The 137,967-nt window shown below is 39.0% G+C and overlaps 5 protein-coding genes across 5 annotated transcripts in view; 3 read left to right on the top strand and 2 right to left on the bottom strand.

The window, feature by feature from the left end:
• FBXO28 (F-box protein 28) overlaps positions 1 to 10,902 on the top strand; it is a 12,698-nt gene extending 1,796 nt beyond the window's left edge. Inside the window, exons 2-5 of the mRNA XM_068407868.1 lie at positions 4,420 to 4,529; positions 5,534 to 5,672; positions 8,186 to 8,381; positions 10,135 to 10,902. Of these exons, the coding sequence (XP_068263969.1) occupies positions 4,420 to 4,529; positions 5,534 to 5,672; positions 8,186 to 8,381; positions 10,135 to 10,529 (840 nt within the window). The 3' untranslated portion in view covers positions 10,530 to 10,902. The remainder of the gene's footprint in view (positions 1 to 4,419; positions 4,530 to 5,533; positions 5,673 to 8,185; positions 8,382 to 10,134) is intronic.
• A 5,995-nt stretch (positions 10,903 to 16,897) lies between these two features.
• On the top strand, positions 16,898 to 22,867 carry DEGS1 (delta 4-desaturase, sphingolipid 1). The gene is made up of 3 exons (XM_068401866.1): positions 16,898 to 17,059; positions 18,071 to 18,813; positions 21,011 to 22,867. The coding sequence occupies exons 1-3, from the start codon at positions 16,978 to 16,980 to the stop codon at positions 21,155 to 21,157; spliced, it is 972 nt and encodes a 323-aa protein (XP_068257967.1). The 5' UTR covers positions 16,898 to 16,977; the 3' UTR covers positions 21,158 to 22,867.
• Positions 22,868 to 28,344: 5,477 nt separating this feature from the next.
• Positions 28,345 to 71,822, bottom strand: NVL (nuclear VCP like). The gene is made up of 23 exons (XM_068407735.1): positions 71,451 to 71,822; positions 69,799 to 69,872; positions 68,561 to 68,613; positions 68,376 to 68,472; positions 67,423 to 67,477; positions 66,618 to 66,884; positions 64,963 to 65,089; positions 64,594 to 64,670; positions 64,175 to 64,309; positions 62,433 to 62,534; positions 60,412 to 60,529; positions 59,796 to 59,940; positions 55,959 to 56,229; positions 53,462 to 53,680; positions 52,722 to 52,826; positions 51,868 to 51,930; positions 50,357 to 50,476; positions 48,429 to 48,528; positions 40,443 to 40,549; positions 36,167 to 36,243; positions 34,592 to 34,680; positions 30,415 to 30,485; positions 28,345 to 28,592 (listed from the first exon to the last, which is right to left on the bottom strand). Exons 1-23 carry the CDS (start codon positions 71,505 to 71,507, stop codon positions 28,548 to 28,550), a joined length of 2,574 nt encoding a protein of 857 aa, XP_068263836.1. The 5' UTR covers positions 71,508 to 71,822; the 3' UTR covers positions 28,345 to 28,547.
• Positions 71,823 to 71,932: 110 nt separating this feature from the next.
• Positions 71,933 to 80,249, top strand: CNIH4 (cornichon family member 4). The gene is made up of 5 exons (XM_068408000.1): positions 71,933 to 72,061; positions 73,521 to 73,589; positions 74,643 to 74,755; positions 79,310 to 79,450; positions 80,048 to 80,249. Exons 1-5 carry the CDS (start codon positions 71,993 to 71,995, stop codon positions 80,073 to 80,075), a joined length of 420 nt encoding a protein of 139 aa, XP_068264101.1. The 5' UTR covers positions 71,933 to 71,992; the 3' UTR covers positions 80,076 to 80,249.
• Positions 80,250 to 89,205: 8,956 nt separating this feature from the next.
• Positions 89,206 to 118,456, bottom strand: WDR26 (WD repeat domain 26). The gene is made up of 14 exons (XM_068424614.1): positions 117,615 to 118,456; positions 115,950 to 116,049; positions 115,762 to 115,818; positions 108,915 to 109,051; positions 108,221 to 108,318; positions 107,245 to 107,401; positions 102,438 to 102,576; positions 98,181 to 98,321; positions 96,685 to 96,804; positions 95,748 to 95,893; positions 95,133 to 95,211; positions 94,413 to 94,542; positions 91,452 to 91,637; positions 89,206 to 89,928 (listed from the first exon to the last, which is right to left on the bottom strand). The coding sequence occupies exons 1-14, from the start codon at positions 117,971 to 117,973 to the stop codon at positions 89,903 to 89,905; spliced, it is 1,875 nt and encodes a 624-aa protein (XP_068280715.1). The 5' UTR covers positions 117,974 to 118,456; the 3' UTR covers positions 89,206 to 89,902.
• Positions 118,457 to 137,967: the final 19,511 nt, after the last annotated feature.

The following is a 137,967-nucleotide window of genomic DNA, read 5'->3' as shown; positions in this document are numbered from 1 at the left end:
ATGTAAAATGAAGGAAACTATTCAGCTGATCTTTCCGTATTTTTAATTTTTGAGTCAGTGACAGCCAAGAAACGTAATCTCCATCAAATTCCTTACTGTTCCCTTAAGCACATCAGAAGGCATTGTGAGCGTTCTTCTGAGAAGAACGTACACTTGTCTTTGTTAACCAGCACTAATGTAAAGAATCAAAGCCCTTTCAGTTTAACCTAGTCAAAAGTGTAGCTCATAACCATGTCTATCTCTTGGATAGCCATTCCAAACTAAAGGTGTTCACTGAAGGCTATAAACAGAGACGAAGAGACTGGATGTTTTACATAACTCTGTATGCTATTGATGGAGAATTAAGGTAGCCTTTAAAAATAACAATGCCTAGGCATAAATTCGTAATGAAATTTAATCACTTTCAGATTTTTAAAGGCTACAAGTAGCCTTGGGAGACACTTGTGTATTCCTGTGCTAAGGTATGTCTTGCACAAACAGTAAATTTTTCTTCTCTATGAGAACTGACTTGAGCTGCTTATCAAAGATGAATGGGTGTATCTTATAATGAGTAGTGTTCTGCTAAAGATACATTGCAGGACCATGGTAATTGAATGACAGGGATTAAATTGCTTATGTTTTATGCATTTTAAAAATGTGCCCAAAAGCAGCCTCATTAACCCCTTGTAGTGTGGCATTCCATAGGATAAAGCATCTTGAGGAAGGTGGGAAGATGTGATCCAGGACATCAATCAACCTAAACGAAGTTTGATCATACATGTGTAGACACAAAATGTGGATTCCCTAAACTGATCACTTTGATGCATTCTCTGCATCCCAGCATTGAAGGAAATGGATGTCCTAATCTCTTTCTTTTTCTTGACCAAAAAAAAAAAAGTCTTTGAGTTGAACTGGTGTTGGAGCTAGAGGGTGTACAAGAAGACAAACTAAGGAGTTGGCTTGGTGGGAGGACATAGAACATCAGCAAATTTTCAGATTAAAATAGGGATAGGAACCTGTATTGTTTATGTAGAGCATAATGAGAAGCATAATCTAAGGCTTAAGATCCATAAGTCTTTTTCTGTCACCAAAGGACGAGGTAAAGAATGTTTCCTGCTTATGATGATTGCCATCAGGTAAGGCAAGACCATGGGCCCCTCATTGTGCAAAGATGCACTTGCTTTCCTGAGCATAATGCTTTCTGATATTCCTGGTGTCACTGCATTTAAAAGCATAAATGAAGCACCTACTGGTTAAGCAGTGAAGTAGATCTAAAGTAATGGAGACTAAACAATAGGTATTCAGAATGCAATCTTGTCTGCAATTATGCCTCAGTGGAAATCCTGAGTTCTCAAGCTTTAGTTCAGATAAAGTGAATTAGAGGAAAAGCAGCAGCATTTTGCTTTTAGCCCTTTTGAGTATTCACTTCCTCTGCTTCCTCTGGTATGTCATCATAAGAGAAACACCAAAAACCCAGAAGATCCTTACATCTGAAGCTGTAATGGACAAGCAGCAGCCTAGTATGCATGCTGATAGGGCAGCTAGCATATCTTCCAGCTTTTGAAGGCTTTTACTGTGATTTTTTTTAATGACTTACAGAAGCTCTCGAATTTTTACCTGAGTAGGATAATAATGAAATTCTTACATTCCAGTTTCTTTTCACTCACATGTCTGAGCTTGGAAATGCACTTACATTCAGGCTATTACTACAGCAAGTGTGATTAAAAACAAACAATCCATAACCTCTTTCCATGAGCCCTCTGAGGAGAAGGTTATCTTGGATTCTGACACACATCAGAAGTGTCTTAGATTCTGCAGCAAACTTGTGCTTATTTTCTGCACAGCACAAGTAAGGACTGATAGCCTTTGGACAGCACGGCTTTAATCTTCCCACAGTTTCAGTAAATCTATATTTACAGGCATTTCTATTTTAAAGGTTCTTGCTGAAGTCATCAACATTTTGTCACTGACTTATACTTTACCCTAGAAAGGCATTATGAAACATGGTGTCTGTGTAAACTCTAAGAAAAAGAACATATATTGAATCTAAATACTTCAGGATATTTTTATCCAGTATCAAAACAGAGATATCTGTTAGTGAAGCTTGGAAGAAATAAGACATGCTTGAGGAGAGGGAAGCTGGTAGTAGTTGTCTGGTAGATTGTGTCAGTTTAGTTTGTTTACAAATGAAGTGGAAAATTGGCTCTTTCGTAGAAGCTGTTACTGCATATAAGTCAGCACGCTAAGAAGCAGCCACCTTCTCATTCTGCTCTTCACGTGGACTTGGAATAACTTTCTAACACTGAAATTTGAACAGAGTGTCTGGTTGGACTTGACATGTGAGGAAACTTGAGCTTTTTCAGCTTTATGGCTAGAATAAGAAAATATTCACAAAAACTTGCAAATACAAATATGAGCAAATTTAACTCTTGACTTTCTTATGGTCCATCAAATAGCTAGTATCAAACTGTCCTGGACTAATATGAACACTTAAAAGTGTAATAATGCTGCTTTGCATGTGACTGCTGACTATGCAGTCTGAAAGACGTATATTGTTCCTGTAACTTCAGGGGCCTTGTGGTTTAAATGGTGACATCAGGAACCAGCTGAGAATTAAGAGATGACTGGTAAAATAAGTTGTAGACAAACACTTTTGGTTTCTGGTGGTACCTGTTATCTGTTCAGTGTTTGGGTTCTAGACTGATTATTGGCACAAATATGGGTAATGTCCAGAAATTGAAGCAAATAATTCTTCATGCTGCGTAGCGTAAGGAAATGAGTAAGATTAAAAAAATCCAGTGTTTAAAAAAAAAAATCTAGTGCAGTTCGTGTTACCCATTGTGACTGTCTTGGAAGTGGGAGGGCTTCAGCACACTGCAAAGTCCTTGCTGCCACCAGGTGTCAGTGTCCACAGGGTGAAAATCACTCCTGTGCTTCCTCTGGACTTGTAGCTAATAACGCGTCTGGGGTTGTTTCTCTCTGTGCTGAAGAATTGCATAGCTAACGTAGCCCTTGTGCAGGTACTAGGTCCTAGTTCAGGGCTTTGGTAGCATTAGAACTACAAGTAAGCTGTTAAGTCTTGTGCTCAGAAATGGCATCACATCCAGGTATCGCCAACGCAGCTGGTATCTTGGACGAAACGTGACAATTTCCCTTTTCCTGTAGTTGAAGGGCCAGCATTGTTTCTTATACACTGGGAATGATTTAGCTGATTCAGTCAATGTGGGGGAGAGTGTACTGAGACTGTACCTCCGTAGTTAGCCTGTCTGATCATTCTCCTTTGTTAACAAGGAAGATCTAATACAAAGGAGCACAGACAGATAGACAGCAATTACTTAATGGTCTGTTAATACAGATCTGTTTGAAAATGGTCAGTTCTTACGTACAGAACTTAAACTAGCTATGACTAGAGGAAGACTCACAGAAAGTAGAACTTAAGTAGTGCCTTCCATGTAAACAGAAAATAATTGCAGGCTTTTCTGGGAGAAGTGAGAATCTTCTTCCTGGAGGTATAAACTTACATAGACTTTAAAACTATGAAATGAGTAGTGTGTGGAGGGAAGGAGTGTTTATTTAAAAAAAAAAAAAGGCAAAGCTAATCTGTGGGAAAGCAAGATCACAGCGGGAGTTGTGCACTTTAGTACAAAAAAAAAAAAAAAAGCCCAAAACAATTTCAAAGGACAGTTGGTTCACGAAGCCCTTGCATCCTCAGAACTGAATTGCAACTGCTGTAGACTTTTGTACAAGTTGGCTTTGTCTTGTAACTGGTTACTTTGTAAAGGTTTAAATTTAGCAGTTTATTATGTTTTCTGCAGCTATTAATGTCCTTTCTCCCTAAATCTGTGCAAAAAAATGAGGCTGTTGGTATCCAACATAGCAAATGAAGAAATCTGTTAAACAGAGGAGAAAAGCCTATTTTTATATGAAAAAGAATCTTGCTTCACATGCACAATATTGCATAAGTTTTGAAATTTAATTGTGGCTGTCTTCAAAAAGATAAACCTTAAATGCTGAAAGAAAACCATCATGATTTCGTCTTTTTAAAGGCTTCTTTTTTGAGACTACAAAATATTAACTTGATCTACCAGAATCACTCTGGAGGCCAAGCTACAAGCCAGGCACAGGCATTTGCAACTTTCAGTAAAATCAAAGGAAATTGTATCTGCTTATGTATGGGTGGAATTCAGCGTACCATCTCTGTTAGGCAATATCAGGAGATTAATTTGTGAATTTTGTGGAACATAGCTGCTCCTTTTTGGAGTATCATGACCATTGTTAAAGATGGTGATGCCTTAAGCTCAACTGTAGTTTCTGCTTCTTGAAATGGAGCAAAAACTGATAAGAGAATCTTTTACTACCAAGCGAGTATGGATAAGATAATAGTAAAAGTGACTTGTGGCCTTAAGTGAGCCTGAAGTTTTTCTTTTTACTTAAATACAGGTTTGTAAGCGAATGGACTTGGTTTGCCAGCGGATGTTAAATCAGGGATTTCTGAAAGTGGAAAGATACCACAACTTGTGTCAAAAGCAAGTTAAAGCTCAACTTCCAAGGTATGTACCAGTTAAAACTGTAGTTAAACTTAAATATGCTAGATTCTTTTAAGTAGAATATTGAAAAGGCATTTCTTGCTAGCTAATTCAACTTATATATCTTGAAAATTTGAATCATTTGGTTTCATTTCTTTTTTTTTCCAAAAGCACCTTGAACCTAAGATCTAATTACAAAATAATGGTGTGGATGAATGTAAGTTGTCTTATACTAGGAACTGGAATATTGGAAAGTGTCTCTGGTATTTTAAACAGAGAAAGGAAGAGTGGGTCCTGTATTAACTCAACTCTTCTGGCAAATCAAGCAAGGACTCCTAGGAATGAATAAATTCCATTCCTTTTCAAGACCGACTGCCTTCGCTGATGATTTATCTACGACTCTGCTTAAAAAAAAAACCAAGGTTTTTCAGTGCCAAGGATTAAACAGGGGAAAGGGAGGCGGGCTTGACACGTGAGCATTACTGGGAGCTAGTTCCTCACTAAAGCAGTGTCTTTTCTCTTATTTCCAGTGAGTAACTGCAGCTGCTGCTGCTGTGTCCTATCAGATTTCCCACTCAGGGTGAAGAAACTAAATGCTACTTACTGTAGAGATCCTTTGTCAAAAGAGCTTATATCTCAACCTCAACTTTGTAGTAAGCACTAATGATATATTAAATTTATGTCAAGGAATATGGGGGGGATAAAAATAGTCACACTGACTCAGTGCCTACTGCTAGTTAGTACTGAAAGCTTGTTTTTAAATAGTCCTAAATTATATATAGAGTTTATGGATCACATAAGATGTAGTAAGTATTTAGAGAACAAATTTTGTCTAAGAAAGTGTAGTATGCTATTACTAGCTGGTTCTCAATCTGTATCAGTGTTTTTCCATAAAGACAGACTAATGTTAGTGGTTACATTTTCAAACCTCAGAGGGTTTTAAGGGTGAAATTAACTCGAGCTATTGTTACAGTTTTATTTTGTTGACTCATTGTTAAATCAGTGTCACTTAATGGTTTGTCTTCTAGACGGGAGTCGGAAAGGAGAAACCATTCATTAGCTCGTCATGCAGACATCCTTGCTGCTGTAGAAACGAGACTTTCTCTGTTAAATATGACTTTCATGAAGTATGTGGATTCTAATCTCTGTTGCTTCATACCTGGAAAGGTAAAATGTAGACTGTATTACGTGAATGTATATCTGTATTTAAAAAATATGATTGTGTAACTTAACGTGGGACAGCTGGGACAAATTTATATAATATATGTGTGTGTGTGTATATATATATATATACACACTGAAACTGTATTTCAGATACTTGCAAACAAACACGGAAGCCAATACTCTGCTATAACAGGCAGTCTGAAATGAATGAACCAGACTATATCTAAATATTATTTTAAACTCGATTTCCATTTTCCCTTAGATTCTTTCTTAATTCTGATGTTTGACTTGTGGCGTATACATCCTATACAACCTTTTACAAGAAACACATGATACGTAGGGTTTAATTCTGAATTTTAATTGTACAAAACAGCCGGAGGCCTGGTCATTAGAAGATGTAGTAATTTAGACTGTGTGTAACACTAAGCACTCAGTCAATCAGGAAGATGTTAGGCACCTTTCTTAAGGGTTTAGGTACTTCAGATTAATTGAATTAAGATATTTAGTAGTAGGTGGAATTAGTAGATAAAGCATGTTAAATATTAAAGACGACTGAATAATTCTGGTGTTTCAGAATACCACCCCAACATAAAATATAAATTACGTAAGCGAGATGTACATCGGAGATACCGCTGTTTCATAAGCTGTGAAAACAGAAGTGCCCAGGGGAACTGACCAAATCATGATCTGAGGAAGACTGGTACAGCTCAGGGTTGAAACAAGATCTGTGAACATTAGTCTAATGCGCTATTCATTGATCTTTCCATGTGAGGTTTGGATATGTTGGTATTAATTTTTCATGGGCAGATAACTGAATTGCACCGGGATGAATGGAAAATTTAGCTGTTGGATTCAGGTGAAGCATGGCAGGCATTTTACATTCAGTACAGTAGGATAGGCTGTCGGCACGCAATGTATTTTTATCTTGAAGAGGTAACTTGATTTCCGTACACTCTTGTTGACTTGATATTTAATTAATTTTAAATTAAATCATTATAGTTCAATGTATTTATGCTTATTTGACTTTATATTTTTATATATACTATGTACTTTTAAAAATGTAGTATAACATAAAGTGAAACAGAAATCCTTAATACTCACATAGAAAATGGAATACTTAAAAGAAACGTTGCCTTACTTTTTTTGAACAGTAGATGGGAAGGTAATATGCGATCTAGACCTGGGGCGTGCAGGAGCTGGGCAAGTGAGCTTGCCAGCCGTTTTCCTTGTGGGCACTGAGTCATAATGACCTTGTTTGTATTCTGATAAAACAGCTAAAAAGTTCTTTTTTTAATTATTTACTTAGTGTATGAGCTTGCTAGCGCCACTGCTCTCTCAGCACAGTTACCAATTCACCAGAAAGTCCTATTTTGGTCAAGCAGATTCAAGGGTTAGTGTTCCCTTACAGTCTGTGGTTTCCCCCCTACCTGCCCTGCTCCCCTTTGAATGAAGCTGCCATAGAAGTGTCAGGAAGTGAATTTGTGTTGGAACATGTGAATCCTCATTTGAGGTTTGGCATACTGTGTGAGGGTACCTGGTGATAGCAGAGCGCTGCTGCAAGATTTTATATTGAAGATGGCAGGAGAATGCTTTGAGGATGTTGTTCCTAACAGGATATAATGTGGGTAAAATTAGAGAAGTCTTTTGTAAGCTTGTTGGGTGATGAGACACTTGACTCTTGTCCAGCTTTTGCAACTTTTTAGCTAAGCTTCCTTTATTAAAACACAAGATGCAACCGTATTGTCTTACCTATGATTCTAAGTCTTTAAGATCTGTGTTCTTAGGAGACTGTTCAACCGTTCTTAATCCTGTGCAAACTACCTGTGTCAGTAGTTTTGGTAATGAGAGACCAGCACTCCTATTTTGACCTGCCTCCGACTATGATTTGTAGATTAGCAAGACACCTTTCATCTCTCTGTGCCTTTCCTAACCAAAGGGCTCGTTTGTGAAACCTGTTAAGAGGGTGCTTATGTTCTCTGTCAGGAGTGGATTGATATTTTATAAATTAATATATTTTGGACTTAATCTGAATTTGCAATATTTTGGGTGCATGCAAGTGGACTGAAGTAAATATTTACACCTCTTGGGACTGACATAAAGATAATTCTTGCTGTTCAATTCATGTGTTTCATATGCCTCGTAACTGGCTGGGGGAGTGACTGCTCTGCAGTGCGGCTTAGCATATCTTACTTCAGGTTCTCCAAAAAGAAATTATTATGCTCTGCTGAGTGTAGATTAGGTAACTTAGAACTCAAGTATGGATGTAGTAAAACAAAATGTCACACAATGAGCATTATTTCATGAGTTTGAAGAGAGTTGTTGTGATAGATCAAATTAATAGCTTCTCTGATATATCACGAACAGCATTTCATTTCAAAAAGCTGTTCTAGAACTAAAGAACACAGTGGTTTGCAATAGTTACGTAGTAAAAGCCCCTGAGTATGCCAGCACTTCTACAATGATCTGAAATAATCTTGCCTTTATCAGAAAATCCTAATTCTTCTTAAATGTTTTAGGTAATAGATGAAATTTATCGTGTTCTAAGGTATGTAAACTCTACAAGAGCTCCTCAGAGAGCTCATGAAGTTCTTCAAGAACTAAGGGACATTTCCTCCATGGCTATGGAATATTTTGATGAGAAGATTGTTCCAATACTGAAAAGAAAGATGCCTGGGTCAGATGTATCGGGACGTCTGATAGGAACTGCCCCAGGTATTAATTCCAATGTATAGTTAAGTTTTATTTAGTTTTTCTGTAAAAATTCACAGCACTGTATCTTTTTAAAGCTCCCTTCCTTAAATGTGAGCTTTATTACATAAATATTGATGATACTTGTTTCTTAAGAATGCTAACTGAAATTCATTTGCTTTGAAATTTAAGGAGCCTTTGTACTACCAAAAGAACAGTCACTTGAATGTATGTTAGAATTATGCATAGTGTGTATTCATTAAACAAACGCTTTTGTGCCACCAATGAATGAGACTTTATCATTGCACTTAGTTGAAATTTGGCACATGAGATGACAACTCGACGCCTTTTATTTTTAGGACGATCAGCAAATGAATTAGCCTAAGCTGTTGTAGTGCATAGGAGAGCTAGAACATCCTTGTATGTACTTTTTTACTTCCCTGGGGCACTAATGTATACAGTAACAAGCAAAATACTTATAGGTAGTAATGAAAAGGCAATTAAGTCTATAAAGAAACAATTAAACTGCTCCTTCGTATACTCTATCAGACTCTCCAGAACTTTTGTGAACCAAAGTCTAAGGTAATTGCCTCATATAATAGCCAAAAGCAAAAGGTTAGTAGAACTGTAGTGTTTTCCCTGTGCTGAACATCTTCACACTTCTTAGGAACTGTGAAATTAACTCTCTGAAAGGATAACTTAAAATATTTTTTAAAAATTACATCTTGAGCAAAAATGATAGGCCGAACTGTAGGAGCTGCTTGTTTCTGGTGTGACCTGTCCATCCTTTAGCCATAAGTCTGTACACTACCTGTACATTATATCCTGTTAATTACACCTCAATTCGACTGAGTCTCTCAGTTGAATAAGTATTGCCCAAAACCATAGTTGATGTCAACCAGCTTTTCAAGGCCAAGGCTTTATGCAGCATAAAAATGCCTATCTTGTGTTGAGGGAGGAGCATAACCTACCTAATGGCAACCCATTAGTGTCATGTAGCTATGCTGGCATCTGAAAAGAAAAAAAAAAAAAGAGGAGGAGGAGGATAACTGTCCTGGGCTGTTCCACACTGTTCTGTCTTTTTAGCGCTTAAAAGTTGCATCTTACTTGCACAGCACTGCTAGAAAAGTAAAATTATAGAAAATGTGAATGAAATTAAACAGCAGGTCTTAGTCTTCTTGATTTGCAGGAACTTTATTATCAGCATTGGCAAGTTCAGATTCCAGTATGGTTTTAGTACTTAGGAAGAATGATTCTAAAGAAGTATGGAAAATTCCTTTCTGCTAAAAAGTTAAACTGAAAAATCTTAAGCCCCAAACCACAAAATTTTAGAACTTTAGCTGTCTACAACTAAGACAGCAGAATTGTAGTGCTCTGTTGAAATATATTTATTTAATGTAACTATTCTGTAATAAGTAATTTATGGACATATTGTGGGTTTTTGACTTAACATCCATGACACTAAGTCTACATGATAACATAATACCTCTATGTAATTTTTGATACAGCAAAAGGAGGGGGGGCTTATATACAGAAAATGAATGATGAGCTGTTTTCCAGACTACTGAAAATCTAAGTATTTTAAATTAAACTAGTTGTGCTCTGAGATACCATATGCTCTTATTAGACATTTAAATGACTAAATCCATTCACACAACTTGCAATCAGTATTCAGATTCACGTTTGGGGAGTAGGGATAAGCAAAATATGAAAACTGGGACACAGTTTCTACCTTTGTCTTAAAGTTGTAGAGGATTGATCACAGTTTTCTCTGAAGTTCCAGGGCCTTCTGCAGCACTGACAACAATGCAGCTCTTCTCCAAGCAGAACCCTTCAAGACAGGAAGTCACCAAACTCCAGCAGCAGGTAAAAGCGAATGGCACGGGCTTGACAGCACTCAAGCGGGAAATCTCAGAGCTTCGCATCAAAGTGCAAGAGCAACAGAAACAACTCCAAGATCAAGATCAGAAACTGCTAGAGCAAACCCAAATCATAGGTGAACAGAATGCCCGATTGGCAGAGCTTGAACGCAAGCTGCGCGAGGTGATGGAGAGTACAGTAGGAAATTCTTCAGGTTCTGGCTCAAATGAACAGTCTCCTAGAAAACGGAGGAAGGCGGTTGAGTCCACAGACTGTCCTAGGAAATCTAAACGCCTTCGGAACAGAAAATAACTTGGGAGTAAATGACACCTTCAGGAGGATACACTGCTTTAGTAGCCCAAGCAGGTCTGCTTGTTTGGATACTGTGACTAGCTTCATGGTGTCACTTAGGCTGCTGGCTCTTCAAAACACCACTTAGACTTGAACAGTAATTTTTCTTTCATTGAGACTTTTCCCCTGCTTTCTGTATGGGTGGGCCTAATGCACAGAATCTTTAAGATTTGCAATAGATAAATACTAACCAGACCTGCTCTGTTATGTTTTGAAGGGTTAATATTTTTTCTGTGCAGATGTGTTTAAAGTAAACTTATTTGTGTTTATGCATATGTTCACATAAAATCTTAAATAAATTCAGTCTTAACTGACAAAAAAGTTAAGCGTAAAAGCAGATGTCCTGTTCACTTGAAGGAAAGATCCACTTTTAAAATCTTGTTTTAGAGAACTGGACCTTTTTTGTTACAAGTGACCTTGTCTGGAATGTCTGAAAAGTAGTTAATACTTTTGGAGGATCTCTCTGTAATGAGTAAAACTGACTTCTTAAGCTACAGTATTGGCTATATATTTTTGTAGACTTACAAGGAAGGACCTTCTATCCAGTCTTCACACGTACACACCCTGGTTCTAGGTCTTGGGAGCCATATTCTACATTTGCATGGATAGATGCATGTACAGCTTAGTCAGCCTGCTAAAAGCACTTGCCTGAAATTGTTCTTAACTCTGGGGGAGAGTACAGAGACCTATAAAGCAATTTCTTTGTTCCTCAGCCATAACTTAGCACCTCCTTTCAGCACAACTGCTTTCTTACAGTGAGGTGGTCTTTCGAAGCTAGTTGCAGGAGAGTTTGAACCCACGCTAGCTGCCACTTTCACTGCCTGTAAATTGCAGGTATTGTTAGCCAAAGCTGGAGAATTGAGAAGCTACCTACGGATCACTTGATTCATAGGCCAGCGTCTAATAAGTATCAGACAAATTGTCCCTACAATAACCACGCTCAGGGGGACACCATTTGAATGAAATGCTGTATTATGGGAAAAGTTAAACTATTTTGTGTGTATGTGTTGGGGGTGGGGTAGAAATTTCTCTGTAACACTGATGACAATATTCTAAGCTTTCCTTATCCTAAAAGGTAAATCACTTCAGATAAAGCTTTAATTTCTTTTGCACTTCTGTTTTGAGCTTGTAACTGGAAAAGCATGTCTTGCACTGTTCAGTCTATCCAATCACTTTAACAACCTCAGAGTTGTGTACAGTGACTTTTTTTTTTCCCCCTATTTGTATATTTTTGGAACCTTATACAAATACCATTGTCCTTGTTTTTGTTTTAATGTACTAAACTATGTAGCTTTATCATTTGACTTATGTTTTCTTTTTTTAATCAGCTGCTGCTTTGGGTTTAGGTGGTGCTGAATTCAACTCGGTATGGCACTGAAAATGCAAATGCTGCATTTGTAGCTGTTCAAATCTTGACATCATGACACGAGGGTTAAAGTGCAAGTTTCTCTTACATTTTGTATGGCTGTCAGCATAACGTAGTGGTTGTCTTTAAATCACCAAACAAATCAGAAATTATCTGGTCAAATGTTATATAATCGTGGGAAAACTGACATTTTTCATGAAACTTCAGCTACCATTTTTACTTCTAAAACATATTAGCTCGTATCAGAAGTAACACTGCAAATGCCTAATTTTTGGCAGATGTTGAATTTTCAAATAAACTTGTGTAGTTTGAGCCTTTTAAAAAAGGCATGTTTCTTAAGAAAAGCATCAAGGAAGTGATAAAAGGTTATCTGGGGCAAAGGTTAAAGTGTTGAAGGAGCATTTGCTATTACTGGTCTTCCATGGCTCAGAATTTTTTTACTGTTGAATATCTCTTTAAGATATCTGCTGTTCAGTTTAGAAATACTGGCATATACTTTATCTTTTAAAAAATAATAATTTTGAATCAAAGGGTCAGCATGAGCTATAATTACTGTGTATCAGTTGATACAAATTCATTTAATGGTCATTCATGATGATGAATTCATGTAATGGTCTAATTACCAGATATTTGTGGTTAAATACTTCTGAACAAGTACAAACCTGTGAATTACATTTACTGAAAAGGTTTATTCATACATCTCAATATCTTTCACTTCAGTTGCTTTATTCATTCTCGAAGATGCAAACAAATTTCCCACCTTTCACAATATACAAAGTTTCAGGTTATTCAAGAGGACCGTTTATTTATATGTTGGTGAATCTAGCTGTGTGTAAACTGAGCTGGAAAGAACAACAGCCTATTGTTACGTGAAACATTCTCTGTGGATGGTGCCAACTTGGAACCTTCAACTCCAGGAAGTATCATGTGCTGCAAGTTTGCAGGTGCATCCTGATCCTCTGCGTGCTACCAAGTATAGTAAAATTGAACGAGGCCCACGAAACTTAATGGGCAGAGGGGGTGGTTACAAGCAAGCTCTGGGAAACCACCATTTGGTTTTCACTTCCTGGGGAGGGAGCGAGGCAGACTTCAGTATCAGCTGGCTCTCAGACTGGAATATACACCAGTGGTATAGACGGAATGTAGGAAACAGAATGAACTAATAGTTTAGAGAAAATAGCTGGAACATTAAGTTCTGACACCATATTGTCCCTTATTAAATACAAAAGGATGCATTTTGCAATATACGAACAAGTTGATAAATAGCCTGAAGTAAAACTAAATCACTTTTGACTATAAATTTCTGTGCAAGTTTACATGAGTTGGTGCATCAGCCTCAAAAAGTAGTGTTAGTAGCAATTAGTGATTGTATAATCTGTTTAAGGGAGAACCTCAAACTAGTGAGACTAAGATGTAGTTTACAATGTTAGATGAAAAATCGTTTTATTTGCAGCCAGTGTTGTTTTAGTACTTGTAGCAAGGGCTGAAACTGAACAGCTCAGGGTTGAAAGAGAAAGCAATACTGTCTTTTAGAGTTAGTTTCTTAAAATAGCTGAAAACTACTGAGAGTAGCTTTCCTTCTTTTCAAGCTTGCTTTCTAAAAACAGCAGCTTGCTTTGTAAACCGCTTTTTGTTTCATAGTAGGGTTGGGGATTTTTTACAAATCTGCGTGTCTAGTGAACACAGTATCGGAAGGTACCACAATGGTACTTTCTTGAGGCAAAAGCTGTTTGCAACCAGGTCTTGCTCTCCAAATTGAACTTGTGTGTAAATGCAGTAGGAAAGCACATTCTAAACAAGGGCTAATGGATGTAATAGGTGGAAGCCCTGAAGGAAGAAAGACCACCTGCTTAAGGTAAATTTCTCAGATTAAAGAACAGATAGAAACGAATGTCAACTTCAATCCCTGACAACTCTCTCAGCATAGCACATTAATCAGAATAGTTCATTAATGTTACAAGGATGCCTTCACATAATTTCTTAACATAAGACTATATTGAACAGAAACTTGGTTGCTCTTGCTAATATCTTCCAACAATTAATTGTGGGAAGCACTAGGATTGCCTAAGGAATTTTCAACATCAAGAGCCTCTTGAAAATAGGATAAATATAATGTAGTTAAATGTGTCTTCAGACAGAGGACTACCCGATTTCTTGGTGTTCCTGATGGTTTTAAAGAGGTAACTCTCAAATTACAGCGATAGATTGTTATTTTATTCATAAGTAAATTCAGTTTGGAGTATTTTATAGCAACATGTCTGCTAGTTGTGAACTATTCTGATATTCTCCAGTTCCATTCCTGGAACCGTACCTGGACCAGCTCACTTGTCTGTATGCTCTCTGCTCTTGCAGTTGTGCTTACCAGATCTCACCTTCCTGGCTGGACGCAGATGTGCTGCCAGCTTTGGTTTACATGTCACTGAACACTCCAGGATTTTTGTTCTAGCTTTGTGCCCGCTGAAGACGTGCTAGGTACTGCATCTCTTTGTCTTCGGAAGGGAAAATGTCAGACACAAAAACTCTTAGCTTGCTGAAGACCTAATAAATCTGGATTTGTTAAATGGACAAAAAACCCCAGAAGGACTCAGTGATTAAATAGGAAAAACACTTTGCAGTCCAGGACACTTGGGCAATTAGATTTTCCAAAACTTTCCTATTTAATATTTTTCCTTAGTTGTTTAAGCCTTGTTTGGCTGCTATGGAATGTTTAGTTTATAAATCTGGGATTTTCTATTTAATTACCCTGCTGAGCCGTAAACCTGCCTCTGTTCACTGAACTCTTGATACTCTGTCTCTCCTCCAGTGCTCCTGTTGACAGCTGCAACCTTTCTTATCAGGAGACGCATTTGTTCTTTTGGCAGGATCCTTCGCATGGATGAGAAGGTCTTCAGTGCAATAATGGATAGCAGTGCTAATACTTGAAGTACAACAAGAAGGGAACATTTTCGGAAACATTACGTACAGTGTTTAGAGTGCAGTTGAGCGAAACACTTGCGATCCTCGCAATGTTGCAGTCAGCTTCTGCTCTGGTAACTCAAAAGCACTTCCTGGTTTATTGTGAAGGGGTCACTGAGCAAAAAGTAAAACTGAACATCTCTTGCAAAGACAAAATGCCTTGATGAAATCTAAACGTCTGTTTTATCTCTTACACTGCACTAGTTGTCACAAAGTCTACAGAATTCAGATCATGTGACTAAGGAGGGAAAAGCTGTGAATAAACTTTTCCATCTCTCCTCTACTTGCTCCCTTTTTCACTTGTAATTTACATCCTAATACACACATTAAAAATGCATGTAAACAAAAATATTCACGAAGCTGTTATGTTTTATAGATCCTGTGTTTTGTCCATTACTTTAGATTGTAAACATTTTCAAGTAGGGATTGTATTTACCCTACATTTGCACAGTTGCACATGGGCTTTTTAGCAGCTAGTACATATTAGCCTTTTTTATTCATCATTACTAATAAATTTAAGTGATGCATCATAAACCTTGACATATTCATATTACATTAATAGATAAGGTATAATTTACTTTGTGATAACTTCCTCTTGTTTTTATCACTATTATTGATTTAGATTATTTTGAGTGGATTTATGGACAACTAAAATTCCAAGCAAGTAGTCATTCAACTTCATAAAGTAATCTTTGTAACTGAACTGCCCACAGTCAATATTACATGAGAAATACATGCAGGGACAGATTAAATGGAGTTTAGTTCTTCCAGACGAGTTTGTCAAAGAAGTTCTTAAAATATCTTACAACAAAAAGTGAAGAAAACGGAGACCTTGGCACAGGCGTTTTGAGTTGTAGTTAAAATATCTTTAGGCAGCTTACAGAAATTTAGGTTTTGGACAAATGATAGCTAGTCCTTACAACTACCCACCTCTTACCTTTGGAAAATAAAAAAGTGGTTTTTGAAGAGCCACTGCAAGACACTGTTTATGTTTCCAGTCTTCAGAAAGCAAGACAGCTGAGACTGCCCAGCCTGCCCGGCCGTCTGTGGTGGCTTCTGGGCCGGTTGTCCCGCAAAACTGAGAGGAGCAGAAATCTCGCAGCCAGTTACAGCTGTATAAACATGACTAAAGGCAGCAGGAAGATCGGCGGGGGAGGCGGGGTGGGTGAACATGAAGCTGGTGAGGCTTCGCCTGTCCAGCGTCTTGCAGGACAGGTCGTCCTCGCTACCGCGGTGAACGATGAAGGAGCTGCTTCGGGGTCCCCCAGCGCCTCGGCGCCGAAGGGCTCCCGGAGGCAGCGCCCGCGCTCCAAGCCGATCATTTTCTCTCCTTCCTTAAGTATTAGTCATACATACGGCGTTATTTAAGGCACCCACAGCGCAGGCAGCGACGTTACCGGTTTGAGAGGCTCGTTCCCTCCCCGCGCTCTGCCGCCCTGAGGCGCCAGCGCCTCACGGCCCCGCTCACCCCAAACCCCGGCCCCTCGGACGCCCCTGCGGCCGCCAAGGACGGGCAGGGCGGCTGGTGCTGGCCGCAAGCCTGCCACGCCGCGGCGGGCGCGGGATGAGTCAGTCCCGCCGCCTCCAGCGGGAAGGCCGGGGAGCCGCAGCCCGCCCGGGCGGCGCCGGGGGAGCGCGGCGGGACCTCTCCCCTGAAGAGGGGGACACACACGACTGCCCTGCGGCGGACGCGAGGGCCGAGGGGCTGCCCGCTGCTTCCCGGCCGCTACCGCCGCTCCACTGGGCAGCAGCGCGGCTCCCCCCGGCGGAGGCGCCGGCAGACGTTAGCAGCCGCCGCCCGTCCCTCAGGCGACAGCTTCGCCGGGCGCCTCGCTCCGCCCCGCTCCGCCCCGCCCGACCAGGCCAGGCCCGCGCTGGCGGGCGGGGGGCGAGACGCTCTGGCGGGGGCGGGGTCTGTCAGCCCTGACAGTGGCAGTAGCCAATGGAGCGAGAGGACGGGGTGGTGGCCGGGCCGCCTCCGCGACGCTATAAAGTGCGGTGCCGAGGAGCAACCCGAGCCGGGCGCTGCGGTGCGGAGACAGCGGGGAGCGGGCAGGCTGAGCGGTTGAGGGGCGCCGCGCTGCCGGGATGGGAAACACCGTCGCCAGGGAGGACTTCGAGTGGGTCTACACGGACCAGCCTCATGCCGACCGCCGCAAGGAGATCCTGGGTGAGGAGAAGGAGGGGTGGTGGCGGTGCTGCCTCTCCTTGCCGCCGGCTGCGTGGCGGGGGGGGAAAGACCCCCACAAAATGGCTGCCAGCCCGCCCGTGCTGGGGGGCGCCGCGGGGAAGGAGCCGCGGCGGAGGGCCCGTCCCTCGCCGCCGGCCGTTAGAGGCTCCCGGCAGCAGGAGGGCAGCTGGAACACGCCAAGGCGTGGGGCCGGGCCCGAAGTCGGCCCGGGCCCGTGTGAGGGGAGCGGCACTGGCCGCGTACGTGGAGGCGGGAGCCGCCGCCTTGGCGGCGGTTACGGGGGGGGAGGGGAGGGGAAGGAGCGAGCGGGCGGGCGGGCGGCTCGCCGGCTGTGGGGGCAGAGCCCGAGCCCCGAAACGTGGGGCGGGCGGCCCGGGCTTCCATTTTGAGCTGCGAAGCGAGCGCTGAGCAGCTGCGGAGCGGCGGAGGCGGCAGCCGGGGCGCACCTCGCTGGCGGACAGCGATGCGGGCGGCGCGGCTACCCGTCCCTGCGGGGGCTGCGGGCCGCTGCGGCAGAGCCCTTCGTGCGGGTGGGAAACCAGCTGAATAATTGATAAGATGTCTGCTGGTCGGTATAACTACATCTTATTGTGCGTAGAGGTCATCGCGGCATGCAGTATTGGTGGTAAATAACCGCGTTTTCAAGTAAGACTAAATTGGAGCTGAGCTCACTTCAGCTCCTCTGGATTACTGGTGGGTTGTCAGTTCAAAGCCATTTTCTTCCTGTGTAGGCTGGAGGTAGTACTGGTGCTTGCCATATACGTGTCTAGTTGGTGAGCACCAGAAAAATGCTAAAATGATTTAATTGTAAAGGATTCGTTATAGCAATAAATGTCACAAGTGGCAAGGTTGTCATTACCTTTGCAGACAAATCCTAATTGGGAGGAAGGGAAGAAATGACTATATCTGCATTTGTAGTCTAATGGGGACAGTTGGCTGTGAGGAGAGCTTCTGAGTAATTCCTTTTTCATTTAATTCTTTCCATTCTAGCTAAACATCCAGAGATAAAAGCATTGATGAAGCCAGACTACAACTTGATCTGGGTGGTTGTGCTGATGGTTCTTGCGCAGTTGACTGCATTTTATCTAGTTAAAGACTTGGATTGGAAATGGGTAATCTTCTGGGCATATGTTTTTGGAAGCTGTATTAGCCACTCCATGACTCTGGCTATTCATGAGATCTCTCACAATAGTGCCTTTGGCAACAGCAAAGCAATGTGGAATCGATGGTTTGGAATATTTGCCAACCTCCCTCTTGGTCTCCCGTACTCCGTATCCTTCAAGAGATACCACATGGATCATCATCGTTACTTAGGAGGTGACGGAATTGATGTGGACATCCCTACCAACTTTGAAGGCTGGTTTTTCTGCACCCGTTTTAGGAAGTTCATATGGATTGTTCTTCAGCCTTTTTTCTATGCGATTAGACCTCTCTGCATCAATCCCAAACCCATTACTCGACTTGAAATAATCAATTTGTTGGCTCAGCTTTCCTTTGATATTGTGATATATTATTTATGGGGAGTCAAATCCACTTTTTACATGCTTGCTGGTTCAGTACTTGGACTTGGGTTGCACCCAATTTCAGGACACTTCATAGCTGAACATTACATGTTTTTAAAAGGACATGAGACTTATTCCTACTATGGGCCACTTAATTTGCTTACTTTTAATGTTGGCTATCACAATGAACATCATGACTTCCCCAATATTCCTGGCAAGAGCCTTCCACTGGTAAGTTTACTTCCAAGGTTACTACCTTTTCTTAAAATAAGCTCTACTTTAGCTTGAAAATCAGGTAGAATACTGATAGTTAGAAGAATGGAAGTTGGGAGATTTTTTTTTTTAAAAAAAAAACTACCCACAAAAATCCAGATCAATTTCTAAGTTGAGTGATGAAGGGGGTAATTACCATTTTAGTGGTATCCTGAACAAGCTTCCAATGTGCTGACTGCTCAAGCCTCTTCCATAAAAGGAGAGGGGAGGAAACACATATCTTCCACTTTGCACTAATGTTAGCTTTCTGTAATTACAAAGAGCCTTCTGTTGTCTTAGGTTTGTAAGTATGCAGAAAACTAGTTAAGTTGCAGATGCCTTCAGAGATTTGTCGGCTTTTTCTTTGAAATCTTCAGGACAATATTGTAATGCATGCTTATCCTTCAGTGTCTTTTATCACTGACATTCTTTGGTGGGGAGAAGAGATGTTTTGAGGTACTGCTAATGTTTGTTGTACTGTTGACAAATGTTTAATAGCTTTCTATTTTGGAGCAGCTCAGTTTCCTCTAGTGAGAACCTTTGAACCCTAAATAAGTATCAGCTGTACATTGACAGAATTAAGGCTTCAAATCTGGGACTTAGACCTGTCACATCTGCATGAGTAGCAGATGTGAATTTTCCAACTGGTTTCTCCTCACTTCAATCTTTGCTGGTTTCTTTTAAGCAGGAGCTTAATTTTCAGTGTATACATGTTTCCCAATTTGAGCATGGGAACACAGGCTTCCAGGGTTACACCTAAAACTCATCTTCAGTGAAAAGTGATTTTCATCAGACACTAAATTCGCAGTTTGACAGCAGCTGTGGTGTTGGTTTTGCAGCTTTGTTATTGCACTTGGCAATAGTAAGACCTTGTAAGCTTGTGCCTTTGGTGAGTCTAAACTTTATTTCTGTTGTCAGTGGAGGAGTTGTAGATGAAATAACTACTCCAGTACTACTTTAGCAGGGCAGTTAAAATTCTGTAACTGTTTTTTGAGACTTTTTTTTTGTGGTTTTTGTTGTTTTTGAAAAAAAGACATTGTCGTCTTCATACAGTTAATCTTTCAAATACAGCTTAAGTTGCTTTAACTCACCTTCGATACAGATAGATCTGTGCTGGTGAACCAGCATTTCCCTTCTTGCACCAGTACTTAAGTTGTGAAGGGAATTATTTTTTTCAAGTATTTAATTGCAGAGGTAAATACCCAGCTCTGCTACAGGACTCTTAATCTACAGCTCTGATAAGAAAACAAAGCCTTCTTTTAGAACAGTGTAGTTAATTTGTTTGGACTGGACTCTGCTATGTTGTGTGCTAAAGATCACGGAAGTACTGAACACTTGACTCCAGCTGGGGTACTGGTGAGCTGAGAATAATTACTGTTGAGTAAAAGTATACTGGCTAGATGCACTGTTCTGTAGGTGTGATGACAGATCAAAATGATCTTCAGCTCCAAACCAGGCATGCAAATATCTTGGTTGGTTTGTTGCTTATCCAGATTAATATTTTTCTTCTGTCTAAAGCTATGGAATTTAGTGAAAATATCAGTTTTGTTCTGTTCAGGTTTTTAAGGCTTTAGATCAGTATGGATATCTAACTGAAACTCCAGCTCTCATAGTTTAAAACAGCGGTCTAGTCAGCATGTACATCTGAGAATAAAGTCTTTGGAAGTGGTTTATATTAATTCTTTAATGTCTGTCTTCAGAAACAAGATGTTCCTCAGAAACAGGACCTTTCTTCTGAGTGCTGAGGTTTGAAACTACATGTAAAAATAGCTGTGTTAAACATCTCTTCCTAGAACTTACAGCATCCTGTTTAGTGATACTCATATACCTATGAGTCAGCACTGAACTGACTCACCCACTTCCACTAGCAACCAAACTGCTTGCTTTTGTGAGCTACATCATTCCGTAGGTAGCACAGTGAATGCACTTCAGGGTGTTAGCAGAGTTTGTTCTGGTTAGCTTCAATGTGAGTGTTTCACATGAAGTTTACTTAACCAGAGAGTTGCTTTTTCCTTCAAGAAACTTTCACATTGGGGCACTAGTAGCCTTTCCTGTAGAATCTAACATCTAAAATGAAACTTCTAGTGCTGTGCGTTAAGTTACAGGTTGAGGATTGTAAAGTTGTCATGATTGGTGCTAATATAAATAGTAAATAAACCTCCTATCTCCTTTTTAGGTGAAGAAAATAGCAGCTGAATACTATGACAACCTGCCACAATATAACTCTTGGATAAAAGTACTGTATGACTTCGTGATGGATGACACAATCAGCCCATATTCACGTATGAAAAGGCAATTAAAGGGTGAAGTGAAGCAAGATTAAACTTCTGGCAACCAAAAAAACTTTGAAATGTCTGCTTGCTTTAAAGTGGGTGGTATAAGGTCTCTTGCTAAAGATGTTCACCAGTGTCCTGAATTAAGATATACAGCAACATAACAATGCATCCTTCAGGATTTTGTAGCAGAAACCTACCAGTTATAACATTCCTCGCAGTCCTCCGATTCATCGGTTTAATGTGTATATGTTTGCCTAAGAATCAGTGTTATATGCATACTGCTAAATCACTTTGTTACAGAATTTACTTTGGCAGGTGTTAAATCTATATAAACTATCTGTCTGACTCAATATTTTAAAAGTTCTCAATGTAGTACACTGCTCACAACACGCTATTTAGGTGACTGTAGTGTTAAAATGCTGTACTTACCTGTTAATTCTAACATAACATGATTTGTTAACTTAAGCCTGTTGGACTTGTTTCTGGACTTGTGGGTGGAAGAACTAAATTTGCACACAAGTGTTAAGTCTGCTTTTGTTTAAATATGTAACATGTCATTTGAAGCATTGCTTTAAAGTTCTGCCTTTTCTACTGAAAGTACCTTAAAGGAGCAATGTATCAGAAAGAGACTGGTGTCTTTGAGATGGCGTATGTGACTTCCTTGTAAAAAGGTGGGGAATTCAAGGGTATTGCCAACTTTGTGGGTCCCCACCCACTGCCTAAGCTGCTTATGTTAGCATATAGCTTGAGGAGCTGTCATTTAAAATCGTACTGTGTAAGCCACTAGATAACTTAATATAACTGATGAGGTTTTTCATATTGGAAAAAAATTTCTTAGTGTTTTTTTTTTTCTGATCTGCAAAGGAAAATTATTAGGATTGTCCTAATTGGTTCTGCTGTTACCATGGTTTTAAATGCTCAATCTATGAATATTTACACTCATTTGGAAATTTGGCTTATATGGAAAACCAAATCAATTGAAGCAGGTACTGTTCTGGCAAACAAGGCTAGCTACAACCACTGACAACTCTACCTATTAAGCATATTAGTCATTTCTATACACAGAAAGGTGGTGTTAAATGATCTTGTTTTTTTTCCCCTAAACCAACTGTATCCCACATAAACACATAGAATGTGGTGAGAGTACAGGTGGTGATATCAAACTTCCTGCTTAAGTAGTTTTTAAACTGGGAACAGAGAATGGGTAGACTTGCTGAACATGGAAGAATCTCTACATACCTCAGCACAGTATATTTGCCTTCTATCATCTAATGCATTGATGATGGCTTTAAGCTGTCAAAGATGGCTACTAATCATCCTTAAATATCAAATGGTGATCCTATGGTATGTTCTTCACTTATCTGAAAGATGGAATCTGATGAAGGTCTAAGTCTTAGCTGCTGTCCACACTGTTTTGCTGTTAGTATCTTAATTTTTAAATGCCTTCAACTGCTGCATTTTGTGGGGTTTTTTTGTGTCTTTTTTTAAGAGTGCATGACAAGAATGTGTTGGTACATCTTAACTCTTGCTTGATTGCAGTCCTGTTTTTAATGTGTTGTGTTTTGTTTAAGTGTGGGCCCTTATCTATGGTTAAGCAACAGAAATGGTATGTAAGTGTACCAACCACTTACAGAGCGACTTTATTATGATGCAATAACATGCTAGCTAGCCAGCATATTACTCAGGGTAGAGTGTAATGTCAAAATACACTTTATCCAGTATTTTTACATGTAATTAAAAAGCAAAGATTAAAGTAATATTGGGTGAATTTATGACTGGTTCCCTTATGCTGAAGGACTTAAGCTTTAGAGAAATTTGGTATTTTAAAAGCAGATGCAAGCTATTGAGTGGTGGTATAGATGAACTGTAAAGAATCACTGCCTTTCCTTTCTACTCAGAAGAAAACTGACTTTGGTTGAAAGACTTGGATAGGCTTAAGTTGCAAAACTGTTTCTTTTTAAGCGGCTTCTGCATGACTGCTCAATTTAAGAAGTGAAAGGTGGAATTAAATCTCTTTGGTGTTGATGCTTTACCATACCTAGATGAAGGATGGAAAGTGTCTCCAAAAAGTTTTATGGCTAAAAGCTAAAGTTAAGAAGTTCAGTTATCCTAGATGAATACTTAAGATAACCAGAGTTCAGAATGAAAATTTTATACTTAGGCTTAGTTACCTACTTCATGGAGTCACCGATGCCCCTTACTGTCCTCTCAGTGGGTAGTGCAAGTGTGAATTCCTGCTTTTAAACTGGACTGAAGTTGCTGTCTCTTGTTTAAAATTGCAAATGTTGCTTTAAGGTGTTCTGACTATGATCTTCCTTTCCAACTCTGATCATAAATACACTACTTTCACTTTTAAGAGCTGCAGAACAGTGGGGAATTCTGCTTGCCATAATCTTTCTGAAACATCTGCTTCTGGCTACCTATTGGAGAACACTTACTGGCCTAGGTTAATCTGAGCCAGTGAGACTTAAGTTTGGATCTAAACCATGGTTTGATGTGTGCAGGCATTGGTAACTACCATTCTTAGGCATATAATTCCTGTGTAATACACAAGAGGCCTTGGCAGCTAACTTCAGTAGTAGGGATTTTGCCAGCAGCAGATAATCTGAAAGTTAACCTACATTGCAGCATAGTTTCATTCCTAAAAAACAGAGCTAGAAGCATTTCTGAACCACTGGTAAAAAGAATTAATACCAGCTGGACTACTTAACTTGTTTGATATATTCTAAATGAATAATTAGTTTTTTCCAGTCATTCTTACAATGTGGTGTTTAGTCCAAAGGCATGGCACAGAAATAAGAAACATTAAATTTTTTTAAATACATATGAACCATCTTATTACTGTTTTTAAGGAATTACATTTTAATAGCATTAATGAAAATTATTTATCTGGCAGAAACAGGTTAGTATAAGTTTTGAAATATTTTATCTGAAAGTTGGAGGGAGCTCTGACTAACCAGTGAAGAACAAATTAAACCTGAAGAACATTAAGAACCTACTGATAATTTTTTTTTTTTTTTTATAAATCTATTCAGATGGAATGAGTTAACTTTGTCCTTTCTACATTCTTCTTGTGGTTTGTTCCTTTCTGTGTAACTAAAGTATCTTAGTAGTTTGGCAAACTTCTCCTTTATCTGAAATCAGCCAGGAGTTAAACTGTCAAAACACAGCTGACCCGAAGTTAAACATGTCATCCAAGTATTTTAGCTGCAGTTAAATTGTGCAGAGCTCTGAATCCCCTTCAGGGCTTTCAGAGTAACTTACAGTTTTCAGAATGAACTGCCTTGCGTGGCTTTTAACACTGCCCTGTGCCCCGCCCCCCCCCCCCCAAATTATTTGAAGCTGCTTAAGTGGAATAGGTAACACATCCTGGAATCTCTGGAATCTGATCATACTAGGCATGAGTTTTCCCACAGGACAGGCGTGGGTATATTCCTATTTTGAAACAACTCTTGCCTCTGGCATTCTTGTTTTGCTGCTGAACCTGTCTGCTCCACAACAGTGGCCAATTACCATGTGTTAAATGGGTGCATCCTTCTGGCTACAGAGCTCCATACTTTCAGATCCGGGGCAAGACTTCCTATCTGGAACCAGAGGTCAGTTGAAAAGTAGTTAAGACTTTCAGTTCTGTGTCTCAGAATTCCTCTGTTTAAGTCTTTAAATGTAGCCAGCAAGCACATAACACATACTTAGAAGTCTACAGATGCTGAGAAATGGATCTATTCTAGGTAAGTGGACACTTAGGTAATCACAGAATCACAGAATGTTAGGGATTGGAAGGACCTCGAAAGATCATCTAGTCCAATCCCCCTGCTGGAGCAGGATTGCCTAGACCATATCACACAGGAACGCGTCCAGGCGGGTTTTGAATGTCTCCAGAGAAGGAGTGAGACATAAGAATTCTCATCCAGAGAATGAGCTGAGTGGTTCACCTGTGCCTCTTTGGCATTTGTATCAGATGAAGTGGCACGCCACAGTAGAACTTGCTAGTTCTAACCTGATCACTTTCTATGACAAGATGACTGTGTTTACTGGATGAGGGAAAGGCTGTGGATGTTGTCTAACTACACTTTAGTAAAGCCTTTGATACTACCTCCTGCAGCATTCTCCTGGATAAACTGACTGCTCATGGCTTGGACTGGTGTACACTTTGTTGGGCAAAAAACTGGATGGCTGGGCCCAAAGAGTTGTGGTGAATGGAGTTAAATCCAGCTGGTGGCCAGTCACAAGGGGTGTTCCCCAGAGCTCAGTACTGGGGCCAGTTCTGTTTAATATCTTTACCAATGATCTGGATGAGGGGATTGAGAGTGCACCCTCACTAAGTTTGCAGATGATGCCAAGTTGGGCAGGAGTGTTGATCTACTTGAGGGTAGGAAGGCTCTGCAGAGGGATCCGGACAGACTGGATTGATGGGCTGAGGCCAACTGCATGAGGTTCAACAAGGCCAAGTGCTGGGTCCCATGCACTGCTACAGGCTTGGGGAAGAATGGCTGGAAAGCTGCCTGGTGGAAAAGGACCTGGGGGTGTTGGTCAATGGCCAGCTAAATATGAGCCAGCAGTGTGCCCAGGTGGCTGAGACAGGCCAACAGCATCCTGGCTTGTATCAGAAATAGTGTCACCAGCAGGACCAGGGAATTGATTGTCCCTCTGTACTTGGCACTGGTGAGGCCACACCTCGAATACTGTGTTTGGTTTTGGGCCCCTCGCTACAAGAAAGACATTGAGGTGCTGGAGCGAGTCCAAAGAAGGGCAACGAAGGTGGTGAAGGGTCTAGAGCACAAGTCTTATGAGGAGCTGGTGAAGGAACTTGGGTTGTTCAGCCTGGAAAAAAGGAGGCTCAGGGGAGACCTTATCATTCTCTACAACAACCTGAAAGGAGCCTATAGTGAGGTGGGTATCAGTCCCTTCTCCCAAGTAACAAGCGACAGGACAAGAAGAAATGGCCTCAAGCTGTGCCAGGGGAGGTTTAGATTGGCTATCAGGAAAAATTTCTTCACTGAAAGGGTTGTCAGGCATTGGAACAGGCTGCCCAGGGAAGTGGTTGAGTCACCATCCCTGGAGTGTGTAGCTGTAGTATTAAAGGACATGGTTGAGTGGTGGACTTGGCAGTGCTGGGTTAAAGGTTGGACTTGATCTTAAAGGTCTTTTCCAACCAAAACAATTCTATGATCCTAACTTAAAGCTCTTCATTCCTTATTTAACGATGAGGTTCAACAACCAATAATGTCAATGCTACAGACTGCAGGCTGCCATACTAATCCTGTTGGACAAACAGAAGAAAAGCTGCTTTCAGGCAGGAATCTTGCACTAAGTGGTCCAAGACACAGCTTTTGTGTGTATACTCTTCTGTAATTTGAAAGAGTCTCAAAAGACTTAAGGCAAAACAAGTTCTGCTGGTTTAGCCTGCACATTGCAAAACACAGGAGTCACTTCTGTGTCTGCCAAGATTGCTTCTGCAAGGTCCTAGGAGAACAATCTGATAAATAGGTGTCTCTATGCCTTTAGTATAACAACCTGCAACTCTATGTACACAATTATCTCTTCTCTATGAAATCCTCTATTTCACAAACAAGCCTGCACTGGTATACAAGATTTCAGTGAGGACAAAAATATTGAAAAAGTTTCCTATTGAGCCAAGAATGAAGACAGCATTTTTTTTCCCCGCTGACAGCTCCCTGCACTGCCTCTGCCCTCTATCCATATTTAATTTAGCATCTAATATGCTCTTGGACAGAATCATTATTGTGATTTAGATATGTGGCTTAGCCTCAGGAAGAGGGAGAGAAGAATGGCATGATGAACAACTTCTTGATCTTGTTCCAAAAGAAACAAGATGACAAGAGGGAAAAACCTCCTCTAGGTGTGTCTGCTAGGAGGGCGGTAGCTGCGTATGCAGAACAAAGTAGTAGTCTCTGTATTGCATGAAAAGGCTTGTTCCTTAAAAGTGATTCCTGTTCTCTATGTACAAGGAAGCCTGCCTTTTAAGTTTTTTCAGTGATAAATACTATAGTGTAAGCAGAATTTTCCCCAAGAAAAAGTAGCAGTGTGGATGCAGCACTTTTGTGTGAACAGTCTAATAGAGTTCAGTTGCCAACCCTTGTCTGCTCCTTGATGCACCTGTAGCCCAGAGAAGGCAAGCAAACAGGATATGGACATTTGACTGATCTGGCTTTTTGCCTTTCAACTTAACTTTGGATTTTCTTGCAAATTCAAACCCTATTGCACCCCACTTCATGACTTTAACTTTTAAAGTTTGGTGTTACCCAACTTAGCAAATTTCATGGCAAGTCTTTTTAGCAGAAATCATCCATTTCCTGTTGTGATCGCTGACTGATTTGTTGCAGTGCTTTTAGGAAGAATAAGACTAATCAAAGATGAGAACTGAGATTAATGATTAAAGAACTTCATAGAATGATTATAGTGGTAAAAAAGATCCATGAAGGCTTGTAGGTTTCAGAAACTATTTGCTCAGGATCTGTCACATTTCAGTGTTTTGTCTTAACTCAATACTTCCCAGTTTGCTGATGCTGAAAGTTATGACCCTCTTTCCAAGGTGGAATTTCTTGTATTTAAAAAGCCCATGCTTGAGGCTCTTGGCCTGTTTCTTAAAACAGTACCATTTTCCTTTCTCCAGAGGATATCAAAACACTTGAGCTAACAAATTAAGATCTTAGAATATAATTTTTTGTTGTTGCAGATTTGTCTGTTTAAAAAAAATAATTACGAACAAGATTGTTAGATAAATCTTACTGTTTTGAATGTTTCTTAGGTGGCTGTTAAATCATAATATCATAGCACTGCTCAGATGTCCAAATTTACTCTCTCCTAGATAACTTTAAGACAGCTTGCCATCTGTGGATAACTTCTTTTGATGAGGTGAAGGGAAGCTGCTAGAAGCTCTGAGAACCTGTTGCTGGCACAATCATCATGTGTCACTGTATTTGGGAAAGGCATAATTAATGGTATGACAACATACAGTGCAGCACTTTCCCAGACTACTTTCACAACACTATTCTCCCAGTGATTCTTCCAGAGTCCTTGTTCTTGAAAACAGGCATTTTCATTTATGGTTGAAGACCGCTATTTGAGCAATGTAAGCACTTTGAAGAGCTAGTGCCTCTGCCTCTGAGGGATTTCTGATTAAGGGCACCAAATACTATTATCAGAATGGTATTAGCTCTTTAGCACTAAAAGCATTCATTTTTTAAACATAAATGGTGATAAGCAGGAAGCATATATTGTATCTTTTATTTTGGAAATAAGTTAAGGATGGTTTAGAGCAGTAGATTATGAAGACCTTTTTTCAGGTACAGTTTAAAAAGTTGAGAGAGATTAAGTACAGCTTTTTTCCCAACCTGTCTCTTGAAATCAGGCACGGGTATTACAAAACTCTCCACCAATGTAGGGTAAGCCTCTTTTGGGAATTGTCCAAATGTATCACCTGCACAGTGACTGATGCAGTTCTTCATACATTATTTGATCCTAGCAGTGCCAAGATAAGAGGAAAAAAAGACTTCAGACAATGGTAAAAAAAAAATCATGTAATGTTTAAGAGTTACTTCATATGTATTATTTAACAAGACAGTGAAACAAAGCAGCTGAACCACTAGCTGTATTTGAAGACATTTACAAACAAAAAATACATAATGAGTCCTGACTCATTTATGAGGTTCTCCAGTGATAGTCACCAATGATATGTAATTAACAGAAGCCTTTGGCAGAGTTCTTCATACTTAGTATTGCCATGCTAGGTTCAGATCACAGCTTCACTAAGGACATACTGCTCTCTTTGCCAGGGGAGCTGCTGAATTGACACTTTAATCCCCCATCTGCTTCTACCAAAATGAACAGACAAGATCTTTTGCTAGTCTAACTTACTTAACTGTAACTGTTCCTTAATGCTTTTCATTAGTCACTCAAAATGACAGTTTTGAGGAACAAAATTCTTGGAGATGTTAACTTCCACTGAAATAAATGGCTTCAGAAGGTGGCATCTCTCCACAGCTTTAAGAACAACTTGTTTTGGTTTGTCTCAAGTCAACCAATTAAAGCAAAGCAACTTAACTGAACTTGAGATGTGTATGGGAGAGAAAAGAGTTAGAAACACTAAATCAGTGAGATGCAGCTTTTTGTATTTTCCAGTATTCATAGGAAGGTGTGTAGAGGGTTTTTATCAGATTGAATTTGCCTAGCAGATAGGAAGTAGCATCTGGAAATGGGAGATGAGTATCTTGTACTCCTGAAGATCTTTCAAAATACTTAATTGAAAATTCTTCAGATGGATATAATTGAAATATAGGGCTCTGAGATGTGATATTTAAGCTGCCTTTGAAATGCAGAATGACATTTCTGCTTAACTCTTAAGAACCAGAAGCAGTATGTCCTAATACTTACCAGTGATTGGTATGTTAGAGGAGAGTTTAAGTTTTTGTGGCTGTTGCTTCTAAACTGTTTGCTTAGTGATTAGCAAAGGGGAAGAAACCAACAACCAACACCATCTTTAAAGGGTCTTGGAGTCAAAGACCACTCTTAAATTTTAGAAAAGGTCACTGACCATCAATGTACAATAATAATGAAAGGAAATAGTTAACTTCTCTCTGGCTAGTGTTCAAAGTGAATATATTAATGTATTAAGCTGCAGTACACTCTTGGCAACACAAAAGCTCTGCAGCAATAACAATTCCTATATATATTAACTTCTCAATTATATAATTAAGATGACTGAACAGCTTTCCTTTCAGTCATTAAAAAGAACAGGTCATAAGAAAACCTTTAAAACAAACTTCCTTGACAAAAACAAATAATGAAAAGACTGATAAGAAATAACTAAGATAAAGTGTGTTTTATGTCCTATCTCAAAATTATGTCTTTTGCACATTAACAGAAATGGTTGAGCATCTTTGGGTGTCACATCCACCTAAGGGGAAAAAAAGTGGTGGCAAGGTGTGGTGTGCTCTAAAGGCCTTGACTTTTAACTGAAAATTCCACAGACATAAGAGGCTAGGGCCAGGTCAATAACTAATCTGGGAATGTCAGTGAGAAGTCCAAGGTGCCATACTAAAAGATAACCTTGATAGCATGGTAATCCATCTACATGCAATGCATCATCTGCAGCTGAAAAGGGAGACTTTAATTTCTGACCTTGTAAAAAAGCATCAGGTTTGTTTAATGCAGAAAAAGGTAGTGTCAGTTTGAAATACATGCAAGTATACTGCAACCTTAACTATTCCCACCAGTCTCCAGTATAAAAAGCATATCCTTTCCAGGGGAGTAATGAGTCTTATATACTTGAAGCTTATCTTACCTTTTTTGATACTGAAGATTTCACTTTCCTAAAAGCTTCTTCAAAGTGTTTACGGGAAATCCTGATTTCTCCTTAAAGAACAAAGCATAATAAATTACTAAAATTGCAGGCAAGTGACAATCAAGCAATTGTTGCATGTATTTCAAGGCTGCATTCATGAAACCTAACTAACTTCATGTGCTAGTCAGTTGGATGAGATCTAATTCAGAAGTGTTATGAACACCTGAACTCTTATATTTTATGTAGCCTCCTGTCTGTGACCTTAGGCAAGATCTTAATCCTGCTATCCCTTGCACCTTAAGCCAAAGTTACTTTAGGTAGTATTTCCACCTGCAGATTTGAGAATTTCATTTTCAAAGATGCTGCGTTAACTGCAGCTTACACCAAATGCAGTTAGAATTCAGGTCACTTAACCCTTCTGGAATTTAATGCCTCAAATCCTGCTACTTCCAGTTCTGGGTTTTATTTTCTATACATATTTAATATTAAGCTTACCTAGACTGTTATTTAGTAAGTACCTAGAAAACATTTTGTTATCATTCCAATTCTACTACAGGATGCTCAATTCCTAAATAACTGACTTCATATCATTGCCTCATCTGGCATTACCCAGAAGTGATGAAAGCTTTCACTTCTACAACTCCCTGTGTTTAAGGCAAATTGCCTTTTTGACCTTAATGCAGCTACCCACAGTAATTATTCCTAATCATAACTTTTTGAACAGGTTTTTTTAGTATGCCAAAACATAAGCATATCTCAAATAAATAATGGATTCCTCTCCTCTCACAAGCAAGTGCCTTGTTTAATCAAGACTTAAGAATCCCAAGATACCACTACTATACCGATTCATTACAAGGCTAACATTATGCACAGGTATCAGGTATGACAGAGGTACAAAAAGTATGTCTTTAGAGTCAATTTGGTGCATTTTTGTGCATTTCATTAAGACAGTTTTTGCTTTGCCAGATAGGTACTGCCACTACCTTTGCATACATCTTTGTAAAGTGAAATGGGATGTGCTGACATGAAAAAAACTGTTAAGATTCGTCCTTAATGTATTTGATGTCTGAGTTTAACAAAAATTTTCTGCTGGTGTAGCAAAAGACTACGTAGCAGATGGAAGGGACTAAATTAAAGATGAGAACTCCTTTAAGGCATAAAAGAGAACAGCAAACAGTCTACTATTATTATTCCTTGCTCTAAAAGTAAAGATGAAGGTTAAAGTTCACTGAACTAAACATACAACCTTTGCTGCTCTTTCTCATCTCAATTCTCTAAAGCTCTTAGTCAAGATTCCCATTACCATATAAAGTTATACCAGTATAAATGAAGATTTAAATTTACAGTATCAGCATTTTAACTTATTTCCCTAAGGAAACACTACTTATAGTAAGAAAAAAAGTTCAACTTGCATCTTTCACAGAAGCCAAATTACTTCAAGACTGAATCATCAAAACTCCACAGAATAAAAAAAAGAAGCTATGAGAATTTAATTTTGCTTTCACTTTTGTTTTTGAGCCTGTAACTTTTTAATCAAATTGTGAAACAATATATAGCCTCAACTATAGGGAGGGAGGAAAGGGAAAGGAGAAAACAACATTAATCAACTAGGAAGATAAGTATTGTTAAGGACATGGTTATCAGAAAAAGTCAAGGTGAAACAGTCTATGATACTACTGTAAGTCGTAGCTATGGCTAGGTATAAACATACTTTTACCTACTGCTAGGTAAAGTAGTTTACCTCTTATTGAAAGTAAGTTAGGCTACTTCATGCTTATTGTTTGATAAAAGCAGGCACAATGCTTGATACTGTGGAGAATTTAGCTGTCTCGGTAATCTATACCTTGGCTACTTGCATTAACAGAGTTTGCCTTGATTTCTGATGACAAAATGATTTAGTCTGAATAAGTAGGTATGAATGTTTTATTATTTAAAACCATTTACGTTGATAAATTAATGATAAATTAAAATAATGAAGTGTATCAACAGGTATAATATTTTTAAAATAAGACTAAGCACTTAAAACAACAAATATGGAATTGTGTTTTTCCTATTTACATAGCTGGGTGAAGGATAGCTGGCTCCTTTTCTGTCTTAATATGAAAGTATCAAACAAGGACCAGATCTTGTTTTTCAAATCCAGTTGCAAAGATACAAAACTTTAACTAATCTCGCTTGTTAAACCACACTCACTCTTAACTGCTGTAACAAGAAGTCTCATAGACTCTTTGCTTAAGAAGATCAGCTTTACAGACTATGCAGGTGATCTGGGGTCACTAGCTATCTTTTTAAAAAAAAAAAAACATACAGAAAAGAACACTTGGGCATAAGGTCATAGTTTAGAAGGTCAATGAATTCTCTGCATTTGTCTTTGCAGCTGAAAGTGTCAAGAGATTCTCATACCCTATACATTCTTTGTAACTAGAACTATTTGAAATAAATATACAGGAAGTATTAAACTGAAATAGGTCAGTTAGTTAGGATGTTAACAGTAAGTCACCAGGATCAGATGGTGTTCACCCAAAGGTTCTGAAGGAACTTGTCTATGAAACTGTAGAACTGCTGGCTAAATCGTGTAGCTGCTTGTTACAGCCACCAGAGGACTGGTAAACTCCAAAGAATTGTAGGAAAGATCCTTTGGTGGACAGAAAGCTGATTAAAGGTTATGAAATAGAGCATAAGGCTTAATGGTCACTTTTCAGAATAGGGAACAGGCAGCAGTAGGGTCCCACTCTGGCATTGGTGCTGAAATCAGTTTTATGCAGCATCTTCATCAGTGGTTTGGAAAAGGGAGCCAGAAGTGGAAACTCCCAAGTTTGCAAATGATATTGAACTCTTCTGGGCAGTCCAAGGCTGGGCCAATGAACAGGAACTCCAGAGGGACATCATAAAACTGAAAATCTGCCCTGTCTTTGTTAGGATTCCTCCCTCTTCCCCCAGACAAACTGCAGTATCTGGCAACTCCCAGACTGCAGCGACTAATATGATCAGCCCTCCTAGGACTGTTCAAGTGGGAAGTAGAATTTATGGATTCTCATAAAAATACCACAAAAAGGATACCTTTCCATTTCACTATAAAAAAGTCCCTTCAACATGAACAGGCTAGTTCCCTCAAAACAAGAAATACAAACATTCTGCTCCGTTAACCTACTGTTGTTAAAAACCAGATGAGACTGGATATGTACTAGATCAAAAAGAATGAGTCAAAGCCATTAAAATTCCAGCGTGGTTCTTAGAGATCAGAGGCATAATGAAAGCCTAATATATTTTCCAAGGACGTCATCGGAAAAGTCACAATTGCATCTTAGCTTTGCATTTTGACTTAAGGGTAAAATAACAAACAAAATTACTGGAAGAAATCTAGATATACACACACATTGTATATAAGAGAGTTTCAATTTCCAATTACATTTTCCCATCTGCACAGAAAAAAATAATTCAAAAAACAGGAAAATACAGCAAAGGTGCAGAGAGATATGGAAAGGGCAGACATTGAACTTGAAACAATTTATAACTCCTGTTAAAGTTCTGGCAAGAGCCACTCATGAGCTAAACACCTAAGATCAAAAATGGCACTCGGATTTTCCTAGTGCCATTACTACTAGATGCAGTATTCAGTTACACAATACAATTGCGTGCCAAAGGTATGTGATCAGTATGTGTGCAGTCACAACTGTACTCAGGTCTGCAAATAATCATAGAATTGTTTTGGTTGGAAAGGGCCTTTAAGATCATCGAGTCCAACCATTAACCTAACACTACCAAGTCCCCCACTAAACCATGTCTCTACACATCACATGTAAGTCAGTATAATTAGTCTTTGATAGTGATGTGGGAATTTGGCAAAGATGTATTCAGTCTAGTGTATATATTGTCATTTTAAACTACCGTTTAGCATAAACTTTTCTTTAAGGTTACAAGGTTCAACTCGTTCAGAAAAAAAAATTATGCTGAACCTCCAGCATAACCATTTTTTCCTGTACTCTCCCCTGCATTAACTTCAAAGATGCTTGTGTGTTCTCAAAACAAATCTGACTTAATTTTTGTTTGGCTGAGAAGTCATCAATCATTTATGTACAGCATGCACACCTTCATGCTTGTCTTGAACTACATTAAATACTTTACATTCCATTTATCTTCTCACTGCCCAGTTAAGATTTTTGTAGAGCTTTCTTACCTTTCTTGCTTTGAGTATTCTGCAGGGCCATTTCCCGTCTCAAGGCGCAAACTGAAGCCTCACGCACTAGAGCGGAAAGGTCTGCCCCTCTACAGGTACAAACAGGTTATTTCAGGATAAACTTCTCTTGTCTTTTGCTGATGGTTTATAGAAATGCAAGACACTACAAATGATGGTAAGAGACTGGTTGTGCTGTCGTAAAGGTTCATCTTCAGAACACTGGAAAGATGTTCGAGGACTACCCAGTGCTGCAACCTTCATTATGGAGTGACATCCTCCAGATTTTAGGCAAAGATTAAGATAAAATAAATGAGAAGCAAGGGAAGAAGCAAAAACCCCACCCAGCATCCTTAAAAATGCCAAAGGACTGATTAATCTTGTGCTACTAGGTAGGAACATGATACAAAAAAAAAAAATGTATCAATCCTACGAAAGATTCAAATGGAATCACCCATTATTACCAAAGGGAGTTGCCTTTCTCAAAGCTGCATCACCAGTTTAACATGCTCTTAAAATAATAGTACACAGAAAACATGGTCAGATCAGTCTGTCTAAATATTTGTTTCCAGTGATTGAAATTTTCACAAGCCTTCAAACTGATGCAAGTCATTGAACCAAAGAAAATTTTCACAATTAACTCCTCATGCTTCATTTGGGGGTGCTAGGAATACTGCTGTATTTAAAAAACAAAACCAAAACCCAACCAAACAGAAAAAAATCCACAAAAATCCATCCCACAAAAAAAAAAAAAAACCCACAAAACCCAAACTACAAACCAACCCAAATGTAACAAAAACCAAACCACCAAACCAAAAAACCAAAAACCACACACACCGCTCCCAAAAAAAACCCTGTGAGCGAAAGGGGCAGAGAAAGAAAAAGTACTCATCTTTCCCTAGTATGAAGCAATGCCAAAGTAAAAATCATTACTGGTGATGGCCTCCATTTCTAACATTCAAAAGCAATACTGTGAAAAGCAGCACGTCATAAACTTTATCTTTTGTGAACTCCAGAAAATCATTAACTATTAATAAATCATTTAATGGGTTAAAGCTTTTTGAAGTTTTGTAGAACGCAATTGCAAATTATTCTGACATATATATATGGCTGTCAAGCTTTCCTAAAAAACACACCCAAAGCACAGGCTGAAATAGGCCCTCATTACTTTGTCACACACATTGCTTTCAACTGTGTGACAGAACAACTTGGTTATGGTGGTTTAACCAATTTGCTTTCATCTTCATTGTATATGGGTCCACAACTTAAAGAGGGCTCTTTTATCCTCAGGTTATGCAAGAATTATAAAATAAAACCAAGCAAAACCAAGAGGCGTCTACTGATCTGTATTTACAACATGAAGCGACTATTCCAGATGAAAAAGACTTTAGCATCCATATATTCTTACTAACTCCTTGGAAAAAAGCACAAGTAAAAGCAAGAAAAATAGCATAAGCTTATAAACCCTGAAAGTTTACAGATCCTCTTAATAAAAGCAACGTAACACACATTACCAGGCATCAGAAGACTGTTGGCACTGCACATTAAATATTAAAGCCAAAACTAGAAGGTACTCACGTATAACAATCACAATGTTGACTGTAAGCAATTTCTTCAAGGCTGACATCAATATCTAGTGGAGGCCGGGTGCCGTCCTAAAGGAGTTGAGATAATAAAAAGAGGAAGATAAGAAAACATTATTTTTTACACATGCCATCCCTGAAGCGATTAAGTTTCATCAATCAGGAATCATACAGGGGTCTGACAAATCCCCTGAAATATCCACAAATATTAACATTTTAAATCTCAAACCGACAAGAAGGACAACCAGCCTTAAGAACATTTAATTATGAAATAAGTAATGCTAAATTTTAACTTCCCACCAACAGATTAGTTTTTCTCTAACAAAATGATGGCCAGCCTGTCACAGGGCAATATAACACTGACACTGTTTCATATGGACATGCCATAAGTAGCTGGTTACATCAACAACATTGTTTAGCTAAACTTCCTCTAGCTTTACTAAGTGTTGAAATCAAATAGCTAAGCAATAAGCGTGTAGATTTAGTCTTATCACCTTTAAGACTGCATTAATTGTATGTCTTTTATGTTCTAGACATACATTTTCAAACTTAGAAGTTTTCCATTCTGGATTTCATAAAAGTTTATACATACTGTAGACATTCATGTAGACTGGACACTACTCTTCTGTATTATTACTGCTTCCTCCACAAGAATTCCAGAAGTAGTTTCTTTTGTTATTATTTTTGCATCTCCAACAGCAAAAAATATTGAACAACATTATAAATTATATTTGAAACTAGCCAACAAAATTTTCAAACACTAAGCATGGAAAACTCCATATTACCCTTAGACAATAGTAAAGGAGTATCATGGTAGTACAGAGATTCTAGATGACTATAGTATCAAACAATAGCCAAGTTTAGACATGAAAGGATGCTTTTTGATACAATTGATACATTTCTGCCAGAAACTCATTTGACAGAAATGCACAAATTCTTTTCTAATTTCTTTGGGTGAACTAATATACCACATACCTACAATACATTCAAGAGAAAAAAAAAAAATGTGTAGTAACTGGCAAGTTAAAACCCTTGAATACTTAACAGATGGTAGAATAATCAAGGACTAGACAGAGTAAGGGAGCAATCTTGAATGAATCTTTGGTAGAATACCAGTTAGAAAGGGTAGGGAGGGGGGGCAACAAAAAGACAAAGGAACAGCCTGATTTTGAAACATCTTGAAAGGACAGACTGTAACCTGGAAACAAGGAAGCCCGGTACAATTTCATACGGGATACTTTAGTAACTGTTGTACAAGACTGCAAGCCAGAGAGACACCTTCTATGCTAAAAATAAACGTTTTCTGTATTGCTTTGCATAGCAACATACATTGGTCATTTTTTGAGTGGGATGATCTGCCTAACTCTGGAGAGAAGCTCAGCAGTATGTGCACCAGAGAAGCCTGATACAGCTTGCAGGAATGTAAGTACACTAATAACTTCATCATGTGAAGACATGCTCCTCTTGCATAATTAATATGCAATTTGAAAATGACTGGTTTGTACAAGTTAACTGAAATAAGCCTCTTTCACAACAAAGCTTCAACCTACGTTTATGCTGTCTGTCTTCCTTACAACCTACTCCCTTTTCTACTCCTCATGCTGCCTTTGTGAGCATCCATGTTTTCCCTCAGCAGCAATTCTCAGTTTCCACATCCTGTGCATGTATTCCTCAGGGATTTCTGGGAATGCATACCGTCACCCAGAAGCCACTCACATCTGGACCAAATGTTTTGTTTTATCTAGCCCTGAGCACATATTTAAGCAAGTGTTTCTGTACATAGATTTTTCAAGTCTCCTTACCTAGAATGCATGGATGAAGTCTGACAAAAAATAAGGTATTTCAATTAATTTAACATATTTTCCTCTCTCCATATTCCATGTTCTTCTTGCAGATAACTCATACATTTTTAAAGAAAATAACAACCTATTTCTTGATCTTAACACTAGAAATACAAATCTTTGCCTAGCTTGACGAGAACTCTTGTGACTGCAGAAGTAGCGAAGTGGGGACAGCACCAGCCTCCTCATGGAATGAACAAGGAAACACATGTAAAAGACTCACTCAGATAGTGTTTGTATCTCATTTTTGCTGGCCTCTTAATTAAGAACTGAGAAAAAAAATCCATTAAAGACTTAACACCTCATTCACGACAAGGATTTGTAACCAAAATATTAAGACTAGTATGAATTAAGTACGTATGGAAGTATCTGGCCTTCCAAAAATAACATGCCCTGATAACCAAGGACAGGATCCACAGGAACCAAGCTGGTAAACACTATGCAATGTGTTGCTTTTATCACAAGAAGGCCCATAATCAGAAAAGGCCACAGCAAAGATTCTTTGTCAGCAGAAGACAAATACGGTGTGGTAACAGGATAATGACAAGGTTACCACATCACGTGCCACTCATCTTGTTGTTATCCCAACAGTAAGACAGACTGTAGCTACGAAGATTCCCAGAAGGAAGGAGCAAAGGCAATTTCAGCAACCTCGCCCAAGATTTATGGCAGCTGAAGTAAGCACGACTTTGAACTGTTTGATTCTTAAAGGGAATCTAGAAGACAGTTCTAACAGCCTCTACATCATCACCAGTCAAGAGGAAGCCATGAGATGAAGTAAGGACCCAGAGTTCCTTATCCTCAGTGTTGCACCCAAGTAGTCCCGGCCCTACCACTTGGATGCATGCATCTGGGTGACTATATGTGGCTGTGAGAGTGTGAGCAAGTGAAATCTATGAGAGTGAGAGAAATCAGTTTTCCTTAATACCACCTTCCCCTCCCATGAAGTCCTGCACTAAGCTCTGCTGCACTATTTTCCTACACCACTACTTACAGCAAGGGCACCCGAGACAGTTACAAATATCCAAAGATTCTCAAGCAAAAATTAGGGAGAGCAAGGCGCAACCTGTATGTTAAAAAACAGAGCAGATGTAAGCTCCGTACCAGAATCCTTCTGCTCCGTTTAGACAGTCTAGTGACTGACTCTTACTACTCACTTCTTCCAGAAGAACGAGGTTGTTTGTATTAGGTCAGAACAATCATACAAGCCCTATTTTTAAAGAACACTTTGAGTTATCTTTAAAAATAAATTGATAAAATAAAACACATAATTCCTTACAGTATGTTTGAAAAATGATTCACGGATGTTACACTCAGATTCTCTCTAGGTCTTTTAAAAGGCAACCACCTTTAAGAAGAGGGTTATAAAAAGTTTTAACTGAAATATTTTTATAAAACTTACAAACAATAAACTGATCTACTGCTAATAGCAAATGGGGGCATACTTGCTTTTTTCCTCCATGAAGTAATGTATAGAACAAATGAAGGAAAGCCTAACATCCTGAATTTGTACTGAGAGTCTGACTTTTGAACAATCATTTTGGCATGAAAGAACATGCTTGAATGAGTTCTCAATTTCTGAATTCTCTCTGGGATTAACTACTGCCTACACCACAGCTTTATGCTTATGCAAGTCTGAATTTTTTTTTTTTTTTTTTTACAGATTTGCTAAATCATTTTGCCACACTTTTCATAACATAGTGCTGTCTTTGCTCTAGAGTGAAGACTTGGTCTCCTTTGCAGCTCAAAAAAAAAAATCTGATAGGACACCTGCTCTTAACAATCAATGCTGATCTCCTGGAAAAAGTAGGAAATATTCTGAGTAATTCATAATGCTTTGTATGTTCTTTTTTTTAAAGCCTTGATTACTGCTGTACCATACTTAGAGAAATACTCAGATAGAATTCTGTAATCCAAATCTCTGAAGTGGCAGAATGTGCCATTAACCAAGGGGAGGACCCATGAAGGCAGGTATTTTACATTTTCACATTTACTTTGACCTACAATCACAAGCTTCCTTTAATCCTAAAGGCAATTAAGTGTGACAATTACTGGTGAGCAAATACAGCTGGAGATTGTGAATCATTTTAGTGAAGGTGTGGACACCCCCCAAAAAAAAAAAAAGCTTACAAAACACTTCTAGGCCCATTACTCACACAGATAGGAATCTTTTATTTAAATCTGTTCAAACTGTGACTATAAAGGCAGCAGCTTCTATGCTTAACCGGTTTGCTTTACTCAAGATTTATCAACGCCTTGCAGTCTCAGAGCAAATTTATCAGCACATGTGGCTGATGGTTTATTTTTATGACTTCAAGTAATATCTGAAAATGTTTCATGAGACAGGATCCTGCAATTCTCTGTAAAATTTAATTTGTCTTAAATCATTCCACCAAGCTTCGAGATAAGGATTTATTTCCAAATACTCACTTTGGTGATGGTCTTTAAAATAGCAAGACGATCTTCAGGTGGTGGCAAACCCACATAGAGTGTTTTATCCAGTCTACCAGGACGCAGGATAGCTGGGTCAATTATATCTTAGGGAGGAGAAAAAAAGAAAAAATTATCCAGAAATTAGATACACCCTTAGAAAAGTGTACACATGAGAAGGACTATACGCATACTTGTACCAAGATGCAAAGAAGCATTTGTGCCATGATGTGAACCTCTGAGCATTAAAATAGCCGACTGAAATAATTTCATCTCTGTCAAGTAGGAGCCTCTATTACCTGGCATAGTTAAGCTGCATCTGCTCAAAGATGGCTTATAAATACCAGTTTAATCTCTTCACAAACAATGACAACTCCATCTTTGGCAATACAGTACTAGAACATTTTTACTGTCATACCTAGCATGGTCAAGTGAGGAATTCCACATTAATTCATAACACGGGGAAAAAATGCTTCCAGTTTGTTCTATTGGAAGGAACTTTACCCGTATTAACCATTGCAAATCTGCTTGAAAGCCACAGTGATAAATTAAGAATAACAAGTACACAAGTACAGGGCCAATCATAAGCACCCGTATGTAAACTTAACTGTACTGGTCATTTGCATTTCTACTATGTATTAATTTTCTGAATGGTAAAATAGGAAACCCACAAAAACACAAAATAGAGCTGCAAAGTACAGTATTTGTTTCCCAGGAAGAACTACAGACTCCAAATTTTATTATTATGTGTGGAGAAGTAAGAAACCAAAAATCATCACAAATGTTTCTAGAAAACCATTCAAAGCTTAAATGTCATCGAAATGTCTAGCAACCTTTTGGCACCACAGGCTTCCACAAACAGTAAGTCGGGATATAAATACTAAGGACTATTGGTATAACAAGATATACAAACAGGGCATATAACCTGGGAAAGACCTCAATTCCTGTCCGTATTTCAGCACAAACTGCCTGGATTATGTTTCTAAATGCTTCTTGATGCCCCATTTCCCCACATACCAAAACTAATGATGATATTACTTGCTCTGTTTCACTAAGGAATTCTATTGAGTCACCATCCCTGGAGGTACTTAAAAGACGTATAGATGTGGCACTTAGGGACATGGTTTAGTGGTGGACTTGGCAGTGTTAGGTTAACAGTTGGACTCGATCTTAAAGGTCTTTTCCAACTTAATGATTCTCTGATATCCTACATACTACAGTAATGTGAAGAGCAAAGTCACAAAAGCACCCATAGAAGATATAAAGAAAACTGTACTTTTAGTATAACAGACTTTTTTGAAGTCTGTCAGTTACATAGATATGTTAGGTAGCTATTGCAAGAACCTTATCCAAATGTAACAGTTGAAAGTGACACCTCAGTCTTAAGCTGGAAACTATCAAGGCCTCCACATGAAGCTGTCAACGTCCTTACAATCGTTACATCCTCTTGACAAAATGTAGCTAACAGACAAACTACATGCATTTACCTATACTAAAGCTGAAGAACGGGGGAAAAGTTAAGCTGTTAATCCTTACTGTACAGATGTTTATAAGAAAAAACCAAAACAAAACAAAAGAACCACCACCCCAACCCCAAAACAGTGGCATGGAAGCCAAGCTCTCTCTTTTTTTTTGTAAATGAAAAATGTTTGCTTAACTCTGTCAAGACTCCAACTACCTGATCCTACCACAACATAGTCTTGATTCACTTTTTAAAGATGTGCATGCTTTTGTTCAAATTACTCTCTCAACTATGCTTAAAGGACAAAAAGTAGAATGAGAGGCATACATTAAAAATTGCTCCATTATCTTTTTCTTGGACAAAAGCAATTTTGTTTTCCAACATAAAGCAGTCATGGCCAGAGGCATCTATGGAGGCAAAAATCAGCTGTTGTGAATGTGATGAGAATAGTGAGGAAAAAAAGGAAGAACTTGATGTATTAATTTAATCCAGACCAGATGAAACAAGGGTTAAACAGAACCCCTGCCATGGCAGGCCCAGACAAAAACATCTTTCTTATACGTCTGTGCATAGTGCTATATACTTTATCTTGCTTTTGGCACAAGGGCACTTTCCTGTTTTTGTGTCTCTGTGGATGGAAGTCTTGCCTCATTATCAGGATGAGATGACGAAATTCACTCAACAGATCAATTACAAACATCAAAACAAATACTCTCAATAGGGATTGCATTACAACACCATGCACTTGATAACTTCCCCATTCTAAAGTTTTAAAAGCTCTTTTAAAATATTAAGCTTGATATGGAAAATACTTTTTCCATTTTGCATGCTGAGAACATGGCACTTGCTACGCTATTTGTCCAATGATACAAAGATAGCAATAGGGTCTAAAGATGCATTCATCCATTTGTACGTAAATTATTACATTGCCCGCATTCAAAGAGTTACCACAAATCATACTAACTCAATAAGCTGCAGTAATGGTGGTTTACAATGAGAAGACCATACCAAAGTTTAAAACACAGATCTACATTGCCCATCTCCTTATGAGACAATTTACTTCACTCTGCTGGTTCAGACCTGGGCCTGAAGCTCTTGAAAATTCGAGTTACATAACACAGAAAATTAGTATTTACTCATTGGTTAAACACACTCATTAGATGCACTTCATATCTGTTTAGAGAATTGAATAATGCTCCCCTTTTAGGAATTTCAAAGCATTCCATCCTGATAAATCACAATGTTCTCTTCAGATCTATAATCTCGAAACTTATCTAAACAGAAGAGAGTCAACTAATTTTAGATACATTTAATATTTTAATGAAATTAACATAGTTATCACATATACCTCTTTCAAAGCCTATTATTATCTCTCAAGTCTGAAAGTGAAACATGGAAACGTGGTAACACACAGCACTTCTTTTCCAAGCAGTTGTCCCAAAGAGAGAATATACTTCTATTAAGAAAAATGTCTAGTTAATAATTTTCTGTCGGTTTTCTGATGTAGTCAATGGTGTTGACTATCTCGTTAGAAGACACTAGTACCATTATCCAAATAATTTGGCAAAATTACACAAGAAGATATTTAGAGTACATCCATTCCTTGCTTTGTTTTTAAAGGTTAAAACAGCCACTAGCCTCCAGAGAAATATGTAATATTTCAGTTTGCTCCACTGCTCTCCAAACTACTGCAAAATTTTATCCTCTTCATTAAATTCTTTTGAAAGCATCTTTGCATGAATCCCTATAATGTGACATTTTATTGTCCTATAATAAAATCTATTAGTCTCACACTCATTTCTAGTTGATTATTCATGTCTTACCTCAACTGTACAAGAGTCAACCATGTTTACAGAAGTTCAGTGCATAACAGCAACGACGAATATTGTGCTGAGGCCATCAAACTTCTCCTGTACTCACTACGGCTTTTAAAATTATATTTGAAATATACAGGATCTAGGTTCTCACATTTGTGATGTTCTGGAACGTAGGCTCAGAAGCCCTAAAAGGTTTTCTGAGACTCCAGATGAACACTGCAGTTAACACCTTTGCTCCTACACAACAAATGAACTCCACTAAAGTTACTGTGAAAGATATAACATTCAAGGGCTGGTGAAATGCAGAAATATAATTTGTGTGAATTAGAACTATCATGAAAGAAATTGTTCCATGCCTCACATATTAGGTGCTTTTCTTAGGTCTTATCTTGCCTTTAATTCAGCAACATGTAAACACATAACAAACAAAAAACCCAAACCAAAACTGTTAACTATTGTCAGAGACTGAAGATTATTTTTTTACTGTGTTTCAAAACATGTTGTTCAGGTGAATAGCTCTAGAAAACTAACATAAACATGCTAAAGAAAAATAGAACGCACCGAAACTAGGACCATGCTCTAAGATAACAGTAGAAGGGGAATTTTGCAAAGACCATGAATAAAAGCAAAGACATCATCACAATTTACATCAAGCTTAAATCACTATCAGTTTGTAGTGTTGCACTGATTTCTAGTCTGTTTCCTCAGGTTACCTACAGTTCCTTAGATCCCATGGTAAATGCTGCTGATGCCTTGGTCAGCATTTCTCTAAAGAGTTTATAAATGTTCAAAGCCTGGAGAAGTAAGAAAAGAGCAGAAAGCAGCAGTATCCAATACTGAAACTCACACTGGTAGCTAGAAAACTGTGTGAAATTACAGACCCTAGTAAAGGGTAGTGCTTGATGGTTTTGTAAGTATTTAGTCTCGGATTTGGGGAAGGAAGTAGACGGAAAAAGACTGTAATTATTCCGACCCATAAAGTTTCTAACAGGACATGACATTTCTGCCTCTTCTTTTTCCCTCTCTCTTTTTAATGACATTGAGTGCTTTAAAAGTTTAATCCTCTTCAGACAAAGCTTGACATTGGTTCTGAATTTAGGTGGAAAGAGATTGAGTTGGGAATACTGCATCCCTGCTAATTTAGCAGAAGTCAAGAAAGATCTACAGAGGACTTTCAAAGTCACTGAGTAAGTGCAAAAAACATTCAAATATCCTGCTTTTAAGGACAGATCAAAGGCTTATTTCAGCACTGCCAGAATAAGAATTACCACTTGCAGACTGTATATGATAAACAAAGGAACCAATCTATTGTGCCTGCCCTTTTGGCAAAACAAGAATTAAGGGTGTTCCAAGTCCTTACAGGCTATTATAAAAAAAAGAATTTGTCAGTCTTCAGTCATGGAGTATAAAAAAACATCACCATTTCACAGTAATACCTTGTCACAGGTGCTAACACCTCACTGGAACAACTGTGCCAGGAACATACCTTGATGCCAAAACTGGTTGAGCCACTGCTACCCTACTGCTAGTACTATTATTCTTTATAACAATAATATTTTTACGAGAGAAGACTGTTCTTTTGGCATGACAGTCTCTGATCACAATGCTGACAACATACACTAACAGTCATGAACTAACAGTCATGAACAGTAACAGCAACCAACTATAACAGCTACCATGCATGCAACCACTCTAAAAAAGAAGCATCTTGAAAAGCCATCTTCTCTCCCATTAAATTATATTAACAAGGATTAAAAAAAAACGAGATCTCACACTTCACAATACTGGCCCAGTGGAAGATTTCAGGAACTTCTGCTGGGACACATATATTCTCTAGATTTATATTACACAACCCTCCAGCACCTCTATTCAACATAACTATGACAGAAAAAACTTTCGTACAAATGTCAGACTTACAAGCAAAAGAACTTTTCAGGCACCACAACTTTTATTGTTTGCAGGAATCATTTAAATATACTAGCCAGTATAAGCTATGGTTCTCCCACAGGTCTCTGCTTGGACATTTCATTCTTATGGTGGTAAGAGTGCTTTACTAGCATAGACTTCACTGTTCTCTACCTGCAGTGTGCTCCTATTACATACCCAGACCATGCTAGCAAAATTTAACTTGGTGAACACTGCCTCTTCCTAAGTCCCATAAACAGTGAATAAACTACACAAGAGGAAAATCAGTTTCCCCATCCCATCCAAACTGCATAGATAACTGCCTCCTCTAGCATAAGTTGGATGTGCCAAGCTTTGCCATTCAGAAATAAATATTTTATCGTGTTGGCAAAACAATTCTTTTATCAAGATACAATTCATTCCATTTACAGAATTTGCAGATACATTTATAGCCTTCAGTCTGATTATTAGATTTGTTATCCCTGCCTTTGCATTTTCTTTACATTTGGCATTTTTATCTCAAATTCACTTTTTTCATCAATATCACTGGCTAGTAATACACCACTGAGTTCATGCCTTACAAATTTCCCAGCTTCCCTCAAATATTAGTTCAACCCTCATTACTCAAGGAAGTTTTGTAATTTTAACTATTTCAGGGTAGTAGAACAGTACATCTACCACTGCAGCTGAACAAGGCAACAGTGACTTTAAAAAAAAAAAAAAAAAAAAAAAAAAACCCCAAACCGTTACAGAGGTACTTTGTACCAACATAATGGTAAAACTGCATCCAGTGATGGATTAACAACTGCACAGATGTCTATTTCATATATGCATGAAAATGAGACCCATAAGCAAGTAGAATTAGTGTAAATCTAAATCCAGCAAAGCTGGGAATTAGGACAAACCTGTCACACACAAGTATTCATATCTTGAAATTAACATCTGAGCAACATTTACTCTAAACTGGCCCTTGTAAAGCTACTAAGCTACTTGCACTCAGCTGCCTCCACAAGGAGTCATTAGCTCAGAACAGTGCCACGTACACACACTGGCCCTAAAAACATTTGCCCCATGTACACCTGTGGTACACCTGAGGTGGCACTGCAAGATGTCAAGCTGCATGTTTCCTCAACCTCAGAAGTGTTGGAATTCACACCTCAAGCTACCAGGGATAATGATGTTTACTGTCATCAGCAATTAGATATGAAGCCCTTGATAAACACTAATCAACAAGGCTGCTAGCATACTTGCACTAGCATAACTAATTTAGCAAGAGATCTCTTTCCTAAGGCAACTTGGTGACACTAGTACTAACACCCTTGGTACATCCAACTGTATCTATATATAGATGTGCTACATTGTATAACCTTATTCTCTTTTCTACATTGGATTAGAGAGGTCAGAATCAGCAAGCTCAATGCCAGGAAAACTTACCACTTTAAATCAAAGAATTTCTACAAGCAGATATAGACTTAAGCATCTACTACTCATACTTCACCATGTAGAAGGCTTGATAGTCTGTCATGGTGCAAAGAATTCAAAAGACAGGAAAATTTTCCTCAAAAATCTTTGAATTTTTTGACTGTTGGAAAAAAACAAAAACACCTCATAGTTGCCTATTTTAGGTGATTTCAGACCAAGTTTTCCTCAATCTACAGGACCCAAGCAATCTGTCGAGTATTTTAACTTTCTCATCTTCCAATTTATATCCAAAGTAGCTATGCTACTATTTTTCCCTGTTAAGCCATTTCTCATCAGAATTCTACATCTTGTCCTTACTTAATACATACAGGTATGAAACAACTAACTGTGTCGTCTTGTTACCAGTAATTCACCAAATACATGCTCTAGGTGCAAAGGTTCTTTCAAAAATTCTGGTACCTACACCAGTATGGTTTTACTAAGATAGACTAGTAACCCTGTATTTAATTTCAGTTGCAATATTCAGAAAAATGCTCATAACCAAGGAAGTGCAACATCTTCATGCATATGTTTCTTTCAATAGTGACAACAAATTCCTTTACTTCTAACTCTCATCATCTAGATTGAGTTCAAATTCAGGAAGAGACAAGTTTCTTGCTATGTATAAAACACAGGACTTCTCCATAATACAAAAAAAAGAGGCAGAAAGTTCATTGCAAAACACATGATGTTTTTAAAGTAGATGTCACTGTTTAGCTTATTAACTAAGAAAATGCTGCAGGAATTGCAAAAGCTACCAAAAATTGAAGAGCCAGCAAGGGAACACAGACAGCTGTCAGTATCAAAGCTTGACAGAACATGAAGGAACAGCGGAATAACTTCAGGCTGAGGGAACAGAGTTCGGAACATGAAGCCCAGGAAGCAAGAGATAAGAAATAGAAAAATGATTTAACATGAGACAGATGCCTCAAGGCAAAAAAAAAAATTAAAAATAGCAAAAACCTATAAGGTTGCTTTGGATAGAAAATCAATGCAAGCAGCAAAAAATATAAAATTTATGGTTTAGTTCTCTTTTGTTCTTTTACGTTCCAAGGAGGCAATCCAAAGCCCAATTAAGTCAAAGGTCTTTTAAAGCATTTTACAGCAATGATATCAGGTGCTAATTAAAACACATTTTAAAGAGGTTGCTTCCTCTCACACTGTCACAAGAATGTGGAACAGATTAATTGATCAGAAAAGGTTTGGATTTGAGCAGACACTGTAATTTTAAGTACAGAACAAGGTTAGTTATAGAATCCAAACATGTAAGAACACATGATTTCATTAGAAGAGAACCAAGGACGTCTGTTTTCTCTTATTTATGATTTTTTGGGTCCTTACCTGGCCTGTTTGTGGCAGCCATAATGAAAACTTGCTGACGATTCTCCAGACCATCCATCTCTGTGAGTAACTGGTTAACTACTCGGACACTGGCTCCTGACTTGAAAAGGAGAAATTTGTCAATAAAATTGAAGAAATGGTGGGAATGTGAATATTTCAAAGTAAAAGAAACAAAAGATCTACTAGCTCATCACCCTCAAATACTATTCAAAGAAAAAGTTTCTTTTTCGCACTTTTAATGTAGTTGCATTCTGGATTTCTACTATAATAATCTCAGCTTGTTTCCACCCCAAATTCATGCTACCTATATACCCACCACACATTTTAACATGTGGCAAACTTTTTCTTTCCCATTAAAAATGACAGACTCACTTGAAGAAATACATATAGATATTTATACTAATCATTCTCCCATCTATCTCAACAAGAACACCCAAAACTTCTCAATATACAAATTTTGGAAAAAAAAAAAAAAGTTCTCCGAATATTTAATCCTCTGAAACAATACTTTCAGTAGCTGACCTACTCAGAGTTAAATGTTAACTACACAGCACTGACATCCTATAACCAAACTCAATAGCTTAACCTGAATTTCATTCTAGAGTTGGGGAGACAGAGAGAGAAAGCACAGGAACTGGAGAAGAGGAGTTCAATTATGCAGTAAAACTGCTTGATGATTTTGAAGAATGTTATTCTAAGTGTTACTGTTTTATTATAAACATACAAAAATATAAATCTACCTATGGATAATTAGAATATATGGTGAAAATGCACATAGGTCTCAAAAAGCCAGTGGAAACACCAAACACCCCTGAGTTTCAATTATGAATCCCAAGGATTGTCACCAGTATCACAGCCTGAGTAATACTGTCTGGACAGGAGACTCATGACTGTACCTCTACATGATTAAAGGAGGCTATGAAGAGCAGGGGTGGGCTTCTAGGCACCAAGTTGCTGCCTGCTCCTGCTGCCACAGAAGTGCAATATAGTTAGGCCTAAGCACACTTGTTCCCCCTCCTTGGCTACCATCTACGCCTGCTGTGGTACCTAGTACTGGACACCTTCTTTTATGGCTCTGTGGGAACCATCACCTCAGGACATTCAAGAAGTTAAGTCTGAACTTTTCAGCTTGGCTATCTTTCATAGGAGGTGAAGTATGCAAATTCAGAAGACAAGGTATGATTCAGAAACAGTTGATGAAACTTCTTCTCTCCTACAAACTGGAACTACAGTCTGTCTGTTAAAGTCATTGATGGCAATATCTGAACAGCACTGTACTCAACTTGTCTGTTGAGAAAAAGCATCTTTTCTTTCAGCCATCAGCATATATACACCAGTACAGCATCATAAAACAGATGCACTTCCTCTGCATGAAAAACAGAGCAGCTTTCGTTTCAACACACTAACAGTTTGCACTAAGAAAATCATCCCCCTCAAAAGCAGAAGTTAATTCTAGGTGTAGGTAGTTTCTATTCCATAACAAAAAATCAAGACAGAGAAAACCTCACAGGTGGAATAGCTCTGAAGTCTAACGCATTCTACGTATGCTCCAGCTTCAAATATTTTCATGAACGAGTTCACGTTGTTCAAACAATACATACTTCAGGCAAGCATTACAGTTGCATGTAGGTATCAGGATTTGGCCATAAATTAAACATGATATTAAACTGCACTCCATCTTTTCCTATGGCTCTACAAAGCCAAGTTGGTGGATATATACACATTCTCTGGATTTATTTTCTATACATGCATAGATACTAAAAATAGTATTAAGCTTTATAAAATCTGACCAACATATTTTTCATCAAATATGAGAAAGCCTATGGGATTGTTTTTCTTGAGAGATACTGAACATAGTTCTGTTGCTAGCAACACAAAAGCTGCAACTGAGACAATTTACTTATGGAGATATTTTAAGACAGACTCACTTCACGGTCAGATCTCCGAGGGCACAAAGCATCAACTTCATCAAAAAATATAACACAAGGGGCTGAATTCCTGGCACGCTGGAATACCTGACGTACAGCACGTTCACTTTCACCAACATACTAAAACAAATGACAAATCACAGTGAAACAATGTAAGACATGAAGATCTTGCTTGAAAAAAAAATACTCACAGTTTTAAACACTATTTTAGGTGCTTTGGAAGGGAAAAGTGCAACCTGATAACCAGTTTACTTATGATAACAGTCTGTTATAACTATTTCCTTTACCAGTCAAGATTTACATGGGAAGTAGTTGTCACTAGCTCACTTTTGACAGTCTGCAGTACATTCAGAGTTTAATAGAATTCCTACTTTCTGGGGAATAAATCTAACTTGCCATCATTCTGATGATGAGAATTAACAAATACAATCTTCATTAAGGACCCTTTTATTCTTCAACTGTTCATAAACTAACCCAATAAGCAATTTGAACACAATGAACATCTGAAGTTCATATAGTCATTGCCTGAAGACAGGGGGGTTGGCAGTAGGGAACTGAAAAGTAAGCCAGAATTTCACTTTGAATGGCAAATTGCAGGGGCAGGGGTTGCCAAGTTGTAAATGCAAACACTTCATTTCTTCCATGCAAACATGTTTTGATACAATTTATGTCTTAACACAGTCTCTGAATCACAGCCAGAGATTTTCTCTTTACTTCACAAGGAAGTAGGGCTCCTCATTAACTTAAGAATTATATTACCTGCCTGTATTAGTACTTGAAGGACAGACTAAAAAAAAAAATGTTTGGGAAAAGAATAATCAAATCCAATATTTTGGTTTTAGCTCCCACATTATTGATAAACAGGTAACTACCATGGTCTTCTGAGATGTGGGCTGCAGATGTCTTGCTCAGTTCAACACACTCTCTTAACTCTAAAAGGGACTGAAGTTATATCACAACATTTCGAAGTCCAGTGCTTCAAAAACTCAGACTACAGCACTTGCATCTGTTAACATTTAAAATCTTTAAAAATCACTTTGATCAACTAAAAAAACACATTACTTTCCAAGGTTTCAAACCTCCATTAAGAAGCAAAAATCACTGGCAAAACACATTTCCAAACTTGAAAGCTGAAAATTTTATTTTGCTTAGTGAAAGCTGCTGATTTGCAGTGACTGTTCACCAATTGTTCTCACTGTAGATCTGAATTTTTGTTCTTTCTCTGGATCCACATAAAAGCAATGATGCATGGAGTTGGTCATTTAGAAATCCTACTGCAGTCAACAAGGCTCCATCTGCCAGGTAATTTAAACCACGACAAATACTTAAACTACTCAGACAGCTTTCTCCTTTTCACATGAAAAACTTCACTGCTAAAAACTTTAAGCAGAGGTTAAATGAGGCAACTTCAGTTGCACCAGTATCAGTTGTGTAATTATCAGGAATTTTGCTTGCCCCACGCTTTGGACAAGAATTCCATAAATAACAAAAGCACAATGATTAGTGCATACCATATTTAGCAGTTCAGGACCTTTCACAGATATGAAGTTCAGTCCAGACTCATTTGCCACAGCCTATCAAAAAGGGAAAGACATGTATATATAAAATACACATTTTTCATGTTTTCTTTTGTTCTGTCCGTGGAGCGATAAACAAACTTAAGGGAAGGAACATAGTTATCAATTGTTTGTAGAATATAGAAAACAGTACCAAGTATAATTACATGCAATTAAGGGGTGGGGAATTTAGCAAGGTGTTCTCTCTCTTTAATGAGGCAGTGTTCCAGATTCAAACCCCACACCCCTCCCCCATATTAGCAGAAGAACTCTCAATAATTGGTGTGAGTTAAAGAGATATTCAACTACATAAGAGCATTTGAAGACAAAGGTGAGTGACAATCTGGAAACTTGCATGATAATCTGCATTTACACGGGGAAGCCATAAGGACTGAAATGCTTGAGGAAAAGGAAAACAAAAGTATTTTCAGTAAGGCAAATATAATAAATAAAAATATAGAACTATAATAGAGTATAGACTACTTCCAAATACATAATTTAGCTACAGTGAAATATTCCAAAGAAGTGTTTATCTAATAGAGTTTCTTCCCATCTTTGCTACTTTCTTCTTAACCAACTTCATTCCTTCAAGTCTTGCAGTAATTCCCTCTTAATTCAAGCAAAATTGTAACTTTATGACAAGAAAAATCACGTAACTTCAGCACAGAGGCCCAAATTTACTTTTCTGATGAGAAGTGGTACAAAAGCCCAACTTCTGGCAGTATCATGCAGACTCAGTCATTCCTACAAAAACATCCACTTCAAGAAGATTCTCCAGTATTTTAAAACACATTTAGAAAATGTATTACCTTAGCTAACAGTGTTTTGCCACACCCAGGAGGCCCTGCAAGCAGGACACCAGCTGGAGTAGTCAGGCCCAGAGCTTTAAACTGCTCTGGGTTTCGCACAGGTGCCTATAAAATAAATTATCATAGTTATCTGTGACAAAAAGCTAACATGAAACTTTTTATTTCAGTTACAGTTGGATGAAAAATTATTCATAAGCAAGTTCTTTATTCCAATTCTTTACAGGCTAAAAGAATGAACAGTCGATCAGCATCTTACTATCTTGCACTGATAAGTACCCCAAAATAGGAGAAATATCATTATCAGGGGCAAAGAATTTATTTCCCTAACTTCTTATCTTAAGGTTAAGTATCCCTCTAACTGGCAGCGAGACTGCTAACCTTCCAGCTACGCAGTCTCCAATTCTTTGTGTGGCAGTTGTCGTAACTAAAGTTATTGGTACAAAACATTTAGAATACTTAAGATTCAGCAATAAAGAACACACGGAAAACTGAAAGCATGAATACAATAAGTTAAATGTTAAATACACGCACCAGACTTGTTACAAATTTGAAAGCAAATTATAGAAGTCTGACTATTTTCAATGAAGTTTAAAATGCAAAATTTCTAGTTTGTAGCATGTTAGAACTCACAGGCAGCACAGTATACATTAAATAAAATATTAAAAACCAAACAAGCATAGTTTTGTTTCCTGCATGGGGGAAGCAGAAAAAAAATCTTTGAAAGTAAGGTTAAGACATACCAATATCGCCATAGTCAGCTCTTCCCGAACATCCTCCAGGGCACCGATATCTGCCCATGTCACATCAGGAATTGTGACAAAGCCTTCTCTCTTGGCAGAGGGTTGCACTGATGACAGTGCAACAATAAAATCATTCATCTCAATGCACAGCTTCTGCAGCTGCTCCTCAGGCAAGGGGTCTTGCTTCTTCAGCAAATCCAAAAGTCTCTGCAATTCATCCTTAGGGTACATGGAAAGGGAGAGAAAAAGATTATGCACTGGATTAGATTTTAAGAACCAATTTTTTAAGGGCTTTTTCAAAGCAATACTTTCTTCAACTGTAATATTAATCACTATAAAACAAATTATTATGTACAATACACAAAAAACACGTAGAATAACATTAAAAATTAACATTAATGATAACAATGTTCCAGGAAAGCACTATGTGCATTTAACACTTGTGAAAGCACCAAGCCGACAGGCTACAATCTTGATTTAGGTGCTATAGAAACAAAGCTAGCACATGTATTTAGTCTTCAAATTCTTCCTACACTTTCTCCCATGCTGATTAGGCGAAAGTTCTTTCCATGCTGAAATTTCCAAAATATGTATTAATTATATGTATTAATTCTGTTTTTAAAAAGAAATTGCTCTCAGAAGAAAGTGAACAACTCTGCTGAACAGCACAATTTCAGCAGTTTGCAGAATATTCAGTTACATACAAATATACATAAAAAGCACTTCCTCAGGCTGATTAGACCTGGTTTTGTAACCAGGCCCTGCTAAAGTTTGGGCAAACAGAATAGAGATACAGGGTAATGCTTTTCAACATGCTCCCATCTTGCAGACCACAGCGCCCCAGGCAGGTACATTCCAGTTTCCCCAATAAGGCACTGATTGGGGAAACTCTGAGAAAATACTTGATGAAAGAACTTTATACCTTCGCAACATAAGCACATCCCAGTTCTAATAGAGAAAGGCAGCATCTAAGCAAATTGATACTGCACCACAAGTAAAACTATACCAGGATTTTCGTTACAAGAGAGAGGGAGACAAAAAAAAATTGCAAAAACTCAACTGTTAAGTTTCCACATTTTTCCTTCAGCAGCATATGGGAAAAGTATCACTTCCTATTTGTTGCAACTAAGATAGCTCTACAACTGACCACAAAGAAATAGAAATGTTTATAGTGCCTGATATGCCTTTTAAGCCCTTTCTCCTCTTCTTCACAGAACCATTAACAGAAACTCTGAAATAGCAGAGATCACTGGGTTTGTTTACTCGAATTGTGTGAATTATTTTTAAAGGTTTTGTGTGTTTATTTTTCCATTATAAACATAATACAACAGTTTTAATGACAATACCCTGTATTAGACTATGTCAACCTCCTGCCAGCTATCAAAACACGGCTCTGTTAGGATTAGACTTCCTCATCCTCAATAACCCCTTTGATCATGGTGATGTTGACAAAAGCTACAATGACCTGCCCTCCCTGCTTTCTTTTGGCTATATCAGGCCCCAGGAAACACTGGGAGGTAGGCAGTACGATTATGTTACTCTAATACAAAGCCTTACTACAGCTTTTTACACTGTTTTTTGTTAATTACGGTAACAGTTTTCTTTGACAAGTCTTTCTAAAACCAGAATCTGAGTACACTGTGAATTTAAAGCCACTTTGGTTTACTTCTCCAGACAAATCTTTAGGCAGACTACACATAATGAAGGCACATACACACTCCAGATTTTGAGAAGTAGGGCCAAGATATAAAGACGTTCTGGTTCACTGACCACAGCATGTTACTTGGGCCACAGAATAATTCTGGCACTGGAAATGCTATTTTCTGCCACAGAGTTCCAGCTGTACTGCACATCACCAGATACCTTCTCTGCAGCTCAAGTCACATTGCTAACCCAACTTTTCTGCTGGATAGATGCCTCTTCCTCAAACTTGCTATAGGTACTAGACACATGCGATTTACCCCAAGTAACCACATAGCTGAAGGGAAAATGTAGACTGCATAAATACTTCCAGACTTTGGCTAACTGTAACTATACCAGGTCAGGGAAGAGCCCCAGGCATCATCATAGATATTTCACTGAGGGCACAGCAGCCAGCTTGGTAAAAGTTCAGTGCAAGTCTGATATTCTTACAATTCTCTTACAGTTGATATACTTTTGAAGAGAGACATAGCCACTATTTTAATCTCTGGTCTGCTAGAAAACAAAACAAAAAACCACAAACAACAACAATGAAAAACCCAAGGCAAAACCCACACCTTGTATATAACATTAACACCATTTTTTTAGAAGGTGTGGGTTTTGGAAGCCACTTATTCAGACTCATTATATGGGTCATTGGGAGTTAAGCTTCTGGCTTAGGAGCTGCTATTTCTAAATCTAAATGTAATATTACATTGGCCATAGACGTTTAAGGATTTATGAGCAATGACTTTCACAACTATAAAATGACTCAATTCTTAAGATATTAGAGGCACACGCTTCAAGGAACAAATACCTTAGGAGGAAGTTCTAGTTGTTTGGTATCCTCTTCCACTAAGATGTCTGTTCCTATTCCCATGCTTTCTTCGGCTGCGTTTCCTCCAGCATGTGCGTGTTTCCTTTTCTGCTGCTCAGATTTTATCAGGACTCTGTTCACTGTGCACATAGCTGCCTCACGACAAAGTGCCATCAGATCAGCACCTACATAACCCGGAGTCAGCCGTGCTAAATGATGAAATTCAAAGGACTCCGGGAGCTTAAGTTTTCGACACAAAGTCCGAAGAATTCTAATCAAGTAGGGAGAAAAAGAACAAAATAAAGATGAACCTGTGGCTTTTTTTTATTTTCATATGAAAACAAACAGCATTGATTTAAGGTCTCTTTCAGTCCACATGAACTGACGTAGTACAGTGGGAACACTTTTCACTCAACTAGGAAGTACCTGACACTGAAACCCACAAAACTATGCTATATATTTCCTTTCAGTTATTAAGTGAAAACCAACAGCATCAACCAGGCAACGTCAATCAGTGGATAAAAGCTAGTTTTGGTGAATCTAAGTATTATAGATTCTTTAAACCTTAGTTTATGATTTAAGACTGACAGAGTAGATCTCAGAGTGTACCACAGAGACGCGCACAAGTTATCCATTGAGATGTTTTACCTTGTATTCCTAACAACCTTAGTCTGTATTGTCTGTTCCATCCCACTTCTATTTATTTATTGAAGAACATCCACAACAAACTATTCTGCAAGGAGCAAATGAAATCAGTCTGTGTGATGAGCTCTGTCTTTTAATCTTCAGCATCTTTCCCCTACCATTGTCAGTGGAATATAACTGCAGATACTTCCTGCATCCTCATTAAAATTTCCAATAGGCAACACACAGCTTATGTGTACACCTCATGTGTTACCTCATCCTCATTCAAAAGCTGAAGTTACACCTAACTATGCAGTTCCATCACTAATATAAAACAGCTCTATGTAACTGACAGTGAAGTGCTATGCTTCACACTTTTTTTTTTAATGGTAGTTTTTTCACTCTGTATCAAGGCTGAAGCTTTAAAAACCTCCTTAAAGGTCCACCAAGACTTCCTACTGTTCTTCTAAGCCAAAGACAACTGAAAACTACATGAATAGTCAAAAGCAAAGACAAAAGCCAATGTCACCACACAAATACTAGCATTGAACAACTCTGAGCAGAGGGATCAAATCAACTTGTTTTAAAGCAGCAAAACATCACTTCATTGGGAAAATATTTTTAAAAGGCAGCACAAACCAAAGAAGTGAAGATCATTAACACACTTTCTAGTTCCAACAAAAACTAGTTTAAATTATTTCCAGATCAAGTAATGTAACTACAGAAAAGTTATGAAAAGAACAAGTTATTAAACTATTCGAAACTCTGAAACTATAATACGTTTCATCTGTTTGCCTCCCCCACTAAGAAGTTCTATCATCTCTCATTTAAATCTTTATTAGTGATACTAGCTTGGTTCTCAACAATTTTTCAAGCTACCTGACAACAACTGTAGCTAATCAAGTGACTCAAAGTGTAAAAAGTTAAGAACTGTAAATGGCTCATCCCAAATCTGTGTCCTACATATGTTATTTTCATTCATGTTATTCACACATGCGCAAGAAAACACTGCAAGTAAAGCAAGACCTCCAGGTACACTTCCTCATCCTACTCCACCTGCCTAAGGCTGCAGAACCACAGCTAAGCAGTTCAAATCATGCCTTCAGCAAGACTGATCTATTAGGTTGCAAATCAGCACACTATAAAGACTTCTGTTTCTATATGACCCTTTTATTTTAAAAGAAGGAACAAAACCTCCCAACAAAAACCACCCCAAAACCAAAACAAAACAGAGAAGCAGTGGGGAGGGAATAATTTAAAAAAGAAAATAAAATCAACAGTTCCTGTAAGCCTACACCTCCAGGAACACAAATACAAACAATTGTACAAAACAGTAATATGAATGAACGTGACTACGCTCTAACTTTTGAACAATCCCTACATACTATGATGGCTTTCCCATTCACAACTCCTATCCTTTGAAAAAGTGCTACTTCTGGGAACATCATATTTTTAACATGAACTTAATAAATGTCATAGAATCAGAATGCTCATCAGTCAACTCTTCAGTTCCACCTCTAACCACTTGCATGTTTTCCCACAATGAAGAGGAACATAATTACTATAGGGCTGTATATCTGAAGGAAGAGGGAGGAAAAAAAAAGTGGAGGCATGGCCAGAAGGAGGAAAAAAAAAAGGGTGGAATAATGGCCAGTAGTGCTAACAACACAAAGTGAGCAATGTGGCAAGCAGAACAGTTTGCTTTTTCAACCTAATGTCCTGGTTTGGCCTAAACCAGGCCGATTTTCCTTTCAGTGATTTTTACTTTCAGCTAAGTCTCCTCTAAGTAACTGCACTTTCTGAAACTAACTGCATGTTTTTGCGGACAGTGTCTGCTTCCAGGACTGATAACGCTCGAAGTTTGTAGTTATCACTGAGGCACCGGTAGGGATGTTGTGCAGAAAGGCTCTTGCTGTACTTGTTCTTGAGAGAAACCAAGGTCACTGCTGAATTCCTCACTGCTTACGAGTGAAGAGCCGAAGGGGGGTCGCAGCTGCAGGGGGGAGCGGACAGGGCAGGTGACCCAAAATTGACCAACGAGGGTATTCCATCCCATACACGTCATTCTCAGTATAAAGCGGGGGGATCACGAGGGTCTCGCTCTCTTTCTGCTATGGCCAGTGTCCAAGGAGGACTCCGTCTGTTTTCCTGCTGCCCCTGATCCCGATCCGTGCGTTCCTGAATCCAGCTCTCGACCGTCGCTAGGCCCAGCCTGGGCCTTCCCGGAGCCTGCCCTGCAGTGCCGGTGGTGACGTGGCTGACTTCAGGGGAGCTCAATCTTGGTTTTGTATATATATTTGTATATATTTGATTATTTCTATTATTATTATTATACTTTTTTTTTCATTATTATAGTTTATTAAAACTGTTTTAATTTTCCAGCCCAGAAGTCTCTTTTCCCTTTCCCTTTCCCTCTGGGGGGAGGGGGGGGGGATAACAGAGGGCATCTGCCGCAGGTTTAATAGCCAGCCCAGCTTTAAACCGTGACACCTAGAAATAAGATTAGTTGAGCTAGAAGGAACTCATCCTTTAACCTTTCTTTCCTTCCCATAACAAGACAAGCCACAGCTGTTTTCACACTTCCCTTCCTGTGTTTTCTGCTGTTGTGGAAATGAGTAGCAGTTCCTTTTTAATTAAAAAAAGTAATTTTGTTTTTTTTTTTTTAAATCTAGTCTGATGGTCACAGATCTTTGGAGTAAAAAGGGCCAGTTATACAAAACAGGATGACTGCAGCTCAGCTTAAGCCTGGACTGGTGTATTTCCGTGAGGAATGGAATGGAAGAACCTAGGCCTGTTGCTTAAGGTATGTGCTTGAGAGAACTAACAAATGGGCTATACTTAATTTACGTTCCTAATTTAATAGTTGCATAGGGAGCACCAAAGACAGATTGTTAACTTCCTGAACAACAGAAAAGATAAATTTAATTCCATCATCTATACTGTTTCTATACTTGAAAACCCATTAACAAAATGCTAAAAGCAGATTTGCACACAAGAAAGGAAACCACCCCAAACGTAGACACAGCTACCAAGACAAAGAGTAGATGCACACTTAATGTCTTCTGCACTTTTCAGTGTGTGGTGATCCATAGGTGCGTAGAGGCACAAATAGAACTAAAGACAATAAAGTATTTTTCCTTAATTTGTATGTTAACTTACACATTATTTCTTTATTAATTAATCAAAAAGAAGCTTAAACTTTATAACACATACTTTTCTCTTGCTGCTTCATCTGGGATCCCTAAACAAATTTCTCGATCAAATCTCCCAGCTCGCCTCAGTGCAGGGTCCAGTGAGTCAGGTCTGTTAGTTGCTCCAATAACAAGGACCTGTGTAGTGGCAGCCACGTTATTCAAGTCTAAAGGAAGGAAGGAAGTAAGTTAGTACTCATACTCACTGTCTCAGCTTTGTTCTGATATATATGTGACTCTGTTTCTGCAGCACACAATAATACTCAGAACAGCAGAGATAAATTATCCAACATACTAAACTGCTGTTCATCCTTATTTCTACTACCTAGAATTTGAATTTTGCACAATCAAGCACAAACAAGCATTTCAAATGACATTTAACACATTTTCCCATTATATTTGTTTATACAACAGACAGGCTTAAATAATGCTGTACAGACCACTGTGAAAATAATGTAGTAACATCCCCTCAAATTTATTAGAATCTTCCCACCACCCCCAGGTAAACTGTGCCAAAATACAAAAAGTTACTACCACTATCTCCACTAAAGCAACCACAAGTCACTACTGAAGGAAAGCAAGACAGCGACCCTGCTAATTAGAAAGTTTAGCTTAGTACAGATGATCCTGAAACTGACCATCCATGCAAGTTAGGAACTGAGCAACAATTCTCCGCTCCATGTCCTTCGATGCAACTTCTCTTTTTGGGGTGATTGCATCAATCTCATCAATGAAAAGGACACATGGTGCACTGGACTAGGAACAAGAAACATTAATAATGATAAAATTACACTTACATAGTGTATTACGAGAGAGAAAATTTTTTTTCAATTTTCTGTTCTATAATTATTACTCTGAGTCTGCTGCACAATCGACCCATCCCAGAACAATTCTGTTGTTCTTATTGACTATCTGGAGAACCACCAGACCATGAAACTGTGCTGAACTGAGGCTATGAAATAATTAAGGCATGAGATTCAAAATGTCTCTATATATTTTTTAAAATTTACATGTACCTCTATGTTGCTTTATGTTTTCCATAAATATTCCATTGTGTCTGCTTACTTGCTAAAGTCCAAAAAAGAAAATCAGACAAGAAAGGTCTGATTTGTTTTTTTGTTTGTTTTGTTAGTGACATTAGAGCTGTGGAATTTCAAGAGCTGGTATTACTGACACACATAATAGAACAAAAGGAGCAGTAGGTGGTCATGAAAAATGAACTGCCAACTTCAAGATTACTACAGAGTCTGACCATGTTCAAAGAGTAAAAATGAACAACTCCTACAAGTATTCTAAAATTCCGTGTACTTCATGTTCATAAAGAGCCAACACTAGCATAGAATAATAACTACTGCAACTAATAGAAAGGAATAGTGTTTAACTGACATAAGATTATTAATATTCTCAAAAAGCACTAGTAGTGCAAAGGAATAGTCAAGGGAGACACTAGAATCACCTTCAAAAAACCACCAGAATCATATTAAAAAAAATAGTATTTTAAAACCCATGCATTCTGTGTTATCAGGTAGCAACTGCGCCATCTAGTTGTCATTCACTTTTCTGCTCTCTGATAGAGGGAAAAAATGCAACTAACCTATAAAAATTCCACAGTACATGCATAATGTAGAGTGGAACTATGTCTTTTTGCCCTGCACAAGAATTGGTACAAAAACGAATGTGAGGCACTATGAGAAAGGCAACAGATTTTTATTTTTAAATGTATTTTTGGCAATACATTTAATTTCTTAAAAAATAACTTTCATAGCTACCTCCCATACATAAAAAAGACATGTAATTTCTAAACACTCTGTACAATCGCTTATTTAATTTTCTTCTAAACAACACCTTAACAAAGCTTCCTAAAAATTAAAATGTAGTATGAACCGGAAACATAACAATCTAACAGCTTCACAATCAATCTTTTCACCCTGTTCACCTTCCTTTTTTACAGCAACTTACTCTGAACACCTATATACAGTCATGAGCCAGAGTAGAAAAATGCAATAAAGTTGGAAAACCAGAACATTCTCAGAGGTCAGGAACAGAAAACTGTCCTCATGAAATAAAACATCAGCCACATACTAAAAAAAAAAAAAAAAAAAAAAAAAAATCTGGATTTGTTTAAATTAAAATTATCTCAGCCTGTCTGGTTCTCTGCTTCTTACTAAATCTGGAAGTCACACCAAAGCCAGACTTCATCTGTAACTTGACTCCTGCTCTTATGGTATTTGTCCCAAATTTCTTACTTTATACATAAATCCCCAAAGTCTTCTCAAATTCACTCAAACTCCATGCCATACAAAAACAGCAAAAAAAACTTGTAACAAAAAAGTAGAGTAAACTGCTCTCACATGTTTTTTGTTTTTATATATCAAGCCAATCAGCTCCAAATAGCTAAATAATTTATGTTGCTCCCTTTACATTCCTATGATGAACTATCTTTTGTCAAGATTTCAGAATAGTAATCTTTGTGCTCTATGACAGCATGACAGTACAATGAAATTCTGGTCACAGAAGGGGAGACACAATGACTTGTGTGCAGCAATATAAAGATTCACTCACTAATATTCACTCAAATTCAAACCACAGCAACAAAGTATGAATCTTTACAAAGAAAAGGACAAACAATTCACAGTGTTATTTCCAATGGGAGTCTCACCACAGCCTGCTCAAACAATTCTCTCAGTTTCTGCTCAGATTCCCCTGACACTCCAGACACCATCTCCGTTGCTGCCACTTTCAGCATCGGGAGCTCAAGCTCCTGAAAGAGACAAGGAATGTTGTGTTACATCCAGAAGTTAGAAATGTCAGCTGTCCTAGAGGACAAATATTTTCCAATATGACATCTTTTACACCCAAAGATTATGTAATCAAGACTAAATCTTAAAGGGCTCTTAAGAAACATGAGTAGCATCCTCCAATTTAAAATGGGTCTGAGCCATTTGGCCAAGTGAACCGCAATGGATACAAAAAAAAAAGTTTCCCTAATTCAGTTAGAGGACAACTGCACTGCCAAACAGCTTTGCACCTTGGTCCCCAGCCCAACCTTTCACAATGTATATATTTCAGTTCATGCTTGGGCTCCCTTCTTGAGAAAATTGTCTATTTCCATCTGTAACAAAACATTATTTAGTAGTGTGGAAAAGATCCCCACCAGGCTTGGTTCCCTTAGTCTTGCTCCAGAAATATCTGAGCAGGATTGTATAATAAGATACTTGTAAAACTCACGCTCAAGGTTTTGCGCTATTAAAAATAAATAAAATTCTAACTTTGATACACTGTAGCACAGTAGTGCTACAGGTAGTTGCAGCCTATTTCAAGCTCTTTGAACTACATATTAAAAAAATCCTGATTTATACAATTCACAGCCACCACAGGCACTACCTGGGGCTTGGAGGACATAATTTGCCTCGAATAACTATTGACAGTATCTTACTTAAGAAAACAATTTAAGAAGTAGTCATTAAATTTATCTCATCTCTGAAAATTTTTCACTTGTGTCATGTTTCTTCCCCTAAATTTAGTAATCTTCCAGGATACAAATATCTGCTGATAATACCTGTATTAAATATCAGAGATTAATTCAACAGATACCTTCTTACAGTAAGGCATTAAAAAGAAAAAAACCAAATCTTTTGAAATAAAACGTTTGATAGTGTCAGAAGAGTCTAACCAACATTTAAGTAATAAACATCAGTATTTTCTTTCAAAGATAAAAACTGTACTACAAAAGTTTGTCATTTACATGCATCTAAATTTAAGGTTATAATGTGACATTTAAGGAACAACTGTATTAAAGACAAAGAAATGTCCATGGTTATCACTGAACAGCCCTAAATAGACCCTAGATTTATATCAAAGACAGCCACAGAGCAGCACAGCAGCCCCACCACACACCAAGCTATCAATAATGTCATATGCACTGAAATCATTAGTTTGATGTAGGCAAGGCAACACGCAGTTTTGGAATTCAGAAATCACTGTTTAATGGATGCCACCCAATAGAATCGATGTAATGCCTCATAGAAGATGGTATGGTTGAGTCCAGACTTAAAATAAAACATTATGGTACATTTAACCAAAAATATCTTCTATTTACCGCCTTCTCAATACCCATGCCTATATTGCTGTCCTGGAAATGTCTCAAAACAATTAAGTCAAACATAAAACTCTGTCACTATGTCCCCTCTTCATATGAGGTTCTATCAAGTACAGATTCAGATGGAATTCAAACAAAGGAAGTGAAAATGAATGCATTTTAGACTAAGATAAGAAGAAGAGGAAAGAGATTAAAAAAAAAAAAAGAGAAAAAGGTCTAGTCTATCATGAAGAAGGATTATTTAGTTTCTCTCTAAATATAATTCAGAAACAGAAGAAACTGTACATGTAAAGCTATCTCACCCCAGCAATTGCCTGTGCAAGTAGTGTCTTTCCACATCCCGGTGGTCCATGTAAAAGAAAACCACGAGGTGGAACCACACCTAAGTGGTTATAGACTTCGGGATGACGGACATGAATGAGCATTTTGCATATTTCCTGTTAAGGACAAGACAGACCTCAATTTAAATTGAAGAAATTAGTATTATAGATTGCTAATATTATAGACAGATCAAAATAAAAGTAAGTTCTGTTTATTAATATAATTTCAGCGACTGCTTTCAGAAAGATTAGTCAAAGAAAAAAAATCCAAAACTTTGTTGCTGTTGGTATAAGCAGCTATTCTCAGTGCCGCACAGATTAATTCTGCCAGACTTGTTTGTCATTTTTCACGCGACACTTTATTCAGAGTATTGTGTCTCACAACTAAAATTTTAACTAACCTTTAAAGTTTCGTCATTGCCTCCTACATCCTCAAACTTCACTGAAGGGTGGTAAAGCTCTGGTCCCTTACTTCTAACTGCAAAGGAGGAAAAGTCATGCAAATTCAGACATGGCATAACAGTAGTTGCTAACACCGAACAAGAAAGATCTCACCCTAAACAATAGCTAAGTACATGGAGTAGCAGTAGTTTTTGGTGGCAGAAACAGGACTGGAATATTGTTTAGCAAAAGATTAAGGCTAAATTTCTTAACAAAACACTCAAGGTCACTTCTCTGCACCTTAGTGTAAAACACTTCTCTGCTAATGGGATTCCACAGTCAAATACCATCGCTTTATTTGGAGCAGCGTGCCAAAAATAACTTCTCACCTTTCTCTTTAAGTAAGATGCCATCAATTTCTCCATCTACATCTTGAAATTCTTCTTTTTTTCTTTTTGTTCTCCTACCCTTTGTCTTCTTTCTTTCACTCTCCAAGACAGAAAATTCTGTTGATTTCTAGGGCATAAAACCAGAATGATATATATGAAACCTTCCAAGTCAGTGAATTTCTACAAATACTTAAAAGAACAAAATGTGCAAGTGTCTATGATGCTTAACTTACACATATTATATGAATAAAGACGAGCAAGGCAGGAATTTAGCCCCTTCTTTTTGTAGAAAAATCCTTTTTTTATAGGATTTGCCTTTTTTTTTAAAGGGTTAATTACACAAGTCACTTTTTTCCTAAGTGTACATACTTATAAAGGAAAAAACCCCAAACAAACTCCCAAAAAAATTCCAAAACCACTAACCAAAATCAGACACCAGTTATTTGCATGCCATAGAGCAATCCACTTTGGGGATGAATAAAACTGCATCAGTGTATTTACTCCAACGGAAACAATTTTTGTTACTAGTAAGTCGTGAGTGGCTGTAAGAAAATATTATTTAGTGCTGACACAAGTTAATTGCATGTAGAAAAGGACTAATACAGGAGAAAAGAAAAAAAAGAGGTTCAATGAAAGTTAGTTTGTTGTTTATTTTTTTCAGAATACAGTATTGCAAATGTTTTTACAATTTGAAGATCTCCCTTTTACTCAATTTCTCCATATAAGAGGATGCAGTACTACTAGGATAAAGGGATGATTTGCCACATCTGCTTATTCAGTAAGCATTTTGTGTAATCAGAAAGGTAGATGTAAATGTAGTTCTTCCTTCACATAAAAAAGAACATCCTGCCAAAACGTCTGGTCAGCCAAACAACGTAAGTGTTATCTCCCATACATAAATGGAAAGTTTTCAATAGCTAAACAAAGTTGGTTTTTAGTAAATAAGAAAAAAACTGGGGGGGGGCGGGAGGAAGGGAAGGAAATCACAAAGTGAACAATACATCTGGATGGGGAGTAGGACCTATTTTTAACTGCTTTATAAACCAATGCAATTTCCTTTCAACTTCCCCAACTCTTTGTCCATCCAAAAACCTTCAGCTTTCCCCAGTCTCACTAAGACTTAACCACTGGCTAAGGGAGACCACATGCTATGGCTACAGCAAGCCACATGCTTCCTGACTAGTTAGGCCGGTCAGTGGCAAACAGAATAAATAATGGCTAAGTTCCACTTACCTTTCTCTCAGTATGGGCACTGATCTGGGTCTCCCTAACACTGAGCACTACATTTGCCTCAAAAAATTGAGGAGGAAATTCATAATATTGTTACTTTTTACCTCCCATACAAACATGCTTGAGATGGGCCAGAAGGTTCAAAAATCACTTCTGACACGGCAGAACAATGGGCTAAGCTCTTTCTTCTTCAGAAACCAAGCTAAAAACAAGTACTCCGCTGGGCTTACGCCAATCTTTCTATTTAACATGTTCACTATCTTTAAAAACAGCATGCATGTTTGTAATAAAAATAACATATTTTAAAAATCTAGACAGACAGTCCTTTTGGTCTTAGCATCACCCTTCAAAAGCCTGTCAAATTACACAGGAAATTATATTCATACTTGCTACTTAAATCACATTGTGTTTGTAAAACAAAATACCTCAGAAATTGGTTTCTTTTCATCTCCGTCTCCATCCTCAGAAAGGTCAATGAAAAAGTCTTTTCCACATGGAGTTTTATCAATGAACCAGCCACCTTCAGAGATGCGTGTTTCAGCTCGCGTTCCTGGTGAGAGGGTGCTTGTTTGAGGTGCTGTTCGCACAGGAGGGGGGGTTTCCATTGGTTCATTTTTGGGAGTGGTTGGAACAGAATCGGGATTGCCTTTCTTGTATAAGCTCAGCAGGGAACTGTTCATATGATTTGTAGACTGTAGATTCATGTATTTTAAAAGAAAATATACAGGTTATGACTTGGACTATTTGTATTAAGAGGCCAATGAAAATTATTTCATAAACATCACTTAGCATTATCCCTGCTGGAGAAAGTAGTCATGCACCTTCCAACCCACTCCTCTGCAAATCAAATGCCTGCATACAAAACTACATCTGCTGGTTGAAGAGGCAACAGCCTTTGCAATTTACCCTGAAGTGACTCCTGTTAATTGACAGCCACCTCTATTAGTAATAACCAGATATGTCAGTTTCTTCAATCATTTCATTCATTTGATAGCCAAGTCTTTCGCGCCCCCAGTGTGCTTTCCTCAAAAGTGATTCCCCACCACAGGTTCTTCCTTCTTCTTCAGAAAATAGCCTACTTTTAGCTCTATAGATTCTCAGTTGGAATTGTCAACTCTGACTATACCTGATCTTCATCTCCACTTTTAAACTCTCCAAGTGCACTGCAATCTCACAACATAGAATCATGTGTTACGCAAATACAAACAATCATAATAAAATACAACTTACTAGATCTTCTGGATAATCATCATAATCAGAGTCATCTGTGGCACTTCCTGCAGTCCTTTACATGGAAGGAAGACAAAAATTATTAATGTGTCAGAGCAGAACTGCAAGGAAGACACCCACAAAACAAAATAAATGTAATTTCCACAATGTGGTTCCCCATAACCATGGTATGTAGCCTAATGAAGAAAAACTCCTGACTAGCGTGCTGTAAATTTACTACATGGAGAGTTAAAAAATGCATCCTTTCCAAGTCCGTGATGAGTTGAATCAACTTGGCAACTTGGCTGAAAGATAGTCCTAAAAAAAAAGTGACGTGGGATCAATCTGATCCAGTTCACCAGGAGATCATACAATCACCAATGCTGGCACAAGGGAAGTGGTAGCAAACCACTGCTGAACTAGACTAGTCCTTCTGATTACAATGTCCTCATTTCCCATGAGACTCTTAATGTCTATCACAGGTTAGAGAGACCAGAATGGTCCATGAGACTATGCACAGGGTTAGGAGTCAGGAAATCTTAATTCCAATCTCTTACCCAGTGGTGATTTACTCTGAATAGCCTGTCTTGTAGTCTTATCTCTGATTTAGCTAATATCTTTCATACTCAAGGAAGATTAAGAATAAAACAAAACAAAGGAACTGAATCACATAAGGACTGTGGCCTTATGTGGAAAACTATCAAGGAAGTCCCAAGCATATCCACGAATTCGGAGCTGTGTGTTCCCCATAACAGAGAAATAACGACTGGTTCTAATATCTGCTTGTCTTCAGTGAAAAAAGTGCTTCCATTAACTACAGGTAACTTCTGATGAAGACAAGCCTATGGAAAATCAAGGATCTATCTGTAACCTTGAAAATACCAAAATTTAATAATATGAAGACAGAAAGCTTTAAAGAAACAATAATACTAATTGCATTATTAAAGTATTCTAATGGTAAAAACTCTTCTTACTCATTTTTCTCTTGTTGCCTTGCTCTTTTTGCCACATGTTCAGCTTCTAAAACTGCTAAATCTTCACGTTCTTTTTCATTACTGATTATTCCAAATACTGAAAGAAAAAGTTCAAACACATTAAGAAAACAGCCAAAGCATAATCAAAGAATTTGGCATCTTGGACATAATACTAACAGAACTACCTTTTTCAACTTGTATTCTAAAAGCATTTCTTTTTCTTCGTCCATATTCTGCACTGAAAAAAACCAAAACAAACAGGTTACACCAACTGCTCTTTCCCCTCAACATATTGTCATTCTCAGTGGAAAAAATACGCTGTAAGTTGATACTCAAGCTTCTACACAAGTTCTTATTAAAAACCAACTATGTGAAAACGTGATTGTTCTTTCTTAAGCCTGGAATGGCTCAACTACTGGGATGAAACAAAACCAGTAAACTATACTGGTCTCTAAAGGAAAGTTTAGTAAAAATTATCAAGGTCCTTTCTAACTATAGATATAGAGAAGCAGCAATGGACACAGGAGCACACTGGATTCTATTTCACAACACTACCCATTTTTTAATTTTAATTCAAACAAGAGCATACGGGCACAGGACTACAGTCTAGAAAGGACAGTCCAGCAAGGAATAACTGTGATAATTAATAATGATCAATACGAGAAAATCTGATTCAACAAACATCCTTAAATGCAAACAAAAATCATCAAGCTTCTACCTTCACTTACTGAGGTCGTATTTTATTTATTTGCTTTTATACAATAGCTGACAGAGGAAAGACAAAACAAAACAAAAAACGAAGACCTGTAAGCATCCTAAGCAAGGGTTTTAGCTCCCTTTCTCTAACAAGGCACAAATAAATACTGTGCAAACAGAAATGAATATACTTTTCCACCTTCTAATGAAGGTGGAAAACCCACACACCCACCAATGATCTTCTGAAACGCAACCTTACTCCCCACCCAGAAAAACATAACGGCATAAAAATAATTAGGCAAGATTGACCGTTACGCTGAGCAACTGAGCAAGATTCAGTGCTTACCAAATCCTGCATCTCCCCATCTGCCTGCATTGAAGTGTTATTTTCCCTCATATTTTAAGCTCACTGGGGTAAGGACCAATATGCTATAATGCATCTGTAGTTGTTTAATTAAAAAAACAAAAAACCCACCCAAAAAAACACAGACCACAAGTAGATCTCGCAATGCCAATGCATTAATAAAGTATAAGATACTAAATATATTGCCAGAGGAAAACACTTTGAGTGGAAATCATCTTATCATTTCAATCAACCTCAACATCTGGTAATGAAATTAACATAAACAAAATTAAAATTTTGATTAAAAATACACAAATGCAAAATAACAAAATAATATATTCCATATTTTTAATGTAGAATATAAGAATACAAATCTTTGCTCACCTGTAGGTTTTCTGCAAATCAGATGCTAGAATTCCAATGTCAACATACTGGCCACATTTGCTACTTGCAAGATACTGAAACGAAGAATTTTAAGCAGCAAATAAAATCTTTGTCAATCACGTCACCAGATCAGCTAGATCAAATATGCCTATTTCAAACTCTACTCTTCACAGATGTCAAAAAGAAAATCAGAAACAGCTTTGAACTGCCTTGGAACACACTAGACAGTATTTCCCAATGCTTATTAAGACACAGATAACTAGCTAGCTATGTTTGCCGAGAAAAAGCAGCATACTGTATTTTGGGGCTTCGGTGACTTCTGCTGGTTCAAGTCCATTGTAAGAAAGATGACTTTGTAACCCACACACCATCTTATTGTCAGTCCTTCTAAAGTTCTTGGTTTCTCTCAGTTAACCTCCTTTTGTCTTAGATCTCCTACCTTAAAAATGAAATACTCTACATCAATTAGTATGAATACTGTCATAATCAGGACTTTAATATTTACAAGATGTTTCAAAGAATGCTACAGAAAAGTATATAAATGAAAGTGAATTCTATGAAGCCTTTTTTTTTTTTCTGACAGCAGCTGATCCAACTCATTTTCAAACAACAATTATGGAAGTATGAGAAAATGTACTAAATTTCAGGTACAACTGTATTCCATTTGCTTTCTTCCCCCACTCTCCAAATTCGGAGTGAGAAGGAGTTTCAATACTGTAATGGTGGATTCCTTCTTTAAAAAAAGGAGACAGAGAATCTCCCTAAAAGATATGGTATCACAAATGTCACAGCAAGGAGGACTGCGAAATCACATTTAAATTAATACCTCTATTTAAAACAATCTAATTGCTTAGAATTAAATACAGAATTATTTTTTAAAATGAAGTTACACTTCACATCACCCATGGGCAGCTACTGACCTGCAGAAAATATCAAGCCTACCATAAATCCAGCTGGCTCTTTAATTTCAGAGTAGTTAAGACATAGTCACTGCGATCTTGTAAAGGAAAATAAGCTCCCTCAAGGAGCTGCTCACATTTTAGGGAATTAGAAGCAGAGTACGCTTATATATAGACACAGAAAAATGGTGTTTAATTTGCAAAGTCACCATAAATATTAATAAAACATAACACAGCACTATGCCACCTGAAGGAATCACTGTTCTCCCCACTCTTCACTATGTATTATGGAAGTAATCACATTTTTTCCCTTTCTTCACTCACTTAACATAATCGATGTACATGTTTTCAAATGTAAACACTTCCAATTAGCCTGTATCTACCCAGAGTACATTTTTCTTGACGATGCATTTCACACTTAAATAGCAGCCAGCTTCAGGATCAGAAGTACCGAAGAGGATGGAAGAAAGTAACAAAACCCAACCATAAATAATAAAATAAATTGATAAAATAAAATAAAAAACCTTTTTAAAGGTATTTTTAAAGCCTTTTTAAAGCCCTGACAGACGAGGCCGGGTTTGGCGCTCGCTGCCGCTCCTCCCCACACCTGAGCAGGCCGGATGCTCACGGCCCCTCTCAGCGAGAAGGGGGAACGGCGAGGCCCGCCGTGCCGGCCGCGGGGAGGCCCCGCCGGCTGCCGCCCCGCGGGGACGAGGCCCGCCAGCCAGCCGCGCTGCCTGCCCAGCCGGGTACCTGCTTAACGCGCTGCTTCAGCCGCAGGTCCACGAAGTGCCCCGGCCGGCTCCGCATCGCCCCTCGCCGCCCTCCCCGGCCCACCTTCCCCGTGGGCCCAGGGGCTGTCCTAGCGCTTCGCCTGCGCGGTGCGGCCGGGCGGGAATTATGCGCAGGCAGCGCTAGGGCGCCTCAGCCGCGCCGCCGCAGGCCCCCTTCCAAGTGTACCGGCAGAGCGGACCGGCGCGGGGTGGCCCTGCTCTGGGCGCGCTCCCTTCTCCCGCTTCTGGCCCGCCGGGCCGCTTATTAAGTTTCAAAATAGGCGCGCCCCCTCTGCCCTGGTCAGGGCCGCGGGAGATCCCCGGCAGCGCCCTCGCGAAGAGCAGGGACATGCCCCGGCTGTCACCGCCCGGCCGCAGCCCTGAGGAGGCCCGGGGGCGGGCTGCCGCGGGGACTCCATTTCCCAGCATGCTGCGCGGCAGGGAGGGGCGGGGCCCGACGCGGCCCGCCCCGGGCGGTGGGGCGTGGCGTACGGCGGCCGGGAGGGCGGCGGCCGCGGCGGGATGGAGTCGGTGGTCTTCATCTTCTCGCTGATTGACTGCTGCGCCCTCATCTTCCTCGCCGTCTACTTCGTATCCTCCTTCTCCGTGGCTACGGGGCGCTGGGGGTGGGTAGGGCTGGGCCTGTGACCGCGCCCGGCGGGACCGAGGTGGGCCGGGCCCGTTGAGGCACCGCTGAGGGCGGGCGGGGCCGGAGCCGCGGGGCTGGCGGCGGGCTGAGGGTGGCGCGGCGTGGGGGCCTGTGCTGGGTAATGGCCGCTGGCGGGGGGTGCTTGGGGCGGCAGCACCCGGGAGCCGGGGGAGGGGGATGTCCTCGAGGAGGCGGGAGCGCCTCGCTACGGGGAAACGGCGGGTGCTTCAGGGCCCGAAATAGGTTCGCTCCTTCGAGTGCTGGAGCTCGGGGGGCTGCAGGCTGCCAGGGGCGCGTGCGGCCGGTGCTATGGAAAATACATCGTGCCTCGGCATGTGCTTGGCGTTGGTGTAGAGGAAGGGGTGTCAAAGCACGCTTCATGCCCTCGGAAACTACGCGGGCCTACAAAAATACAGCCAGGCGATAGTCTCTTAGTTGTAAGGACGCCTTTCTCTATTTTACGTGTGAGCTCGTAGCTGGGAGACTGAGAGTTCCCCGACAAACAGAATTTCTGTATTTTTTTGTTACAACCTTGCCTGCAGTCTTTGCTGTCTGGCATTGGTAGAATGTAAAAGCACTGATTTGGCTTTCTTTGCTTATTTTTTCTGAATAAAAGAGAATTGTCTCTCATTAGTTCAAATACTGGTGCTATTTCAGAATCTACCTGGTTCTGCTAACAGAAAAAAGTACAGAAGCACTTGAAAGAAATTCATCCTAGAAGGATAGGTTATTTGCTGAAAAATGAAAAGACCTAACCTGTTTTTTAGGGATAGAAAAAAATATTGTCCTTTTTCATTTTCTCTGAGAAAAGGAGCGTGAGCTTTACAGGTCATAGCACGATGATGTGCATGTGCCTTTTTTGAGAGGACTTTTCCATCTGAAATCTTCATATTTCAGTTGCTGAAACTTTGACAAGGATGTTACCCTCTTATTTCCTAGTAAAGTATGAATTAATCCAGTGTTGATGCAAATGTAAAAAAAAGTAGATCCATTTCTTAAAACTGCACGATTTAGCTTTATTGTGAGGAGAGTTTAAAAAGTGCATTAACTTTTTCTGCCTTTAAGTTCTGGTTTCAAGTGTCGTAGTAATAATTCTGATACTAAAAATACTGAGTTTGCCTCCCTGGTCTGTTTTAGGCACTGAACTGAACTTTAGCACTTGTGCAACGGTTGCCATTGGAAAAACATCATAAAATCACTTGGCCTGATGATAAAATGTGGCCTAACTTTCTACCTAAAGTAGGATTGAGTTGTAACTAATTGAAATATGCCTTTGGTAGAGCAGCTATAGAACAAGACAGTCTACACTGAGAGCAGAGTGCTCTTCCCAACTTATTGGATAAAAATAAAGCTTTGTGTATTCTGTGTTACCATACAATTTTTCCTTATCTTGGACTTCAGATAATTACACTGTCAGATTTGGAATGTGACTACATTAACGCTAGATCATGCTGCTCGAAACTCAATAAAGTAAGTTACTCTTCTTTGCGTTTAATGTGGTTTAAGAAAACAGTCCTTCATCTTAGCATCACAAATAACAGGAGTGTAATGTATATCTGAAGAGCCTTGACTGGCAATATTTTGCATGTATCCTTTGTTTCAGTCTGCTTGCCTTTTTTGGATGCCTGTCTTTCAGCAAATTCAGTCATGAAAGGCTCTTCTGACCCTTGGTGCTCTGAGATGGGCTGCTACGCTTGAGTTCGTGGGACTGAGACTTAACTCTTCACAGAGCTCTTGAGTTCTGTGCTGTTGTTCTTGTGGGTGTGCCATACCAAGGATGTCTACATGTGACTGAACTCTGCGATCTTTATAGCAACTTTCTCTGATGCTTCTGTATAATTTCTAACCTCTCTTGAACAGCAGAGAGTTTTACTGTGATAAGGAAAAGTACCATTTTAACCAAATCTGCTTAAAACTGATTTAGTTAAATCAATGTAGCCTTCCCGCATGGGTGTTCACTTTGATTTCAAGATATTTTCTTTCTTGTTGTAAGAGAGAATGCTACAGGTTACTGTCAAGCCAAAATGTGCTGTTTCCAGGGGATGACCGAATTTAACTATGCCAGTTTTCATATTGATCAACTTTCTTATCAGTTCCAAGCCTGAGGGTGTTTGTATGTCCTGTGTCTGTGCAGATTTTAATTATCTGCTTCTCTCATTCCTAAATCCACTGTTCTCTGCAGTGGTTTCAGATGAGCGCTGTATATTTTCTTAACTCGCTTTTTTAAGTGCTTGTGTAATATAGTTCTGTTCAAACAGCTGCTGTGCTTCTCTCTAGAAATGTTTGTAATACTTAGATAAAGTACCTCTGCTATAATATCTTCGGGCCTGATTTCTGGCTTACTCACATGGAATCTGTCTGAAGGTATTAATTTCCCCACATTATGATGGAATCGCATGCTTCTGCCATGAATTTTCTGTCTGAGTTTTACATTATTAGAATCAGACGATAACTCCACATAGATCTCCTTTTCAGAAAGGAATTTACATTTGTGCTTATAACTCTTTTCTTCCCTTTTTACAGTGGGTGGTCCCTGAGGTGATTGGCCATGCTGTTGTAACTGTATTAATGCTTATTTCATTGCACTGGTTCATCTTTCTCCTTAATTTGCCGGTAGCAACATGGAATATATATAGGTAAGTGCAAAGGAGTTTGCATCCTTTTTTTTTTTTTTTTTTCTTCACTGTTACTAGTTTAGTTTTGAGTGTAGTATGAAGATAAATAATACATCATGATGAGATATTTCAGTTGTTGTGTTCTTGAGCTGCTAACAGTCTTCATGGATCTAACTAACATAAAACTCTACTCTCCTTGCAATTAAAATTACAAGAAACTCAACAGTGTAAAGGACATGAAACTTTTGGCCTTTCCTTGCATACTCTCTAGTGCCCAGGAATCTTGATTTGTGAGTGATTCCCAAGTTCGTAAGAAATAATAGCATGTGAGTTGGAATTATGAAGTAGTACTGCAAACATAGTTGTTAATGTTTTCCATGCTGTGCCTACATGCCTGATAGTGATATCAGCATAAAAATACTTTGGTCAGCATGGCTGATGGCTGTAAAACCATCGGGCTGTAGTGTTATCCCCACACCCTCCTTCGTTTACTGCCTTGTCTCTCCCCCTCAGTTGCATTGTTTTTGGTCCCCCATCTTGCCTCTTTGTATTTGGAAAGGTTTGCAGACTTTTCATCTTATGACAACTGTCAGTGTTACTGGTCTTTGTCTACTGGGCTGTCCACCGCTTTGAAACAGTTCACTTATCAGTAGGGGTTTCCATGTGGCAACATTGGGACTGTGGGTTCAAAAATGTTCTTTTTATTTTGTATCATTCGATGTGCAGAGAATCGAACCTTTACAGGTGTTACGCTAATGAAAAATGGGTGTGGATTTGTCGTAAATTATCTCTAATCTCTATACTACAGGAAGTCCAAAAGAGTAAATGTTTAAGATATAGGTATGAAAAGTTGGCTGTAGTTCTTGTTTGCCTGAACCTGCTATGGCTAACTAACTATTTGCAGGGATGGGTCAAGTTGCTGGTAAAATTAAACAAGAGGTTTCATAGCTCTTATTAAAAAGAAGTTGAGGATCCGTTTACTGATAATCTCATTCTTGGGCAAAATAACCATGCATTTATTACCCTTGTTTTCTAAAAAATTGCTAGCAAAGCCTTCAAGTGGGGTAACATGAGACAGTGTAACTTGTATGCCTAATAAACAAATGTTGCCAAAATGCACACACATAGGGATAGTTTTGTTTGGCCACCCATATGTACAGCTGTATTATACACTGTTGCACAAGATGACCAGTATTCCCTTTGGTATCTGCTGGCCAGTATGGAGTTTGCATTTGGTGTTTTATTTAGGCTAGACTGTTTCTACAGAGACACTACAGAGAGAATGCGTTTTCTTTGAAGCTTTCTTCTACTGGTTACCCCTTTGCTGCTTCCTTTTGCTTACTTATGTTAATGTTTAAAGTAGCCACTTGCTTTTCCTTCTAAATCTGGTCAGAGAGAATTTTAAGATACAGTTATTTCTATTTCCACACTTTAGGCAGTAAGCTTTGACTGCTGTTTTGAATTGACAGCTCTCATTTTATATTTGTCATGCATGGGGTAGACATTCTGAATATCCTAAAATCCAGAATTGTTTCCTCAATTTTAGATATGCAGTGTAGGCAATAAATGAATATGACAATATAATATGTTGCCTGTTCTGCCACAGGAAGTCAAAATGTTAAGCCTATATTGCTAATCCTGCCTTCTTTCTGAGGATCGAGGAGTTTCACACAGATTAATAGCCTGGACTATCCCATCTATAGTGAAGGAGTTAGAGGTCTGCAAAAGCAAGTGTGTCGTTTAGCATTATAAAGAAAAACTGATGATTTGACCCAGTGTTCAATGGACAAAAGATACGGTAGTCAGAAAAATGGTGGACTGTAAAGTAGTTTGAATACGCTGAAGAGAGGAGAAAGTGTCAGTTATTAAACTGGGTTTAAGTGGGAACAGATGAAGTGTGAACCCATTATCATGAGCTGCAAACTTCCAGTATCAGCTGAATGTGTTTGAATCTTCTTCATATGTTATAGTATTTCAGGAACCAATTTCTGGACTAAATGTTGCTGCACGTGAATTCAGAAAGGTTTAAGATTATTGTTTACTCCAAGATGAGTACAGATATCAAAATAATTTTATTGAGATTGAAGAAGTCTGTGCTTTGTAGTATATCTAAGTGATAATAGAGAGAAAGGTAGGATAATAATCCCTTCCACTTATTCTCTTTCCTTCAAAACCTGCTTAATCTTGATGAGTAAATGGTACAGTTACAGGCAGCACTGGCTTAATTTACTAATTGTCTCAATGGTTTCAGTGAGAGTAGAGAGGTTTTGTGTGAAAGGGGCATCAGAAACAAATCCTGGGGAGGATAAATTGGTCAAAAACAGCATCAGGGGAGACTTACAATAAACACGCTGCAACTTTGAAACATCCTACTGGCCCTTCTGGTTCAGCATACTCAGATGCTTGTGTAATTTGGTTTATTTTTTGCTGAATTTTGTAGTGTCTTGTACAATCTCCAGTGTGATATAGTTTTCTCTTACATTCTCCATGTTTTAAAACTAGACATTGAAGCAGCTTATTTGATATCTAATCAGGTTTCCAAATACATACTTTTTAGTTCTTAAATATTTCTTAGACCTGCTACTAAGCAAAAGAAGCAAGAATTACAAAGGAAATGATGAACGTGACTAGACAAAAAGAAAGCAACTCTTAGGGAAGTGTTCAACTTTTTTTTTTCTTCTTTGTTATATAGACATGCTTGAGATGATAATAGATCAAAATAATGTGATTCTTGTCATGTCTTTAAGTAGATTGTACCCCTCTTAAAACTGAAGGAGAAAAAAAAAATGTAAAAAAAAAAAAAATCTTTAAAATACAGTGAAAATTCTGACCAGAACTTCCACATCCCTTACAAAATTGTGTAATCTAGAGGGAAAAATCCTGTTGCTGTGGCAGCAGCTTCCACTGAACGGAGATACTGGAGCCACTAATGTGTATATTCATTAAAGCTGACAGTTTTCTTGTTCTGTGTGGTTTTGCTGCAGTTGTTTTTTGCTGTTTAGGGTACACAACTGGCTTGAGTTGTGTTTGTCAGCATCTAGCATCCTTGTGTCCATGACTATAGTTCCTTAGATGTATAATATAAGCTGTACTAGCTTGTAAGCCTCTTGGAAAAACTACCTCCCAAGTTCCACAAGCTTTAATTAAGTTGCATCATTTAAGTGTTATCACTCTTCTTAAAAAGCAAAATTAGTAAATCCTAGAGATACAAGAAAACTATGCACTCTATTTCTAGGATAAATTGGTACAGGAAACTTGTGTTCTTCCTTGAAATGCATTTTATTGGAATAAATTTCCAGTAAATGGACAATATTTTTTGTTATAATATTAAAAATAGACCAATCACTTAAAACTTCAAATTTAGAAGAGACTTTCAAACTGTGATTATTTCACATGAACTATTTTTAATAGGACATAATTGTCTTTGTTATTAGTCAAATATGCTACAGTGCTTTTTAATGCCTCTGTGAAAGAAAGACAAATGCTGTGGTCTTAACTTCCCCCCCCCCCCCGCCCCGGTCTCCTGCTGCTGCTAGAGAACATCCTTGTTTCTTTTTCCCTTTCTTCCCCTCCTATTATTGAAATTAATGTTGTAAGAGGTGGGGAAGTGCCTTTTGGAGTGCAAGTGGTGCCATTCTTCAAGTATATAAAGAAAATCAAAGTGTTCTGTTCTGAGATCTTGCCTTTTCTCCAGGAGTTAAATTCCTGTGTAGAAAGCGTATTATTCCAGGAAGGTAGAGCCTGTATGACATATAAGTGAAATAATAATACTGTTCTAGACTGAGCTCAGCTGGAGTGAGAACTTCATATGCTTGCATTTGCTCTCTTGAGAAATGCGTATGACAAAAGGACATGCTGCTTGGTGAATTTTCACAGGACATAAACATTCGTTTTGCTGGTTTTATTCTTCCTTTTGCTTACATTTCACTTAACATTTCACTTATTTTCACTCAGCTTTTGTTCTTATGTGGGTTTGGACAGCAACTTCTTCAGTTCTGCCCAATCTCTCATCCTGTCTGTGTCAGTGTCTCTGCTGAGATAACGCAGGATAGTTGTGGCAAAGGTGGGAATAATACACAGATCCTTTGTCTTGTCTTATGCTATCTCATTTTGACCACTGGAGTTTGTGATTATCTATGTGTGGTTTTCTTGTAAATAAATCTCTAAGTCTTAGCTAAATTAATTCTTTTCCAGTCCCTTTCATCTAACACATCTTTCCACTGAGGGTGGATGTTTCCTTCATAACACCAAGTAACCACAAACAGCAATTAAAATTGATCTGGAATAAGCTATGACCTGGAAACTCTCCCATTTATACATGAGAAGCTGGGCTGAGCTTTTAAGTACTTCTTGTCCTCGTATTCTTTGTTTGCGGATTGTAGTGGCAGAGATAGATACACACAATATCCTGAAACTGAAATAGAATTGAAGAGCTCCCTTATGCTGAATTAAGAAACAACTCTTTAGATGAAAGTCCCTTCTGTGCAAGCTCTCCTCCTCCCCTTTCCCTGACACTCCTTCATGTTTTGATGACTGTACTTCTGTTGTTTTTTTATTTTTCTCTTAAACTTCCAGGTACATTATGGTGCCAAGTGGAAACATGGGGGTATTTGATCCCACAGAGATCCATAACCGAGGACAACTGAAATCACACATGAAGGAAGCGATGATTAAACTAGGCTTCCATCTGCTCTGTTTCTTCATGTACCTTTACAGGTTGGTTTCCAAAATTTCTCCCAAGGAACAAAGGAATTGTCTGCCAGCTATTTTTATCTCCTCTATTCTGCTAGTGTAATTGCTGGTATTCATAAGTGTCTTGTCTTTTTGCATCCTGCTAAGCCTCAATAATATATTTTGACAGCTATCTCCAGGCTCATTATATGCCTTTATTCTTTTTGATCAAACATTGTTTGGAAACTCAGACTACTCCTTAATCTCAAACCCACTATAAGTACAATATAAAGAGTTACATGATTTCAGCACCTATAATAAGTAAGTGGCCTATTCAGAATGGAAGTCATCTTGAGGACCAAGTTTATTTTACAAGTTGTGGTTTAGAAAATAAAGTTGATCTGGCTGAGCTGAAAGCAGACGAGTTCTGTGATGGGGCCACTTACTACAAGATGGAAGAACTACTCTCTTCTACTGCAGTATTACTTCTGCAGTCCTTGTCTTCATAAGCAAAGCACCTAGCATAGTTGCCTTGACTTTCTATTTCAGAATCAAGTGCAGTTCTCTCATGAAAGTGATAGCTGTTGCTACTTGCACATGCTTCAGTAATCCACTGGTATCATGTTTTCTGTTTTGTCACAGTATGATTCTGGCTTTGATAAATGATTGAGAAGTTGAAAAAGAACCATTAGCTGCCAAATTGGGTCATCACTCCAGTGACGGGTTGTGGAGCCACAGACACCTTCTGAACATGCCTAGAGCAGTGTCGTCATGCAGTATATTTTTCCTCTTTGAACAAGAAATATTTTTCTGTATTTTTAACATAAAATATTTTCAAAAGACATTGGATTTGTGTAGCGGTTGTTTTTGTTCCTTTACAACCCAAACTGCTAGAGCTGCTGCTTCGATAAGATGAAATCCTTGCTTACAGAACTGATCTCATAGGAATTAAATGGTGAGAAGGGAACCTCATTTCAGCAGCATGGGCTGATAATAGTGGTAGTTCCAGAACAAATTTAAGTGCTGCTTCTTACTGAAAGGTGTCAGGATGTGCCTCTGGCTGTCAAGCTGTCCTGTTAGAGCCTAGTTTGAAGCAGTGCTTGGAACACAGATTTCAAAGTGGAACACTAGCACAGCTTGCATCTTTGTGTCAGTGTTTTTTTTCCAGCTAGAAAGCAATGGAATAAAAGTTATGCTTTTCTCCTTTTCCACCCCTCCCTCCAACAACCTGTATGAAGTCTTTGTGTTTGGATGGATTAAGGTCCCTTTGGTGAAAGTGACACTTGTGTGTAAGAGTGAAAAACAGATAAGTAAGAAACATGAGTAATACTTGCCTTTTCCCTTCAACTCCTATTTTGTCATTGAAATACATCATAGACCTCCATGCAAAGTAAACATCGTATTGCACTGGGGCTGGAGTTGGTTACAGAGCAAAAGACTACCTGCAGTCACTACTCCATGAACCTGCTGTTTCCATATCCTGTGAGGCAAATCAAGAGTATGTCTAGCTCAGGGAGGTGGCCTGGTAAACCATAAGCCAGTTATCCCAACTCTGATGCAACTCTGCTTCAAAGTCACCAGCAAACTAAGTTGCTTTTGTGTGGCTCTTGCATCAGTGATGAGTATATAAACCTGAATTTGTACCCTCACTGTCTTTAAATTTTTATATGTGCATAGAAACAGTTTTTTTTGAAAAAAACACATCAAGTGAAGCACTTAAATTTATGAGCTTTTCCTCCTTAAGTACTTGTTCTTTGGTGTATAGCTGTAGTTAGCACGTTGTTTTCATGGACAGCAGTGAAAAGGCAACACTGAAACTTGATTTCTCTAGATACCTTGTGTTCAATGTTTGTTCTAGGAAAAGTTTGGCTTTAAATTTATGATGGATGGAGTCTAAGTTCAGCTGTTGCAAAGATGAAAAACTGCTGAAAATTACAGTCATTAAAAAAAATAACTAAGGAAATAGCTACTACAGCTGCGTGCCACCGACTGCTTGACAACACAAAAATCAAACTGCAGAAAGTACTGCCTTATAGAGCTGAAACCCAGACAGGATGTAGGTCTGGAAAAAGGAGAGCAAATAAAACTTTTAAAAGAGAGGAAAGTCAGTAACTTTTGTAGCAGCTTATAGGGTAGGCAATTAAGTTATCTTACTTGTATGTGAAAAAAAACATACTAGATGTATGTATGTATTAGAAGAAACGGCAGTGTTAGTAAGGTGCTTGAGTTAAGTCCTTGCTGTAGTGCTAACAGTAGATAAGTTTCATTAATAATGTTTCACACTGAGAAACATCACTGATCTGTCAGTCAGTCCACCACTGAAACTAGCAGTGTTATATCTTATTCTAAAGACATGATTTTGAGATAAGAGTTTTATTATTAATGAAAATGTTTGTAAGATACATAGTCTTCAATGATTTCTAACTACTAGCACCTCAGAATTACAGTGATTACATTAGATAGGATAGACCCCTTCCCTAATGGAATTCATAAAATTAAATCACTTGCTATGGAAATCTTCTGTTTTCCTCTATGGAGGGAAGTGTTTCTTCAGAGATGGGAGCAGGACAGGGAAGGATAAGGGAAAAGAACAACATATCTGAAAAGAAAAAACAAACAAAAAAAAAGGAGGTAGCATATGTCTTAATTTATATCCCTGACCTAGAGGGATGTTAGTGTGGATTCCTCCCCAATTCCTTCCTCAAGAGTGAATTATTAACCATGATAGACCAACAAAAATATACAGATGTTTTCTAAGTGGTGGTTGTTAAATACTAAACAAGCTATACTTTTATATGAATGCAAACTTCCCACCCCACTTTTTAATGTAAATAAATTATTTGTTAATTCATATCTAACAACTTGTTATAATTGTTATAAAAACCTCTGTAGCTGGCTTCAGAGACTACAATTCTGCTGAGTAATTAACACTGGTGATTTTGAAGCCTTCCTTACTGTGCAGGGTCATTTCCTGCCTTAACAGAGATCTTCATAGAGCTCAGTGTCAGCAATAGGAAAAATGTATTTGTAATTGCTAAAAATGTAGTTTATTAGCTGGAAAGGGGGATCCTACAATCATCTATCTTGTGGGAGAGCCACAGAGCACAGAAATTTTACAGCAGTAAAAAACAAAAACTCCCTATGTTCTGGGTCTCCACTGGGGGAGGAGGGTAATTTAAATCCAAGCTTACTATACAGAATTCAAGATGATTACAAACTTTAGACTGATTTTAAATAAAAATTCACCTAACTTCATCACTATGAATCAGTGTGAGACCAAAACAGAGATTCCCTCCTATTCACTCACCAGAATATATTTCTCTTTGACACTAAGGTACCCAAGTATGACTTCATGAGGGGACCATTAGCCTTCAAATGATTAGCTATGATTTATAGAAAGCTGTTAATTCATTAAAATAAATCTGAAATTGGCCTACAGGGATGCTAACTTTCAACCAAGGTTAGTAAGCTCTTTTTCTCACCCACAGTCTAGAGCCTAGTCAGCTTGCTAAGATATTAGTCATTCAACAGTTTTTAGAGATATTAGATGGCTGTTACAGTAATGCACTTGGGGGGGGGATTAGTTAAACTATGTATGATAGCATGTTTCCCCTTGATTAATCATTACAGTTTCAGACTGCCGGTTATTAATCCTGTTTTATTAAAGAATAGACATCTCATCTGAGTAAATTACTGTTTTTTTTTCTAAAATAGTTCTGTATTATGGAACATAGTAAGTCAGTGAGGTTAATAGGATGACTGGTAGTGCTAAGAACAGTTCTATGTGCAGGTTAACATCAACCTGAAACCCTGATAAGCCCATAAAAGCAAATATTTCTCTGTTCAGTATTGGCATAGATTTATTCTAATTCTTTTTCTCACAAGGAACTCTCTAGGATTTTGTACAAATGCTAAGAAAAGACCATTTTTGCCTCTAAGGATATGGTAATGATGAGATTTGAGGTAGCAATAGGAAATTTTGGGCTATATTGACCACCATGCGGTTATCACTACATTAACTACCTTATCTTTGGCAGAAATGTTAGAGGCATACAAACTTCAGTGGTTACTCTTCAGAGCATTATAGGTCTTAAAGTGAGGAGACAACTGGGACTGCCATCATTCTATAATGAGTAGATGGCCTAAGCATATGCAACACATGCCAAGTGGCAGAGGGATGCATCAAGCAGCACGGAAAGCATAAGCCAAGGTGTGAAGTGAGAGAGTAAAACAGAAACTGTCCCTCTGGAGAAGTACCCTACCTCAGGCAGAGTTTGGATATGAGCTAATTATGACACGCTCACCTACTATCAGGTCCTTCATGTAATTTCTTTTAAATAATCTGAAGGGTTTAAAAAACCAGAAGTTACAATTAATTTTAAATCTTACATATGCTGAAATTTCCCAGTTCTATAGAAATCCTATACCTGTTTCTCTTGCAATCTTCTCACCAGAGGCGGACATAGGACAGCAGATGAAACACAGTAACAAACCCAGCCAAAAACCAAACTTCCTTCATCTGCTGTGTGGATCGTTCAGGGCTGAAGCAGGTCTGCAACAACACCCTCCTGCAAATACCAGCACCCAAGGGAAGGAGCACAAAGCAGCACATGGAAAGGAATAAGGCATGCCCCTTCTGTTCACACCTGCATTTAAGGCATGATTATGTAAACACTGCTCCAAGGGTAAGGGAAGGAATAAGGTTAATACTGAGGTGCTCCTAGAGAGAGTAAAGACCTTTTCTAAATATAAAAGCTACAAGAATTTAAAAAAAAAAAAAAATCATTTCAGCAAAAGATTTGAGTTTGGAGAAGCTACAGGAACAGGAGGGCAAATTTAGGCACAGCTTTTTATTTAACAGAACATTAGCTAGAGCTGAATAAAAATGCTTAAAATGCAGGACAAAGATGAGGTTCTGTTTTAAGGGACAGGGAAGAGGGACAAGAACGCAGGGTTAGTAGGAGGGAACAAAGGCAACAGTTGAGAAGTATCTTCAAGAGTTGTCCGCTGTAGAAGCCGCTTAGGTCAACTTCAGATAGAAGTCTGGAGGTCCCTGATCTCCAGTTTAAGAGAAGTCTAAGCAAGAGATGGAAGTACTTTAGGAGCACCTTTTTAATATGAAATATCAAAAAACCCCACAAAACCCACCGATCACCTAAAGCAACCCGTGCCTGGTATTTAAGCAAGCTCCAGTGTTAAGGAATCAAGACTTTCATGGAGCCCCAAAGGAGCCAGATGTTCAACAAGTTAGATAAGCACAGAACGGGACACAGGCAAGTAGAGTGCTAAATGTACAGTGAAAACAAGCATGGGGTAGATTAGAGCCAAACATAAGAACTGAAAGCCTGCACACAACACTGAGTGAATTAATCTTCAGCTAAACTGCCACAAATTAATCTTCCTAGCAAGGAAATAAAATACTACAAATATGGAAGAAGTCTGTAATTAATGATCAAGAAATTAACATCCAAAGTCAGTCATTTAAGTGAAGTTAGGGAAACTAAGAACTATTCATTCCAGTTATTTATTCTGTTTATTGAATTGAAAGAAAGGGAATACAAACATTTCTGTTAAGTGCTGTGCACCAACATGGAAAAAGTGTAATTTTTTTTTTTTAAAAACCCTAATAAAAACAAATCAGAAGTTAATGTAGTTCCAATTGAACAATTTTTAAAGATATGTTTAAAATACTACACATTTATAAAATAAAAAAGTTAAAACGGTGTTCTGTAAATAATTAGTAAAAGAAGTGAAAATAAATACGAGACCCAGAGTTCTTATGTTTTTAATGTAATATAGCAAAGAAATTTTTAACTACTTAATATAATCCGAGGAGAGTAACAAAAATCCAGAAAGTTTAAGAACGCAATCCTTTGAAACATTTAATATCAGTCCATAGCAAATAGTCATTACATACCAAAAGCTCTAAGTGTTAACTAGTTCCACCACAACTCCATATAAATCTTGACAATTTAGAAATCTTGAGATCAACAATAAAGTTCTTTTCTTGATCTCTACAGCTTGGTTTGTAAGTACATACATGCTTTGAGGATCCATTTTGTCCCATAAGTTTTCAAGGAGCCAATAACTTTTTCCATCTGTGCCTAAAAATGTTAAAGATTCAAATCCAGCACGTATACCCTAACAATGAAAAATGTTTAAGAAAAAAGATGGGGCACAATGATTTTCAAATTTATAAAAATATACTGATATTAACCAAAACCTTCTGGTCAAAGGACACTTCACATACACACGACTTAAAGTATGCAATAAAACGTGACAAGTACCTAGAACATTTGGTTCTCTGTCTGTTCATGGAACACATGCACACACACATTCATACCAGATGGGAGGAACACTCACAGACATTTTATTGAATCCAGATTATCTGGATTAATAGACAGAAAACTTGTCTACAGTTTATTTCAACAACTAGAGGCAGCTACTGCAGCAGTAGTTCAACTGCACACTTCAATTAAGTCCACCCTGTTTAAAAAAGTGTCAGAGTTAATGATTTTATTTTTTTTTGCTTTCTAAACATCATTAAAAGTAGCAGTATTCAAAATTAAGTATGGCAGCTGAAAATGGACTCGGGCCGATGTGGAAAAGACAGGAGGAGGTCAAAAGGAGGATTAGCCATTTATGGGATGAGTGTTCCTCTTAATAGTTGTCTCAAAACAAAATTAGATACAAGTGTATTTTGTAGCTAAAAATATGGACAAACTATTGAAAGTGCATTTTTCCTCCTCCCCCTTGAGTTACAGTAGTTTGTTGGTCAGTAAATCCTGCTTTTTATGTTCATTCCTCTTTCTCTACCTCCCTTCCCATTTGGGTCTACAACATCTCCCCTCAAACTATGGCTAATTGTACAAGTCCCAGTTTCCTGCTAAGGAAGCCTTCAAAACAGATTTGGGGTGGGAGTATCACTTTGCAGTGTAAAAGTATACAACTAGACACAAACTCCCAAGTACATACTGAGTTTTATTAAACATTACCTGTTGAAGCCAAGTTGAGAAGTAACTGGCAAGATCTGGATAGACTTCTAGCTTGCATCTTTGCTCTAATCATAAAAAGTTCACTTTAAAGTTGGAGAACTTTAGAAAAGACAGAGGGAATTTAAAACAAAGGTGTCATTTCCCCCCCACTACCCTCCCCTCCAAAACAAGACAGATCTAGCATGTTCCCTTTTGTGCTCCATTGTGCCTTGAAAATTACTTACCTGAACAGCTAAAGAACATTCAGATATTTTTTTAAAGATCTGCCTTGACAATAACCTGGGGCTACTGTGAATATTTTAAGCCAACAGCTGACCACAGAAAGTTACACAAGGAGTACACACGTACAGTATTTTCCTCTCTAAAACCATAGGTCTGTTGACTAGAAATACAGGTGCGCGCTTGTTCCAGCCTTAGACTCCAGCCTATGAACATTTTTAAGCACATGGAAATCAACGTGTTGCAAATGAGCAAACTTAGTTGTTCCCCCCCCGCCATAGTCTCATTTTATAGTCTGTGCACAAAAAGTATTGGTACTTTTCAATTCACATATTGTAAATACGCGACATGTTAGAAATAGTTTAGGTTCCTCTTTAATCTACAGGTTGCAATGGTAGTCGTTACCACTAGATCCATCATGTCAGTTTACTGAAGAACCAAGTAGTGTGGCAAAATGAAGGTTACTCTCACCTTTCTCTCATCTCTGCTCCATCACCTGTGAGAAGCAGACAGCTATGCAATATGCTGTTATTGAGACACTCTGGGAACAGTGCCATCTATATGGAGCTTTCCTTTACATTGCATAGTTGCACCACAAAACTGGAGCTATCAGAACATGTGCTTCTCCTCAACTCTGCTTCTAAATACCTGAAGTGTATTTTAGAGGTATAAACCAAGTCCAGAAGACAAACCCCAGAATGGAGGGGCAGTATTTTGGCAAAAGTACGAAGTTTAAATTTCTAACTATAATGCATTCCAGTGGAAAGCAGGCATCAGCCCACACACTGCCCCCCCCCCCAGCTTGTACCAGGTTAAGGAGTCTTACTTTGTTTAGATATGGCCACCACATTAAGAATGCCTGTTGAAGTGCGTATGAGACTTTAAATCTAAACTTAAGATTTGATCCAGCCTTCACCAGCTGCCTAAAGTTCCCACTGAAGTCCCACGAGTATGAGGTAAGCAAGTGGTTAGTGCCAGACCATTGAGACATCAAAACCAGGATTGTTCTCCTTAAGTCTCCCTAAGTGGTGTTTTTTTTGAAAACATAAGTTCCAGAGTAAGGGTAACTAGGGTAACTTCCAAAGTTACTGGCATTGCTTATGAATTATACCATGTTTTGAACATATAAAACACTGTTTACAGTTGAGGTATTAGATTTCTCTTTAAAACCCAAAAGTTTAGCTTACTCAAATTTGACCTTAGGAAGTTGTCTGTTTCCCTGCAACACTGATGCCACAGGAACAAGACTGACTAAATCTTACTCTGTCTAAACTAGGAAAAGAAAAAACAGCTTCCTATGGAACCAGATAATGGAAGAAGGAACTGATTTGTAGTCTTAATTTTACACATGTATTCCCAGTACTGTGGAACAGTAATGGCTATAAAAGAAATTCACATTGATTTTAAGACGAATGTACTAGATTGAAGGTAAGAACGTTAAGTTCCTATTTCATTCTGGAGGTACTAAAAGAGGAGTATGTCAGATTCAGGGCTGGTCTCAACCAAAGTATCAGAATCTTAAATCATGGTTAAGTTTATATATAAAGGCAAGAAAAGAACCCCACCACATGATGGTTGGAATCTTTAAAAAAAAAAAAAATCTAACCTGCTAAGCTTCACTTTGTTTTTCTGGGAAAGAAAAAAGGGACTGTTTATGTTAGACACCACATTCCCATTCATCAAAGTGGCTACACTTCTTTTCCCAGGAACTCCGGCAAACCTTCCCCCACCCTTCTTCCACACATGACTAATAAGGACACTAGATTGTTATCTCATTAAAGGATGAAGTCCACACTTCTGTTCACATCAGTTCTTGGTGGCACACCTTTCTCTGCTCCCTCTTTACTTCATAGCAGTACCAACATTACCTTTCCACCCAAGGTGGCAAAAGGGAATCCAGTGCCATCCCGTAACGAATTTGTTTGTAGTGCAGAAGCACAGAGATGCCAGGTGTCTGTTTATGTCAAAAAGAATAAATACTTAAATTATAAATGTCTTTTTTCTTAACACAGGATATTAGTGGAACTATTCCTAGATGTGTCAAGATGTTCACAGCACCAGCTTGCAACAAGGTCTGGGAGAGGCATTTAAATCTGCAAACTTAAAAGTATATTCTCAAAAAGAAAATCTATACACCTTTGTTTATCAAATAAAGAAAAGTTTTCATCGTAATACAAGTGTTTAATTATGATTTATATGTTAATTACTTTTACAAAATGTTGACTTTGTGAAGAAAGGACTCTTTCAACACATTCTTCCTTCGAGGTGTAGTCTACCTTTTACACCAGCATTGTTACATACATTTATGTAAATAAAAAAAACAAAAAGACCTTGTCTTATTTAAACTCTTGGTCTGGTGGTGCACTCTGAAGGCTTTTTTTTTTTTTTTCCTCCTAAATAACACAGTTTATCTGTTAAGATGGACAGCGAGTTCCTCCTTCTAAAACAAGCTTCACTGCCTACATAAAGCTCCCTCCAGCCACTGCTTTTGATTGGTCTCAAGACACTCTGGAAAAGCATCAGTGATACCGTGTTTCACGACACTTCTTGCATTGTTTTAATTCCAAATGTATACAAATGAAGTCATTTTAATCCTATAAATAATTTATTTTTAAAAAATTGTGCTGTTAACCCCTTTGCAGGGCAACGAGCTATGTGAAAAGTACAAAACTTTTTGTCAAATGTGATACTGAGAGTGCTTTTGACATAGTTCCTTGGTTTATCATCTCAATTTATATATACTGCGCAACGGGCAAGGCTAGAATCCATGAACCAAGCTGCAAAGATCTCAAGCTAGGTAAGGCGGAGAGAGACTTGAGAAACAAGAGAAGGAAATACTTTCCTATCCAATGTATACTCTTCAGACTAAAGCACTCTTTCTATCAAGCCTTCTAAACTGTTAAATAAAGTGTTCCAAACAAGCATTTAAACTTCATTACACAGAAGAGCAACAAGAACAGTAGCCTGCCAGACAAAAAGGCAGGAGGAAAAAGTATATATACTGAGTTCAATGGTTAGCCTGAATGTAGCACAGTTCTTCACAACCGATGGGGGGGTAATTTCAACACGGTGTCCAACAACGTTCTAACGAAGTGCTTCATCTCGACTGGTTACTATGAAGCAAGGTGGTAAATGTTTGGCCCCAACCGGGCTTCAGAAATGGTTCTTTTTCATGACGAGCATGTCTGTCCAGCTATCAATCATGTTTGTTTGCACCAAATCCCAAGCCATTTAAAATACGACTAATTAAGTTAAACTGAAGTCGTCTGCTCCAAATTCGCCATCAACTATCCATGCTACTGCATTCCTCTGAGCAAAAACAAAAACATAAAAGAGAAAGAAATCACATCTTGAAGACCTTATTAATAATTAGTATTTCTATTATAAGGTCATTAATAGTGTATTTACATAAGTTGTACTGAACATGCATTAGTTAATAGATCTTATACTGTAGCTAAATCCCATGCTAAAAATTACTTATTTTAGATATCATTATTCATATAAATTCAGAGATTAATTTAGCATGTTAGGTGTTGGTACACAAAAAGCATCTCTTCCAAAAAGAAGTAACACATTTGCATTCAAGTTCCAGGGGACTGTGCTAATTACAAAGCTGTCTGTCATCCATTTGAGATTCCTAAGTTGTTAGGTGTTATTCTGTGCACCTAAACCTCTTGTGGAAGCACTGCTGTGAGAAATCAATTTTCTGTTGTTTTGATTTTCATGGTGTTTACTAACTCATTTTCTGGAGTAACTAAGAACGAGTGAGCAAGCAGCTAACTGGAGAAAACAAAGAAAACTGAGTAAAACCAACTGGAGGATAAGCTCTGAGTCCTTATGGGTGCATTCAAGGTGTTACAAACAGGAGACTGGCCAGGCTGGTCCACTTAGTTCAAGACCAGAAGCAGATGTGTCAGAAAGCACACGAGCGGGGAAAGGAGGTAGCCTGTCCTCCTAATATCCTTCCAACTTTCAACCATTTTCACCTGAGGGCCATTGTGAACTAGAGATGTTTACTGATCTAGTAGCACTCAACGGATTTCTCTTTGATTACTTTGTCCAGGTTCCCCTTGAACTCGTGTCCACACCTAGTATCCATGAGGTCCTGTGGCAATGGGATATACTGTATTTCATTTTCATGTCTACTGTAAATTTTTACTACAAGGTTGAATGTGTAATGACAGAAGCCTATAAGTGGCAGAACAACCCCCCAGTGGTCAGCTCGTTAACAGTTCTGGGGGGCAGGTAAGAAGGACTGGGAACAAGGGTGCCTTTTGGCAGCAAAAAAAGTTGCACTGTGTCTCTCTCCTGGACACTGATGATTGTGATGGTTTGGAAAGAATCAACTGCGTACAGATTTTATAGTGGGAGACTTCACTCTCTCCAGACTTTGGAGATTCCTTTTGTAAGCACTGTAATACCATTATTCAATTTGCAGTGTGGTCAGCATGCATTATTTAAATTTTAATAACATTGTATGTTATTAAACCTCAAGCATTGGAGGCAATATTTTTAAGAAGTTTACATAAATAAGTTAATATAATCCTGAGGTCTTAGTGACACCACAGTTTTCTACAGGCCCATGTCAGAAATTTGACTATAATTTTGAAAATACCAGTTGTTTCCTCTTTATTCCACAAACATAAATAACATAAAACAATCAACAGCCATACATAAAAAAAACAGTAACTTCTTTTTTAGTAAAAGTAATGATTCTAACCCAAGAGTTGAAAGCATTTTTTGTCCTACTTATGGTAAAGAAAATCCACCGAACCAGCTGCCTTTGATGTAAGCTTTTAGCAATTAGGGAATACACACACACTACTTTTTACCTTCAATATCCTGGTTGTCTACGAAAGGTGCTGGTCCCCATATTCTAACAGTGCCATCATCAGAGGCGCTGGCCATCATGGATGGAATCTGCGGGTTCCAGCTCACACAATTAACAGTACGCGTGTGCCCTGTCAGCTCCGCAATTGGCAGCTCGCTACGCTTGTGCCAAATATATACTTTGTGATCTAAATAAAACATGCATTTAAAAAAAAAAACCATCGTGAGAAACACGTTCTGCACAGACTGATTTGTCATATCAAATAGCACTTCCACACAAGCTCTCAACAACTAAAGAATCCATTAACGTTGTAAAACCCATGTATAAAATCCAGGTTCATTGAACATGCAATAGCACTAACAAAATTTGGCTTCTAAAAGTGATCAAAAGAGTATGGGTAAAGCTCTTCCACTAAGAGGCACGTTCCCTTTTAAGACTTGCAAGTCTACTACGCTTGGTGTTTGAAGAAAAACATTCGACTACAATGCAAATAAGCCAATGCATGGCTAAAGAGAAAAACCAAGCTACTCTTAAAGATACGGAGTTGTAATCTTATTCAAAAGGAAGTCTTGCAGATTATTTTTTTCCTTAAACAATTGTATTTACAGATTAGTACATGCATTATAAAGTCATGAGTACTAAGGCAGAATATTTACAACCACCACCTGTTGTTGACTACTAGATAAGATCACAGCTCTATGGTTTATGAAATACATCTTGATAATAAAGACCTAAAACATTCCAGTAAAAGTGCAAACAGAGCAAATGAGGGAGAGCAACAAAGCTTAATGTCTCAAACTGGGAGCTACTACTGTCTTTGACAACAACTAATTTTTGTGTGGTATTTAAAGATATTAATTTGTACATATTAAAGCAGATGCAATGAACCACCCTACAGATCTTATTTTGTAATAGGGAGCTTTTCATTACTTCTAGCAACATGCTAGAAATAGAATAGTGAACTAGTCAGACATTCCACTGCAATTTTTAGAGAAGTGTTACTGCTTTATCACCAACCATATTTAAGAATAAATGACTAAAGGTGTTTTGTTTTGTTTTCCAACTGTAGATTGGCAGCCTTTAACAAGCCTGTGGGCTGACCTCTCTAGGACTTTGGAATATTCCAGAGCTATACAAACTGACTGAATAAGTATGTATTGCTAGTATTACACAAAAGCCTAGTATTTAGGTCTAGCATATCAAATGAAAGTATTTTAATCTATTTAAAAGGTTTTAATGTAGAGGTCATTCTGGAGGCTTAGCAAACAAACCAATCTTCTTCTATTCCTCCTCCCAACCCCTTACAAAACAAACTTCCTCCCTGACCTACCTGCTAGAATAGCATCATGGAACCATGTGATAACTCAATTGTCTTCTGCTGAATCAGCTCATTTGAGTACAACACCTTTATATATACACTTGTGTTGATGCAAACGTTCTGGTTGTGTTTACATTCCACTCAGGATTTCAAGAGACTACATATCCACGCTATGGATCAAATAACACAATTCACTCTGCTTAAACACCGGACATGCAAGCCTCTGCTGTCTGGGAGAATCAAAGCCTAAACACAAACCAGTATTTTGGTGCTTGTCAGAGTGTTTGTATTTTGTTTTGGAAAAAAAAAAAGTTAACTAGATAAAGGCAGCAATCAATTTCCCTCTCAGAAAGAGACGTCCATTTTCTTCCTATTGATGCAAGTGTTAGAAAAAAGCCTACCTACCTGACAACATACCTTAAGTTTAAAAGGTTATGACAACGTAATCAATCTATTACTTTTTTTTTTAAAAAAGGCTATGACAATGCTATCTATTATTTTTGTTTTGTTTGCTTGTTTTTTAAAATACATAGACTTTCTCAGTAGCCACATTTGCAACAATTCAGGGCAAAGAGGCAACAGCTTCAGACAGTCCAAATCTAGAGTGGCATCAGTTTCAACTACTGCTCAGTAGTTTTTAGACAATGAAGATAATAAAGAATAAATAAATAGGGGGAAAAAAGGACTGGTGCACTGTAGTGTCTACACCTACACATACACATCAGTGTGGCTCAACACAAATCCTGAACTTTTGGGTACTTGGGTCTCAAACCAAGAACCTTGTTGAATCGTGAAAAGAGGTTCACACTGGATTGGAGGACTGGAGGTGCTGTCCTACAATTATATTCCAGTGGGTTTGGTCAGACAGTGAAATTTGGTTTTATTTTAGACATATTTGGTATTTTCCAGAAAAGGACAGCAGTAAATGTCCTGGCCAACCTTACTTCATAACAGCTCTAAGTTACATAGTACTAACAGTGATTGCTTACATATTCCAAGTGCAATTCTTAGCCCTGTATAGGCTCGAATCTTAAGTAACATCCATGGGAGGTGATGGCACTACATCAGCGACAGAACTGAACCGATTCAAGATATAAACCATTAACTAATTTCTATTCTTGCCACAGACAGGTGAATCAAAACACACCACAAAGCCTTTGATCACCAAGAAACCCTACCAGACTACGTCAACAACTGCTTAATTTGAGACTACTCTGTCCATAACTAAGATGATGACTATTGAAATTAAAATAACCTCACCACACCTATATCTTCAACAGGCAAATGAAGCTGTTACTCCCCAGAAGTATTCTGGATTCAAACCATAAGCTTAAGTATCATGCCACAAAAAGAAAAAGCCTCAAGAACACCCCACCCACTTCTAATTAAAACTGTGCAGATGCTTTTGCTTTAGAGAAGCAACACAAAAGTCATTAATGCTTTCTACTACTACCATCCTCTCAAAAGATTCGTTAGCACACAATTATTTCTTGAAGTATGCCACAATCTCAGTGCTCCTCAAACATATTTAATGAACCAGTTGCTTGCTTTTATAGATGACAGTTGCTATCAACAACATTATAGAAGTAAGGTATAGGAAGGATATAGTGATCCAGTTTTCTGCACAAAGGGGAATGATGTTACCTTCACTGCCACTTGCGATAAAATCTTCATTATGACCTCCAAAACACGAGTGAATTGTGTAAAATCCTTGTGTAACACCTTGATACTTTCTCACTAAAACTCTGTCTTGTAAGTCCCATAAGTGAACTCCCTGGGAATAAGAAGCATAAAGGATGTTATTTTATCATTAAACATTATTCATTGCATTATTTTGAAATATTAAAAAAATGTTAATTATTATGAAAGTACACTACTTCAGCCAACTTCAGTACTGTTACTAGATCAAGAGAGTAAAGATATACCAAATTACTAGATTAGCTTCCGGTCTGTGGTCCCTTACATTTTGAAAGCTCCTACTCTTACTCAATGTTCCAAAAGTATAAATAAATAAAATCTAATTCTCATGCCCCCAAACATGTTAACCTGCCACGGTTCTTGCTGCACCTGGCTTCTCAATGCAATAGCCAGATATTAACATTTAATAGCACATATTTCATAGTATGAAACTCGTGACTATATATGAGTCAAAAAAAAAATAAAAAAAATAAAAATCAATCTCAAGAATAGGATTGCCTTCCTGTCAGAGAACGCCATGCTGTATTTATAAATATTAAGGCCTTCATATTACATGAAATACAACTGGTTAATATCAAAACATTCCAATTTGCATCGAAATACTTAAAAACAGGTAGCAGTTGCAAGCAGATCTATTTGCATTTCCATTTATCATCATCAACTCACCTGAGTTGCTACATTTAACAAAGCTAAACGGCCATTTTTTGAAATAGTAAACGACATAATAGGGTGATCTTCTTGTACTCTGAAATGATAAGACACATCAGTGTTAAGAGTACACTTAACCAAACAATGATGCAACACCAAGACGAAAGGCATGTCCTGTCTTTGCAATATTATCAGGGAAAGAGAGTTCTGAATTTGAGATGAGGTATGTCTCTGTCAGTACAAGCCAGGTCTGCAAGAGTTTGCTTACACTTATGACAAATCCCAAGACCAAAACAGACTTCAGACCTCAGATTCCACTCCTAACTTCAAGGCAGGATCTACTAAAATATGCCAGGAATTGAGAAGTGAAGACAACTCTTGATGACAGAAATGTCAAAGCATCCACAAGAAACCTACTCCAGTGCTTAAGAAGTTATTTCTAATACTTGATCTAATGCTTCTTGCTCCAACTGGAACTCACTAATTCTTGTCCCGTTTTATTCTCCTCTTCTTTTAATACTGAGAACATTTTAATAACTCATTTCCCATCCTGCCCCACAAACTCTTCCTCAATCTTCTTCTGACACGAAGAACCAGGAATTCAAAACCAAAGAAAAAGGTAGTTGTAGTTACATGTTCCTGTCTGTAAGATCCTCAAAGTTATAACCCCGAATTCGCTGGTGTGTGTCCGATGCTAGAACAGTTTTCCCATCACTCAAGCACCAAAGGCATTGTACTCTCACCCCTTCCCAGGAGTCAAGGAGATTGCCATCTAAATCCTGATCAGAAGGAAAAAAAGATAAAAACAAAGTTGAGCTGTTAGTCTCAGATTTCTGAGCAGCTGTATCACAAGTATCTTTTCCACATTCTGTTCAGACAGTTGCTACAGAAAGCTAATCTTACCCTGTAAAAAGAGAGGACTTAATGAATTAGGACCTGGTTGTCTTAACCAAGGGCTTTTGTGGGTCTCTCTCCTGGAGAGCTGAGAATCCCTTTCTTCACTTATTTTGTCATGTGTGATATGTGCAATCGACATCATGTCACAGAGCTCACCTTTGCAGTGAGTGAGGTTTGCATACTGCATTATTATTTTGGGCACCAATTCAGATGACAAATAATCAAGAGTATGGGTGAGGCTGTAGACCACCATCCAAAAATCAACACTAGCCAAGTAATGATGGCTTCATATTTCTGTTTACACTGAGCAAAGACAGCATGCAAAAACTAAGAAAGACAGTCAAAAATCTGTGGAATAAACAACATTTGTGGATGAAGGCACCACTTTTTATTAGTGTCTTTTCTAAGGCAGCTAAGAAAAAAATTCCCAGCCCACAAACCCTCCTTTAGGCAGAGGAATCCCTCTATAAAAGATGCTTGAACCCTTCTAACTGCTACATAAAAAAACAGAAGTGCTGCTGAAATACTTGCATTAATGTGTTGCTTCTTTGAATTACAAAAGATCAGAAGCTTTAGTTTACACACACATGAAAAAACATGAACCTTAGATTTGACTGTGACAAAACTTTCATTTCTTGCTTTGTTTTCAATGGGACAGATGCAGAGAACTTACACACTGATAGAACTGTCCACGCTGACCTCCCGTTACAAAACGCTTCCCATCAGGATTCCAGGCGACACTTGTTAAACTGTCTTCATGAGACTGGCTCATCTTTGTCCTCAACTCCCCAGTCTGGAAAATAAACAAAGGCAGCAAGGCCTTATACCAGAACCCTTTCCCAAAAAGGCATTGGTAATTTTATCTGACATTCATAGTGTTTGGAAGTGCATTATTTCAACACGTTTATTAAAAAGCAACACAAACCTATGAATAATGCAATAAAAAGGCAGAACTACTTCAGCATCTCCAGTGACCCTGGACTTTACTGGGGACAATTTCTTTTGTCCCTCAAATCAGGAGAGATGGACTAGTCGGTGTGTCAGACAACTGGAAGATTATGAGTAAAGAGAGGAATTAAAAGAAGTTGAAAGAACACGTAAGAGATTAAAAGTATATGAATGAAACCAAACATGGAAAGCAAGGAGGCAGGAGCAGACTAAAAGAAAACGGAGACGACAAAATACCTTTTGGTAAAAAGCTGGAGTATCAAGAGTATTGAGAACATTTTCCTCCCTGAGCTGGAGCTCTCCATGCCAAAATTTAGCTTTCATCCTTAGGTTATAATACTACTGTTTCACACGTCAGAGTGCCAGTAAATGGCTTACCATTATCAAAACAGTAAGTGCTTCTCTCCATTTCCTTGTGCCAGCTCTAGTGCTCTTCACTGAGCCAATTTAATCAATTAAACAGAAGAACAGTATTCCAAGGGTGAAAAAAGGAAACATTTCTGTTTCAGGAAACTAAATTGGTTCAGAGTCCAAGACAGCAAAAGACAGACTATATAACCTACAACTGAGGCAGGGGAAGCTTTTATATCAAGTCAAGTGCCCACTGAAAAAAAAAAAAAAAAAAAAAAATCAACAGCAGAAAAGTGTTTTCAAACTCATGGAGAAAATGGCAAAATAACTTAGTGTCTGACTGAAAGACAAAGTTCTGAAATCATAAATTGAAGCCTCTGTGGACCTTCAACTAACATCACTGGGAGGGTTACATAAAGTAAAAATAGCTTATCTTTTACTACTTCTTCTCTTCAAAATCTTCAATGAGCAATTGCTCCCCTTCGATGATAATTCTGCCCTCTGTTTCTCTTGATTAATTTACTCCATCTCTTCAGTAGCTCTCTAACGTCCTACAGATTTACACCATCCTTTCTCAAGAAATGATCAGTAACCAGACACAGTAGAATTACTGCACAGTTCCGGGCACTTAGACTTGAACTCTAATTTCAGTTCTGTACAGAGTACAGAATTTGTAGGCTGCCATAGTCTGTTTTTCAAATTAGGGGTGGGGGGAGGGGGGGAAGATCAGTCTCTCTCCTTTACACAATCACACCTTTGTACAACAAATTTGTAGAAGTTACTTCCTTCATTTTTAATGCATTTAAATATTGAAACAAAAGCAGTAGGCTGACCACAAAGTTTTATTTTTTACTCTTAGTCACCACTTACTTGTACATTCCAGAGCCAAAGCTCAGAACAATCATCTGGGCCACAGGCAACAAGATAGTTGTCATCTGGACTCCAAGCAATATAAGAGACACCATATGCATGACCTTCTAATGTCTTAAGTAGTTTTAGCTGGTGAGTATCCTGAAACAAGAGAGATTCTGTTAAGACAATGCAAATGTACTGGATTTCACATATACAGTGTGTTCAAGTACAGCATGGCAAGTTTGCTTTATGCAACTTGGTGCCTGCATTTTACAAGACATACAAATAGGTTCTTACTGGAAAAGCAGTTGCTACTTTACAGAGTAGGACCATAAAATGAAAGCTTCTAAGTTTCAACGTGCAAAACAAGAACACTTCCAGGTAACCTTGTTCTAATATTCTGTGATTCTGAACGCGGAACTCACAAAATACTGTTGCATACAGAGTTGTACATTACATTACACTTGTCTTCTGGAGCATCATGTCTCTCTACATCTACTGGAATACAAAAGTACTATTATCCATATTTTACAGAATTAAGTTACTTAAAAATAAAGACATGCTGGAAGCCTGTTATGGTTAAACAGAGAACTAAAATCTTCATGCACACTGAGAGGGGAAACCTCCAAGTGCCAATGTTTTTATAAACTGGAGTGCATCTTGTGTGTGCTATTCAAGAAAGAAGTTTTACAGAAAGATATTTTTTTAAAGCTTCCTTGAGAAGTGTTCTTATTTCAGAAATGTTGCCTACAGCAAGCTGTTGCATCTTTTCTGCCAGATTTAGTGAATGAAGCATACTTCGCTCACGCAGAGTATCTTGTATCACCTTTATGCTACAACTGTTCTACTGCTGCCTTGTCAGAGGAATTTGACTTTCAAGCAGCTTATAAAAATAAATAGTACAGCTAGATACTGTGAAACAACCATACACTGACTTCCTAAATATAGAAACCTGCTTCGATACAGTATTAGCACTGACTCTTGACAACAACATGCATATACAGAAAGTAGAACCAAGCTTGTTAAACTATTTACAATAAATAATTTTTGTGAAGCCTCTTGGAACAGGGCAAGTGGATTTTCCTCCCGCCCTGCCCTTTTTTTTTTCCTGCATGGGGGATGCTTATACCTCCTACTTCTCTTCAAAAAGAGTGACTCATTTGAAAATCTAGCTTGATTTCTCAAATTGTCCCTTTTCTTTCTTTCGTTTTAGTATTAATCAGCAAAGCACCTCTTGATTCTGAGAAGAAAGAACATGATCAACAGAGGAACAGAGTGACATGAAGGACTGTTTCCTGCGATCAGCTGTGAGGGATTTGGTGACTCTCAGCCAGCCTGCAGCTTTGATAGTTCTGCTAGCTAGAAAAGCTAAACTCCTCAAAAGAAAGTGGGCTAAGAATAATCTTGAAAGCACAGAGAAAGAGGGGCAAACGAAGGGACCTCTAAGGCCCCTTTTCCATTCTAATCATTATTCCTGGTCTGCATTAGACACTGCTGCATCTGTAGCGAAACAGATTTGCAAGGAAACTGAGTCATGCCTAACATCATCTCGCATCCTGGAGCTTGCCTGCAACTGATGTATTTCTTCTTACATCAGAATGAAAGTAGCCTGTCACTTCTCCTGCGTCACATCTGAGACTCATGAGGAGCAAGAGACATATGCTACTCCTCTTCTAATGGTAGGACTTTGTGGCTGTTACTATCTCTCATGCTGCTCTTGTACTTCTCTCCAATTATGGCAAAACTGCTATACCATGCTTTGCACTAAAACAGCAGTCAATGGTATTTCAGGAAAACATCCCCAAATTTAGTCAATCTGCTTCACACCCACCACTAAAAGAAATCTTAGCACTTCTATCCCTTATATAGAGCTTCCAAGATTTTTGTTATGTAGAACAACTATTCAGGCATCAACTTAAGTCTGAAGAAGTTGAGCTCTTTGGCTGAAACGCCAGAAACCTGTCACCAGTTTTTAGAAAGTGCAGAAAAAAAAGAAGGTTTTTGTAAGGAAAAAAGTCTTCTGTCAAAGAAGATACATGCCAGACAAGGTGATCTGCCTACTCTGCTTATCTTTTGTACTCTAGAGATTCTGCCACACTTAGTACCAGTGAAATAATGCATTCCACGCACAAACCTAGTTCACTCAAGACATTATTTAATGCTGCTGAATCTGCATAAGAACTTTGAAATGAACAAATGAAAACAAAAAACAGAAGCATGGGTTAAGACAGCTTAGACACATAGTTGGGTCTTAGAAAAGAAATAAGAAATTCATGGTATTAAATTAAGAAAACACATGGAAGCAGTGTCATCACACTTCAAGAGGGGTAGTGAAGACAAGAAAGGGAGAAATGAAGGATTCTCACACACATGAAGTGTGTGTGGTAAAAGAATACTGTTCATTTAAAACAGTGTTCTCCCATCACTTGCCCAGTGTCAGGCGGGTGTTTCCCTGTAGTTCATACAGACAAATTAGAATAATTCTAAATACCTAAAGCCTTGAAAACCTAATTAAACTTATGGTTCAAAAGACATCGTCAACTGCTACAGGAAATGTGAGAAGCATGCTCTGGCAAATATGAAAATGAACCATTTGAGTTATGTGGCCTAACGTTATTTAGGCATCCACCTCCTTGAAAGGGTTTCAAATTTTTTTTTTAAAGTACTCAAATATAGAAGATAAAACTCTACAAAGCTGCTTTCCCACTATTTATTAGAGATGTTGTTCCTTTAGCAACCCTGGGCCAACAGGGTTAGTCTCAAACACTCACAAAACATTTATTTGGTTTGATTAACCAGACATCCGCTAACATATAAAATATAAAATGTGCTAATTGAGATGTTGGCTGTTAAAACCCATCAATACAAAAGGAAGATGTGCCTCTACAATAAAGTGAAAAGTCAACACCAAAAACATCTGATCCTTAATCTACTTATAATTACTCTGTTTAAAAAAAAACAACCCAACTCACACAGAACCAAAAAATACAGATTATTTCCCAAATAAATTACAGAAGTCAGCGTCTACTGCTATGCATCTCTTGGCCCAGAGCACACTGGCTCCAGTAACAAACCAGAACATTTCTATGCCTGAAAAATACATAGTGCTTTCTGTTAGTCCAGAGGCTATATAACAACTATGCACATGGAACAGGGTTTTAAGCTCTCCCATCTTCTTAACAGCAAACAGGACTCATTATATGGCTTCCTAACTTTTAGTGGAAGAAAAGGATTAAGTTCAGCTCTCAAATCCTACCGAAAGCCAGTACGGAACTGCAAAAACCTTTCATCTTCCACTTAACATACCAGTTTGCAGTTGTGTGTTTAAAAACTGTAAGAATCTTACTTCTGATAGTGTTTTACAAGCATTAACAACTTCAAATACTGTGTGCATATGTTCAAGTTTATTCAGTTTTCAACTATTATGAAATATATGGACATATTTTTATATCACTTCTACCAGTCAATTAAAGCAGTCTTAGATTCACTGCTTAAACTTTTTATTTACATAAGAATAGATACGGGTAGGAAAGACAGATCTTATAGATGTAGGGTATTTCATAAGACGAACAGTGCCACGTGTTAGTATCAAAACCTAAAACCGCAGTCTGTAAGAAAATGGCTGGGTATACTTCCATGTGTCAGTGGATTCTGACAAGTGTTTAAGTCTACATCTCAAGACAAGGCAAATCTTACAACAGCAACTAACATGAAGTGCTATACTGATGAAACTTCAGTTTAGCACATACCATTTTATTACTCAGAAATAAAGTAATAAATTGCAAAATGATCGGATAGAGTATATAAATCCAAGTATACTAGTAGTAACTAGTATAGGATAACAAGAAAGGAGTTAGTCACATACATAGATCAGAAGTAGTCTTAATAAGAGTGATTTAGAAGAAAGGTTCCTCACTGCCATGCTCCTTTCACTCTCACCCAATGCTTCTCAAGGCCTTCAAGCTGAGAAGCTCCCCTTGAGGGCACAAGCAGGCTCTACTCCATGGTACTGGTTAGGGGCACACAAAGTTCTGGCCCCAAAGCAGCCAACAGTTCAAGCCCGTTACACTCGTCCATCAGGTCTTCAAGTGTTCTCCTTCGCTAACTTACACTGACTGCGATCGTCAGTGTTTTACATCCCAGAGAATTACCCTAGTCAGCAGGCTACAATACATGTTAGCCTGTCCTACAAAAATCAAACCACCCTAGCAAGAGAAAGCAGAGAGGGAAGGGAAAGACAAGTCATACACATTTTAACAAATGTTGCACACTTACTGGATCAACCTGCCATATGATAACAGTTGTGTCCTTAGATCCTGTTGCTAGCTTAGTGCCGTCATTGGAGAATTTACAGAACCACACTTCATTACAGTGCTCCGTTAGTATCTGCTGTGTATAGCACGGGAACTGTTTCCTGGGAAAAGAAAGGGATGTATTTGCAGATTAGTAAGAAAGCAGTAAGAGATTTTTTTTAAAATCCAACTAGTAAAAACTAAACGAAAAAACTTTAAACGCAAGATCAGACAACTTAGTAAATTGCTCTATTAACAGCTGCTTTAAGTAAGTACAGAATAAAGTGTCTTATCTGGTAAAAGCTCATACCACCAAGTGATCGTAACTAATTGTAAGAACTTAGAACTAACCTTACTCCACTCACATAATTTGCTATGCTTTCATATAACTTGGAATAAAACTGACCTTATTAGGAGTGTAACAGCTTATTACTGTACACTTCTATGATGTATAAAAAAATACCAGAGTCCAAACCTCTTTGAACCCTACTTGGAATGTTTTATTTACATGTGAGGTTTTTTGTAAGTACCTAACTCACTTAGCTATATTTTGCCAAATCTTTAGAAGTGATTCTTACATAAAAGTTAAGTAAAAGAATAGTCTTGTTTCTTTTTCTTGAATGTGATCTTACAGTAACTTAGGCGTTTGTTTCTTTGCCTTCATTTTGTGCCATTTTTCACTTTCTTTGCAGAGTACCACATACAATAGCTAAGCATAACTAACATTATGAGCTTCAACTTGAATTGTTTTCCCTCACAAAAATCTATGTTATTTTGTAAAATATTATATGATAAACTACCGAAGAAGAGAAGTCAACGATTTCTCTAGAGCTAATATTTAATCTTCTAGTTACGCACTGTGGAAAAACTAACAGTCAAAATACTGTTAGGTAAAGACTGGAGACACGTTTTATTTTATTTACAGCTTGCCCACTGTATAAGAATTTGAGAGCTAAGCTAAAATAAATGTAGGCTTTTACAGCAGATGACTGCTTTTATAAGTAGTACTGCAGTAACTACAAGTTCATTGTTCACATACACTAAAAGGCAGTCTCTAACCACAGACATATTTTTCTTGAACTGCAGGGATCCTGAAGTGGTTTAGTCTTATGTTGAGTTTTTATGGTGCTCAGGGCAACACAACTCTAATGGGACACAACAGTACTAATGTAACAACGACATTCTCCATGAATGTACAGTTGTACTTATCACTGGAGATAAACTGGCCTAAAAAAACAACCCTACTTCCTTTAAATTTGTGTTTAAAAATACAGTTTGGTGGTAGCCAGGCTGACAGAAACCTGAAAAACCACTTCTTACCAAAAGCTAGAAAAAGTTCTGCTTAATATAATCTCTATATCCTCTCAATTCATTTTCTTTTACTAGAAGATGCTTCCTAGTCAATGCTTAAAGACTATCAAGCAGCACTAAACAACCATACATCCCTTATTTCCTGTCTTATGGTAGCAGGGGATAAACAAAAGGTACATATACATATCTGTAGTTGGCTTCCTTGGGTATGTCTACTTACTTGTTTATAGAGAAACACAAGTCTGTTCTGCTCCTGCTTTAAGCTGACCAGGAGCTGTCTAGTTGCCACTGGAACAACACTGAGTCCAAGGTAAAAAGCCCCACCCATGAAAGACGACTTTGTTTTCCTTGAAGTCTAGAGGGAAGTAGGCAAGCCCTTACACAGATCTGTGCACTACAGGAAGAGCGTTTCATTATTATTTAGCCATATTGTAATAAGTTAATGTTTTTCCTCAGAGCAGCAGTTTGCTCTAGAAGGTGAAAGAGTCTTTATCCATAACTCAAAGTACAAGGGGCACACTGTGTCCCAGGAAAGCCTTTTCAGCATATTTCATTTAAAAAAAATACTCTACAGAACAATAGCGCTTGTTTTTTAAAGCTTAAGAAAAGCAGCCAAGGTTTTGTAGACATGAAAAGCAAGCAGTATAATGCTGGAGTACACAGTTTTCATAGTAAGGTGGCCCTTAGGTTCCTAAAAAGGGTAACAGGCAGTTGATACAGCTGCTGCAGACACATCCCAATATCGAATTATGCAATTCACAATCCAGCCAGATTAGAGCGCTCTCACAAGAAGTTCTCTTCACTTAACTAATGAAACATACAACCCAGCAAGTTTGACTTCACAGACAGCAGAGCATACATTAAATAACCCTTCTACAGAAGGAAATAGCAGCAGTCTTGAAACAAGAAACCAAACCCAGCAGTCTAGCAGTTTCTGGGTTTGGTAATTAGATACTAGTGTAGCTCAAAGGTTTTTCTTTTTTTTGAAGTGTTTCATTACAAATTGTTCTGTTCAGCATAACACACCTGAACCATGTTGTTCACATACTGAAATGAAGTATCTAATAAAGTCATCTGTTGTTGTATTTACGGAAGTTCAAAATTCTAAATAAAACACCAAACAGCTACTTTTTTACTCTCTGTACATACAATGGAAGATTTATTCCTCAACTTCCATAGTGGTTCTTTTTCATAAATGCTACATAAAACTAATACCTAGAAAGCAGCAGCATTCACCTGTCATTTGGGCTTCACTGTTTGTTTGTAAACTCAGACTAAAGTTTATTCACATGAAAACAAGACAAAAGAATTTCAGGGGGGGAAAAAAGCCCCCAAACAAAACACCCAACTAGGCTGAAGGCTCTTCAAAACAAAAAAGGACTTCTTCCCCGCCCCCCCTCCCCAAGAGCATCAATTCTCTATTATCAAAATCTCAGGCACAAAAAGCTGAAATCCCTCACCTTCACTCCCAGCAGTTTCTCCCTGTTACCTCCCACTCTTATGAAGTGATTAAGTTTTAGTTAAACATTTTACCTATTAGTGCAATTCAAGCGTGCTTGGTCAAAATACTGCCAGAAGTCCAAAACAGATTAGTTCCAACTAAAAAAGGGAAAGTTGTCAGTGTTCTATCATTTAAGTAGTACAGAACTTAAATCGTCTAAGCTATTAAACTACTGTTACTTCTGTCAGTTTAATCAAAATTTGGCTTCCACTGTCTTTAACTCACCTCATTATGCCCAAGCATGGCAGCGTGTACAGCGCACCAGATACTGATCTCAGACCCCTGCAATAGGTAGGTACAATAGGTTGAGTTGAGGACAGAATGGAAGCCTTTATTTTGAAGTGGTTTTTTTTTTGGGGAATTAAAGTAATTGTGAGTATGTATGTATGTATACATACCAAATATGAAAGCTCAGAAGTACCACATTAGGTGAAAAAAACCCCCAAACTATGGCCAAACATGTCAGCAAATAGATTCAGATCGGTGAAATTCCAGTCCCGATTTGTTGCATATAGTGTCTTTTATATCTGGCTCTAGCTAGTCCAACTTCAGTAGACCATGCTCTTTACAGTTGGCTTGAATGCTGTTTGATTAATTACATCAAACACCTACAGAACATCCAATGTTATTTATGGATTTGTAAAAAGTCTATAATTAGATCTCTTTCCATTAGTCTGTTTTTAAGACTCACTTCTGAAGTAGAGAAGCCACAATTCCAGTATCTGATCATTTCCAACAGCTCTTGAAATGGGGAACAGCCAAATATCTATCCACCTACACACACACCAAACTGCTGCAACAATGTGATATAGCAGAATTGCAAGCTAGACAATAGTCTAAAAAAGTTACTTGAATACATGAAGTGTCAAGGATACTAATTTTAAAACATTAAGATGGCTACAGTGAAGTACTATGGAAGTCTGCATCTTTAAAAACAGATTCCAAGTAACCCAAGAACATAAGTCAAAGCAGCTGAGTTCAGAAAGTTTCTATAAGCAAATTTATCAGTACTTAACTTCCTCAGATGAGCTAACCTTAACATGAAAAAAATTCCCCTGTAAGCCCAAGAGTTGGTCTTAACAAACATATAGGGGTATCATATACAGCCCTTATTTTCTAGGTGTCCTAGCCCTCATTCCCTTATTACACCATGCGCAGCAGTTTTCCATAACAGCTACACTGAGTTTTTAGGTCCCTGGCAAAGTTCTGTTGGATGAGGAAAAGCACTCAAGTCAGCCAGTTGTTACAACCAACCATCTTCCTGCTTCGTGTTACTAGAGTATGGCATTTTGAAGATTCAGAAGCAGCATCAGTTCTGTTAAAAAAAGCTATCCAGATAGTCTTAAGAACTAATATGTAGGTATAAGACATTCAATTCTTACTACCTTACAAATCTGAGAAAATATTATAAAGTCATTCATAACATATTATGTAAACCAGAATTTCCTATTGAACGTTTCTACTCTGTTTTAACCTTTGTGTCTAAAAGCCCCTCACTGTCCACTATTAAAAGTTGAAGCTGAAAGTTGACTTCATGAAGTATGCTTCAGTAGGCTTTCTGCATTCCAGCAAGCTTGAAGACAGAACCTGGATAAGTAACACTACTAGTGATTCTCCAGTGAAAAAACACAGCAACCATGTGTTGATGAATAGACAGACTGTCTGTCCAAAATTACAAGAAAAAAGTAGCTAAGGATTAACATAGTAATATATTCTATTCATACTCATCTGATTAAAATTTTAAAGCTTCAGTCTGACCCCATTACCCCATATTCAGCTACCAAAGTCTCCTATACACACACGTTCTCTACTCCCCGCCACTACTCATTTAATGAGATCTGTCTTTTCCCAGTCAACTCCAGTTAAACGAATTCAGAATAGTTTCCATGTTCCTTTTGACAGCAGGTACAATTAGATTATTTTAAAAGACAAAGAAAAGATATTGTTGCCTATCTTAAAAGTCGCAAGGGTTTCTTACCTACTACAAACATGATCTATTAGCAGCGAGACAGAATCTAGATTACTATCTAGTTTGGTATTATGATATAGGCACCGGTCCCGTTGTAGTTCCACAGCCTGACGCAGCAGGTTCTGTAAACGCCTTGGAGGAAGCATCACTGATGGGGGTAGGTATGCTTTAAAAGAGTTAAGAAAGAACAAAAAAAAGATATATCAAAACCAAGTTACAAGTAAGAGCATATTTTGATTTGAGCATTTTTGGAAGAGACCTTAGTAAATAAAGCTTAAAAGCTACCGGAAAAGAGGGCACACAGCTCGTCAAATTTACAGCTATACATCTGGAATTAGAAGCATGAACTTCTGGAAAGCAGAGCTGTATGCATGGTATTCATAGTTATAGCATATGTTGTCCTGGCCAACAAGCACCATTTACACAAGCTAACTCAAAACGCAGTATTTAACAAAATCTGTAAAATTATAAAACAACAGTATCAACTGTGTTCACATAAGGAACTCTCTATTAACACTTTCAAAATAAAGAATAACATGGGTTTTACAACTCTGATACATAGTATTACACCAGCCACAAGCAAGAGAGAGGAGAAACCATAATTCATAGCAAAGTCTGAGACCACTATCAGCCAGTACGAGTGTCACTAGTGGTTATAGGCCACACTCAGTTTCTCAGTATAGCTGGCATTTACAAAACATTCCCCCCACCAAACAGCACATTTAATCACCAAGTTATACCATTACTGCATGCAGCAGAGCTAAGAAATAAACTATTTGTAATAGGAGCTCTTATCAGAGACAGCAAAAGGTTAAATACAGAAGATCAAAGGGTAAAGGCACCTAAAGGCATCCCCATTAACCAAGAAATACAAAACCAACAACCGGCAAATGCAGTTAAAGTCAGTTCCCTGGGATATGTCATTATGTAAGATGTACTAGATTTACAGAGGTGGGAATAAATTCTAAACACTAGAACATCTTACTCTGGAGTTTGTCCAAAAGTTTAGATCTGGAAGCTGTTCCTTTCCCTTCCCACTCTGCTTTTGCACGCAAGTCTTCTGCATGGCTACACATCAGATACCTGTTTAAAAAAGTGCACACACACCAACAGACCAAGTCTTTCTGGAATCATTCTTTTCACTTTTAAGCATGATATATACCATAACATTCTTAATGAACTGGAAACAGGTGACTTAAGCTTGAGACTGATAGGGAAAAAGGCAGGGAACTATTCCATACAAACACGCATCTTCTTCAGAACAAATGTCTACAAATTGGCAATAGAGAAAGGAAACAAAACACAAACAGATTTTAGGGAAGGCAGAAACACCTTATTTTCAACTAAGAACAAACAAGACTATATTCACCTACTTATTCAATTATAACATAACAGGCTAATAATTCTCAAGATCAGATGACAATACATGTGTATGTATTAATTTGGGTTCTACTACTATAAAAGTAAATCACAATCAGGTTGTTTTCAAGCATCTGAAAAAGAACACTGTCTACTGAATAGTCTTCTTTACTCACCATTTTAGCATATCTCACTACAGCTTATTAATCAACAGGATAATAGCTTTAATACAGTTTGAGTTTTTACAATGTCAGCTATCAAAAGCTATAGAACTCCTTGGAATATTCCACCAAAAGAGCTCTCAAAGTCCAAAAACTTACCCACTGAGGACATGAATGCGTTCTGTATTATATTTCAGAGGCGTCAGTTCACAGCGTAGAACTTGAAGTGCCTCCAGGACCTTGCCATCCTCCAGGTATTCCAGGTACTTCTGCTGCAGCAGCAAAAACTTCATCCTCTGACATGACAGAAAGCAGCAGTCAGGGGAAAAAGGTTGACTGAAGTTTCAGAAAACGTTTGAGCCTAAACAGAACAGTAGAAACCATTCTACTATGCCCTTCAGAAATACAGCTATACGTAATGTTTCATTACTCAATTTCTTTTTGCTGGGTTTTCAACAACATTGCAGCAATTAAGTTATCCATGAATTTCCTTCCTGCCTTATGGGGCTCCAAGTATCTTCCTACCTCGTTTCTCAGATCCCCCCCTTCAACTTGTCTTACTTTCATACTCACTCCCTTTTCAGTCACCATTCCTCAAACCCTTAATTAGATAGGCTTCCCAATCCTGCATTCTATCAAAAAAAGTGCCCAAAAGCAGCTAGTCACATATTTAGGACTGCATGACAGCACAGAACACAGCAGGCCAACTTAACAAGTTCTCATACTGCTTACATAGGAGCCGACATGGATTGCTTGCATAACTGCATAACATAAAGCAATAACAAATTGACACTGCCTGAGGTTTTGTTTTGTAGTTCCATGTTAAGTTGTTTTCCATGGGTGTTGTATCATTTTTCAGGATTGCAGAAAATAATAGTTTTCTATATTTAGGAATCACTTCACTTCTCAGAAGTAATCACTGCTATTTCATAGTGTTCCTTTCATCTTGTACAGTTTTTGGTTGTTTTCTTTTTTTAAAAGAATCAAGCCTGCTAGTCTAACAACAAATGTCTGTGGATAAAAAAAAAGAAAATCAGGCATTCATTTACTCCACTCAAAAACTTGAAGTCCTGGAAATTTCTAACACCATATTTATTAGAAACACAGTTTGGTTGTTTCTGGATGAAACCAACTATTCTGTGTTTGCACATCTTCTTACTACACATCTTCTTCTTGCTTTCAGTTATCAGAGAGAAAACACATTTCTGGTCCACACGACTCACCAGGTTAAAGAGGAAAACGTGAATTCTTAGACATATCAGTGAGAAACAGAATGAAGATTAAGAGTAGCAAATTACATTTGCTTTTCTCATGAATACACGACCAGTTCAATCACTGGTTTCCTTTGCTTTGTTAGACTGCAGGCACCTCACTATTTTCATGCTCATATTTGGTCAATGTTTACTCAAACACACTGTTAGCCTCCTTAAGCAGAGGGATAATCAGGAAGTTTAAGATGCTCCTGTCCTATTAAAGCTTACATGAAGGTTTAAGGCTTACTATATGTAAAATCCAAAGTTAAAACATACAGCGGTTTTAGCTTCCAGAGATGTTCAGTTCTTCAAAAGAATAGTTTCCACACACAGTGCTATTAACTTACCACACAGCTTCATGAAGCATAAAACATTACATAGTAAAGGTGATTTATGTTCAAACGTGTCTGTAGTATTCTATTGTCCTGTATGTCACAGGCAAACCCGTATTACATTCCCTATCCAGCTCTTCAGTTTATTTGAATTTGGAATTGTTAAAGCATCACTGTACAGTTTTTCCAGGTGAGAGAACTTTTTTGGTGTTCTGACATGTAGAAAACCAAAAGAAAGATATCCCAAGTATTTACAACCTCAGTGGTTGGTTCCATGCAGTAGCCCAGCAGACCTCACACTGTTTGCTTATATACTAGCAGCAGGAGGGATAAGAGGGTCCTCTCCCAGCTATGCACGTGCTCCCAAGGATGCATGGAGGTGCTCAGGTAGTAGTCACATACCATATTTCACTCCTCTCTGTCACCTCACACTGATGATCGCCAACAGATAAAAAATAGTCTGATATTTCCAGTTTGTAATAAAGACCATAATCCCTCCAACTCTTCCTTGTCCATTCACTGCATATAATATTTATTAAATTTATACCATCTTTCCCTTAAATATGATAACCATATCTGTATCCAATTACTCTTTCTCCCTCCCTACTTTTAGGACTTGGCATGTTAATTTCATTTCTTTAGGGGAAAATGTAAAAGGAGCAGAAAACCCTAAAAAACAGTTTTTGTAACACCAGTCCTAGCAATTCCATGGAAGCATTACAGGAACACTACCATGCAGAACACTGTTGCCAAGTTATCCAAAGAGGTATAACTTCAGTTTTGGGTTAGAAACTATAATTTCAAAAAAAAGTCAGTGTCATGTATGACTTCGGAATATTAGGAATATAAAAGCCTCCAGAATAACACAGTACTGTACACTTCATGCAGGAGTCTACCGTTAACATAATGGAGAATTAGAATAAAAGATAAGCAGTTTTAAATTATAACTTATCTACAGCAAAAGGCAGGGACTAAAGTGTTGACAGGGAAATTAAATTGATTTTCTAAGCTATTTTGATAACTGCTCCAAAACTTGCCCTACAGCATACTCAAACAACGGCAAGAATACAGCCTCCTTAAGGCAAAAGTCACACTCCAGTGACATCATACTTCAAGTTATTTTTTATATTAGGACACTCACAGCCTTCTGCCACTTATTTTTGTCAACTATTGACTTTGCTGACAAACAGATTTCACCGAACAACTGAATTTTGTCTTCATTTTCTCTCAACTACTTATATGCCCTACTAATAGTCCTGCTAATTACTTCCAATACCACCTTCTCCCGATAGACAAGAACATTTTGAGTATATCATCTCTTCTAGAGCCCAAACAACCTCTTCTAGAAGGAAAGAGAACTTCTTATAGTATTGTTGACTGGAAAGTAAAAGCACAAACCCCACCATTTAAGTAGAACAGAACAAGTATAAAACTAATGTGACACAATGCACCCACAAGAACAGCTTACTCATTCTCCATATTCTTTAGCTGCCTTCCAAAGAAGGGAAATAAAAATTATCACAATCCAAATTATACCACATACAACATAACAAAAGTGCCTGGGATTTGTTGTTATCATCTTAGTGTTTGCAATGGAAATTCAACCTCATTACATTCTTCACTGTTGAACAATTTAAATCCAGACACCATTGCTTAGCTTACAGCAAGATTCTTCACCCTGTAGGACCCATGGAAGAGTCCAATACAACAGTTTCAGCACTGCAGCCTGGCTGGTTTTGTTCAGTTATTACTACCTCATCCCATCTTTCAGCTCTACAGAGAGGATGAAGATAAAGTGCATTACTTCGTTGTTTCCAGAAGCTATTATTTAAGTGTAAGTTGAACCTCTGATCACCCTGGGGCAAAACTAAGACAGAGTTAATAGATTTACAGGGGTTTTTGCTTATTTTGTTTAATGTATGTACTATTAGCATTTTGCTTACTTCAAACTACAGCCTTCGATTACTAACATGAATGTTTAGTTCTTTACTCCGTCATTGTCCTAACTGTTAGTAGGAAAGCCCCTTGCAGAATCTTAAATTCTAGGAAGTTTTGCATGTACCATGATTCAGCATTAAGTAACTGAAGATGAAAGCCTCAGCAACACAACTGTGAAAATAACAGGACAAGCATCCTACCACAGTCAAGAAAGTGGGCCATTTTGATCACTGGTTACAGTAGCAAATCTTCAGAAGTTTAAAGACTAAAATGCATAACAACCTAATTTTAGCATTAGATTTTGGTGTTCTTTTTGACCTGCATATCATAATAAGCTCCACAACAGTTTTATTACTGTACTAAGAGTTCAAAATAAATAAGTAAATGATGCTGAAACAACTCTTTGAAATGAAGAAGGCAAATGAAAGACATGCTGGAATTATCAGCTGATGTTTTAAGACAAACTCAACACAGTAGCTACCTGCTTATAGCCTACAGAACTAAGATTCCAATTTTCATTGCTTTGTGGTCTTTTATTACTTTGATAGTCTTGTAAAACACTGACAAAAGCACTTAAAAACCATCCAAAACTTAAATGTAAGATTTTATATGTAAAGGGCAGAAAATATTCTGGCCTATAGAATTTAACAAGGCTTCAACCACTTAGTAACTCATTCCAATAGAGAACTGCCCTTAATGCTGGTAGCAAGATGGACACCATACAGGCAGGTGGAGCACTTTGCTCAAATGACAAGGTATAAATCACTTTTTTTGTTGTATTTCCTGCTACAGGCTGTACACTTCCAGAACTGAGGGAAAGACCTATTTAAGTAAATGAAAATAAAAAGCAAAGAGGATAATTAGAAAGTATATTCCAGATGACTATAGAGGAAGAATCTCCAGATTCCTTCCCAGGTTCAATTAGTCACCCAAGATAGCTGCCATAATATGCTTGAGTAGCCCTAAAGTAAGCAAAACCTCAGGCTGGCTTCAAGCTGGTATTTTCTAAGTGTTACTCAAGGAAAATTAACATGCTTGAATCAACTATAAAGTTTTCCTACAGTTTGTCTCAAGACAGCTGTATCTTACATGCTGAAAAAGTAAACATGACTAATCACACACTATACAGCACTCATTTGTGTTGACACAAATAGAAGTAAGTAGACTGTCTCCCCCCCTCCCTGGTCCAACATATCAATACACAGTACCAAAGGTTTACAAATTGAGATCAGCCATTTCATGTTTAGTGTTTTCACCTATAGAACTTACAGCACTTTGCAGAAATAAGGAAATTAAAACAGGAGTAGAACTTTCAAATTACACATGTATCCCCCTCACCGACCAGCCATTTCAAAAGCAGCTATATATCCTGGTTATTTTGTCCCAGTCATATTAACTATACAGAAAAAAAACCAACAAAACCCAAAACCAAACCACCAAACACATGCACACACACCACCCATACACGCACCCCCTACTTTGTTAAATACTCTGCGTCATCTAAACTTTTAGGTACCCATTCTTCTTGTACGCACACATTTTTGCAACATCTAGTCATACAGTATGAGTCACAAGTCAGGAGTCAGGAAAACCAAAATCTAATTTTCTGTTTTAAAGAGTTACCTGCAGCAGCATCTTGTTTGCACTTCCCCTATCAAGACATTTACCATATTCATTAGCTCCGACTTTGTTGCAGTCTGGATTACCTGGAGAGCATAAAGCGTCCCTCCTTACCTGTAATGATCTTTCACTAGTTTTCTGGGTGCTGACTATACTAATACTATACTAATACCCACTCATAATCTCAACCACGTACAAAAAAGCCAGGCAGGGAGCGGGGTGGAGACAGTGCGCACGCGATGGAGCACTCACGAGCTCAACTTATCCTTGCAAATAAGTATTGTCTTACTAACACACACGTGTAAAACATCTAATAGTGTTATCTGTTTTAAATTATATGAAGTTTATATAAAGGAGAACAACTTTAAAAAGAAAATAGTTAATATTTGGTTCACGTCAAGTTCAGTCTAAACCAAGTATTTTTATTGCATCAAATTTTATTCAAGCAGTTAGACATCAACATTAAAGAAAAGTATGCTTTCGGAGTCCTCCAAAACAACAGAAGGAAAATGTCCCCTTTTTCCTCAAATTAAGTTTTTCAAAAAGTACAATGCTGATATTCAGTTAAACCTCTTGACTCTCAGACATGTAAAACACTTGAATACTACAGAGAAACTTGTTAACTTCAGAAGATAGAAACATGAGAAAATTTGCTTCAAATGACCATTCATACTCACATACAGCGGTTTCATACTTCCAAGTCTCCATAAACTACTAAAAACTGTATGCAATATTCTAAACTATTTGAACAGCAAATCTTATGTATATCAAGTCTTTGAAAAAAGAGAAAGTGAACTACTAGTCTAATTCAGAGGTGCAAAGCTTTGACCAAATTAATAGAACAGAATGTAAACTTCTCTGAAGTACCCTCTGATGTTTTGTTAAACATCTGTTTTTCCCACTTCACTTCCTGTTCTCTCTTTCTCTCCCTCCCCCACCAGACAGGAAATTGTCTTGACAACAAATGAATCAGCTAGAAGTGGAGCTAAGCAGCCATCAGCTGATTCTTCATTGTTTACAGTCACAGACACTTCATAAAGCCTTGCTACTGTTTTCTTCCTAAGTGACCGTAGTTGTTCTAACTTCATTTTGTTAAAATAAACCTTTAAACACAATAGAACAAGCTGTTTGAAGAGCTAAGTAATTATTTTCATCTCGAGATAGAAAAAAATCAAACCAAGAAACACTTTCCTCAAAGTAACTGAGATCATAACAACACATAATGTAATCGTCAAGTCACAGGATCTACCAACCTTTTATTTCTAGGTTCATCTTTGAAAAAAAAGCCAGCCAAAGAGAAAAAGCTCTAAATAAAATCCCGAACAGCAATACAAATGCATTTGCTCTTTAGAAGCCATCTGGAAAAGCAACAGTATTGTTCATGGTCTATAGCAACCTCTATATTCTTGTTATGTGCTATTACAATGCTAACTCCATATTAGTATTACTGCATTTTACTTCTAAACTTCTCTTCCCTCAAGAAAACCTACCTCCCATAAACACAGAGATTGTGAGGAATATTTTAAGTTTGAAATTAGTATTCAACTTAGGCAGTTTCGACAGAAACTGACCTATTTTAGGACCGTTACAGGACTTTTATTTTATCAGTTAAGTATGTTCAACAAAGTTTAAACATTCAGTACACCAAATATTAGCCTCAATGCTTTTGGGCTTCCTGTCTCACATTCTTAAAAAAGAATGAAAAAGTCCAGATTAGTATGACGTTTGAGATAGCATGCAAGCCGCTTAAAGCGGACAAAAAAGAAAACAAGAACTATGGACAACCAACTCCATAGTGAAAGATTACATCACTACAATTAGTCCAACCATACAGCGCTGAAAGAGTTCAAGTGTGCCTCTTACCACAATTGCATGCGGAGAATGCACTAAGGCCTTAAGTTCATTCAGGTCGTTCTCAGCCTGCAGAAATCGGCATAAGAAAAAAAAAAAAAACAAACAAAAAAGTATATAAGGAGGGTGGATTTTGAATTCTCTCACAGATACTATAAATTTAAACAGTGGTTAATACAGTCCTATAAGCCCTACGTTACCTTATCCCATTCTCCTTCCATGACATGATTGCGGAATTTGGTAGCAGAAGGATGTTCTAAACGACATCCTGACTCTTGCATGAGGAGATCAACAGTCTGGCTGCAGGAGAGATACAGTGTAAAAAAACCCGACCAGTTTTACCCTCACAAATATACCGCCTGCTATGATAACAGTCAACCATATTTAAAAGTAACTTTAATAAAGTAAGAATACTATGACCAGATTCAGATGCTTGACCAAAAAGACTATCTAAGTTGCCTGAGACATGTAAACAGCTACCTATACCTAAAGCAAGTTGTCAATGAGCTTGAAAGCTTTGCTGAAGTACCATAAAGTATGTGACTTACCAGCCACCACAAACAGCCATCCCTGCACAGAAGATAAACTTCATGAAGGAAGATACAGACCAGAAAGCTGTTAGCTACTGGCTACTATCCCCTGCCCCCACCCTACCCCCCATAAAAGAACACAGAGAGCTACTACATCTGCAACAGGCCTAACTTTCTTCTTCATCACGTATTAAAAGACTGTCTCCTTAAAATAAAATAAACAAACTCATGAACCTGTAGCCCTCCCCCTTTTACACTAAAAATAGCTTATTTACTGTGGTGTCGTCTATGAACAGTCACGAGTTGTCTGCTGCTGTAAACTTGCCTCTTGTGTCAGAAGCAATATATTTTACGTGCTAAGTTCTTTATAATTGACCCATTCCACAGTGTTTTGAAGACTTTTGTTGTGGTAGCTACGTGAAGACTTTACAGGACTCCTCTAGCCTCCTTTCAAAATTATGACGTGTTGTCTTTAGCTTCACTCACAAAGTGAGTGTTGTGATTAAATTCTTAGACCTCCCCTACTCCACTGGGAAATTATTTTCCCTATTCTGATTTTAAGAAAGGGCCAACACACTCATTTCTAGTCTACAGATAAAGTTATTATCAAAAACATGTGTCCAGCACAAATCTGCAGAGGCCTTCACCATTTACAGGGATGAAGGTTTTCAGAGTGAAACCAAAGAGGCTGTTGAAGTGGCAGTTCAGTTTGGGCTCGCTTCCTCCCAGCTGACAAGCCAAATCTTGGAGCTCATCCGCAAAAAGCCGCCCCCCCCCCGCCCAGCTGCGGGCTCCATTACGTTTACCAGATAACTTCTCCCCCACTAACACATTTGTATTGATCTGCCCTTATCGGTGTGCAACTCGACTTCCATATTGCCATCCCTGGCAGAGGAAGCGCCCGGCCTGTCCCTTCGCAGGCACCGAGCTGACCGGCACAGGCTCGGAAAACACATCTCCGGCTCCATTTTTTTTTTTGCGAGCAAGCCTGCCCCACTGCTCTGCCTCGCACCCAGGCACTGGTCTCTCCTCGTTGGGGGAACTACCAGGCGGCGACAGGGCGATTTTTGGCACCAATCCCCCCGCCCCACCTCCCCGGTTCAGGCTTCCCATCCTCCGCGAGGGCCATCGGCCACCTGCGACCCCGCGCCGGACCCTGCTGCTCCCTCCTCGCGGACGGAGAGGAGGACGGCGGGGTGTGTGCGGGGCCTCCCCCGGCCCCACGGAGGCCCTTCGGTCAGGGCGACCCGACCGCCGCGGGGAGGGAAGGAGGGAACCCCCCCGGCTGCGCTCCCCCTCGCCCACCGCGGCCTTCCCACCTCCGCGGCCACTTACTTCAGGCCCAGGCCGTGGAGGTGCTGCCCGATCAGTCGGATCACGTCCTCGTCGGACTGCGAGAGCCGCTTCTTCTTCTTCAGGGCGCTGCCGCCGCCGCCGCTCCCCAGCTCCGCGGCGGCCGGTCCGGGGCCCCCGGCGGCGGGCACCCCGTTGTTGACGCTGAGGCCGCCGGGGCTGCCGCCGCCGCTGTTGGCCGAGGGCAGCAGCCCGTTGGCGTGGGCCAGCTGGTCGCCGGCGGCCGTGCCCGCCGAGGCCTCGCCGTTCTGGGCGCCCAGGCAGCCCAGCTCCGGGCCCGCCGGCCCCTGAGGCGGCTGCTGCTGCTGCTGCTGGCCCCCTCCTGCCCCGTTGGCCTGCATGGCGCTGCCGACGCCGCTGCTGCTGCTGCTGCCTCTGAGCGGGGCGGCGGCGGGGGCGAGCCCGGCGGGGAGCGAGGGGGACTGGGACGAGGTGAGGCCTGCTCTGCCCGCGGAAGCCCCGGGCTCTCCTGCTCCCTCCACCGCCGCCGCCGGGGAGGCCCGGGCTTTCTTCCGCGGGGGCGGGGAGGCTCCGCCGGTGTCCGAGTCGGAGGAGGAGGAAGCGGAGGCCAGAGTTTCCTCGCCGAGAGCGGCCGTGGTGGGAAGCCGGGGGGGCGAGGAGGGGGAGGCGGGGGGCGGCGGGGGTGAGGGGAGGCGGAGCGGGGCCCTGTGCCCCCCGGGGGTCCCGGAGGCAGCGCCGCCGCCCGCTCGGGGCTCCCTCTGGCGATGGCGGCCGCCGCTGCCCTGAGCCCCCGCCCGGCAGCCCCAGGCGCCCGGCCCGGCCCGCTCCGCTCGCTGCCCGCTGGGTTTGCCTCCTCTCAGCCCAGCTGCAGCCTAATGGAGTCCGGGCCGGGACGTCACAGGAAATTCCTATACTGCCCCCTACACACACTTCCGCCGCCCGGGGCTGGGGGTGGGGTGCGGGCCCTATAGGTGCCGGGGGGCGGCTGCGGGGCAGGCTCCGGGGTCGCCGCCGGGGCCTCCCGGGTCGCCGCCGGCAGCCCTCCGCCGCGCCCGCCCGGCCTCCGGCACCAGGGTGCAAACCGACGCCTGTGGAGGCCGTAGGCGTCCTGCCCGGGGGGATCCCGGGGGTCCGGTGCGTGTGCCCGAGGTGTGCCCGCGCCTGTCAGTCCTGGGCCGAGAGCTCGATGGCGGAGACGTGCGAAGGCATGACATGGGGCGAGCGCCCACCGCCCGGACACATCTGTGTGGGACTAGCTGTCCCCATAATGCGGCAGAGGTGACCAGGTGGAGGAGGGTTATGATAATTTCCTGAAGCAATCTGTTTGTTTTTTTTTTAAAAAAAGGAGAAATGCTCAATGAAGTCGCATCCTGTCATTGCCCAGGTTGGTTACTGGAAGGGTTCAGACCCGCTGCTGGTCTTGTCTTTCGTAGTCGCTGCGTGCGTTGGCATGGAAGCAGGGGGAAGGTGGCAGTTTTGCCATAGGAATGTTGAGAGTTGGGGCACATTTGGCAGGACAGGCTGTTGGAAGACACTGGGTGTTTTGGGGGTCCCAGACTCTGCCCTGAGGTGTCTCCCCCCATCCCTTCCTGCATGATGGAGGCGAAACTCAAATCCTCAGCCAAGTCTCTGGTCAAAAGTCATGAGACAAGTGAAATCTCGGTCTTTAAAAATAGTGTCTTGAAATAATACGTTGTGTGTTATTTGGTTTAGAGCCTGGAATTTTCATTTTTTATATTCTCAATCTTTTCTCCAAAACCCAAAGGGAAATAACAAAACTTTTTTCTTTCTTAATGAAAGCTGAGATTAACATCTCATCATCTTCAGAAGCTGAGGTTTTAGGAGCACTGAATGTTGCTGACTTATGTTAAAATGATAAGTTTGGACAATAGCGCTTTCTTTCAAGTGCAGCTTTGAAGGAGTCTGACTGATGGAAACCATGGACCCAAGACCAGTGGAGAAGTCTGAAGAGACAAAATCCATGAAAGGAATGAAACCAGAGAAGATGAGACCGCATGGAGGCCTGGCCAACTGAAGTATGTCCTGTACCTTGGGCCTGTTTAGAGGCTTCAGAAGGTATTCAACTGATAACAGCCAAAGCACTCTTACACCAGAGGGAGAGGTTGGAAACAGCTTTGTCACTGAGCGCTGCCCAGGTGTGGCTGTTGGGTTAAATTCAACATTGGTCTTTCGGAGAGAGGAGCATGTTGATTTTGTGTTCCTTAGCTCACCAGCCATTGCTGGAGAACACCATGCTTGTGTTTTAGCCACCTCACCACTGCTGTATCTCCTCTCATCTCCATTGCTGTCTCTTTAGCATTCTTGAGTTCTTCTTCCTCAGTCCTCCCCCTCCCCAGGTGCCATCACCAAATCTATAATTCAAAGATTCAGGTAAAGATGACAGGAACAGTACAGAGAGCAGCATAGACCCTGTGAAGGCACCTGAAAGTGAACTCCAAAGAGCAAGACTGGGTTTTCAGGAAGGTAAAGTTGCCCATCATTCTTTCCTGCCCTGTGCCTCTGTGTCCAGTGTGGGGGTAGAAACCCCTTCCCTCCATACCAGTTTGTGCCACTGTCCCTCCAGCGGCTTGTCCTGTTGTGCTGCTCTCACACCGGCTGGAGAGCCTGGCGTTCCCTAGTCAGTCACTGCTTTTGTTAACCTGCATGTAGCCTGCTGCTGCCATGCACCAGCTCCTGTCTTGATGAGTCTTTGCAGAGTGTATGTGTGATGAAAGAAACGCAGAATCCATTGCCTGTAGCTGGAAGATACCATATGGGCAAGTGGCTCTATATACCCATCTGTGGTAGAGAAGGGTCTCAGAGGGTTGCGATTTCCCCCATTCATTTCAATTAAATACTCTCAGGGAGTAGGAGTCATGTTTGGAGCTGAAAAGAACCTAAAAGATAACCTTTAAGAGGTACATATTGCTGCATTAATTGTGGTGAAAGTTCTTGTCCCCCTTCCCCACCCCCCCCATCTCCTTCCTTGGGGGAGGAAATATCCCAGCAGAAACACAAAGAGCTGAAGGAGATGGCACAGGCCCCAGCTCCTGGACCAGGGGGAGCTGAGACGCCACATCTGAAAGCTTCTCAGGATCCCAGCTGACATGAAGCTGTAGAAGGGGAATGATTCAGAGTCCCAGATGTGAAGAGCGTGCCTCAGGCAGATCCTAGCCCACATGTGGAAAATTCCTGGTGCAGTTCCTGCTTTTTTCCTCCTTTGTCACCTATGGTCTTCCTAGTCATAGGAAAGGCTTTTCCTTCACCTAGGCTTTTCCTAGTCACCAGGAGGGGGTCCAGAGAGACAGGCCTGTTGCTAGCAGACCTTCCTCCCTATGCTGCAGCAAGGAAAAACAGAATTAGGAAAGGGGCAGTGGCACTGTGCTTTGGCAGTCTTTCATCAGCTGAGCCCTGGTTTGGATCCTAATTCTATTCCACACCCTTATGAGAGAGAGCAGATTTAATGATGATCCAAATAAGCATGCAGCTTTTTGAGCAATTGGACAAATCAACTGCTAAATACAAAACACATCTCACTTGTGACAGAGGACTTTATTATAATGATGGAAGTATGCATTCATCATATTCAGACATTTTAAAATTTTCCCAAAAGTAGAGAATAAATGCAACAGTTCAGCAATAAAAATTGACAAATTTATAAACACCCAGAAGATGAATTTTAAAGACAAATTTTGGCAACCTTAAATACAGTTGTCGTAATATCAACCATGTTACTGAAGTACAGAGGTAATACATAACTATGCAGAACTTGTACAGTTCTGACTATATTGTAATTCAAACAACTTCCTATTGTATAGAGCCATATATTTAATAGAAAATGTTGCAGAAACACTTCTTAGTTATTGTGGAAGTTTGGAAGACTGAAGAGACTAATCACTCCATATCAAAAACCACTAATGAAATGAGCAAGTCTAGAATATGTTGAACAAGTGGCGTCTTTCTGTGTAAGAAAACTGTCTTGGGGCACTCTAAAGTATATACAAGTACTTGAAAAGGAAGAAACACCTCCCTTTTCTAGGTCTGGAAAGTTAAAAAAATAAAAAACACCCTTGAATTTATCATTTATGGGCTGACTGCAACTAATAAAACTTTGGATAATTTATCTTTTTTTCTTTTCCATTTTGCTTTAGAGGAGGATAGGGCAGGAAGTCCAGATCTGAATAATAGGAAGGAACTCTTTCATTAAGGGGCTGGGTTTTTTAATGATAATCGTGTGAAGTTGCTTAGGCAGAGCCGAAATACTACAAAATATTAGAGAAAATCCTGGAGAGATGAATTAGCAGTCGAAGCTACACGGTAAAGGTAATGAATTGTTTGATTCCCTCCTATCAGGTGTATGTGTATATACTTTTTGTTTTCTTCTGCACCAAATTTGAGGCTACTAGAAACAAACCAACTAACAACAAAGAACAAAGGAAGAAAGAATAATGTAGAACAATGGCATTTTCCATGGTACCAGCTAAATAAATGCTTGAACAGGCACCTGCGTATACTTGCAACTTTCAAAAGATGAGATACAGATGAAAAACAACCACCTCCCTTAAACAGCATTTCTAGAAAGCATTCAACAGATAGAGGATTTATAAGCAAATTACACTGGGCTGCGATTCCCTCACTTCATGCAGAGGATGGTCGGTATTTTAGCAAAGGAGTAGAATATGGAAAGCCAAAGCTTGACTGGAGTTGCAACTGAAAGAGAATGTGAACGGCAACAAAAAAGGGCTTCTACAGATACATCATCAGCAAAAGGAAGACAAGCGAAAAATGTGGGCCTGCTGCAGAATTGGGTGATTGACCTGGTGATAAAGGTCAAGGAAAAGGCTGAGATACTCAAGGCCTCCTTCACCTTGGCCTTTACTGGAAAAAAACCCTTCCACATCTCCCAAGCTTGCATGGCTAGTAGCAGAGTTTGGGGGGTGAGGGAGACTACCTACAGTAGAGTAAGATCAAGTTAAAGTCCACTGAATCAAACTGGGCATATACAAGTCCGCTGGACCAGGTGGCGTGCATTTGAGTGTGGAGGGAGCCAGTGTTATTGTGTGCTCGCTCCCTATGACATGTGAAAGGCTGTGGCATTTAGAAGACTGACGATGACTGAAAAAAGGCAAATGTTATGCCTTTAAGTTTAGTTATAGAATCAGAGAATCATTTCGGTTGGAAAGGACCTTTAAGATCATTGAGTCCAACCATTAATCTAACACTGCCAAGTCCACCACTAATCCATGTCCCTAAGCACCACATCTACATGTCTTTTAAATACCTCCAGGGATGGTGACCCAACCACTTCCCTGGGCAGCCTGTTCCAATGTTTGGTAATCCTTTCAGTGGAGAAATTTTTCCTGATATCCAGTCTAAGCCTCCCCTAGCACAACTTGAGGCCATTTCCTCTCGTCCTATCATTTGTTACTTGGAAAAAGAGTTTAACACCTGCCTCATTACAACCTCCTTTCAGGTAGTTGTAGAGAGCAATAAGGTTTTCCCTGAGCCTCCTTTTCTCCAGACTAAGCAACCCCAGTTCCCTCAGCCGTTCCTCATAAGACTTGTGCTCTAGACCCTTCACCAGCTTCGTTGCCCTTCTTTGGACTCGCTCCAGCACCTCAATGTCTTTCATGTAGTGAGGGGCCCAAAACTGAATACAGTATTCGAGGTGCGGCCTCACCAGTGCCAAGTACCCAACCTCACTGACTTTGGGCTTAGTGAGCAAGTGGAAAGCAGAGTATGCCATTTAAGTTTGACTTTATTAGGGCTTTTGATGGTATGGTCTTCCTCAGTAACCTTATAACTGGGGAGATTTGGATGGGGTGGGCAGACTGTGTGTGTGAAAAACTACCTGTACCATCAGGCTTGAAGGGTAGTGCCTTATTGGTTTGAAGTCTGACTGATGCCCAGTTAGGAGGGAACTGAGGAGTATGGTCTTCCTCAGTAACCTTATAACTGGGGAGATGTGGATGGGGTGGGCAGACTATGTGTGTGAAAAACTACCTGTACCGTCAGGCTTGAAGGGTAGTGCCTTATTGGTTTGAAGTCTGACTGATGCCCAGTTAGGAGGGAACTGAGGAGTATGGTCTTCCTCAGTAACCTTATAACTGGGGAGATGTGGATGGGGTGGGCAGACTATGTGTGTGAAAAACTACCTGTACCGTCAGGCTTGAAGGGTAGTGCCTTATTGGTTTGAAGTCTGACTGATGCCCAGTTAGGAGGGAACAGGGATCAATACTGGAGGAAGTCCTGTTTGATATGTTCATCAATGACTCAGGGGTGGAACAGAATACACCCTCGGCAAGTTTTCAGCTGATCTCCACACCAGACTGGGGAGATCAGTTGACATACCGGAGGCCACAGCAGCCATTCAGAGTAGCTTTAGCAAGCTGCAGGAATGGGCCAGCAAGAACCTTGTGATGGTCAACAGAGACAAATGCAAAGTCCTGCACGTGGGAGAGACTGTCCTCATACAACGCTACAGGCTGAGAGCCAGCTGGCTTGGGAGTAGCCCAGCAGAAAAGGGCCTGGATAACCTGGTGGACAAAAGAAGTTCATCATGGGAGTTCAACACCTACAGGGGTGCATTGTCAATATACCCAGCAGGTATGTGCTCTCTGTGCAGCATTGGTGAGGTCACATTGGATATCCACTGTCCAGTTTTGGGTCCTCCAGCAACAGCCTAGAGCAAATTCAGCAGAGGCGGCTAAGGTGGTAGGGGCTGGAGCATATGATGTATGAGGAGAAGCTGAGGAAGTGGGTTTGGCTACACCAGGATCTAATTACAGTGTTCACCTTCCTGGAGGGAATTATAGAGAAGATGGCACAAGGCTTGTCTCTGAGATGTGCACCAACAGGACAAGAAACAAAAGTCAGAAGTTGCACCCAGAGAAATTCCAACTGTGTCTAAGAAAACAAATGTTCAATGTGAGAGTGTTCAAGTATAGGAACACATTCCCAGAGTGGCTATGGACTTTTCCATCCATGGAGACACTCACAGCTAAACTGAACAAGGCTTTGAGCAACCTAGTCTAGCTTTGAAGATAGCCCTGTTTGGAGCCGGAGGTTCAACCAGTGACCTGCAAAGAATCTCTCTCAGCTTTAATTTTGCTGTGATTATAAATACACTTCCTAGAAGAATCCCTGTGATGTGGGTGGAACAATATTGGTGACTCAGTAATTGTCATGTCTTAGGGGTTACTGACACTATGTCCCAAAGCTTCAGTAGGGACATCGTGTTGTCTTGTAGACGAGCTCTTGTGGCAAGGATAAGGGCATTAGTGCTATTGTAGCTTCATTAAATAAATAAAATTAAATTTTAGGTAATCTGTGTCTTCTGTCCACTGAAGTTGTGTGCACCCTGATGTTGACCTCTGCACTCTCCTGGGCAATCACAGCATGGCGTGATAACAAAAATGAATGTCAGAATGTGCTGAGGATCCCACGTGGTGTGGAATGTCCTGTTTAATACAGTGTGTCATATTATTATATGGTCGATACAATTTCTCATAGGGAGAGCATACATGGCATGGCTTTCCCTGTATTTCTGTTGCCATAGGTGTCATTCTGGATGTGCAGGTTGACATGTATTGGAAGAAGTTGGACTTCTCTGTATGGGCAGATAAAACATGCGTGTGCAAGAGGTCTGATGCCAGACTTGTACTTACTGTGCAAATTCTCTGAGCATATACAGCAAGACAATATTGCATATGCTGTGAATCTGAGATGTCAGGCTTGCTTTGCATGTGTGATTTATCTGTCTGGGACTATCCTAGATATCACCCTGTAAAATCTGGCTGTGTATACCATGGTATATCAGTAATTTTGAGATATATTAGGAAGTTATGTGTAGCTAGGATTTGGAAAGATGGTAGGCCACCATATCTGTGCTTCAACGAGATGTTTCCACACTTGGCAATGAACAGAATAACAGCGTGGTTGGAATTTTTTTTTCCCCTCCACATCTTGATAGGCATAAATGTTCACTGCAACACTTACTAAATCCTCTTCTGACCATTGTGTGCAGCAGGAGCTGGCAGGTATTGCATGGAAAAGCCTAGCACTGATTTTGTCCCATGGGGCTTTCCAAGCCTGTTGTTTAGGAGTGTCTCCTGTAGTCTGTGTTCCTTAATATTAGTGTGTCGATTTCATGTCCAGGGCTCAGATGGGTTATCAGTGTTTTTTTGTGAGATTAGATTTATCCTTCTATTGTTGCAGTTATTTTACTTTTCCTACTGGAGGGCCGCTCCCCTGCCTTTTACTTCTTGCTAGCTCTCAAGGCAATTGTTATTTCAGGTTTGTTAATTGTGTCTGCCAACTCCCACATAGCTCCTAGAGCCTAACCCTGAGTGGGGTAACACACCACTTTCTATTGCCTAGCCATTGAATTAGGCCCTGCCTCTCCCAGAATGACATGTACACTAGTCCCTTCTGCTTTTTCTGTTTTCTCTACAGGGTTATATTGCAATGAGCTCTTACACCTGGTACTAAAAATTCAAGACGGCACATGTAGACTGTATTATCTCATATCCACTCTAGAACAGGCAGAGAGGGGAAATTGTTACGTAATCACCAGCAGATTGTATCTGAACATTAAGCCTGTGAATAGCTCCTTGGAGCCCTGGGATTACTTAGTAATCTTTTTTTCCTTCTTAATCAGGAATATATGGTTTTCCCAAGTCCGTATTTAAAAAAGCAAGTGAACTGCCAGACCCTCCTTACTTGCTTTGGACAAGAGATTAAAGGTTAGTGTCACAAGAATGTTATGGCAGTACTATTTAAGTGTCCCTTATTTTAACAGAAATCACTACTTTTTGTTGCAACTGTATCTTTGCTTAAAATCCAACCTTCTGCACAAGCTTCTCCATCCTTGTTGGTGCATAGTATTTACATCGGAAATAAAGAGCCACAAAATTAGAGAAAAAATTCCTTCATGTGGCTTCATGCATTTACATAGTAAAAAATCTTCACCACTTCATCTCATTTGTCACTGTTTTGCCGTACATCAGCTCTGGCACTACTTCTCATACTTAAGACCTCATGAAGTTTCAAATAGCTACTGTAATAAAGAACACAAGACACCACTGATAACCCAGCACAAAAATACTTCTGCATGCTTGAAAAAGTGTGTCGTTCCAGAACCATACTGGCCTGAGATGCAGGAGGGGGAAACAGAGTCATGGCACAACAGTATTGCACAGTATTGAAGGCTGATCATTCAAGCTCTCAGAAGGACACTCATGCAAGACAGAAGTTCCTTCCATAGCTAACAGCAAGCAGTAAGATGTTAAACCCACGTGATCTGATGACCTTTAAATGTTACATTACGATTTCCAGAAGAGTGTATTCAGATCCCTTTCCAAAGGCTCCTAGTATCTTATAGTTTAATTTTTTTATCTTTTACTAATATATGTGGGTCTCTGATACTAAACCAACCTGATTTCTCAGATATAAAACTTAATGTTCCTCAAATTTTCTAAAATACTTATTTTTTTGAAGAGGATACAATCTGTGGAATATAGGCAGAGATAGTTTTTACTGACACTTGTTTGGGGTGACTAATATTCCTTATTTGAATCTTTGCCTCACAAATAATATAGTCATTTCAAATACATGCAGATTAAATCTTTATTCTTTTGTGGCTTCTCTCTTAAAGAAGAGTGCCAAGAGGGTTTCTGAAGCATGGTGTGGTGGGTAGGCTTTACTGCCATTCATTTGGCTGCATTACTCATTACCAGTTTGACTAATGGGAAAGACACCCGCTATATTGTCATTCCTATTTTTATCCATCAGCACAAGATGATACAATATACTCAATTACATCTGTAGACTTTGCGAATTCATTCCTAGTTTTCTATAAATACTAACACCTTCTTTGTAAGCATCTCCTATTTAATAGCGCTTCTTCAGAACACCACATCTGAGAGAGGAGCGTGTCCTGCTGGATACACACAGAGCTGGGAGGCACAGTGGGAAGTAGTTCCAGCTGGAAGGAGGAAAGGGAAGTTTTTTAAAATTAGGATCAAAGGCTTGGTCTTTTAAATATTTCAGTGCACGTGTAGACAGACTTCTGTGGCTAGTACTATTTGCTGCATTTTCACAGTTGGAACCTGGTATTATGAATTATAACAAACCTGTCACCTCGAAGTAGCTAACTATATCTCACACCGTGACCACTCAAAACCTCACAGTGCATTCTGAAATGAGCTCAGGCTTTCTTTCCTAAAAACAAAGGCTCCTGTCCCTGAAGCTGAAAGAATCCCCATGTGGTGTTAGAAGTCCACTGCCAAAGACGTGTAGTGCCAAAGACACAGATGAACAGGACGATTCCATTTTGCCAGGAGCAATGACACAAATGCAAAGTAGGTAGCTTGATAAATCTGCTTTGCAGTTATTATAACAATGCTATTAGCAGGAAAACCTTGATAGAACTTTGTTTTTAAAAACCATAGTTCATGATGTTCATCTAGCCTGACTTTATACCTCTAGAAGTCAAGCACCTAGCCCAAGCTATTTTTCTAGGCTGCTTCTGGAGAAATGGAGGCACCTACAAAGGTGATTCATCACAGATACTTATCTTAGGATGGGATGAATCACTTTCTGGTGTCTTTCTCCATTGGGGAGCCTAGCCCAACTATATTAGTCTACATCACTAACTTCTAGATGAGTACAGTTAAAAGAGGTAAATTCCATCACTTTAATGGTAATTTGAAAATGCAAACAATGTCATCATGGGTGTCATCTGTCTTCAAGTTCATAATGGTTCCTAGTACTCAGCTGTGGGAGAACACAAGCCAGGAAGGGATGCTGAGGCCAATATTGACAGACCACCTGAAGAAGCAGCAGCAGGTCTCTGAGGTTATCCTCAGGTAAGATCCTAGGATGACCTTTAGGGATCTCTGAGGATCTAGACCTACTACCTCTTGCCTGGAAGCTGCTCCCAGAGCTCACCATCCTCTTAGTTCTTCAGAATACGTGTCTCGTGGATCTTGGGCCTAGCTAGAGTCTAATATGTGTTGTTCATTAGATAGTAAAGGGTGGTCACTGCTGATCAGTTAGTTTTGTTGCTTTAAAAATATGCAAATTATTAAACAAATATAGAAATATTATGATACTTGCACAGGAGCAAAAAACAATATGAAAGCTTAATAACCTTTACTGCTTAAATGCATTAAGCATTCTGAATATACAAAACTGCTAGCAGTTTCTCATTATTCCCACGATTTCTTTTCCTTGGTAGAAACAAGAAAAATTACAGGTATCAGCTCTCCCATCTTGGAAATAAAGCTTTCTCAACAAAACTCTAAAATACGCCCTTTTGTTCCCTAAACCCATTCACTTTTCATATTAATTTTCAAATTTTATAAGATCACTTACCCCCTAACGGATACTTGCAATGCCTTCTTCAGCAATATTTTGCTAACATTATTTCAACATTGAGAAGAGACTTAGGATCATCTACGTCGTTGTTAAAAAAGCTTGACCATGCAGGTACCTTAAAAGGTCTGGTATCAACACATTATGACTTCATTGAAGTCTTATGAGATATTTGATGCTAAAACATCCTTAATCTGTCTTTTACACAGAACTAATATATTACTGTACCACTTAATTTTATCATTGATTACATATTAACATTTTTGATAAATATTGTTTAAAAAATAATAATAACGTTAACAAAATATATGCCCACTATTATGTGAAAAATAAGACTATGGTATTTTACATATGTTCTAAAGTTTGTCGTAGGAATGACAATTTTAGCTATGCCTTTCAACTCCTTTAATGTTTGTTATCATTTTACCTACATAACATGTATACCTATAAACATTAATATAAATTTTAAATAATTTAATGTATGTAACAAACCCTATGGATATTTGGTCTGAATTTTTTCAGCTACAGATATTCTGAATACAGTAAGTTGAGGCAGATTCAGATTGTCAACAGAACTGCTTCCACAGCTTTGCTTTTGAAACAAGACTTCTTGAATAATATTGCATAGTTGTTGCACTATCAGGCAATTTCCAAATATAATTAAAATATTTAATTTTTAAATGAAGCTTTCTAGCAGGCTCAACCTCCTGAATTTTACTCTAGGCCTTTGTAATCCTTAGGGAACAGTGCTACTCCATGTTTCAAAAGGGAGCATTTTCAGGGGCAAAGCAATGTAAAGCCTCTAAGACGGGGTAAGTTTTGCTGCTTGGATAAATGTAATCAACATAAGATGTAGAAATCATGTGTTCAGTGCTATTCAGCCTCTGCTGATTTATGCTTTGCTTTTCTTGATCAGTGGACATATATCAGTCTTCTCATTTCTAAAGATGTTTTCATCAAGGGTTGTCAAGTTCAACCATAATTTTTATTTGTCATTAGATTGGATTTCTGTTTGTACACATCAGGCTGCAAGTTCTTTCTTTTTTTTTTTAGAGATTTCCGTAGGCAGAAAAGAATATCATATTGTTCTGAGTGACACTAACATGCAAATAAATAACACTGAAACTTGGAAGAGTGTTAATTAGAAATTATTATAACCTGACTGACCTGACTTGGCACTATGGTATCTTGCCAAACTGGCTTTTCATTCTTACGCGTGTGTGATTTGTGTTTGTGGCGGGAAGCTAATGAGCTCATGGAATTGTTCGGCTTAATCCTTCTTTCTTTACACTGCAGAAGTTTTATGTGAGGAAGAATAAGTAAAATCAGAATGAGGGTCACTGGGTATGACCTGTGGTGATTACCCCAAATAATATTTGGTATTGATTTCTATTTTAGTAAGTTTAGATAAATGTTATATTGGGCCTGTTACTTGTTTACTTAAGTTAGATTTACATTGGTTTAAGACTGGCTTACGCCTGTGTAATTCTACTGGCTTCAGTGCAGTTTTTTTTGTAATTCTTATTGGTGTGAGGTCACAGGAAGGTCCATTGAAACAAATTAGCATTATTGAATAATGTAATTAATCAACAACAACAACATAAGACTCAACTTGTTGTAACTTCTGATCATGTTGCAATCCTTGTAGCTCTGCGAAAGAAGAGCAATTTAGGCGGCTGTGAACAAGAAGGACCGCTGTGTCTAGCTGGACCAGAATCTCACTTAAAGAGGCCCCTCAGTTAAAAGAGAAGCAGATCTTATCTTTACATCCCTGTGCTCTACATAGACATCAAAAGTCTATTTCTTAAAGTCTTTGAAGTGAGTTGGGTCTAACATTTGGCCTACACCTCATTCCAGTTCCCGCAGGGACACTGGACTGTGGACTGGGGCTGTGGAAGCCCCAGGTCTCCCGCCTCAGATTGCCTTCCCAGCTGCTTGCCATCCTAATTAGCCAGGGTGGAGCACCCTGATGAGACACCTACACAGCATCTTGTTTTGGAGTTAGTTTGGTAGGAGTGCTGCGCTGAGCTGTGCAGTCATATCCTGCATTTAACTATAGGTTTATATGAGTAATAAGTCGGGTAGCTAAACCAAAGTTATTCAGATTATGTAGCACAGGTGATGCAAATACCAAACAAACACTGTGGGACCTTGCTCTGTGGCCAGTCCTGTATTCAGTAATTGTCAGTGTGGTTTGACGTGTGGGGTTGTAAGCAGCACAGGAGCATTCTCAATATGATGTATCATACTGTCCTTTTTGCATCTCCTGTTTTTCATAATTTTTTGTAATATTTCAGGAAGAATTCCTGGAGAAAATTCTCTTTCCTTAGTAAGGTATGTGGTAGTAACCACAATCCAACATTGCATTACTTACAGTACATAAGCACAGATTTTAACATCCATGGACCAATAATCCCTATAGACCCAGGCAAAGTGAACCCTATTTTTGTAGGTATTTACTACAAGCATAAAATGAATGCCTGTCCATGCCCTGCTAAGCTTACAGTTTAGAAAGAGGAGACAAAATGGGAAGGTAGCATAAGCAGAACAGGTTGAATAAGGGGGATTCCACTGTAGCTTTTTTCTTAACGTTGGCATCAGTCTTTCAAGATATTGGAAAGGAAGTTATTATTGAGAAGTGATGGGAAGGGGAAAGGGAAGACAAATAGTGGCACAGTCGTGTGAAGGGAAATGGCAGAAAGAATAAATTTGAATCAGGGAAGCTTTTGGTAACTGACTTCATAGAAATAATACAATAGCAAGGGGAGACAAAGTCCATGGTCAAATCACATGAGGAGTCAGTCCAAAATTTCCAAATAGGTTGCTGATGCTTGCTGGCAGCTTTCAACTTCAGCTGGAAGAAAAGAGCCTCTTTTCTCCACAAACCAGAATTAATCTGTAACGCTTTTCTCCTCCAGCTCAAGTGACTTGTGTTAAGAGAGCAGCTTTCAGACAAGGACCCTGGACCAAGTCCTGTTTGGGTACAGTGGAAGATTTCCAGCTGTATTTTAAAGCACCATTCACCTCTTGTGTCTGAACTGTTAATTTGCAGTGGGGTCACTCCCAACTTACACTACAGCTAGGACATTAATGGTCTAAATAACTGCACCTGCTATGTTAATGAAAGTGTGCATAATGGCTCCAGTAATTTAGAAAATTAGGTATTGTGTTGGGGTGGGGAGGAGGAGAGAAGGGTATAAGGGGTGAGAACTTGGTTGAAAGAAATATAGATTTCAGATCACTTTCTGTATTATTGCTGCAGTGTTATCAGTGCTGCTAGTACAAAGCTTTCAGTATTTTACTGGCTGTATTCAGCTTTGCAGTTGAATGTGTTGAAGAGTGGGAGGGCTTTCTGAGTAAGGAGAGAGGGAGTTGGAATAATGTTAATTAAAATAAAAACCTTCCTATTTTTTTTGCTGTCAGTTTTAAGATTGTGAGATTTGTTTAAGACTGATCCTTGGCAGAAGATAGGCCATTAGATATCCTTGAATCATAAAATCACAGGAAAACAAGACTGGAAGGGACTTTGAGCAATCCATTCCTTGCTTCAGTCTGTGAACATGTGTACCAATATGATTCCTGATAAATGTTTGTCTAAACTGGTTTTGAAATCCTTAGCAGCCTCCTCAAGCAATCTATTAAAGTCTTTAACTATGCCTACTGTTAAAAAGCCATTTCTAATGTCTAATCTAGACCTCACACCTGCAGTTTACACCCATTACTTCTTATCGTGCCATGCTGGGCATGAAGAACAGCTTAATTCTCTTTCTCTCTGCATCCATCTTTTATGTATTAGGTAATGCTTAGACTCTTCTGAGTGTGCCTTTTTGTGTACATCTGGACTTGGATGAAGATAGGTTAAAGGAAGAAATAAGAAAAAAATACAGTTCTGGCTGAGACAGTCATTTTAGCCAATCAGGCAACAAGTGTCTGAAATGGAGGAGCTGAAAATGCTGGGCAGGGCAGGGTGATTTGCTTAAGGTGATCTGGGGCCCTAAACATAGTGCATAAGAGAGAGGCTGGTGCCTGCCATGTGTTACACATCTCTTATGACAGTGCCTGTTTGGCATTTTTGTCTCACCTGCCCATGTCTCAGCCTGTATCTCTTACCCGTCACCTGAACTGTCGCCAGGAACCGTAGGTGCTTCTGTTGAGCCTGGTTTTCAGGGATTATGTTAGTTCACTGCCTCCATTTTTAGTTCTCTCCATTTCTGAAGTCAGACATGGGTAAGAAAAAGTAGGAAACGAGAAAACTTGAAATGTGGCAGCAGCTACAAGTTGCCCAGCTGGTGGGAACAGAGTTAGAATGAGGCCCACGCTCCTGCATTCAGTCCTCAAATGTTGAACTCCAATATATGCCAGGAAATACCTTCCTCCTTCCTTCTTCATATCTTAGAGGTCCTGGCAAAGATCCCAAAAACTCTGTTGTCCAGAATGATCCCAAACATGAGTCCCTGACTGACCTCAGCACCTGCTCCAGATCAGTATCCCTTAGTACATGTACTACAGAGGCTTCCCAAGCACCTGCAGACATTGTGGTGGCCCCAGGCACTTAGGAACACCAGCCTGCTTGTCATGACACACTTTGACTGTCCACTGTGTCCTCTCCCAAATGTCCACAGCCATGCCAGCCCTTCCTGGTGGTCTTTTTCCAGAGTGTACGGAGTCTAAACTGAAGCTTTATGGTTACATGGTTTAAATTAGCAGTATGGTAGCCTGTATAATTGCAAATAATTTACTTGGTGCTGCCTACACTTTGGATACATGGAGCAGCTCTCCAGTACTCCAGGTGTAAGGTATACACGTGGGTGGGTGAAACCAGCTGACCAGATACGCTCCTTATCTCATGGGGTCCTTTGTGGGGTTAGCACTGGCTTGTCCCTTTGGAGCTGACAACTGAACAAAGACATGAAGCAGTTCACATGATTTAAAGCTGTTGTCTGCATACTTGAATAGGCACTAATTATACTGGGGTCACATTTTTCTTTTCTGTGATGAAGACCACAAACTTCCTTTTAAATTAAAAAACATGAAAACTCACGTTTTTCTGCTAGTTGCGTGATTCTGAGAGCTGGGACCTGAAGAGTAAGGCTACAGTGTTATGTATACTGCCAAAAATACTGCCAAAATTTTTAGACTTTCTTTGAGTGAATGGGTTTCTTAAAAAAAGGAGGAAATCATTGATGCTCCTGTCACATAATTTTTGAAAGAGAAAGCCTATGGAAATTATTCCTCAAGTCCATGAAGTCTAGAATTGCCTTATTCCGCTCTAGCAGTGAAAATACTTTACAAATGTGCAGTATGACAGAATCTTACCTGTAGACTAAATTTGAAAGACAGATCTCCATTTCGCTATAGTTTCTAAAAGAACACAGTTTGTATTAACTCTGACTGACTTTTTATTGAGGAGACCATTTCCTCATCTTGGAATGGGGGTGGCTATTAATATTATGGGTATAGGAATTGGTATTATCTCTGATGATATGAACCTGTTTTGAAACAAACCTGGGAAAGTCCTCCAAGCATAGAGTTTGATGTTGATAACTGTGACACCCAGTGGTCATTTAAAGAACCATAATAATGTAATACGGAATGACTGCAGTGAACCTAAGGGCTATACAAAATACTGAGGTTTACACAATAAATGTGTGCTTTTAAGAGTAGTACTTTTTTCCTTGGTAACATGTACAGATAGTAAAAATTAGCTACTTTAGGAGTTGTAAGACTTTCATACGTTTAGTTTCTGTTTTACCATATTTAACAAATATATATATGTATTTATATTTACTTGTACAAAGCTTTTTAATATCTTGTGAGGCTGAGGTTACAACTCTGATAAAATACACTGGATAACTGACAAAAAGTTGCTTTATCGCTATGAAGTATGAAATGGCTTTTAATTCTTGTTGGCGAGAAGCTGACTCAGAAGTCTGGGAGATAAAGGCTCCTTGTTTCCCCTCCTTTGTTTGCCATTGACTCATTGTGTGGCTTAGAGCAAATTGCTTGTGTGCATGGCTGGTAAGTACTTCAGTCAGTATGTTCATAAAGGTGCAAGGTGTAATTAGTATTAGTCTAAGTGGTATTCACCTCCAACCATCTATGCCATAGTCAAGAATGATTAAATTATATGCTGTGTATAATGCGTCATATTTATAGTCTGAAGCTTAATATTACTTTATGAGCTGTGTTTTATTACAGAGCACTGGATACAGATTTAGTCCCATATACCTGGTAAATAAGAAATTAAATTCTATTTTTTATGGATCACTGACCATAAAATATTTACTCTTGGTGGCATGTTTAAAATGCAGGAATACCATCAAAATTCATAATACCTAATTGCAGTAGACCAAGCAGCACATGCCCATTATATATATTGTTATATCTATTGTATGGGAATGTCTCAAGGAACTACGGAAGCTTTTTCTTACAGGTAAGAAGAGTTACACAGCAAAAGGAGCAACGTCAGAAGGCATCCACTTTTAAACCTGGAGATTAGACGGAGCTGCAAAGTCAGTTATTGCCTAAGGCCCTCTTCTTGGCTGCATTAGCTGTGGCTATACTGTGTGCCTCAGGACAGTGGTGTCAGTCCCTGAGTGCGTGCACCCTGTCTACATACAGAATTGGGATGACATCTGAATTCCCATTGTTTATTCATCTCTCCCCTACCCAGTTTCCATGCAGGGAAACTGCAGCCAGAAAGGGAACAATGAGACATTCTTGCAAGTCCACTCCTATCAGGGTGAGGAGAGAACTAAGACAGACAGACAGACACACACACACACAAGCTGAAAGGCTGTGTTACAGCATTCCTTTCGAAGAACATCAATATTAAATTTTTCACACTTTAAAAAAATTTTTATGACCATCAATGTTTCATATTTAATAGGATCACATGAAATATTTGTCATAACCAAAATCCTTAAATGCTGAATTCAAGATAAAAATACCTGAATACAACTGCACATGTTGGAGCTAAATTGGTTTATCATGAAAAATACAGAGTTTTTTTATGTCATTACTTGGATTCCTGTAACATTTAGTAGTCCTGGTTTCACACCCTGCTGTCCTGATCTTTATAAGGACACAAAGAAAATGTTAGTTCCTACTCTCAAAAGTTTATAGTCTAAAGATACCACAGGTAGCAACAGATGGAAACAGATATAAGAGTGCACCCAAAGAAAATGAAATAATGCTTCATAAAATGCATTGTTTACTATGTAGACTAACAGATTGTCACCTGCTGTTCTTAACTGCAGGAATAAGAGTGTTTTTGTCTTCCAGCTTCTGATAAGAACAAAAGTATGTGATATAATGTTGTTCTAACATAAGGATATATACTGGTGCTTGCTGATATACTAACATATGTATACACTTTGTACAATTCTAGTTTAGTCTCCCGAAGGAGACTAACGGATCTTTTGCTCTTTAAACTAACCCTGAAACATGGATATTTGCTACAGAAATTTGTTTTTGCTTAGCGTCCCTCCACTGTTTATTCTATGTTTGAGTGACTTGAATTCTGGCTCTGGGTCATAGATGCCTGCTCTTGTTTTTTTTTTATATTACATGTAGCTCATTTCAATCCTCCCACTATTTTGTTGTTGTTGTTGCTTTTTAGTGTTAAAAAGTTTGATTTTAGTCCTCATGGACAAATCATGTTAGAAACCAGTTTGTCTTCTACTTTGTTTATAGCATTTTTTGCTAGCCAGCATAAACAAAGCCTTGGGCAATTTGCCATCCTATTCTAGACAGGATGTCTAACAAGTGTAGTAAGTGCAAGTCCTTTTGTTTACACTGTGAACTGAGTTTGGGTTTTTTGCTGCCCAGTTCTGTATTCTTTATTCTAAAAGTGTTTTCTTATCCTAATGAGGAGAAAGCTACAACTCATAATGTGCAAATCTGCATTTTGAGATAAAAGAAGATCCAGATATGTGCTAGCTGAAAGAAATGTGTTCTAATACTTGAATTATAGGAAAAAGAGTATGCTGAGAGAAGAAAGAAGTCTGACATGTATGTTGGTATTTACTTTAGTTTATGTGTTGGAAGAGCATGAGTAGTGATGTATTTTATCCCTTCCTGCACACTGGGGCCTGGCAGACACTGGAAGGGAATCTCCTGGTATTGTTATTAATTGCTATGATATAGCATGCCAGTGGCTCATGAAGTGTCTCTGATGTCTCACCGAAACCAAATGTTTCAGATACAGACATAAATATCATAAAACACACTTCTCCCAATAAAGCTACACCCCTACTGATTAGCCGGTGCCCTGAGGTCTAGCGATAAGAAGACATTCTGACCTAAACCTCCACACTCATCCCTCTTCACACCACCTTTCTGTGACAAACCAGCTCTTCCAGCGCTCAAGTTCATTTCAATAGTTAAAAATTAGCTCCTTGCTCTCAAGAGCATTGAGGCCTGGCTCTTTGCAAGTGATGGCTGCTAGATATGCACATTAATTTATTAATTTCAGAGAGAAAAAAAAGAAGGGGGAGAAAGAAGAGAGCTTAGGACTGGAAAAAGAGCAAGAAGGAGGCTGCAGGAGCAGCCCCAGAGCCTGGAAGCAGAGTGAGCCAGTGTGCTCTGTCGGGAGATCAAAACAAGTGGAGCCACCCTCCTAATCTTCTTGCACAACCCCTGACATGGCTGTGTATGGATGTGTTTCACCCTGAAAAGAGGTGAAAAGAGGACAGACCGCTGACTTACACAACGGTCAGAGGAGATGGAAGTGAATTTTTAGACTCAGCCCCTGCAGCCAGTACACTGAGTAAAATAACAAGTATAAAGGATGTAGTAAGCAAGATGATTTTGTATCAGGGTGCAACATTTACTAATTACCAGGCCAAACTCCTGCCTTCTGGTGTTTTGAATGCTGAGGTATAAGAATAAAACGTGTGAAATACAAAATAGGATTTCTGGATGGTGGGAGTGAGCAAGGTTTTATAAAGGATGTTTGTTTAAATACTGCCACAGCAGATGTAATACAGATCATACC

This window comes from Nyctibius grandis, chromosome 1, assembly GCF_013368605.1.
Source record: "Nyctibius grandis isolate bNycGra1 chromosome 1, bNycGra1.pri, whole genome shotgun sequence".
Lineage (NCBI taxonomy): Eukaryota > Metazoa > Chordata > Aves > Nyctibiiformes > Nyctibiidae > Nyctibius > Nyctibius grandis.
This window is presented reverse-complemented; position numbering and strand designations above follow the sequence as displayed.

Coding starts and splice junctions, on each gene's coding strand:
- DEGS1 (XM_068401866.1), top strand. CDS start 16,978: ATGGGAAACACCGTCGCCAGGGAGGACTTCGAGTGGGTCTACACGGAC. Junction 17,060..18,070: donor CCGCCGCAAGGAGATCCTGG/GTGAGGAGAAGG, acceptor TTTCCATTCTAG/CTAAACATCCAGAGATAAAA. Junction 18,814..21,010: donor CTGGCAAGAGCCTTCCACTG/GTAAGTTTACTT, acceptor TCTCCTTTTTAG/GTGAAGAAAATAGCAGCTGA.
- NVL (XM_068407735.1), bottom strand. CDS start 71,507: ATGCGGAGCCGGCCGGGGCACTTCGTGGACCTGCGGCTGAAGCAGCGC. Junction 64,310..64,593: donor GCAATGACGAAACTTTAAAG/GTTAGTTAAAAT, acceptor TGTCCTTAACAG/GAAATATGCAAAATGCTCAT. Junction 51,931..52,721: donor GCAAAACACTGTTAGCTAAG/GTAATACATTTT, acceptor CCTTTTTGATAG/GCTGTGGCAAATGAGTCTGG.
- CNIH4 (XM_068408000.1), top strand. CDS start 71,993: ATGGAGTCGGTGGTCTTCATCTTCTCGCTGATTGACTGCTGCGCCCTC. Junction 72,062..73,520: donor TCTTCCTCGCCGTCTACTTC/GTATCCTCCTTC, acceptor CTTGGACTTCAG/ATAATTACACTGTCAGATTT. Junction 74,756..79,309: donor GCAACATGGAATATATATAG/GTAAGTGCAAAG, acceptor TTAAACTTCCAG/GTACATTATGGTGCCAAGTG.
- WDR26 (XM_068424614.1), bottom strand. CDS start 117,973: ATGCAGGCCAACGGGGCAGGAGGGGGCCAGCAGCAGCAGCAGCAGCCG. Junction 98,322..102,437: donor TCATATGGCAGGTTGATCCA/GTAAGTGTGCAA, acceptor CTCTTGTTTCAG/GATACTCACCAGCTAAAACT. Junction 94,543..95,132: donor TGTTAAATGTAGCAACTCAG/GTGAGTTGATGA, acceptor TCTTATTCCCAG/GGAGTTCACTTATGGGACTT.